At 45.0% G+C, this 144,179-nt stretch overlaps 1 protein-coding gene across 3 annotated transcripts; it reads left to right on the top strand.

Moving 5' to 3' along the window:
- The first annotated feature begins 56,335 nt into the window (after positions 1-56,335).
- Positions 56,336-138,035, top strand: Bace2 (beta-secretase 2). 3 transcript variants are annotated; one of them, XR_005092486.1, is made up of 10 exons: positions 56,336-56,677; positions 100,648-100,736; positions 106,519-106,735; positions 111,384-111,512; positions 112,668-112,802; positions 114,504-114,605; positions 121,543-121,692; positions 123,862-124,030; positions 127,074-127,203; positions 137,571-137,655. XR_005092486.1 is itself a non-coding variant. In XM_028879922.2 (9 exons), exons 1-9 carry the CDS (start codon positions 56,378-56,380, stop codon positions 137,822-137,824), a joined length of 1,545 nt encoding a protein of 514 aa, XP_028735755.1. In that variant the 5' UTR covers positions 56,339-56,377; the 3' UTR covers positions 137,825-138,035. The 3 variants fall into 3 exon arrangements, 2 of the variants coding, with proteins under 2 accessions (XP_037065497.1, XP_028735755.1); XM_028879922.2 differs by lacking the exon at positions 127,074-127,203 and having other exon boundaries at positions 56,339-56,677; positions 137,571-138,035; XM_037209602.1 differs by lacking the exons at positions 121,543-121,692; positions 127,074-127,203 and having other exon boundaries at positions 56,338-56,677; positions 137,571-138,035.
- The last annotated feature ends 6,144 nt before the right edge of the window (positions 138,036-144,179 follow it).

The following is a 144,179-nucleotide window of genomic DNA, read 5'->3' as shown; positions in this document are numbered from 1 at the left end:
AAGACAAACAAAATTGTAAGAAATCAATAAATCCCTTAAAGAAAGCCAAGAAAAAAAGAAATCAAACAGGTGAAGGAAACAGTTCAAGACTTGAAAATTGAAATAGAGGCAATAAAGAAGACACAAACGGAATGATGGAAGTGGAAAATCTGAGTAAACAAACAGGAACTACAGATACAAGAGATGGAAGAGCAGATCTCTGGCATTGAAGATAAGATAGAGGAAATAGATTCATCAGTCAAAGAAAACATTAAAATCAACAAAGCCATAACACAAAATGTCCAGGAAACCTGGGACACAATGAAAAGGCCAAATATAAGAATAATAGGGATAAAAGAAGGAGAAAAATAACAGCGCAAAGACACAGAAAATATATTCAACAAAATCATAGAAGAAAAATTTCCCAACCTAAAGAAGGAAATGCCTATGGAGATACTAGAAGCTTAAGAACACTAAATGGACTGAACACCCCCCCCCAAAAAAAATTCCCCTTGCCACATAATAATCAAACCACTAAACATACAGAATAAAGAAATAATGTTAAGAGCTGCAAAGGAAAGAGGCCAAGTAACTTATAAAGGCAGACCCATCAGAATAACACCTGACTTCTCAATGGAGACTATGAAAACCAGAAGGTCCTGGAGAGATGTTATACAGACACCAAGAGACCAATGATGCCAGCCCAGACTACTATACCCAGCAAAACGTCTGATCACCATAGATGGAGTAAACAAGATATTCTATGACAAAACCAGATTTAAACAATACCTATCCATAAATCAAGCCCTACAGAAAGCACTAGAAGGAAAAATCCAAGCTAAGGAAGTTAGATGCACCCACGAAAACAGAGGCAATAGATAATCCCACACCAGTAAATCCCAAAGAAGGGAAATACACACACACTACCTCCAAAAAAATAACAAGAATTAACAATCACTGGCCATTAATAACCCTGAATATCATTGGACTCAATTCACCTATAAAAAGACACATGCTAACAGAATGGATACAAAAACAGGATCCATCCTTCTACTACATACCAGGAACACACCTCAACTTCAAAGACAGACACTACCTCAGAGTAAAAGGCTGTGAAAAGACTTTCCAATCAAATGGACTTAAGAAGCAAGCAGGTGTAGCTATCCTAATATCTAACAAAATAGACTTCAAACTAAAATTAATCAAAAGAGATCAAGAAGGACATTGCATATTCATCACAGGAGAAATCCATCAAGATGAAGTCTCAATTCTGAATGTTTATGCCTCCAATACAAGGGTACCCACATATGTAAAAGAAACATTACTAAAGCTTAAATTGCACATCAAACCCCACACACTATTAGTGGGAGACTTCAACATCCCACTCACGCTAATGGACAGGTCTGACAGAAACTTAACAGAGAAATGAGGGAACTAACAGATGTTATGACTCCAATGGACTTAATAGACATCTACTGAACATTCCACCCAAACACAAAAGAATATACCTTCTTCTCAGAACCCCCTGGATCCTTCTCTAAAATTGATCATGTACTTAGTCACAGAGCAAATCTCAACAGACACAAAAAAATGGAATAACCCCCTATATTTTAGTGGGTCACCATGGCTTAAAGTTAGAATTCAAGAACAACACAAATTACGGAAAGCCTACAAAATCATGGAAACTGAATAATGCTCAACTAAATCACCACTGGGAGAAGGTAATTTATTTCTGGAAGAAATAAAGAAATTAAAGACTTCCTAGAATTCAATAAAAATGAATGTACAACATGCCCATACTTTTGGGACACTATGAAAGCAGTACTAAGAGGAAAGTTCATAGCACTAAATGCCTACATAAAGAAGTTGGAGAAATCTCACACTAGTGACTTAACAGCACACCTGAAAGCTCTAGAACAAGAGGAAGCAAACTCACCCAGGAGGAATAGATGTTAGGAAATAACCAAATTAAAGACTGAAATAAATAAAAATAGAAACAAAGAGAACAATACAAAGAATCAATGAAACAAGGAGTTAGTTCTTTGAGAAAATCAACAAGATAGACAAACCCTTATCCAAACTAACCAAAACACAGAAAGAGAATACCCAAATTAACAAAATCTGAAATGAAAAGGGGGACATAACAAAAGACACTGAGGAAATCCAGAGAATCATCAAGTCACACTTCAAAAACCTGTACTCCACAAAATTGGAAAATCTGAAATAAATGGACAATTTTCTGGATAGGTACCACATACAAAAGTTAAATCAAGACCAGATAAACAATCTGGTTATGTAGACTTATAATCCCTAAGAAATAGAAGCAGTAATTAAAAGTCTACCAAAAAAAAAAAAAAAAAAAAAAAACAGGGCCAAATGGTTTAAGTGAAGAATTTTACCAGAATTTCGAAGAAGAGCTAGTACCAACACTCCTCAAATTGTTCCACACAACAGAAACAGAAGAAACATTTCCAAACTCTTTTTATGAAGCTTCAGTTACCCTGATACCCAAACCATACAAAGATGCAACAAAGAGAATTACAGACCAATCTCTCTCATGAACATTGATGCAAAAAATACTCAGCAAAATACTGGCAAATCAAATCTAAGACCACATTAAAAAAAAAATCACCCACAATGATCAAGAGGGCTTCATCCCAGAGATACAGGGATCGTTCAATATATGAAAATCTGTCAATGTAATCCACCATATAAACAAACTAAAAGAAAAGAAGCCACATGATCATCTCATTAGATGATGAAAAAGCCTTTGACAAAATTCAACACCTCTTCATGATAAAGGTCTTGGAGAGATCAGGAATTCAAGGAACACACCTAAATATAATAAGGCAATTTACAGCAAGCTGACAGCCAACATCAAATTAAATGGAAAGAAATACAAAGTGATTCCACTAAAACCAGGAACAAGACAAGGCTGTCCACTCTCCCCGTATCTGTTCAATATAGTACTCGAAGTTCTAGCTAGAGCATTAAGACAAGAAAAGGAGATCAAGGGGATACAAATTGGAAAAGAAGTCAAACTTTCCCTATTTGCAGATGATATGATAGTATACATAAGTGACCCCAAAAATTCTACCAGGGAACTCCTACAGCTAGCTGATAAACACCTTAAGTAATGTGGTGAGATCCAAGATTAACTCAAAAAAGAAAATCGGTAGCCCTGTTGTAGAATATTATTTCAAGGTGTGTTATTTTTGCTTATGCTCTGGAACATTTGTTTAATGATGCAAAGATGTGTTTGATTAAATAAAATTCACTGGCGGTCAGGAGGTTGAGTCAGCAACTAGCTGACAGGAAGTGGTAGAGAGGAGCCAGGTGAGAAAGGGTTTATAAGAAGGGGCAAGGAGAAGCATGAGGGTTTTTCCAGAGGAGGTGAGCTACCTGCTATTTGGCCTCTGAAGAGCAGAATTCCACCCTAACCTTTGAATCTTAAGTTCTTTAGAGGGACAGATGTTTAGTTAAGTTCCCTTCATAGCTTTGCAAGAATTGGAGCTGGTGGGAACAGATTTCCCTCTGGCTACAGCCCTTGCAGCCTAACTATTGCTGGTAGCGGTGGAGTTATAGTTGCTGATTCAGGCAGCTGTGGCTTAAAAGACAGCAACCATTTAAATAAAGGACAATATAGCCCTCCTATATACAAGTGATAAGTGAGCCAAGAAATAAATCAGAGAAACATCACCCTTTACAATAGCCACAAATAATATAAAATATCTTGGGGTAACTCTAACCAAGCAAGTGAAAGACCTGTATGACAAGAACTTTAAGTCTTTGAAGAAAGAAATAGAAGAAGATGTCGGAAAATGGAAAGATCTCCCATGCTCATGGACAGGTAGAACCAACGTTAAAAAAAAAAAATTGACAATCTTACCAAAAGCAATCTACAGATTCAGTGCAACCCACATCAAAAATCTCAACACAATTCTTCACAGACCTCAAAAGAACAATACTCAACTTCATATGGAAAAAACAAAAAAATTCAGTATAACTAAAACAATCCTGTATAATAAAGCAACTTCTGGAAGCATCACCATCCCTGACCTCAAGCTCTGCTATAGGGCTATAGTATTACAAAAAGCTTGGTATTGGCATAAAAACAGACATGTGGACCAATGGAATAGAATTGAAGACCCTAATATTAATCCACATACCTATGAACACCTGATTTTTTACAAAGAAGCCCAAACTGTCCAATGGAACAAAGAAAGCATCTTCAACGAATGGTGCTGGCATAACTGAATGCCAACATGTAGAAGATTGCAAATAGATCCATATCTGTCCACATGCACAAAACTCAATTCCAAGTGGATCAAAGACTTCAACATAAATCCAGTTACACTGAACCTGATAGAGAAAGTAGAAAAGTAGCCTTGAACACATTGGCAGAGAAGAACAATTCCTAAATACAACACTAGTAGCACAGACATTGAGAGTAACAGTTAATAAGTGGGAGCTCCTGAAACTGAGAAGCTTCTGTAAGCAAAGGACACAGTAAATAAGACAAAATGACAGCTTACAGAATGGGAAAAAGATCTTTACCAACCCCACATCTGACAGAGGGCTAGAGTGGAAATGGGAGGAGGGATGAGAAGGGGATGTAGTGGGAAGTTTCCTATGTCACACCCAGTCCCGCAGCCTCTCTGTCCCAAATAAACATACAAAGGCTTATATTAGTTACAGACTGTATGGCCTATGGCTCAGGCTTCTTGCTAGCTAGCTCTTCCATTTTAAGTTAACTCATTTCTATCAATCTATATGTTGCCACATGGCTGTGGTGTTACAGGTCTGCTGGCATCATGTTGTTCCTTGGGCGGCAGGCTTGTGTGTCTCCTGACTCCACCCTTCTTCATCTCCATATTCAGTTTAAATGTACTGCCAGGCTTATTCTGCCTCTCCATTGGCCAAACAGCTTTATCAACCAGTGAGAGTAACACATATTCACAGCATACAGAAAGACCTCCCACAGCAAGGGGGAATCTGTGGTTGGTATCTAAAATGAATAAAAAAAAAAAATCCTTAAATAAAAAAATTGAAAAAAAAAGAAGTATAGAAAAAAGTTATAAGAAGTAGTTGGGAACAAGCTTTTATAATTAATAAGTCTCTGTGTCATTATTTGGGGGCTGGCTGTTCAAAAGAAAAGTCTGATGAGAAAGTCCTGCTACAGCCTATTTAACATATCAAAGCGGGTGCTGGCCCCTGGTCTCTCTCAGCAGTGCCAATACCTGTTACAGAGTCCTGGCTCCTCTCAGGACTTCTCACCCTGCTCCTAACCTGAACCTCTCCAGCCTCTGATCTTTACTTCTTTTCCCCCAGCTCCTCAAATTCCTATATAACCTCAGCCACTTTGACTATGAGGCCTCTGGGTCTCTCAGTCCTGGGCTCCTCTTTTTCTCCTCCTCTTCTCTCCTGCTCTCCTTTGCCCTCCTCTCATGGCTCCATTCCGTGTTTGGTCCAGGTCCTTCCAGATGCCTCTTTCTGAGCCTAACGCTCATATCTACAATAAACTTTCTCAAGCATACCTTGGAGCAGTCATGTCCTCATTTTTTTGTTGTTGTTCAGTCACCACCACCATTCTGCATTCTGTCTGCTCCCACTGTGACCCTATGGTCCACTTATAAATGGTATCATGCACTGATCTTCACAGATAATGTATCAAATTTATCCATGTTGGAGTATATATTAGGACAGACAGCCTTTCATACACTAATAGTCTTTTGTATATACCACATTTTTGAGTCATTTATCTATTTGTATTTGGTTTATGTGCCATCAACACATAAGTGCTCTGTGAACAAAATAAAATATCCCCCCCCTTCACACACAGGGCAGGAAAGCAAGTGCTCTTTGCCTTCAACCAAGCTTAAGCTTCAATGGACAAGAAGTCACCCACTCTTCCTCACAGCAGTAGTTGATGCCACCTGTTATCACAGAGAGATTCTGTTTTACAAGAAGAGAGACTTTGCAATCACAGGCTTTTATTGGGAGCGGGTACTGGAGCAGACACCTCCAGGGGTGGAGACAAAGGACTCAGATTGACTTCAAGACTGGGGTTCCCACACGAGATGGAAAACAGGTGGCAGAGAAAGACTGACAGTGAGTTCCTGAGTTCCTTCCTGGCAAGTGCAGGGACAAAGAGAGGGACACCCTAGGTATTCAACTCTAACACACACACACACACACACACACACACACACACACACACACACACACACACTGGGAGCCAAGCAAGACTAGCATTTGAAACACTAAGAATTCTCACCCAGAAAGCTCTAGGATCCTCCAGAGAGGTGCATACGTAGTTTAAACAGGGTTTTCACCTGTACTTGTGCATAACAGAATTGCCTAACACAAAATAGATGACTAAATCAGTTACCCACTCCTACTTACACAACCAGGACGGTGAGGCATTGGACAGTTTTGGAATTTCAGAGTAGTAGTTTCAAATTTCCGAAAGTTTCATTCCTATGACACCATCCCTTCATGTCTTCCGGGTTTAGTGGAACCCCAAGTCTAGAATCCTGCCTTACTCCAGATGTCCTAGCATCTGTTCCTTTCCCTAATTCCCCCTTTGGGATTAGAGCTCACAAACTCTGGCCCAGTGTCTTCATCTTTGAGCCCTCAGCATTGAGAGGCTGCCTGCACACTGTAGGTGCTCAATTAGATGCTGGAGGTAGCCTAGCAATTTTTCTATCTGACCCCATGCTGGATGTAAACGGGAACATTTGGCCTCAACAGCGAGCTTCCTTTTTAGAGGGCGCAATATGGAGCTCTCCCAGTAGAGGCCACTGGAGGGCCATGGAGGAGGACTCAGCCTCTGCAAAGATGGCTACTAGAGCAAGCAGGTGCCTCCTGGCATCTGGTGATGAACTTTTCTGTCTCACCTGACTCTGATACCAAACCTCCTGTACAGTTCCTTGTTTGGAAGGACACAGCCCTGTCCACACCATGTTATGACCTGAAGCTGACTTAAGAGCCTGGACCAGCTCACTTGTCCACTGGCTGGACACATCTTATCCCATGATATCTGGCCTTCAGAGCATGTGTTGTCCTGGACACCTCCCTTTGCCTCTCCACCCCCACCCCATTACCTGGAACATTACCACCCATCTTTGCTGGTAGCTCTTGGTTATACTCCAGTGTTTAATCTAGCCCCCTGGGCTCAGACAGCTGCAACTGTCGACTCAGTCTTCAGTGTCCTATCCCAAGACCTACTTGGGATCTTACTTTTCTCTGCCCAGAGAGGCCAGGAATTGGAATTGGGGGATAGGAGTCAGCAGTTGACCCAAAGAATAGTTTGTCGACCAACCATCCCATCAAGAGACCGCCAGGGGCCTGGGAAACATCATTCAGCTGAATTATTCCATATCTCCCTCTACATTTTGATATGGAATGTGATGACCAGTCTGTCTGTGATGATAGTAGCCAGCCCTGTGGGGGACCCACCCTCCAAAGCTTATTGTGAACATTTTACACATATTAACTTGTCCCTCACAACAAACCTGTGGGGTTTGTTACCTATATCAGCCCAGCTTTATATAAGCTAAAACAAAGACATGGACACAGAGATCCAGGTCAAGGCCACAGAGACTATAAGTAAGTGAATATGAACATGGGTGTCCTTTATCATTTGTATAAAATTTAAATTTGGGGCACACACAGCAAGAAACACAAGTAACTTTTCTAATCACCTTCAAATTGAACAATATTCATTATCTACATCAGCCTAATTGCCTACAGAAAAGGGAGGAAGGAGGTTATGAATACACCAAGAAAGGACAAGTGCATGTATGAAGGGGAGCATGGGGTGTGCACACGTGTGCAGGGCTGCAGTGAAAGTAGAGAGGAGAGTGCTGAGCTAGCACCAAAGGGGGTCTCCACAATGTGGGGGTTCAAATGCAATTGGCCGGAGGGCTGTCTCTATAACAGAACACAGGGAAGCATGGGTAAGAGGATCTGACCCAGGACAGAGACTGCAGAGCCCTTGGAAGAGCGGCCCTCTGCGGGCTGTGTGGACTTAGAAAACTAGACCCACTTGACTGAAAGCTTCTTGAGGTTGGAGGTTCTGTTCAATGTCTAGAACACAGCCTAGAACACGATAATTGCCCCAAGCTTATGGACTGCGGGGAAGGAGGTAGAGGGGTATAAAGGGAGGATGGGAGGGAAGGACAGAAGGCAATGAGCTCCTCCTGGGAGGTTGCAAGCTAGACATCTGGGAAGATGGAAGGCGCGGGTGAGAAACAGTCTCTGGGGGCAAGAGGAGAGGACACTTCTGCCAGGGACAAGGACACCCTACATGCAGACATCTTGAACACCTGTTTCATATCTTTCAAATGTCGGTTATAAATTGTTCAAAGAGTGCATGTATTACTAATGAATTTACCTTAAAATTCATCAAGAGAGCAAATACTTCCCTTTCCCATTTGATTTCCCCCCACCCAAAGTGGAGGAGGGGGCCAAACATTTAATACTAAATTAAAATAGAGAAATGATTTTTAAATGCTAACCTGGAATTATCATCCATCAAGCTAAGATGATGATCTTAGAAACAGCTGTTTGCTTTACTTTCTAGCTAAACATATCCCCTCGAACCTGACCTGCATTTGGTTGCTAGGGCAAGTACCAAATTAATATGTGCTCCTACATGGTGCCCTTAATAAAACCTGAGGAGGCATTTAAAAGTTGAGGAGATGAGAATATTAAAATCACCATCCACCACCATCTGAGCATATGATGGGCTTCTAAGTTGGTGCACACCCTAGTTCAGACTCTGACAGTATGACAACAGGAAAATTTCATTTCTTACTCCATTTTGTAGTTATGACAAAAAATATCAGCTTCAGCCCTTCTGCAAAGTCCTCCCCAGCTTTGCATGTGGTCATTTGAATCTCATGTATACAATTCTGTAATGCTGAGTATCTGGCTCCACAGCCATTTCTCAAGGATGAAGGGATACTCAGCCATTTTCTCCTTGGGACTCTGTAGCTGATATTTATCGCTTCATTTGGAAGCTCCTGCAGAACCCATGGATATGATTGCATAACTATGACCCACTGGCCACCCATGTCAGAGTCTTGAATTGCTTGTTCTGGTACAGATGGGGTTGTGTATACCCAGTGAGGCTGGGAGCAGACTGGTGTAGATGAGGCATGCTCACTTCTAGCTCAAGGACTGAGTCTGAATTGAGACCTTGGGAAAGAGTTCTGCTTTTCACAAAGAATGGTCAGTGCACAAAGAATACTCAACAACACCCAACAGCCAACAGCGAGCCTTGGAGACAGGGCAAAGATCTCCAGAAGACTGTGGTGGTGTATGTGCCCAGCAGCAGTAAGGCACCAGTACTTCTGGGTCCTGAGAGGTGAGTCTGGAATGACCTGCTTGGGTGTTTACACTCCTTACAAAAGAGCGGCCAAAGGAGGAGCTATAGAAGGGGTGGGGGCTGAAGGGTGGAGGCTGGAGAGTGGGAATAAAATATTTGTTGTTCCTAATTACAGAGCCGGGTCTCATTTTCAAAGATAGAACGTTGACAAGTAAAACAGGTGCTGTGGTTTGGCTGAGAATGACCCCTATAGGTTCATGTTTTCAAATGCTTTGTCTTTGGTTGGTGGAACTGTCAGTGAAGGATTAGGAAGTATGGTCTTAGAGAAGGTGTGTTACTGGGGGTGGGCTTTGAAGTTACAAAAGCCAATGCCATTCTAGTTGGCTCTACTTCTGCCTTGGAAGTCTTGTCTCAACATTTAAGCTCTGAGCTACTGCTTCAGCACCATGGTGCCTGCCTATTGCCTTACTCCCTGCCATGATGGTCATGGATTCACTTTCTGCAACCATGGACCCCAAATTAAATGCTTTGTTTTATAAGTTGCCTTGGTCATAGTATCTGTCTTAGTTATGGTTATTATTGCTGTGATTAGACACCATGACCAAAACAACCTGGAGAATAAAGGGTTTTCTTTTGGCTTATATTTAGTTTATACTTTCATATCACGGTTCATCATCAAAGGAAGTTAGGACAGGAACTCAAACACGGCAAGAACCTGGGGGTAAAAGCTGGTGTGGAGACCACCGAGGGGTGCTGTTTACTGGCTTGTTCCCCATGGCTTGCTCAGCTTGCTTTCTTAGAGACCCCAGGATCATTAACCCATGGGTGGCACCACCCACAATGAACTGGGCCCTCCTCCCACCAATCACTAAGAAAATGCCCTACAGGCTCGCTTACAGCCTGGTCATATGGAGGTACTTCTTCATTGAGGTTCCCTCCTCTCAAATGACTTTAGCTTATGTCAAGTTGATATAAAACTATCTGGTACAATTGACCCCTTGTCAACTTGGCACACAAACATATCACTGTTAAGCCACAACCTTTCCTTTCTTATTTGTTGTGGGAATTATTGACACTGGTCCATTAGCCAATATTGAATGGCAGCTTTGGGCCAATGGGCATGGTCTTCTGGAGAAGAAGCCAGGAAGAGGGTGGGGGTGGTGTTGGGCTGTGTGAGCGATGAGAAAGCTTGGCTTGCCGTTTGGTCTCCATCTCTCCTTTGGGAACAAAGAGGCAATGGTGCAACTTCATTCTGTATTCATGAGTGTACTATATTGATTTCACCTGTTAATTAACCTGACTTGGTCCCAGACTTCCACTTCCCTCATTACTTGTTCATCCCCAGGATAACACATTAATATCAGTACCACAGTATAAAACATTTTATGAACTTAAAAAGTCTATCTTTACAAATTCAAACACTTTAAAACTCAGTCTCTTAAAAAAAACATCCAATGTCTCTTTTAAAACCTAAAATCTCTTTAAACATTCAGTGTCTCAACTGTGAGTGCCTGAAAAATCAAAAATAAGTTAAATACTTCCTTACTTCAAGAGGGAAGAACCAGGGCACAGTCACTATCCAATCAAAGCAAAACTAAACTCCAACTGTGTGAATAACTCAGTTTTCAATGTCTAGGATCCACCCACCACCTTCTGGGCTCTCCAAAGGGCTCAGATCACTTCTCTGGCTCCTCCCTCCAGCTCCACACACACAGATTGTCTCCTAGGCTCAGTCCTGCTCCTCTCCATACCTGCTGCTGTCCTTGGTGATCGTCCCGTGATACCGGCATCTCCAAAAAGCTGGGGTCGTCTACTATAACTGGGCTGCACTTTCACTAATAGCATCTCCAAGGCTTTTTTTCAGGGACTCCAACCTTGCCACACAATGCTAATCCTCAGCTGCTCTTCATGATCCCTGCATGTCTTCAAAACCAGTATCACCTGAGTGACTCTTACACTGCCAAGTTCAGATGCAAGTGTGAGGTATGATCTTGGCCACTTCTGGAACACAGCTTTTGTGTGCTGACTCTGAGGAAACACTTCCCAGAAGATTTCACCTCAATGATGCTGCTCTTCTTATTCACTGCTAATGTCTTAGCTCCAGCTGACCAGCAATCAGTTTTCCCAGTAAAGCAACAGTTTTACTACAGTAGTTCTGATCTTGTTAATCACAGCTGACTCTTCATCCTCAGCTAACCAGAACCACAGATTCTCAACTCAAAATAGCAAATGGTCCTGACAGTCTTTAAGTGACTCTCAAACTTCCCTCTGGAATGTCACAAACCAGGCTCCAATCCTCTGTTCTGCTTTCAACATTCTTATCTTCCAAGCTCCTATAGAACATCCCACTGAGTTCTCAACACTAGATGGCTTTTCTAGCCCAAAGTTCCAAAGTCCTGACCATGTTTTGAGAGGATTCTAGAAGGTCTGTCACAGCAATACCCTACTATGGTGGTACCAATTTGTCTTAGCTACATGTCTTGCTATAATGTAACACCATGACCAAAGCAACCCAGGGAGAAAAGAGTCTAATTGGCTCATACTTCCATATCACTGTCCATCATGAAGAAGTCAGGAAAGGAATTCATACAGGGCAGGACCTTGGAGGCAGGAACTAATGCAGGGGCCATGGAGGGGTGCTGCTTGCTGTTCATGGCTTGCTTTCTTATAGACACCAGGACCACCAGACCAGGAATGACACTACCCACAATGGGCTGAGCCCTCCCCCATCTATCATTGATTCAGAAAATGCCCTACAGGCTTGCGTACAGATCAACCTTATGGAGATTATTTTCTTAACTGAGGTTCCCTCCTTACAAATGGTGTTAGCTTGTGTCAAGTTGACATAAAACTATCCAGCACAGTACCTTTTCACAGAATTAAAAAAGTAACTAAGACAATAGGCAAGTGGTTTATTCTTCAAGAGGGCAGATGCAGGGAGACACACCTGTTCATCCAGTAACCAGATGGCAACTAGGCAAGGTTACAGGGCCAACCAGCAGGTGCTTTCCAGGGCTCAGCTCTTCCCAGAGCCACTGCAGCACAGTGAAAAAAAAACCTGGGATTCATGGTCAAATGAGCTAGGACTAAACCCAACCAGTGTGAACTCACTCCTGACACTTAGTCATACAATATCTAGATAAAAGTTCCCATGACTGATGGTTGAGATGATTTCTCTAGGCTCGTCCCATTAAAACTCTCTGACCTTCTGATTCCAAGAAGCTGAGCTAATGTTGGGCAGTGGTGGCACACACCTTTAATTCCAGCACTCAGGAGGCAGAGGCAAGCAGATCTCTGTGAGTTCAAGGCCACCCTTCAAAGACACAACCCCCCAGATCTACCTCCTCCAGCCAGGCCCTGCCTCCTAACAGTCCATTCAGCTACAGACGCATTATTGGATTAATCCTTCCGTGATGGAATGCTCTCATAATCCGGTCCTCTCAGGAGCAGGAATAGCTGGGACCAAGCCATCAACATAAGCCTTTGGGGGCCACTTCATGTTCAAACTACACAGCTTTCAGAATTCTCCGAAAAGATGAAGTTAGAGTCCTCACCTTTCCTAGGTCCTAGGGGACCCCCTGCTGGCCAGTGCATAGCTGCTTCCTCCATCTGGCTCTGGTTCCAAACCCATGCCTCTTATAAGGACCTTGTGACAACCTTGGGCCTGCCCAAATAATACAGGATTTTCTCCCCTTCCCAAGATCTTTCATTTCATCACATCTGCAAAGTCCCTTTCAACATACAAGGTGACACATTTGGGCTCTGAGGACTGGGATGTGGCATATTTGGAGGCCATTATTCAAACTACTGCAACCATCAACTCAAATAATACAAAGAAAAGCACACCAAGGAATCTCATACTTAAACTGCTGAAAACTCATTCATATTTTGTTTTTAAAAAAAATCACCTTAAAAGCAACCAAAGGAAATATCTGTTCTGTGTGTGTATGGGGGTGGGGGCACTAACAATAAGAAATTTCTCTCTGTTCTTATCAGAAATAAGACCACAGATCAATAAAATGTCTTTGAAGAATATAGAGAAGCCAGAATAGACAGTGTCTTGATCTATTTTTTGCTGTTATACCTCAGAACATCGGAGACTGGGTCACATAGTACAGAAATGTATTTCTCACATTTCAGGGGCAGTGACGTCCAATGTCCAGAGCCTGCACCAGCAAAGGTCTATGTCTGCATCATCCAATGGCATAAAGTGGAATGTCAAGAGAAGAGCATGAACTTAGTCTAACCTTTCTTACAGTTAGCCATGTGTAAGGACAAACACATGCCACCAGGCACCTGATCCTGACACTGTTATGTTGGGAGTCAAGTTTCTGCCACATGCTTTTGTGAGAACACATTCAGATCAATGTCAAACAGCATGGGCAAGGGGCTGGGATGGGGAGGGGGCTATGAGGCAGCAGGACAGAGGAAGACAGACTTATAACTACCATAAAAGCGTAAAGAGGGTGGGGCTGAAACCATTCATGTGAAGGTGCGTGTGCGTGTGCATGTGCGTGTGCGTGCGTGCAAGAGAGAGAGAGAGAGAGAGAGAGAGAGAGAGAGAGAGAGAGAGAGAGAGAGAGAGAAAGAGAGAGAGAGAGAGAGAGAACACAGAGGGAGAGGGAGAGAATACCATGGTATACCTATAGAGGTCAGAGGACAACTCTTAGAGTCATTCTCTCCATCCACCTTTACATGAGTTCCAGGAATTAAACTCAGATCTCCAGATTTGCAGGGAAGCCCTTTACCCTCTGAGTTAGCTTGCTGGCCCTGTAGCTTTTTATCTTAAATGTGACTCTAAGGTCTCTGTGTTGAAGGCTTGGTCCTCAGCCTGTGGCACTCACTGTCTCTGATCTCTACCCTCTTTCCAGGCCCAAGTCCTCCGATTTCCTGATTCCACACAAAGATACTAGGATACCTCCCCTTTCACCAGGGCTTAAGGAATTTTTACACAACTCCAGAAGTACAGGTTGTGATGGCTGGTCTTAAAGTCAACTTGCCACAGATTAGAATCACCTGAGAAGGGAGCATCACCTGAAGAAGTATTATTGTTGCCTTAATTGATCTGGAAAGACCACCCACCCTGAGTGTGGGCGGCACCTTCTGGTAACAGACCATATGAGAAGATCTTTGCAGAAAGACCAGGAGGACATGGCATGGTGACTTGCCTTTTCCCGCTGCTGCCACTCTCTTTCCCTGACAGCAGAACCAGCATTCCCAGGCTTCCATAACTGACTAGGGACCAGAGTCTCTCTGAGAACCTTCTAAATAGAATATCTGAAATTTAAAAACAAACAAACAAAAAATACCTGCCCTTTAATCCCAGCACTCGGGAGGCAGAGACAGGCGGATCTCTGTGAGTTCGAGGCCAGCCTGGGCTACCAAGTGAGTTCCAGGAAAGGCGCAAAGCTACACGGAGAAACCCTGTCTCGAAAAACCAAAAAAAAACCAAAATAAAACAAAAAAATATTAAAAAAAAATACCTGCTAAGCCTGGGACCTGTGAACCATCCGGGGTCCAGACTGGCTGCTGATTCCCTGAGTGTTGGAGTCAAGGGTTCAGGAAACTGGACTGGACCTGCACACACAGCCTATTTTCTGGAGGCAGGTACTCTGCGTCTGAATGCTATGTAGAATGATTCAGGTCCATGAGGGTGCAGGGGATATGGGAGGCAGAGCTCCTGAAGCCACATTCAGACACCAAACTCAGTCACTTCATCTTCAAAGAGGCAATGAGTGCTACAGGGCTTCAGCAGGGAACCCAGAGTGCATGCTCCTGGAAGGGCCAGCATTGTTTCTCAGCTTTCTGACTGAGGTGCCTGGGATGGAGTCCTGAGAAGATGGGCAAACTCTGTCATGGGACAAAACTTTCCTGGAGATATGCAATGCACACATCTACTCACCCGAGACAGGGAGCCCACAACAGACCAAAGTCCAATTTGGTGAACCAATGAGTTTTATTGGGGTTACTTACATGAATATGGGTGAGGGGTCACTTACAGGAGCAGAAATGACTCAAAGACAGCTCCATCACCAAGTCCCACCCCTTAATGAGTAACAGCTCACAAAGCTGGGAACCTGGAACACACTGCACAGCCTGCAGGCAGCCCAACAGATTGGACAGTGTCTTTTCCAAGCAACTCGGTTAGTCTAAAGCTCTTCTAGGCAGCTCAGCTGGTTCCAGGTAGCAGGTCTGGTCTGAGTTTCTTTGCAGCTCTTCTCCTCTGAGAGGCATCTTTGTGGCTCAGCTTGTCTGGGAGGGACTCTCAGCTTTTATTGTTTATTTTGGCAGGGAGGGTCCTAGTGGATTTGTTTGGTTTCAGGGACTTCCTGAAGCTATTTTGAGTTTGCCTTTCTGCTTAAGATGCTTCCTTGCAAAAAGGAACATTTCAATCTCATTGGAAACAAACCCACCATCCAGAGGGCAGCTGGCCTTTGCTTGACCTCTGTGACCTGTGGCACTTCTCAGCTGCTCTGGGGAACTTCTTTCCTCCTCCCCTGAGGCTGACCACCCTGAGTCCTCCGGGCTTGGCTTTCTGAGCTGCATGCTATCTGGCAGTTTTGTGCAGCAGTCACTGTGGCCATGACCCATCTTGCTGTCCTGTTGTCACTGTTTGCATGCTGTGCTGCTGTCATTAGCTCACTAGGTCATTAAAATCCTTCAACTCTCCAGCTGTAGATCCTGCCAGAACACACGAGAATCGGTGTGTCTTCACTGTGTCTCAGTCCTGGGTGTGTGCCTTGTGTGCCATTCAACCGGGGTTGATTGTGCAACGTCCCAGGAGAACAAACACCATTCAGCAGAAAGCAATGCCCAGCATCAGCAGACACACAAGTCGCCTATTTACATAACAGGCGTTGCAGCCACAGGCACATCAAAAGCAGCTGCTTGGGGGGGTTCTGGGTTAGAAGAGCCTGGCACAAAGTGACTTTCTTCCACACAGACAGCTAGAGCCTGTTAAGCGGATGAGATGCCCATCACTCCAGCTTTGTCTAATTCCAGGAAGCAAAGCATAGACTTTACAGCATGGGAAGGTGGGACTTGGCAGTCCTCGGCTGAGACCTCCACTGTACTGGACACAGAATGGAGATCCCCTGAGTTACTCTGTGTATTGTCTGGCCAGGTTTTACACATGTTCCTGGTTTCTGTCACAGCGCCAAAGCTGTGGGAACTGCAGTTGTCATCTTTCTGGGTGAGACAAGAAAGTAGGGTCTTCGTCTGTATTCAGCTCTCCGCACAGCCTGCCTCAGTCATCACCAGCTCCCCAAGAGAATTGTCAGCAAGGCATCCTGCTGCCTGGCTGTTGGCTGTGCCGGGGTGGGTAGAAATCTGGTATCCCTGCAACAAGGGCTCTTGGGTCCTCTCCATCAAGGTGGGGAGAGCTGGGCCATAGTGCTGCCCATGGTTCAGACAGCTGGTAAGTGGGTACAGACCTCAGACACATGAGACTCAAGGTCTCATATAGGAGGGGCTTGATATAAGTTGGCTAAGAAAGCCCCAGGGTTTCCTTGCTTCACCCTTGCCCTTCTAAGGCATAGTGAAGGTGTGGGGCTGCCTGAGGGGGTAGTAGCAACCTCTCCACCGCTGTCACGCTTCCCAGAGAGAGGGCAGTGGCTGTAGCGCCATACACACTGTTCCTGAGGCCCAGGCATGACTACTCCCATGTTTAAAAGCCTGAGAGAGAGCAAGGGAGTGCCTGGGAATCCAAAGTCCTCTGCTATGTTTAGAATGTGCCCCCTGGATATGTCGGGGACTTACTCACCAATGAAACAGAATTGGGAAGTGGAGCCTTTGAGAGGCAACGCAGTTGGAGCCTCCTGAGAGGACGGATGCTCCTTAGTGAGCTGGTTGCTTTGGGGTCATGGGTTTGGATTGCTCCCATGCTGTGTGATGGATAGGCATGTCTTCTCACTCTTCTACCTGCCATGAGATGGCCCAACATGAAGTTCTTCACCTTGGACTTGCCAGCCTCTAGAACAGTATGAAATAAATCTCTCCTCTATAAATTCCTAAGACTCAGGCACTCTGAAACATCATCATCGGCTATTGTGTCTCTCAGTGCCTCAGAACCTAGATTTGAGCTTAGGTGGATCTAATTCTCACAGAGGCAGTGGCATGGTGTACTCAGAGGCAGGTGCCCTGCAAAGAACCCAGAGGCAGTGTCTGTCCACAGTGGGGGTAGAGAGTCCAAGGAACCATTCATCATCCTGCCCGGGTTCTTGATTACAGGCTTGCTGGCTGTGGCTCCCTCCTCACTCCCTGAGCCCTACCCAAGATGGATGGGTCCATGTGAACTTGCTTCCCATTTTCTTTGCTGCTGAAGTCTCACGGCCTAAACCAGCATCTGGCTAGTGGGCCCCTGGTAAGCATTTGAACTAATCAAACAGTTGATTGAAAGGTTGGCTTCTGTGGGTTAAGAACTGAACAGATCAAAGCTCTTGTTGCCTGTTATCACAGAATTAACCCCAAGCTGCTTTTTGCTGTGCTCAGTTTGGACACCTGAAGCTAATATGCCCTTGTCTCCATCTGTGTCTCTCTCCTATAGTGCTTCTTTGTGTGTGCATGAGCGTGTGCGTATGTGTGCACACATGTGTGAGTATAGAAGGACAGAGTAAGCCTCAAGTATTTTCCCTCAGGAGCCATTCACCTTGGGTTTTTGGTTTAGTTTGGTTTGGCTTTTGAGACAGGGGCTCTCATTGGCCTGAAGCTCATCTAATAGGCTGGCCAGTGAGCCCCCAGGGTCCACTGCCTCTGCCTCCTCAGTGCTGGGATTGAGTGCACACCACCACATCCAGCCTTTTCTTTTTATGTGGGTTCTGAGGATCTAACTCATCCTCCCAAAGCAAGGACTTCACCTACCAATCTGTCTTTCCAGCCAGACTCTCCAGGTCTGGGTGAGAAACTCCTCAGTCTATACTGATGACATCCCACCCCAATACACTATCTCAACATATCTCATTAAGGAGAAAACAAGATTTGGAATGTGTCTTTATACAAAAGGTCTCAAAACAGAAAACGGGGGAAGGAGGCTTCCTACTCTTGAGGTGTATTTGAAGTTGGCTCAGAGAGGAGTTTGAGAAAAGCCCCGAGCATCTGCTGGCCAGCCTTGCCAGCCAAACGTTGTTCCACGAGGGTTGAGTGAAGCTGAGAAATCACGGGAAGGCACAGCAGACCTCATCCAGCCCACTCAGCTGATCAACTTCCAAAACATCCTCTTGCCAAATGGCTCCTGGCTGCATCCACATGAACAGCAATCTCAACCACTGCTCAGAAGAGGCATTCTGGCAGGCAAAGGCATCCACAGGACAGATCTCTCTTGATGAGTCACACAGGAGAGACAGGACCCGAGGCAGGCAAAGCCCCCTAGTGGCCTTTCCTGCTACTACTCCCACAGCAACCCTGGGCAGCTACTGGTGACTGTCCTGTTGTACAGACTGTCCTCTGTCTTTGGTAGTTCAGCTGTGTTCCTTGCAAAAGATCACCCCTGCTGGGCTTGTTGACTATTTACATCCCCTCGTAAGAGGAGAGGCTGGGAGGGGTGTCAGGCTTCACCTGTGAATCCTGCAGCTCCCTACCACCTGCTGTGTGTACCTGTGCCCTAACTGCATGTGCTGGAGGTGGGAGGTGGGGGTAGAAGATATAGGCCTGGGAAGACTGGGGAAGGGGCTCCATCTGTGTGGCTCTGGGGAAGCCCTCATACTCACTGGGTAAAGACTTTCCAGTGAGGCCTTTTGGAAGGGATGCACCCACTTTCTGGTAAGTGACCTTTTCACTTGTGCCCCTACTGTAACCAGTCAACTCACTGGTTCCCAGAGTGGACCTCTGCAGAATTCCTGGTGTGTCTTCAGGACCTCGGAGGAGGAGAGGACATTGTTTATACCTTCCCCTGGGAAAAATTATTAGCAACATAGCATTTTATAACTGATGTTTTCAGGGCTTACCATTTTTCTGGAACCCATTTGCAAATGCTTCATGTGCATGAACTCTACACAGCCTGCAGGATCTGGACTGTTGTCTATCCATTTGACAGACAAGCAGACTGAAGCACAAGTCAAGGTATGCACCCGAGGCCACACAGTCAATCCAGGACTCCCTTTGTGTCTGAGCTTAGCAGCATGGGAACTCTGCCACATGGTAGTAGGACTTGTTTCTAATCCCTCTGGATCCTAAGAGGCCATGAGCAAAGCTGAGCAACCTGTCTATCATTAAGAAGTAGTAGGAAGTCTCCAGAAGTTTCTGCACCCAAGAATTTCCAGAACCTGCTCTTTTCTAGTTGGTCTTTCACCTGGAGGGGACACAGAGGGAGGCTTGTCTTAGTTAGGGTTCCAGTTACTGTGAAGAGACACCATGACCTGGCAATTCTTATAAAGGAAAACATTTAACTGGGTGGCTTACAGGTCAGAGGTTCAGTCCATTATCATCATGGTGGGACATTGTGGCATGCAGGCAGACATGGTGCTGAAGAAGAAGCTGAGAAGTCTACATCTCTGATCCACAAGCAACAGGAAGTGGTCTGAGACACTGGGTGTGGCTTGAGCATATGGAGACCTCAAAGCCTACTCTCACAGTGACACATTTCCTTCAACAAGACCACACCTACTTCAACAAGGCTACACCTCCTAAGAGTGCCACTCCCTTTGGGGGCAATTTTCTTTCAAACCACCACAAGGCTCTTCTGCCTACTGAAGACCCATACACTCATGCACACTGGCCATTGTGTGCCAGACTCTGCCATGATGAGAGATTTCTATATTCTAGAGAATCTCAAGCAATTTTTTGCCCTCCTCCAGCTTCCACAGTCTGAGGGCTATGATGAACCAGGTAGGCAGAAATACCTATGTGGAAATGAAGACTTTTGCCAGCACACTTAGAAGCCAGAGGTTAGCAATGGACTCCACACGGAGTGTATGTGAAGTCTCAGAGTCACGTACTCAAGTTCCCACTGTTGGGCCCCACTAACTTTGTGGCTAATTTGATATTTCTTTGGCTCTCAGCTGTAGGCCATGATGACCTTGGAAACACTTGAGCTGCCCCACCTGAGGAGAGAAGGACCTGGCGCATACCATACTACAGAGTCTCGTCTTCACCAATTATGTCTGTGACATTTCCAAACACGGTCACATTCTAAAACCTGCAGCATATAGAACACAGCTCATCCATGTTAATTCTTAATCTCAGGGTTGTGGGTTCGTGCCCCACGTTGGGCGCCAGATATTGGAGAAATTATTTTGGCCACTCCATGTAGTTAAAAGGATATTTATTTAATGGCGTAACTCACAAATTAAGTAATGGGTAGGTCGCAGGGTCTGGGGAAGGTGTAACGCAGTCCAGCGGTGTTCTCCGGAGCTCTGCACAGTCAATCTGCACCGGTCAGCGTCCCGGCACGGAGAGAGCGCCCAGAGAGAGCGCTGGCCCATCCAGCTCTCGGGTCCCCCGGCGCCTCCCCTCACCCCGCCTCATAGGCGTGACAGTTGCCAGAGTCTCAATGGGGGTTGGAACTTCCAGAACCAAGCTGGAATGGCTACCCACTACACATGACAGTCCTTGGTAGAACAAAATGTGATGGCCGAAGTGCCCTACTATGGGATGGTACTGGACTTTACACACCAGCCATTTCAAACATTTGCTCCTTGTAGCAACCCAGGCTTGGTGTCTCTAAGATTATACTAGTTGATGCTTCTATAAATGCATCCCTGACAGTCCATCAGAGAGTCTAACCACCTGCTAAAGCAATGATAGCTTCACTAGGTGCCTTTGGGGCTAAAAGGTGCTACTTGAACACAAAGAAGGACCTGCTGCCTAGAGAATCCTAGGACTGCCTGCCCAGCATCTGCCCCATGTAAAACCTACCTACTCCCCAGCCTCTTCCAACCCCACTGTACACCTTCTACTTCACCCCAGCTGTGGGTGTCACAGCCGCATGCTGTGGGTCAGCCATCGCTGTCCAGGTTTGGACACAAATACAACCACTGGCCAATGTCAGGAATTCTATGACTTCTGTAGATGTTCCATGATTGGGAAAGAGTGAGCCTTTCTGTGACCTTGACTGTGACAGGTTAGATTCTGACAGTTGTGTGACTTAGAAGTAATACTGTCTATGAACAATGGTCTGACAGGCTATAAAGAATGCCTGCAGGGGAAAGGAGAATTTACAGTGTGTGTAGTTAGGAAAGCTCAGTTTTGTTAACTGCCGGTGACTACGGGGCCATTGTGCATACTAAAATTATTCATTAAATAGTAACACTAGAAAGTAGGGAGTTGCCATCATCTGGAAAACTTGACCCTTCAGAACAGAGAGTAAAAGGACCCCCTGTGTCTGCAGAGATGGGCAAGCTTCTGAGGCTATTCTGAAGTCAGGGTATGAGCTAACCAGACCTCAGACCTCAGCCTCCACTTCCCTTCTCAGCACCTAAGACCCCAACATCAGCAGCCTTTCCATGTGAGCCACTAGGCCCTTTGGAGAAAACTGAAGCATTTATTTTACTTAAAACATGAATACTCTAGGCTGTGGAGATGGCTCCGTGATTAAAGTGCTTGCTGTAAGCATGAAAATCTGAGTTTGGATCCCCAGCACCCAAGTAGGGAAAAAAAGCCATGCCTGGCAGCCCACATTTATACTGAGGAGGCAGAGCCAGGAGGAGCCAGGCAAGGCATTTCCCTTCTGTGAGCTAGAGGCAGCTGCCATGAAGCCAGCCTTTCAGCTTCAGGAAGGACAAGCTACAAGGTGCCTGTCTGCCACCAGCTGCCCCCTCCTCCTCCGGTAGCTCACTCTTCACTCTAAGAGCGTCTCTGACCCAGCACTCATATCTCCTTATTTTGCCTTTAGTGCTGGCCTGAGGATGTTGTGGGATATTTGTGCATTGTGTGATATTTATATTGCTTTGATTAGTGTAATAAAAATCTGAACAGTCAATAGTTAGGCAGGAAGTATAGGTGGGATTTCTGGAGAGAGAAAAAAAATCTAGGGGTCAGAAGCCAGAGAGAAAGCAGGAGGTGCAAGATGGAATTGAGGTAATGTTATGTGATAGAACATAGGTTAATATAAATAGGTTGATTTAAGTTATAAGAGCTTGTTAGGAACAACCCTAAGCTATAGTTGAAGCTTTCATAATTAAGAAGTCTCTGTGCCAATATTTGTGAGCAAGTGGCCCAAAAAAAAAAAAATCAAATTATATATGGTGCCCAACATGGGGTATGTATTTCCACATAGAACCTGAGAAAGCTCAAAGAAAAAGTTCCAAACACACAAACGCAGAGCCCAACATGGCTTCCTAGTCCTGCAGTCTCTTGGGTGGGCCATGGAATACAGAGATGTGGCTTCCAGCTGTTGCCCGCAGGCTTGAGTCAGCCAGCACCATGTGCAAAGCCTCATGGCAAGTTTAACGTTTGACCCACATAGTCAGAGAAGGCTACAGACATGCAATAAAGCAGTCTAGACAAAAACAAAAACGAAAATGAAACAACAACAAAAAGTTTAAAGAGCTACAATAAAATGGGTATAGACAGTCATACAAAAAATAGTTTAAAAATAATAAAGTTTTTAAAGAAATAGTAAAGTAATATAAAAAGAATAAGCTACATAAGGATGGGAAATACACAGGGCATCTGGATCCTTTATGGTGTTTTGTTGACTTTGAGTTTTTTGAGTGCTGATGCGTGAACGGCAGCTGCTGAAGACATTGAATTATGAAAGGGACTGCTGAACTAAACCAGCCTATATACTTCAGGGATGCCTTGGCTTCAGAATGGAAGTTGGGAAACTTGCATTGGGGGAGAGGTTATGCCTTTGTTTCCACAGGAAACAAAAAGTTATGGTTCTCTTCAATATAAAAGAAGATCAAATTTGATTGGGGGAGACCTCCTAAAAATCTGAACTACAGACATGAAGAAAAACAACCAAGAAAGACTACAGGACAGGTGATGTATGTGCTGATCCTTCAACTATGGCAACAACTTTGAGACTGGATGAGACATGATAAATCTTGTGGCTACAGGGTCTTCATGACTTATTATTACATGTCATCCTTTCATATGGCATGGCTAGAGGTTTGATTATACAGTCCAAACAAACTTATAAAGTTAGCAGATGCCTTTTACCTGCTCAAACATAAAAAAAATCATTAGCTGACTTGTGCACACTGCACATTCCATAAATAGGCAGAAGTTTTCCTGTGTCCTGCAGCTGCTCAGACCCAAGTAAACACACAGAGGTGTATATTATTTACAAACTGTATAGTCTATGGCAGGCCTCTTGCTACATAACTCTTATATCTTAAATTAACCTATAACTATTAATCTATGTATCACCACATGTCCTGTGACTTTACCTGTGTCCCATTACATGTTACTCCTTGGGTGGCTGGCTCACATCTCTTCTCTTCTGCCTTTCTTCTTCCTGTCCATATGCTTGTATAAACCTGCTGCCTTGCCATAGGGCAAATGGCTTTAATTATCAACCGATCAGAGCAACACATATTTACAATATACAGAAAGACATCCCACAGCACTTGCCCTTTTTTGTATAATCAAAAAAGGTTTTAACTTTAACATAGTAAAATTACCTATAATAAAACAGTTATCAAGCAGGAATTATAATTACAATATCTAGTCCATTAATATTTGGCAAAATTAAAGAAAATATTCAATCTATCCTATACTTATGAGTCTAAAGTTTTATATCTAACTTATCTTTTATCATAACCAAAGAAAATTATAATTATAACTATCTAGTCTTCAACTACATCAAAGACCCCAGAAAGATATAATATTACCTAAGTAAACAGAAAGAGCATTGTAAGCAACTTCCAAAATTCTGAAAATGACAGAGACAGCTGTCTGCCTGAACAGTCACCCAAAGTTCCTCTGCAACATTGGGGCATCCATCTTTAGCTATATGCCTAGAGTTTTTTAGTCACTTTTCCATGTGTCCTGTAGAATATCTGGCAGTCTCCTCTGTGAAGCAGGAAACTGAAGGACCATTTCACCTTGTTTTTGGCAAATTCAGTGGTCATTTTCCTATGGATCCTATATGTCCAGTTTATACAACATATTACTAGCAGTCCAAGCAAGAGCAATTTCTTGCCCAAATGGCTATTTTTGCCAAGTAGAAGATAAACTCCATATGGAGTGTCTTCGATGCCCATCTTCCTCTTTGAAGTAAATTGGTGCTGCCAGGAGCAGACATGTCTCACTGTCCAAAAAGTCTAAGTTTTTAAAACATTTTAAATACCATATCCTGTAGGTCTTTGAAGTATTTGAAGATTACCTACCTAATTGAAATATATCTATGTATATTTAGAAAACTTAACTAATATGACTACAAGTTTTATTATCATAGATGATTAACTATTAATCCATATTTCTTAATGATACATTATAATTTTAAATGAGTTGTATAAACATAATATCTTAAACAAGAGTAAAAACATATAGACAGTATAACAAAATTAACTTTTAATTTGTATCAATAAATTAAAATCCATAGAAATGTAAAACATTTTAAACAAGTTGTTACTCTTCATCCTATCATATCTATAATATCCTCTTTTTTCTTTAGAAAGATATTGCATTTATAATCAACCCCCTTTAAATAAAAATAAACATTTATAAACAATATTTTGAGAATTTGGACATAGCTTCTCATACTACTTCCTGCTGGATGAGGGTGCTGGCAATCTAATGGAGATCCTCCACTTTTGCATTATGCAGATACTGGACAACAAATGATACAGCTACCACTCCTGAACTTGACAATTAACCCAAAATTTTTCTTTTCGGGATCCCTTAAAGAGGCTAAACAAGGGAGACTAGATTTAAGGTTCTTGTTTGAAAAAAAAAAAAAAGGAAAGAAAAAAGAGGATATATATATATGAGTTAGATTGTTGAATCTACTCTGAAAAAAAAGAGATATAGAAATGATAGAATAAAGGGTAGATTATTGAATCTACTCTGAAAAGAAAAAAGAGAGGATATAGATATGATATAGATAAAAAGGTAGATTATTGACTCTACTTTTAAAAGACAACTGTTAGTTTTAAATACTTTACATTGGATTGGATTTTTATATATTCTATAAAAATTATATATAATGAGATTGATATTGTTAGAAAATGCTGTATGTATATTTCTAATCTTGTTCAAGATATTGTACCTATACAGTTCATTTAATAATGCAATTCAATTTGCTAATCCTTGAAAGTTATTATTATGAACTATTAGGATATAAAGAAATGCAGGTTAGTAGGTTATTATAATTGAACTTGTAGTCATATGAGCAGAGATATATTTTAGATAGATAGGTCATTTTTAAACCCTTCAGAGATCTATAGAATATGGAATTTAAAATGTTTTAACAACATAGTTATTTTTTTTCTGGTTTTATGCCTATGAGACATGTCTGCTCCTGGCAGCTCCAATCTATTTCAGAGAAGATATGGGCATTGAAGAAACTGCATATGGAGTTAACTTTCATTGTGGCAAAAGTTGGCCACTGAGCAACAAGTGCCCTCGCATCAACTGCTGACAGTATGCTGTTCAAAATGGACAAACAGGACACAAAACAAAGGACTACCAAAGCCAAGGCAAGTGTGGTTGCAGCTTTGACAAGAGGTGTCCTGTGAGACCAGGACAATATGGCACCATTGCTGAAGTGGCTTTGCAATCTGGAAGGGGTACAGTGCTCCTTTCTTTGAAAGCAGCTGAACAGACAGTGGACTGATGGCTTCTGGTGTACAGTGGAATAGTAACTGAAACAGTTATCATGAAGGAGTAACTAGGCTGATGGAGTCTAATATCTCAATGGTGGACTGGTATTTAATAAAGGAAACGAAGCCACCCACAAGCCAAGGAGAATAGAAAGCTGAATTCCAAAAACACCAGTAATTTCCAGAATTTAAAATCTTGAATCATGACAAGACACTGGCAGAATTCAAGTTTATCTGGTACATGGAACATTCACACTGAATGTGAGGTCGAGCTGTAGGCTTTGTGTACACCCTACTTCACAAATGAGTCTATCAGATACGCTAAGTCTGTAGGCCAAAGATGATGCCCCAACGTTGCAGAGAAACCTCAGGTGACTGTCTAGGCACCTGGCTGTTTCTGTCAACTCACATTTATTTATGGAAGTCACTTGTTTCAACTTCCTGTTTTACTAGGTAATATTATTTCCTTCTCAGGTCTCTGAGGGAGTTGAAGATTAGATAGTTGTAGTTGTTAAGAAATTCAGAAAAGAAACTCACTAAAGAGGTGTAAAGTGTATAAGTTTGAAAGGCATTATAAGATAGTTTTTTGTTGGTAATACAAGATAGGATAGAAAGTAAATTAGGTACATTTTGGACTTACCAAAATAGGATAGATAATGGAATATTTTCTCTGAATTTGTCAAATGCAAATGGACTAGAGACATTGTTGATGTATTTATTGCTTTATATACTGTATATAGTTATTTTACTTATTGTATATAGTTTTTCTTATATTAGTTATAATTTTTTATTTTTATTTTTACTAGACAAAAAAGGGAAATGTGGTGATATTTTATTTATGCATTAATAAATAAAGCTTGCCTGGAGATCAGGGGGAAAAGGCCAGCCATTTTAAGTAAACAAGAAATCAGGCAGCACACGCCCTTAATCCTATCACTTAGCAGGCAGGTGTAGCTAGAGTTTTCCTGCCTTGCCCATAGTCAGGACAAATCTTTGTCACCCTCCAGTCCCACAGCTGCTCAGACCCAACCAAGTAAACACAGAGACTTATATGGCTTACAAACTGTATGGCTGTGGCAGGCTTCTTGCTAACTGTTCTTATAGCTTAAATTAATCCATTTCCACAAATCTATACCTTGCCATGTGGCTCGTGGCTTACTGGCATCTTCACATGCTTCTTGTCCTGGCGGCAGCTATCAGTGACTCTGACTCAGCCTTCCACTTCCCATAATTCTTCTCCTCCTTGTCCCGCCTATACTTCCTCCTGCCTGACTATTGGCCAATCAATGTTTTATTTACTAGCCAATCAGAGCAACACATTTGCCATACAGAATATCCCACAACAGGCAGGGTCTCTGTGTGTTCAAGGCCACACCAGGGAACAGAGCCAAGCATGGTGATACATACCTTTAATCCCAGTACCAACCATAGAGACCTGGAGGTCTTTACAGACAGACAGGAAGTAACAGAGCTGTGTAAGAAGAGGAAGTGAGGTAGCTGGGCTAAGATAACCAATGAGAGGGCAGAACAGCGAGGCAATAAAGGCGTGGGTAGACAGGAAGTAATGTGCATTTGGAAGCTGCAGAGTTGGTGAGGTAAGGTTGACTGGTGGCTTTCCCTATTTCCCTGATCCAAGGCTTTCACCCCTCTATTTGGCTCCATGTTTTTTATTTAATAAGACAATTTAGAAATTCATCTACAAGTGGGTCCATGCTTCCATCCAGCAGTGTGTAGCCCAGAAGCCTCTTTTGTTTTTTGTTCGTTTATACTAGCAAAAGCTAAATCCACCACAGAGTGCACTGCATGGCTTGGAGACACCACTGTATATTGAAGCAAGAATCTGCCATGCTGCTTAGCTCATGGCAGCTGGCAGCCAGCTCCATCTCTGAATCTCTACACTGCTACCGGCATGAGACTGTTAAACTAGGAAGCCCAATGTAACTCCATTTCTGTGCATTCAGAATCTTTAAGCTTCTTTAGGTCTATGTGGATCAATGCCCAAAGGTGAGCACCAAATGTAGGTGGAAGTTTTCCTGTGTCCTGCCCAGTCCTGCAGCCACTTTAGACCCAAGTAAACTCACAGAGGCTTATATTATTTACAAACTGTATAGTCTATGGCAGGCCTCTTGCTAGCTATCTCTTATATCTTAAATTAACCCATAACTATTAATCTATGTATTGCCACATGTTCCATGACTTTACCTGCATCTCATTACATGTTGCTCCTTGGGCAACTGGCTGGTGTCTATTCCCTTTTGGCTTTATTCTTTCTCTGCTTGTATTTCCTGCCTGCCTCTAAGCTGCCTTGCCATGGGCCAAATGGCTTTATTTATCAACCAATCAGAGCAACACATATGGATCCCACAGCATCCATACTTGTGTTAATGCAGATAAATATGTTACCTTTAAAAGTTTATGTGTTCAGAAAAAACGGACCAGACACCAATAAAGACAAGTAGCCCAGATGATTCAGCCTCTCAGAAATCCTCTTTTGCAGTTTCCTTAAAATTGTGCATCCAGAACAATTTCAAAGTTACTACCTGAGATGGTCCAGCCTCAGAGACTATCCAGCCAAGACCTCAGATAATCTCTACAAAGAGACCAAACAAAAAAAATAATACAGCTAGCTCTCCCTGGACTTTACCATTATCCCAATTTTCTCAGTGTCCCCTAAAGATGCTGTCACCCCCAGACAACAGGAATCAGTCTAGAGAACATGATGCCCATATTCCCAAGAGGTGGGGTGGGTGATTTTTGGTCATTTGGTGAGTTATGGTTGTTTCTCATCATTTGGGGGGTTGGTTACAAGTTGTTATTGGTAATGGTCAGGAAAAAAGCTAAACAAAGGATATTAGATTTGAGAATCTCTTTGTGTAGGAAAATGGGGATATAGTATAGAAATTATGGGATAAAAGGGTGGATTATTGAGTTACTTTTGAACAACCACTAGTCTCAAATATTTTAGATTGGTATAGATTTTTGTATATTAATACAAATTTAAGGTTATTTTTGTTATACTGTGTATATGTTTCTACTCGTTAGGTATTGTACCTATGCAGCATTTAAAAAACATAATGAAAAGTTTTAGTCCTTAAAAACTATTTACAATAATAAAGAAAGACTGGTTAGTAGTTAGTCATCCATAACAATCAAACTTATAGTCAGGTTAGGTATGTTTTCAAGGTCAAACAGAAATATACTTTAAACACTTTCAAAGACCTATAGAATATGACATTTAAAATGTTTTAATAACATAAGGCTTTTCATGACAGTGAGACATATATGCTCCTGGTAGCACCAGTTTACTTCAAAAAAGGGTGATGGGCATCAAAGAACCTCCATATGGGAGTTTTCTTTCAATGTAGCAAAGCTAGCCTTTTGGTAAAGAAACCACCCTTGTCTTGACTGCTGACAGTATGCTGTCCAAACTGCCCATGTGTAGGACACAAAGGAAAGTGACTGAAGAACTTTGCTAAGACAAAGTAGGGCAGTCCTTCAAAATTCCTGCTTCACAGAAAAGTCTGTCAGATATTCTAAGCCTGTAAGCTGAAGATGGATGCCCCAACATTGCAGAGGAATCTTAGGTGACTGTCCAGGTAGCCAGTTGTTTCTGTCATTTCTATAGTATGGTGATATTTTATTTGTGCTGAAATGTGATTTTATTTGTATGTTAATAAATAAAGTTGCCTGGGGTCAGAGCTAATAGCAAAAGTCTGGCAATGGTAGCACATGCCCTTAATCCCAGTCACATGGCAGGCAGAGTCTGTGTGTTCAAGGACACAGCTTAGTGACACATGCCTTTAATCCAAGTACCAACCATAGAGACCTGGAGGTCTGTATAGATAGGCAGTGATGAAAAAGTCATGTGTTGGGTTTAGAACCAATGAGAAGGCAGAACAGAAAGTCAATAAAAATAACAGGCACACATGAAGTAGGGAAAGGATGGCAGCAGCTGGTAAGCTAAAGGCTATTCACTAGTGCTCTAACTTCTTGGGCTTTTAACTCTTTATTTGGCTCTGTGTTTCTTATTTAATAAGACTGTTTATAATTACATCTACACTATAGTTTTGGAAGTTGTTTGCTCTGTACTTCCTGTTTACTCAGGTAATATTATATCCTTCTTGGGTCTTTGATGGGGTTAAAGACTAGATATAGTTTTATAGTTTTCCTTGTTTCTAAATTCAGAAAAGCAACTTACATAAAAGATGTAAAGTTTATATGGTTGAGAAACATAAAAGCTTAAGTTATTTATCTAATAAGATATTTTATGGTCTAAAAAGATATTTTTAAGCTGGTAATATGAGTTATGATAGAAAGTGGTTTAGGTATAAAACTTAGGACTCATCAAGATAGATAGATAATACAGTACTTTCTCTGAATTTGCCAAATACAAACAAACCGGACATTGTAAATGTAGTTCTTACCTGATAATTGTTCTTATTGTATATAGTGTTAGGATTAAAAACCTTTCCTATTTATTAAGAAAAAAAGGGGGAATGTTGTGGGATAGTTGTACTCTGTGTGAAGATGTATTTCTGTGACTGGTGTAATAAAAAGCTGAATGAATAGCTAAGCAGGAGACATAGGCAGGACTTCTGGGAGGGAAAGGAAGAGGAGGAGGACTCTAGGGTACAGGAGAAGCCAGGAGATGCAGAGAGGAAACAGGAGATGAAAGGTGGAAGAGAGGTAACACCACATGATCGTGATAGAACATAGATTAATATAAATGGGTTAATTAAATTATAACAGCTGGTTAGGAACAAGCCTAAGCTATAGGCAAACCTTTAATAATTAATAAGATGACTCCATGTCATTATTTGTGAGCTGGAAGCCCAAAGAAAAATCCAATTACATGAGACCCAGCACATCTGAGAACCCAGAGGCTGTAAGTATTGATTTAGGCTCTGAGCTCCTGAGTTCTCTTGAATTCAGACCTGCTAAGCTATAGAGAATAAGACCACCCAGGGCCACTATTTTTCTTCCAGAATCTCACTGCACACAGGGTGGACAAGACATCATACCACCATCTAGTACTATGACTGACAGCAGCTAATGGACTCCTCACCAAGATTTTAAGGCAGTGGAATGGTGTTCTACTTTTTTGTTCTTGTTGTTGTTACCTTCCTGAGCTGAAGCCACAAGGTGGTAGAAGAGCTTTTGTTTATTCTTCATTTATTTATTAAATAAATAGAGTGTTGTGTGTGTGTGCATGTGTGCAAGTTCACACACTGCGTGCACACGTGGAGGCCAAAGGGTATCAGGTGTCCTGCTCTGTCACTCTCCATCTCATTACCTTGAGAGAGGGTCTCTCATGGAGTCTGAAGCTAGTCTAGCAGAGGGCAAGCCTCAGTGATCCTCGGGAATCCGACTCTCACAGTGCAGGGGTTACAGGCAGGTGCAGCCACACCTGACTTCTTATACAGATGTCGAAGATTTGAACTCACATTCTAGTGCTTACACAGCAAGCACTCTTGCCCCCTGGACCATCTCCCTAGACATTCTCTCATTTATTCTGCAGAGAAATTCTGTAGAAAACCCCTTCCCACGGCCAGGCTACCTCCACTCCATCCCTAGAGCCACAGCAGGGCCATGAAGCCGGAAGACCATGTGCAGCATATCCACTTCCACAGAAGGAACTGCAGAGGAGCATGCGACATATCAGTCAAATCACTGTGCACTGAGTGGGGAGGCGACCATGTGTGCAGGACAAGGGAAACCTGGGTGGAACATGTGGAGCTCTTTTTAGTCTGCATCTAGAAGCAAGAGTTTTAGGATAGAATTTGGATTCTGTTACATACATGATAGAGTCATTATATTTAGAATACATCCATATGTGCATATGTAAGTATATTCAAATTCTAGCTCCTCACCAACTAGTCCTCTGTGGTTCCAAATTATCAAACCATTGTGAGCCTCAGTTTCCTCTGTAAACTAAAGTTCACAACTCTTGTTTCTCCTTCTCTTAAAAGGTAGTCAACAGGAACAAATTACACTGGGAATGGAATGTAGTAGTTGTTGTTGAGTATAAATAGCTATGGAAATGCAGAACATATATTCTTGCCCTGTGGTAAAAAGAAAATGAGAGACACTGGTGCTATTTCACTCACGTTCTACTCCTGAGCCTCGGGAGAGCAAAGATGCAGTATAGATTAATAAACTGTCAAAAAGCTTCATTATATATTGATCACAAAATTACTCTTAAATGTGTGAAGCATGAAAAAGCATGGCATTTATTAAAACTGAATAAAAGCGTCTATACATAAATAACTGAGTTTTTACCAGTTCCTTTTTTAGGTGGCTATCATGAAGACCAAAGGATGATGGGAAGGAAGTCGCCATGCTCTATGAACTCTGAAAAATCAGCGTTAGTTGTGGCTAGTTTTTTGGTTTGTCTTATTTATTGGTTTATTTATTTATTTATTTATTTATTTGTTTGTTTGTTTGGTTGGTTGGTTGGTTGGTTGGTTGGTGTTTTGAGACAAGGTCTTACTTTGTTGCCTAGGCTGGCCTGGAATTCATGGCAATCCTATTTCAGAATCCCACTTGAGTGCTGGCGTTGTGGGAGAGGATCACCATGCCTGTTGGCTGCTATTCTTATTGATGTAAGCTGTGATGCACCTGGCCTATGGTGATATTTTATTTGTACTGAAATGTGATTTTATTTGTATGTTAGTAAATAAAGTTGCCTGGGGGTCAGAGCTAATAGCAAGCCATAGCAGAAACTGGGCGGTGGTGGTGCACGCCTTTAATCCCAGCACTTGGGAGGCAGAGCTAGGTAGATCTCTGTGTGTTCAAGGATACAGCCAGCATTGGAGACACACGCCTTTAATCTCAATACCAACCATAGAAGACCTGGAGGTCTGTATAGACAGGCAGTGACGAGGAGGTCATGTGGTTGGGTTTACAACCAATGAGAAGGCAGAACAGAAAGTCTATAAAAAAGACAAACACAGGAAGTAGGTCTCTTGCTGAGGAAGACAGCGGCAATGAAGGGTAAGGTTTTAACTCTTAGCTATCGCTCTGACCTCTTGGGCTTTCATCTTTGCATTGGCTCTGTGTTTCTTATTTAATAAGATGGTTACATCTACACCTGGCCAGCCTTAAATCCACAGGATGAACAAACATCCTAACTAGGGCCTGTAGGAAGACGAAGTAGAAGAGCTGAGTTAACCTGACAGAGAAGAGGTGAAGTAGAACTAAGGAGCTGGGCTTGAGGGACCAGGGGTTCATACAAATATCTAGCATGGAGAGGCATAGGGACCCTCCCTGGCCCCTGATGCCTACCATTACCCACTCTCAAAGAACTCTTCTCTCAGTGTCATATGGAGAACACTTGATAAACCAAGGGGCAGGAAGGGAATGAGATGCCAAACACTTGTTCTGTGCTCCTGCACACTGTCGTAGGCTGCACATGGGACATGAATGCTCATTTCCTGATTTGCAGCACCTCACATCCAACAGCTTGTTACCCATCTCACTATTGTTTTCAAGGATCTGACGTCAGCAGATAAATGCAATTACCATATCACCCTTACAACTTGAACTACACCCAGAGGCTTCAAAGGCCAGAATGTCCCACCAGGGAAGGATAACATCACAGTCCAGCTGTCAACTCCCATACACCCCAAGATTGATGACTATTGGACACACTCATCTTGATAGGGACATGACATTTCAAAGGGGCTATTGTCTTTTGAAAGCTTTCTGACCTGGCCCTACTAAGCAGGGAGTACATTGATTATTAAGCTAATTAGACTAATTAAGCTGTGTAGTTACATACTGTCCTGATCCAGGAGTTCCCAGATCCAAATTAGACCTGTGGTAGGGACTGCATAGCCCCAAGGATCCTCCTTTCCATCATCCTGGAATGACACCCTTTAGGGATAGATTTAAGAACCACCAGGTGGGATGCTGAACAGGAAGTCTGTTTCTCAGACCAAGCAGTGTGGAATGGGAGATGATGGGCATTCTGCTGTGGATGACAAGCGTGGTAGACAGTGTCTGAGAAGGAAAGAGCAGAAGCAGATGGGCATGGACAGGGTCTCCTTAGCTATGTCCTTGGGGACTCGTATCCTCAGCCACTGAGTTCTGGGAGTGCATTCACTTGTGTGGTTATACCATCTCCCTATTGTTCCTTGGAAACAAAGAACAAAACATAAGATCCTTCCATTACCTGGTACAGTGCTCCATGTGGACATAACAAAGGGAAGAGAAAAGCCTGGGCTCTTTGAACAATGAGGAATTCACTGACCCTGTGAAAGGAATGCACACAGCCGCCTTTTTCTTTTCTTACCCTTTTTCTTTCAAAATATTCTAGCTAGAACAGAAAATTTTAATTCAGTGAAGGAAGAATCATCCAGAGACTTACTTTATTCAAACAGGTATGGTATTTGCATCCATATTCTGAGAAGGTCCAGTGCATATTCTAGCCTTGCCCAGGGAAGTAGGGGGACCCTGAGAAAGTGAAAATGTGCCAGGAGAGGGACACAAGGACTTCCTCAGATGGTACATCTTTATACACTGGCCCAAGGTTCACAGCAACTTCATATCAGCTATTTCCACACATCTGCAGGGTTATTGCACATAATCCCCTCAGCTGGGGATGCAAACGACAGGCCCTGGAAAGTGTTTCAGCTCAGAAGAATTGCCCTGAGGGAAACTATTTCAACAATGTCAGTTTAGAAGTTAGAAATGGGAGGCAGTATATGCAGATATAGCACGGTCCAAAGGTGGCAACTCCTTATCTAGGACAGCTCATTATCGATGGGCACACTGTCATTTTCCTGTACACTAGGCATCCACACCAATTCCAAGACCACTGGTGTTACAGAAAATGGCAGAGTGTGGCGGGGACATTGAAAGGGCAACAATTGGTAAGAGGGATGTGTCTGTCTTCCTTTCTGAAAAAACCTGCTTTTCTGTGTGGGGGTGGGGGTGGATAAGTATGTGTGAGTGTGTGTATGCATGCATGAGTGTACACATGTGGATGGATCCCAAAGGTTGATATCAGGTCTCTTCCACTACCACTATCCAATTTATTTTTTGATATAGCATCTCTTGCTAAACCTGGAGCTTGCCAATTTGGCTAGACTGGCTGGCCTGAAACTGCTCAGTGCCCTCCAGTCCCCACCCCTCAGCACTGGATCGGAGGTGTCAGTTGCCACACCTAACTTGTTACATGGGTTCTTGGGATTGCTGACGAAAAACAAAACCACAGCTCTCACCTTAAAAGGGAGAAGCACCCCACATGGAGAGCCACGTCCGTCCAGCCACGTCTGTCAGCTCTGCCTGCCACTTAACCAGGCAGCACTGAATCATATGGTACAGCAACTGGAAACTGAGGAACCTGGGGCAGCTGAGGACCAGCCACATGACACACCCTGTCCTGGAGCTCCTTAGGAGGGGACAGATGAAAGCCTGTGTGACTACAGCAAGGTCAAGTGAGAGAAGATCCCAAGTCTCTGCCAGCAATCTGTCAATCTCTATTGATTGAGCAATGGGATATGGGAGTGCTGTGTGTAGTATATATGTGTGGTAGGTATGTTTAGTGTATGTATGTATGTTGTGTACATGGCATATGTTAACATACATGTGATGTACGTGGTGTACACATGTGGTGTTTGACATGTGGTTTACATGTGTGTCATGCATATGTGGTATGCATGAATCATATATATGTGGTATGTGTGTATGGTGTGTATTATATTATTTGTGTGTGTAGCATGTGTAATGTATGTGTAGCATATGTGTGGTGTGTATTATTTGTGTGCATGGTATGTGTGGTGTACCTGTATGGTGTGTATGTGGTATTCATATGTGGCATGTGTGATTTAGGTATATAGCATATGTGCTGTTGTGCCTGGGTGGCATTTATGGTATGTAGTATTGGTATATGTAAAGGTATCCTATGTTTCTGTGTGTGGTGTCTGTGTGTATGAAGAAGATATATGTGACTATATGTGTGACGGTGGGCTGTGTCTGTGTGTGAGGTATCTGTATATGGGTTGTCTGTATGTGGTGAGGGTGTGTTTATGTGTGATACATGTGTGTCTGTCAGAGTCAGACCAGGATCTCTAGCCTAAGTGACCATAGGAGCCCACTTTGTGCAGGACAGACGAGATTTGACAGCTGTGGGGAAAGCACGCAGCCTGACTTTCCCTCAGCCAGTCAGAGTGTGAGTGAGTCCAGTCTGGCAGGAGTGGAGGAGACCCTGTCTGAGCCCCAGACCCTCGACATTCTCCTCTGTGAGCCCATGATAAGGACTGTGAGTTGTGGGTCAGGGTATCTGCACACCTACCCAAGAAGGGGAGTTCCACAGGCTCTCAGCCCTTACTGACTGTTTTCTGCGGCCTGAAATATTGATAGTCTAATGCTGCAAAATATTAATGCAGTAAAATACCTGACTCAGCCATAATCCACTCTCCCTGCTCCCTGGAGATGCAGGGATATCAAAGCCCTTGTTCTTTATTTAAGTTTGTACAGAGGTTTACATTTTTTAAAGCGTCCTCAATACAAAATCATCTGCCAGTGACCTGCCCATTCACTTCGTCTCCAAACTACCAACCACACTTTGTCGGCTAGTGTTGACTCTTCCTATGCTGGCTTCCTCTTCAGTTACAATGAGGTCCACAGGAGAGGTAACTGACTTCATAAAGTCAAAATGTTTATACACGGTGTCTGTACACATTAAGAGCCCAATAGTGTTAGCAACAAGCTATTACCACCTGGGAAGTTCTCTGCCTTGTGTGCAATGCTTGGCCCTGCAGTTAGAGAGTCAGTCAGTCTAGCTGATTTGAGACATGGTCACTGTGAACCTGAAAAAGTATAATGGGCTGAACAAGGAAGGAAGGAGGGACTAAGTGAGAGAGGAAATGGAGAGAAAGGAAGGGAGATGAGGACAGCCAAAGGGAGGATTGCTGGATAATTTTATGTCACCCTGACACAGACCAGAGTCATCTGAGAGGAAGAAACCCCAACTGAGAAAATGCCTCCATAAGATTGGACTGTGGGCAAGCCTGTAGAGCATTTTTAAAAGTAGTGATTGATGTGGGAGGGCCTGGCCCATTGTGGTTGGTGCCACCTGGGGTGTATAAGAAAGCAAGCTGAACAAGCCATGATGAGCAGGCCAGTAAGCAGCTGTTGTGGAATATTATTTTACAGTGTGTTACTTTTGTTTATGTTGCATTTGTTTAGCTCTGTGAAGCTGTGTTACTGTGCCTGTCTAAAACACCTGATGGTCTAATAAAGAACTGAACGGCCAATAGCAAGGCAGGAGAAAGGATAGGTGGGGCTGGCAGGGAGAGAGAATATATAGAAGGAGAGATCTAGGAACCAGAGAAGGAGGAGGACTCCAGGGGTTAGCCACCCAGCCACCAAGTAAGCCACAGAGTAAGAGTAAGATTTACAGAAGTAAGAGAATAAAAAAAGCCCAGAGGCAAAAGACAGATGGGATAATTCAAGTTAAGGAAAGCTGGCTAGAAACTAAGCAAAGATAAGGCTGGGCATTTGCAATTAAGAATAAGTCTCTGTGTGTGATTTATTTGGGAGCTGAGTGGTGGGCCCCCACAAAAAGAACAAAAACAAAAAATAACAAGCAGCATCCCTCCATGGCCTCTGTATCAGCTCCTGCTTCCAGGTTCCTGCCCGGTTTGAGTTCCTATCCTGACTTCCTTGGATGATGAACAATGATATGGAAGTGTAAGACAAATAAACCTTTTCCTCCCCAGTTACTTTGGTCATGATGTTTCATCACAGCAATAGTAACCCAAATTAAGAGAAGTTGGTGCCAGAAGTGGAGTACTGGTGTGGCATATCTGACCATGCTGTTTGGGGGAGAATTGTGGAAGGATTGTGGAACTTTGGCTAGAAAAGCCATTGAGTATTGAGTGTTTAGAGTTGTTATGTAGAAGTTTGGAAGATAAGAACATTTATAGCAATACTGACAAAGATGGCCTGGCTTGTGAAGTTTTGTAGGGAAGATAAACTACTTCATTGGGGGCCATTTGTTATTTTGAATTAAGATTCTGTAGTTCTGGGTAGCTGGAGCTGAAGAATCAGTCGTGATTAAAAAGCATCACTGAGGTCATTAAGGAATCAGCCGTGATTAAAAAGCATCATCTGGGAAGTGTTTCCTCAGGGTCAACACACACAAACTGGGTTCCAAAAGTAGCCAAGGTTGTACCTTCTGTTGGTGTTGAACTTGGTAGTGTAAGAGTCACCCAGGCGGTACCGGTTTTGAAGGCACGAAGGGGTCATGGAGAGCAGCTGAAGCTTGGCACTGGGAGAGGCCATTGGTGAAGGTGTAGCCTCAATAGCAGTTGAAGCCCCAGAATTGAAGGGGTCATGGAGAGAAGCTGAGGCTTGGCACTAGGAAGAGGTACTTGGTGAAAGTACAGCCCAGTTGCTGCAGAATATTCAGCATTTTAGAGATGCTCTGAACATGCGATGACCACCAAGAATAGCAGTAGCAGTGGAGAAGAGCCTGCCAATGCTTAGAAGACAAGCTGTGTGTGCTTCAGAGGACAGAGCTGGATAAGTGACCCAAGCCTTTTGGAAGAGGCCAAAAGACCATTGAGTGAATCCCAGATATTGAACATTGAATTATTTACACTGTTATATTTTTGCTTTCTCCAGACTGTGACTGTGCCTTGGTGCTTCCCTTTTGAAGTAAAAAAAAAAAGTATTTAGCTTTTTTTTTTTTTATTTTATAGGAGCTACAGTTGAGAAACTTTCGAATTTTCAAAAGAGATTTTGGATTTTAAGAGACTTGGTTTTTACAGACTGAACTTTTAGTGTTTGAATTGGTAAAGATTGTGGGACTTCTAAGTATGTTTTATATTTGTGGTCTTTATTAATCTGAGATCTTGGGAATGAACCAAAAAAGACCCCCAGAGGCTCCATAGGCCGTGTCTCACGGGAACTATCACAGCGTTTTGAACAGAGGTTGACACTGCGTAGTAAGTTTATGGGCTCCCTGTGACAACTGGACAGGAAACACACCATGAGGACTAGCTTGGGTCTGGGAAACCAGCTGCAGGTGGCCATGGAGAAGTCACAGATCCATTGGGGGTAATTCTGAAAGTAGATTGTGTGTGGTTCCTGACAACTCAGTGTAGGGCATAAAAAAAGTATCAATAGCATGTCCAAAACATAGGACCTGAACACCCAGTGCTCTAGTTTCATTTCTGTTGCTGTGATAGAACACCCTAACAGAAAACAGCTTGTGGGTGTTATTTTAAGTAATAGTCCATCATAGCAGGGAGGTCAAGGTGACAAGAACCATAAACAGCTGGTTGCATCACAACCACAGTCAAAAACAGAAATGCATGCATGCATGCATGCTTGCATGCTTGTACTCAACTCAATGTCTCCACTCTCAGATAGCTCAGGACTCCACTTCTAGGGAATGGTGCAGTAATGCAGTCCCCCATGGGCATGCCCGCAATACAGACAATCCCTCGCTGAAACTCTCTTCCCAGTTGCTTCTAGGGTGTGTGAAGTTGACAATTAAAGCAAACCGTCATACCTAGGAAGGTAGATGTGGTATTGTCTGAGGTGAGGAAAACTGTAGGGGAAGAGAGGGTGAATAAACCAGAAGCCCCACTTTGGTCATATTAATGTGAGAGGTAGAAATTCCAGGGGCTTATCAAGAAGCAAAGGGTAGAAGAGTATTGGGTGTCCAGAAATCTGAGCCAGCATTCAAATCTAAAAGAACAGTTCACTGCATGAATGAGTAACAGCTGGAATCCCTAGAGACTGTCACTTGAATCTTAAACATCTGTGTCGAAGGCTTGGTTCTCATGTGGCACTGTTGGGAGGTCAGAGGGACTTTCAGGGATTAAGGACTGATAGGTCTTCAGGTCATTGAGAGTGTGCTCTAGAAGGATGCAGTGGAAGCTCACCCTGCTGCTCTTCTCTGTGTGCCCTAATCACAGATGAATGGCTTGTAGGCTTCATACACTACCACCATGATGTGTTACTTCAGCCCTAAAACAATGGGACCAAGCAACCATAGACTGAAGCCTCCAAAGAAATGAGCTCAAATGAACATTCTCTCCTTGAAAATCAATTGTCTCTGTGACAGAAAGCTGACAACAGGATCCAGACAAAAGACCCTGACATCCCCAACACTAAGGTTGAGAGGAAAAGAGGAACCAACAGTATAAAGTGTGTGTGTGTGTGTGTGTGTGTGTGTGTGTGTGGTGTGTGTGTGTGTGTGTGTGTGTGTGTGAGAGAGAGAGAGAGAGAGAGAGAGAGAGAGAGAGAGAGAGAGAGAGAGAGAGAGAGAGCGCACTGAGGAAAATGAAAACCCAGATGACAGCTGAATCTCATCAACTTTGTGCTAGGTTCAGAGCAAAGACTCCCATGCCCTTGATAGTCCTTTCTTGGATGATTCAAACCCATATGCCCAGAGTTTACACTATTTCTATCAAGTTTAATGTCTACTGTTGACACATAGATCCAAGAAAATGGGCATACAAATATACCTTCAAGAACAAAACACCAACTCAAGATCCACAAAAGAAATTTAAAAAAGAAAAGGCCTGCAGCCATTATATTCCCAACAAAAAGAAAAGCAAGTTCATAGCCAGAGCACTACACTCAAGAGCATGAAGCTACCAGCTTTTAGGAAGTGATAAGATTGCACCCATTTCTCAGAGTGAATGCTGTGTTCTCCAGCCTTAGGGAGAGTGGATAAATGAGTGTGAATATCTTGTTCTCTAGCTGTATCTCCTCCAATTGATACATGGACACCATGTTCTCCAGTCTTAGGAAGAGTGGATACATAACACACTCTTCATTCAAGAGCAAATGAAAGAGTATTCTGCCAAAAAAAAAAATCTAGAAATAACAATAAAGCAAAAACCCAAAGACTCATGTGACAATCAATTATCTTCTGGTTATGCTGAGATTCGTTTTTCTCATAGTCAGATCCAATGTCTTTACCCGGAGGAGCAAGATCTTTAAGTTCCCATGACCTCACTTTAAAATGGGAATAAGAATACCCAATGTTTACAATGCCCAGCGGATCTAATGATATACACCACAGCCAGCATGGGTAGCTTATCAATGCTATGACCACCTGGCTCCCCTTCCCAAAATTATAAATTCTAGTGCTGTCTTTGCCAGAGGCTTCTAATAACAGACAGACTGGCTACACCAGCTCCAAATGTACAGAACCCCATAGAACTGGGTCAGCCCTGCCTAGCTCTCATGAGTGTCACTGAGACTAGACCAAAGGGCTCCAAGTCTGTGGAAGAAACACCTTTGGACCTTTCTCTGTTCTCATCATGCTGGGGTTGAGGCTCTTTAGAGGATCTCAAATGGTTAAGAGCAGTAGTGCTTGTGATTCCCAGTCTATGTTTGCAATTTAAAAAGCAAACATCTGCACAGTGCCCAGATCTATATATCCAGCTCTCCTATGCCCAGAGGAACATTAATGAAGTCACTGTTATTGGCTAACACAAAACACAACTTTCACTGTAAAGGGTCAAATACAACCATGTCTCAGGAACATGGATTCAGGGTCACATACTCCTCTGTGATGGGGTTATGTGAATTTTGATGGTCATGGAGCAAATGGAAGTCAGAAATTGATGCATTTATTAAATATGCTGGTGAGGACCTCAGGGAGGCAATTATGGCAAAGCAAGAGAGTCTCTGCTATATCTGATGGCATATCTGCTATCTGATGGCATTCCAGCTTTGGGGTTGGTGGCAGCTGGGGATCTGCTAAGGTAACATGCTCCAAAGCTTTTGCCTGATAGTCAAAAAGATGTTAGTTCAGACACAAAAGTGAGTGATAAATGGCCCAAAATTAAGGAGACCAAAGGTAGCCAATGATAGTTTTAGGCCTTGATCAACAGCACTCTCCCTCCCTCCCTCTGTTTGCTGTAATAGGTCAACCCTTTTATATGACCTTTATCATACACAGGAACTTCAGGTCACATTTTGTTGGAGTGCTTTTTGGGTGCTCAGGCATGGGCCTCCATCTATCTGAGAATGGCCTTCTCAGTGTCTTAGGAAATAAAGCAGACAAACCTTCCCCTCCAGCCCAACCTAACCAACATGGACATCTAGGGGTAGACCCCAGGGTCCAGTCTCACTGCTAATCAGGGGTGGCCCCCATCTCCAGCATCCTGAGATCTTCTTTCTCTCTACTGGGATAAGAGCTCCTTATGAGTTTGTTGAAAAGCGTTTAAAACTATGTTTGAATTTATATCACTAAGAAAAACAATGATAGAAGCAATACCTTTTGGTTCTGTTAGGTGATTGACATGTTATCACTTAGTATCAGAAGTAATCAATGATGTAGGAAGTAGGCTTTCTTGTGGGGACCCACAGAGGCCCTAGTAAGGCAGAAAGTCTGAGTTTGCTTTACCCAGCAGGGCTGCATAATGGGATGATTTGGCCAAGGGCTTAGTTACCACGTGTTTTGAAGTGTTTACACTTAGCTGTTCACTGTGCCTTGATCTTGAAAGGGGAAATTCTTTTGCCTCTCCCTTTGGTAGTGTATAAAAAGCCCACTAGAATAAAACTCTGGGTAAGTATTGACCCAGGGCCCACCCAGAGCTATCCTGTGTCTCTGTCATTTTCTACATCTATATTTCTATGTAATATTCCCTCATTCTTCTCTCCTCCAAAGAACCCTTTGGCAGGTAGGAGCTGAATTCTGACACTTTCTCTCCCATTCTACAGTAGAGGAAGCTAAGCTTTGAGGAGGTGTCACAGTCTAATGTAGAGTATACAGCGAAGACAGCGAGATTTAGTCCTTACTGTGTGGCACGGAGAATCCCACCTCACCCCACCCCCACCCCTACCCCCCCACTAAATCCTTCCCGTGAGCACCTCTGGTCACAATCACCACCCTTACCCAGGCAGGACGATGGGAGGTAGCTCTGTCCCTTCCTTTTTGTCTCCTCGTGCTCATCCCTATCTCCTACTGAAAGACCTACTTGAAACAGTCTGAAATACACTGTTACTTTGTGGTATTTGTTTTTCACAGCAAATGTACTGTACTTGCCCCTATTCTTGCTCATAGGAGAGAGAACTTGGGTGGGTAAAATTCCAAGTTGAGTCCTCTTCACGTCAGACCTCCTGTTCTGTCTCTAACATTTAGTTTTCTGGAGAGATATCCAGACCAATTGAAATGCACATGGACGTGTGAGTGCAGCAACTTCTCCTTTTGCTTCTCTAGGAGGTGCGAGGGATGGAAACCAGGACTTTGTGTGTACTTAGGCAAGAAGTCTACCTCTGACCTACCCTCCAGACCTTGTCTTTGGAATTCTTCTGTGTCTTTTGGAAAATGGCCTGGTATTTCGTGAACCCCCAAGTAAACTTGCCTGGTTGATCCTTGCTCTAACACTGTCATTTCTGTTCTTTCCATGGCCTCCTGCGACAGGAAAGAAGTCTCTCAGACCTCCCTTGTCATAAATACACTCTTTCATCATTTCTGTCTCCTTGCCTTTTTGGCCCTGAGCTACAATAATTCCCTGAATTGAATTACATGGAACCACTAATCCATCACAACAGATTTTATTCCACCCCTCCTGTTCTTTACAGCCTTACTGGGTTTGTCTTTTCTGCTCAGAAATCATGATGTTGCTGTTTTTTTTTTTTTTTTTAATCTCCAATGATTCTTTTGAGCTTCAACTGCTCATTTTATTTTAACAATAAAAATTCTTATTTCCTTGACACAATGGCTTACAAAATTTCCCTTGGGGAAACATATGGGAGTTATGTGTGAGGTTGTCCACCACCATCTCAGCCCCAGGTCTTCTTCACACGGTCAGCTTTCCTGGTGTGTCTGGGGTTTTTACACCATCTACACATGAGGGTAATTGGAAACTGATATTGATAGATACTGACAGTATGAGTATCTGTGTTGCCTACTCAGTGGTCTTTGGGAAAGAATAGTAGTGGATTGGAGAGTGGGAGCAGTCCTCACACTGTCCCTGAGGTGTAGTGAAAATGGATGGCTGTGAATCAACTCACAGGCTCCTGGCTGCTTCTAGGACTCATTCATGGCACTGGGCACATGAGCCTACAGAAGAAGACTGGACCATGTCTCTCTGCTAGAGTTACTGAACAGCCACAGGTTCACCCACACAGCCTGAATCTCTCGTGGCTGGTAGGATCTGAGGGCCATCTTGGTACAGTCAAGAGAATAGGCAGAGTAGGGCTAAGCATATTCGGACTCACACTGCCGTCTGAGGCCTCCTTCTGCCTTCACTTTTCCTCTCTGATATGTTCACCAATCCGCACAAAGGATAGTTCCAAACTCCAAGCGGTCCCCACTTAAATAGACTTTTGTAGGTGCCCGAGGGAATTTGTCTTTGGGATTCAACAGGAAAAGGAAGTGCTTAAGGCCTTTAGACAATGACATAAATAATTCAGCCCATGAAGAAAGAGGCTCCTCTGCTCAGTCAGTCAGTCTGCTGCTAGCAACCCACCAAGGACAGCATCGCCAAGGCTGGCTTCTTCTTTCTTGCTCAGGTCGGTGATCAGAGTCAGAGTTGCCCGACTCTGTGGAGGATTCCACTCTCTCACCAGTGAGATCATCAGCAAGTGACTCTCTGCCTGTAGAAGGGGAGGAACGGCTGTTGGTGTGATGAGAAGGGTGAGAAAGAGAACATTCAGAACAATTCTGGAAATGAGACAGGAGGAAGAAAAACAACAAAGAGAGGAGCCCACAGCTGAGAGGAGCCCACAGCTGAGAGGAGCCCACAGCTGAGAGGAGCCCACAGCTGAGAGGAGCCCACAGCTGAGAGGTGCCCACAGCTAACACATATGCAGTTGGTGGCTTCAAGTTCAGGACAACCTTTTCAAGGCAGGCTAGTATTTGTTGAATGACTACCCCATGACCTAATTTCACCATCTTTGAAGACAGGAAGATGTGTTCCTCATATCATAGCAGGAAGGTGTGATAGTGGAGCCCAGATGCTTTGTTTTCTACGCAGAAAAAGGTGGTTTTTATCTAAATTCAACATTTCTGCAGCTGAACTCAACTGGTAAATTAATTTTAACTTTAAAAATTATATTTACTTATTTATTGAGAGAGAGAGGATGTAGATGTGTGTTTGCCACAACATGTATGTGGGCAGGTCAGAGGACAACTTGGGAGAGTCAGTTCTCTCCTACTGTATGGTTTCCAGGGATGAACTCAGGTTATCAGGCTTGGCATCAAGCTCTTTTACCTACTGAGCCATCTTGCCAACCCTATTCCTAACCTTTGTCTCACTCAAGCTAATCCTTCGGAACTGAGTTTAGATCCTACTTGTCCTCTCTTAGCTGTCCATGCAGCGTGTCCTCTGGGCAGCCTGACAGAAAGCTGCAAGAAGCTTCTGGAGAAGGGCATGGTGCTGTTCCTGATGCTCTAACAGCCTGTCTCAAGCTCAGCGGCTCACAAAAATGTGAATGCCATTATCTCAGAGGTGTGGCAAGAGTCACTGGGCACCTGTAGACATCAGCTCTGCCCCCCTTTCTGGTTGGTTTAGGGACACTTTTATTTTTTGACCTGTATCAGTCTCTTGGGCATTCCTTGGCTCACAGTCCCCTCCCATCCCGTCTAAGCCAGCAAAGCTGCACCACCTTTGTCCTCCTGCTACAGCCATGGCTCCCTCCGAGCATGTCCTTTGAAGTGGACAACAAATGAGTAAGTAATAAAAATGAGACCTTCCTGTTGCCCTCTCCACACAGACCAAGAGCAGCAGCAGCAGCAGGCGTTTAGAATCCTCAATGACAACAGCAGCACACACCTCCAGATAAATTCACCTGAGGCATCTCAGTTGGCGCCCCCCATCATAACAGTGCATCCTGAAAGTATATGTGCATTTTGTAAAGAGGAATATATCTTATGTGCATAAAGAACAGCTGATAAAGGGAGGCTGAGGTAAACCCTTACTTCCCTATATCTGCAAATGTCTGTCTTTCTGTCTCTGTCTCTCTGTCTCTGTCTCTGTCTCTCTCTCTCGTGTCTGTGTGTGTGTGTGTGTGTGTGTGTGTGTGTGTGCATGTATGTGTGTGTGAGAGGGGGATTGGGAGAGGGAGGGAGAGAGATGTGGTGTGTGTGAGAGAGAGGGAGGGAGGAAGAGAGAAAGAAATGGTGTGTGTGTGTGTGTGTGTGTGTGTGTGTGTGTGTGTGTGTGTAGGCCAGAGCAAGATGTCAGGTGTCTTCCTCCATCTCTCACTATTGATCATTGCCCAGGTCTGTCACTGAACATGAAGCTCACCTTTTCTTGACTAGACAAGTTGATTAGTGAGTTCTTAGGCTCTGCTTGTCTCTACTCCTTCCCCCCAAAGTTCTCAGTGCTGGGGTTACAGTCATGCCCAATAATACCCAGCTGCCTTAGTTTCCTTTCTGTTGCTTTTAGTTTCCTTTCTGTGACAAACACCATGATCAAAAGAAACTTGAGGAGGGAAGAGTTATTTCATCTTACACTTCCACATCACAGTCCATCACTGAGGGAAGTCAGGGCAGGAACTAATGCCACAGAGGAACGCTGCTTACTGAGTTGTTCTCTGTGGCTTGCTTAGGGGTGGTACAGCCCACAGTGGCTGTGCCTTACTACATCAATCATCAAAGACGACAACTACTCACACAGAGCCACAGGCCAATCTAATCTGGATAATTCCTCAGTTGAGGTTCCCTCTTCCCAGATAAATTTAGATTGTATCAAGATGATAACAATATCTATCACACCAGGCCCCCCCCTTTAAACATGGATGCTGAGGATTTGAATTCAGGTCTTCATGATGGCAGAGTAGCCCTCCTTCCTACCATCTCCCTAGCCCTTTAACCTTAGTTTTTGGACAAAGAGTAGAGTCTCTTGTTGTGGAATATTATTTTAAGGTGTATTACATTTGTTTATGCTCTGGAACATTTGTTTAATGATACAAGGATATGTTGCATGCCTTTGTGTTGCATTTGTTTAACTCTGTGAAGCTGTGTTACTGTGCCTGTCTAAAACACCTGATGGTCTAATAAGAGCTGAATGGCCAATAACAAGGCAGGAGAAAGGATAAGTGGGACTGGCAGGCAGAGAGAATAAATAGGAGAAATCTGGGAGGAAAAGAAGAAGGATCAAGAAAAGGAGGAGAGGAGGATATCAGGGGCCAGCCACCCAGCAAGCCACAGAGAAAGAAAATTTAAAAGGTACACAGAAAAAAAGGGAGATAAAAGCCCAGAGACAAAAGGTAGATGGGATAATTTAAGGTTAAGAAAAGCTGGCAAGAAACAAGTCAAGCTAAGGCCAGGCATTTATAATTAAGAATAAGTCTCTGTGTGTGATTTATTTGGAAGTGGGGTAGCAGCCCCCCCAAAAGAGTAAAACAAACAAACAAAAACAAAACAAAACAAAACAAAAAAACCCAAGTCCCTCACCAATGTAGCGAGACTGGCTAACAAGCAAGCCACCACACCGTTCTCAGGATGTGCTTCTCTCTGCCTCCCAGCACTGGTATTACAAGTCTGTGCTGCCATGCCCAGCATTTTACGTGGGTGCCGGGATCTGAACTCAACAAGCATGCTGTTTCCATTTCTTCAGATCCCTCATTAGTCATCATAAGGAGATAGGAAGATAGCATGCGCTGTGGAAGCCAGCTGCCTGGAGTTCAGACCCAACTGTTCATTATTCCATACAACCTCAGTCATCAACGCTGTGCCTGTGTCCTCCTGCAGCACTGGCACCTGCATGCCCTGTCTCCCATGGCTTGAGGACGAAAAAAACTAGAATGGTGACACCGCCCTGACAATGACCGCCACCAGCAAGGTACAAGCAGAATGGATCTAACCAGGTGTCTACAGACCACATGAGTCAAGGGCTGTCCTTGTTGCTGCAACAAAATGGTTGACCTAAGCAACTCAAGGAAGGTGGGAGCTATTCCAGCTTACAGCTGGAGGCAACACAGTCTGTCATTGTGGGGAATACACCACAGCAGTGGGGGAAGGCATGGCAGCAGGCACAGGAAGCCTGTTGCTCATATTGCAAATGCAGTCAGGAGGTGAAAAGGGAGTGGGACTAAGCTTAAGCCTCAAGGTCCACGCCACATGTCTCACCCGCTCCAGCAAGGCTATACCCTATAAAGGTACCCTCCCAAACATGCCACCAGCTGGGGGTCAAGTGCTCCAACATGTAAATCTGGGATGCACCATGCTGTGACCTTCAGAAAGGTCATCATAGCACTAGATTTCACAGTCTAAACACAACAAGAAGCATTCCTAGGCAGGAAGTCCTGCCCAGCCAGCTGCTTGTTGTGTTAGAAGACTCAGTTTTCTGAACCCAAGCACTCTGTCTTCTGTGTCCACAACCATGGCTATCCTGTCCTCTAGGTCCAGACCAGTGGCCACCAACTGCCAGGACCATTGCAGTCACTGGTCCTCCTGTCTCCAGACTCAGTGCATCCCAGTTCCCTCCACTCGAAAGCCAGGCTAGGGTCTCCAGTGAGGAAAGGTACCACTGATGCTCCAGTACACTCTGCTGGAAGGCACTTCAGGGTGTTACTCTCCTATACGGGCTCAGCTCTAGTGAGTGACAGACAAGTGTACTCAACTAGTGAGGAAGGCTGCTGTCTACAGCACCACCAACCCCTTCTGCTGTGTACTCACTCTACAGAGAGTGTTCTGGGCCTTCTGGGATGGACCATTCTGTGACCTTCAGAAAGGTCATCATAGCACTAGCCCTGTGATGAAGAATGCAGGCTCTGTCGATTGGACCTGAGGCTTTGAATACCATTCTCTCCACTCTCCAAATATTAATTCTATGCCTCAGTTTCTTTAAAACGAAAGTAGTGAAGGGCAGACTGTCAGGAATATTCCTAGGGTGATACAGTACACTTTAGAACTTGCTTAAAGTGCTCCCAACAAACTCAGTATTGGAAAACCTCATTTTACCATCTCAATGTGGAGGTGCATGTCTTTGCTTGATAAGACTGCTACACACACACACACACACACACACACACACACACACACACACACAAACAAACATTATAGCTGAAATCATTAATAATAATATCATACTATATTCCTACCAATGTTTAAATTTCTGTTTCATAGTTAACTGCCATTTTGTTCCAATGAGGATTTAAATAAGGTCTGCATATTGCAACTGATTGACAGGGGCATGAGAACCTCTTAATTGAGAGCAGGTCATGGTAAATCTTCAATGAAATGGATTAGCAAACATTGAGGTCTTCTGGGCCATATATTTTCTGCTGCAAGCGCTTAAACAAACAAGTATGGGTGTGTGTCCCTAAGACTTTATTTACAGATGCAGGGCCAGATTCATGCCCCAGGAAGTCATTGCCAACTTGTGGTGAATTGGTTAGGCCACATTCAGACCTTCTTCTTTGGGTAAGAATAAGTCATGTGTAGTATTGTATATGTCCATTTTTGCCACCCTTCTCTCTCTCTCTCTCTCCTCTCTCTCTCTGTGTCTCTGTCTTTCTCTATGTGTGTGTGTGTATATATATAACCCATGTATACATATGAATTATTTATGGATGTTTAATACATATATACATTATTTGTGGATATAAATACATATATACATATAGAATTCACAGGAGCTGTTCTAGTTTCATTTTTGTGGCCATGATAAAATATCCTGACAAGAAACAACTTTGGGGGGGCAGGCTGCAGAGACAGCTCAGGGTTTAAGGCTGTATTCTGCTCTCACAAAGGACTTTATTTCAGTTCCCAGGCTTCCAACTCCAGCTCCAGATCCAACACCTTCTTCTGGCCTCTTCAAGCCCTTCACTCATATGTATACACACACCCTACACATATATACATATTTTAAAATATATGATAAAAAATTTAAAAAGGAACTTGGGAGAAAAGAATTTATTTTAGTGCACAATTCCAAGGTAAAGTCCATGATCACAGGGAAGTCAGGGCAAGAACTTAAAACAGCTAGTTACAACACATCCGTAGTCAGAAGCAGAAAGAGATCAACACAGGCATGCCCACTTGTTCACAACCCTCTGCCTAGGAATGTTGCCACATCAATTGACTAAGACAAACACTGCAGACATGCCCACAGATCAACACAATGTAGGAAATTTCTCACTGAGACTCTCTTCCCAGGTGATTCTAGGTTATGTCGTGGTGACAATTAAGTTAGTCATCACAGGGGCATGCAAATGGCAATATTCTAATTATACTTGTTCTTCTTATGTATGACGGGCAATATATGTCTGTAAAGAGAAGCATGTCATTGTCAATTATTTGTTTATGAGGAGTCATAGCTTGTACAGGAGTTAAGAAAACAAATGTTTGATTCTTGTCTTTTCTTTGCCAGCTTTTAAATGTAATGAGTTGGGTTCCTTAGCACTCTCCAAAGCTAATCAATGTACCTTTAAAAAGAACATTCCGAGCAAACAGATTTTAGTATAATTGAAGTGTTTGGAGCTACTGCAGTCACTGTTTCTCATGACATTTAAATGTCCCAGCTTCACCCTGCTTGTGATAGGACCTGAGAACTCTTTGATAGCGGCCCTGCCTTCTAGTGTGACAGAGTGTTCTAGGTTAGCTCATTCACTTTACAAAGTCAGTCTTTTCTCTCTAGTTTCTTCTGGAGGAAGTGCTGTTTAAAAAAAAACGTAATCTAAGTAGCAGAAGCTCTCAGTTTCTGGAAACTTCCAGTAGACACCAAAGAAGAGGATTTGTTTGTTTGGTTTTGTTTTTTTCAGAATAGAAGACCCTGGGATTATACACTGGAATTTGAAATCAACCCAGGACTTCAGTCGACATTTGCATCTCATTTTTTTTCAGGTTCAAATTCTCCTTTCAGCCAGGTTGTTTTAATTCCAGCAGTTCTGGATGCCTGCCCCTGCCCTGGCCCCAAACCACCTGAATGGGATTGTCCGATGAAGAGCTAAAGGCAAGATTCCCTGGGTGATTCTGATAAACACAAAACCACAAGGAGTGGACAGTCACCAGTGTGGGGTACTGCCCAGGACTGTCTAGTGAGAATATAGGCTGAGAACTATCCAGGGTAACCCACAGGTGGCAGCAGGTACTTGTAAGTTGAAGAGTAAAGGAAGATAAAGTTGTTAAAAGTAGAGGTGTACTTGGAATTTTCTTTGGGCTGCCAACCAGCTCCCAAATAAAGACAGAGACTTATTAATTATGAACGCTCAGCCTTAGCTTAGGCATGTCCCACTAGTTCTTTTAATGTAATTGAACTTGTTTCTATTCATCTATGTTTTGTCTTGGGGCTTTTTACCTTTCTTTTATTCTGTATGTCCTATTTTCCTGCTTCCTCCATGGCTGGCTGGATAGCCCTTGGTGTCTCCCTGGTGTCTTTTTCTTTCTTCTTCCCACCTAAATTCCTCCTCCTACTTATTCTCCCTGCCCAGAAGTCCCACCTATATACTCTCCCTTGCTATTGGCCATTCAGCTTTTTACTAGACCAATCAGGTATTTTAGACAGGCAAAGTAAAACAGCAGCACCATCTTTACATAATTAAACAAATGTAACACATCTTTACATAGTTAAAAAATGCAATACATCTTTGCATAGTTAAACAAATATTCTGCAACATATAGGGATGGTGTAAAGCTCATTTGGTAAAGAGCTTACCTTGCAAGCAAGATCTGAATTCTATCCCTAGAACCCACTTTAAAAGCTAGGTACAGCAGCCCACGCTTGTAATCCTGTCACTGGGGAAGTGGAGACAGGAGGATCCTTGAGACTTCATGGTCTGCCAGTATATCCTGATCAACAAGTTCTAAATGAGAGATTCTGTCTAAAAACATATAAGGTGGAGAAAAATTGAAAAAGATGTTAGCACTGGCCTCTGCCACCTCACACATGTACAAGCATACACAAAGAACTTGGCTTAAAGATAAGGACATAGAGTAAGATCAAGAAATGTTTAAACAAGTGGAAGCTTTACCTTGTGTATACATGGGTGGGGAGGACCCAGGTGGCAGGCACGGAGCAGGACTCCAGAAAAAAGCAGAGATGCAAGCTTGCACTGGGCTGCAGGAAGCTGGACCCATTTGCAGCCTTCTGGAGCCTCTGTGATAGAGAAGAATGTTGCCCCTTGGTCCAGGTAGCAGATTCACAATGTCCAGGTTCTGTTTGGCCTTTCCTCCAGCTGAGGACAGAGTGTTTGATATACAGGGCCAATTATGTTATGTTGTGTTATGTTGATGATGAAACAAGACTCAGTAGATGGTGGCTGGCCTCAAAACTGTGGTCCCTTTAGTCAAAACTGTTTCATGAAAGAACTAAAATATACTTTGCCCTTTTACGCTCTCAGTCTCCCAGCAGCTTCAGGACATGTAAGATGCAGGCAGACAAAATGCAGACACAGTGGGGGAAGACCTGGATGTCTTCTATTAATCCAGATAGTAAAAGAAATTTCACACGTGTAAAGTAATGTCACTCCTTGCAGTTAAGTTTTTTTTTTTTTTTTTCCAAATGATGCAGTCTTCATTAAAATGTTGAGTTGGGGCCAGGAAGACAAAGTAGTGGTTAAAGTGATTGCCACACACATGTGAAGACCCTATCTTGGATCTCCAGAACCCAAATAAATAGTGAGTGGGCATGGCAGCCTGACTGTAATTCTAGTCTTTCAAGGTAGAGGTATGGCACCCCCAGAGCATGCTGGCTAGCTGAACTAATTATGTAGTTGAACTCTGGGCTTGATTAAGAGAGCTTACATCAATAAATAAGGTAGATAGTGTTCAATAGAGAATAGTTCCCAGCATCAACCTGGGACTGCCACATTATGTGAATATACAAATGCCTATACATGCAAACATGCATACACATCACTGTTGTTCATTGTTTTTGCACTTTTGAGGGGCCCACCACCTAGCTCCCAAATAAATCACACATGGAGGCTTATTCTTAATTATGAATGCCTGGCCTTAGCTTGGCTTAGTTTCTAGCCAACTTTTCTTAACTTACATTATCCCATCTACCTTTTGCCTCTGGGTTTTTCCTGTTCTCTTCTGTAAATCTTACTCTTACTCCATGGCTTGCTGTGTAGCTGGGTGGCTGGTCCCTGGAGTCCTCCTCCTTTTCTGGCTACTTCTTCTCTTTTCCCAGATTTCTCCTTCTGTTTATTCTCTCTGCCTGCCCACCCCGCCTACCCTTTCTCCTGCCTCACTAGTGGCCATTCAGCTCTTTATGAGACCATCATGTGTTTTAAACAAGTACAGTAACACAGCTTCACAGAGTTGAACAAATGCAACATAAACAAAAGTAACACACTTTAAAATAATATTCTACTACACACCACCAAAAAAGAGGAAGTTGGTTATTTGTTATTATTTAATTTATTTTGTGTGTGTACAAGTAAATTCATGGGGTATGTGCATGTACACATGTTTTTGTGGAGGCCAGAGGTCAACCTTAGGTAACGGTCATCAGGAGTCATTTTAGTTACTGTTCCATTGCTGTAAAAAGACACCATGACCAAGGCAACTTGTAAGAGAAAGCATTTTAATTAGGGGCTTGCCTATAATTTCAGAGGGTGAGTCCATGATCATCATGGCAGGAAGTGTGGCAGCAGGAGGCATGGCTTGGGAGCAGTAGCTGAGAGCTTACATCTGATCCACAGGCAGCGGCAAAATCAGGGGTGGGGGGCCTGGAGTGGGCTTTTGAAACTACAAAGCCCACCCCCAGTGACACAACCTCATCCAACAAGACCACACCTCCTAATCCTTACCAAATGTCTCCAACAACTAGGAACCAAGTATTCAAATGTATGAGCCCATGGGGGCCATTCTCATTCAAACCACAACAGGAACTGTTCACTTTTCTTTTTATTATTCGAGACAGGACTCTCACTGGGACCTGGAACTTACCAACTAGATTAGATTGGCTGGCCAGTGAGCCCTATGGATTTGCCTAACTCTGCCTCTCCAGTGCTGGGATTACAGGGAAGTGCCACCATGCCTGACTTTTTAAGGGGATTAAACAAGGATTAAACAAGCACTTTACCAGTTGCGACCAGGTGTGTTGTGGCTTTATTGCTAATGTTTTTTACTTCGAATTTGCAGTTTGGTAAGTACAGATCCACATACTGAGGCCCCCCCAATCATTTGTAACAGGGTAACAGGGTTCTTAGACTGTAAGATGGAGAACTTCTGGTATGAAAGGATCTCAGAATGAACAGTGCCAGCCATATCCTGGGAGTGTCAGTAAGGCAGCCTATCCCAGGGGGATGCTGTGCATTTTGGGCTCACCTCTTCCTGCCTGGCACTGCTCCCGAGGCCTGTGGAAAGAAGGCTTTTACCTGGAAGTGATTCAAGGTTGAAAAGTTAATGAGAAGGAAAACCAAGGGTACTTCGTGAGGGGACGGCAAATACCACTTCCCAGAAAACAGCTGTAGGTAAAGCTATAGTCTCTCTAATCCAGGGGGCATCTTAGTGAGAATGGAGAACTCTAAGACCTCTCCGAATAAAGACAAGGTGTCCAGTGTTGCCACTTCAGTGCCTGGCCAGTACATTCTGGCAAGATGGCCCCACTACTGCACGTGCTCCTGATACTGTGTCTTTATGCAGTTGTTGATATGCCTCCCTTACCAAGGAAAGCTTGGGACATTCACAGTACATGGAATAGAGTCTCAAATACAAACTTTAATTAGACTTGAGTTTTTCAGATTTCCCTCCTGTTTTTATTAACTCTTAGAGCAAATGTCTTCATTATCGACCTTATGCATGACATAGCACCTACATCAGTGTCTGATAAATCCACTTCCACAGGCTGCTATCCTCAGCTGTCTGGTGGTTTGTTGTTGTTGTTTGGGTTTGAACCCTTCAATACTGGACACCAGGGAGCATAACAATCATCTCTTTAAAATTGCCCTTCCCTTACAATCTTGAATTTGAAATGTGAATATATGAATGTAAGAGCTCTCAATAACTATGCAGATTTATGGGGAATAACAATTTAGGTTCTATCCTGGGATTCAATCAGGCCTTCCTTCATGTGACTGGGGATTCCTTGGAGCTCGGATACAGTTCAGTGCAACTTATAACCAAAGTCATTTAGAAAGCAGTATAGCTGAAGATCTCGGACAGAAAGGTTCCTGGTACAACAACAAGATGGGATTCTGACATTAGGTAGGCGGGAATAAACATGTACACTAGCATGGAAATATCTGGAAGTTCCAGTCAGGGATTAGGGTAGCTTGATTTCTGTTCTCCACTGTTTGAAGATGGGTGTACTTGTTAAAACAATAAAACAATAAATAAAACAAAATAAAAACAGCCAGTATAATTCAGCTGGAGGAGGCACAAAGATTTCTTCTATTCCTTGTTTCAGCAGAAATCGATGAGTTTAGCTAGTATAACTGTCCCCCCTGCGTTCAGTATTTGAAATAAAATAGCCCTCCGAAGGCATATCTGCGGCTTCGGCGTCTGTGACTAAACACGTATTAATTAGATAATCCACGGAGAGCTGGCGGGTGGATGAAGGAAGGGGAGAGCAGGACGGCAGCCGACTCTGAAACCCTCATTTGGGACCCTGATAGTAATTCACTAAATAGGTATACTGACTGAACTCCCAGAGGACTGAGCTCAGCTCCTAGCAGGATGGGATCTGCTTTAAGGACAAGAGCAGGGCGGGAACTCCAGACCCAAAGCCACCTCCCCAGCCTGCGGCTTTGGGCTCAGGGGAGGCCAAGCAAGCGGGAACGGCAGCAGCAACTCAGACCTCTTCCCAGGAATCCAAAGACCTCCTACCTGCCTCCCTTAGCCCCAGCGCTCCCAGCCTCCACTTCATCCTTTCTCAGAGAAAGGGTCCCCTAACTCCTAAGAAGTTGAAAGGGGAGATCCCCGAGTGGGAGAAGCCCCGAGAGATTGACAGAGCCCCCCCCCCCCCAACACCGCCCCTTGGAGATGCGCTTGCCAAACAGAGGCGAGGTCTTTCACAGTAACCTCCTCCGCGCTCTGACCCGAGCCTCATCTGGGTAGTCCAGTCTCTGCAGAGCCAGGGAACCTCTGCGGACCCCTCGAGCACATGGCCAGGAAGTCAGTTCGCGCCTCGCTGCGCCTTTAAGGGTTCCCGAAACTTTCCCGCAGCTCTCGGCTGAGCCTCGTCATATCCGTTAGCCGTGGCCTCCCGGGCACGTTCCGAGGAAATTCTGCACTTCAGTTTCCCGGGGAAGAGGCGCGGCCCAAGACCCGTGCGCCCCGAGGCCCCGCGCCCATCCTTGACCTTGGCCACGGGGGGAGGGGGATGGGCCTGCAGGGCGGCGGCCGCCAGAGGGGGCAGCGGCTGAAAACTTGCTCAACTCGGCGCCGCCTTCTTCTGCCTCCTCCCCGTCCGCCCCGCCCCGTCCCACCCGGCCCCGCAGCCCCGCGCGTTCGCTGTCTCGCAGAGCCCCCGCCGCGGGGATGGGCGCGCTGCTCCGAGCGCTCCTGCTCCCGCTGTTGGCGCAGTGGCTCTTGCGCGCAGCCCCCGCGCTGGCCCCAGCGCCCTTCACGCTACCCCTCCAGGTGGCCGCAGCCACGAGCCGCGGATCCTCGGCCGTTCCCGGGCTCGGGACCCCTGAGATGCCCCGTGCAGATGGCCTGGCGCTAGCGCTGGAGCCCGCCGGGGCTGCCGCCAACTTCTTGGCTATGGTGGACAACCTGCAGGGGGACTCTGGCCGCGGCTACTACCTGGAGATGCTGATCGGGACCCCGCCGCAGAAGGTAGGACTTGGGGACAGGGACTTTCCGAGAGCTGTCTCCGCACGGTTTAATGTTGCCCCTAAAGCAGAAGCCTTCCCGAGAGAAAAAGGGGCCGTGGGGAGCATGGGTTGGACAGGGAGCGGCGGCGCGCGCTAGAGACGGACTGTGGAGCGCAGCCTCTGCCCCAGCACAGCTCAAGGGGTGTGAGCAAATGTTTCGGAACTTGGTGGCCCTCCCCCACTCCGTGGGCCTGGCAGCTGAAGAGACCTGTAACGCGCTTCCTCTCCAGGAGTGACGCCTCCTTCCAGCAAGGTGGGTGGAGGGGAGTCTTGGAAGAAGGTGCTGTTAGGTAGAGGGAAATCGTTGGAGTTGATACCCTCCTTCCATGCTGTCTCATTGCTAAAGAGACTCTTGGCCGGCATCCAAGGCGCAGTACCCTTTAAAAAAGAATTCTCCATGAGCTCAGCTATAAGATAGTCCGTTCCGAAGTGTCTCTTTGCCCCGCGGAGCCGCCTGCCTTCCTCGGAGTTGGTTTGCAGGCTTCCTCTAGTTATCTGGCTGCCCAGCTGGTTGCACCCGCCAAGGCATGCACCCAGCAGGCTTGGAGAGTGTAATGCCATTAACTACTGGGGGGCTATACCAGGCGCATAGCAAGGCAAGGCGAAGACAAAACAAAATGCAGTCTAAACAGCTTTCTTCTCTCCCTTGTTCCGATGTTCATTTAACACTTCATGTAGCAAGGAACACAGGCTCCGAAGCTCGGAGTCTGGCAAGGAAAAGAAAAGCCTCCCAGAAGTGATCCGACCTTCTCTGATCTACCCACTCGAGTTCAAGTTCTCTCATGAGTTGAATGCACCGTATGAAGATACTTTATTTTTATTTTTAACATTGTCGTTGGGGTTTTTCATGCTGATGTGATTGCCCATAAATAGAACATGCTCATGACTTTTGTATAATTCTAATTAAATTATTCAAGACTTTAAGAAGACACACCATGCTAATTTTTAAAAAGAGAAACTGCAGAATAACTTCTGTAGCTGTTTGGTTAAAAAAAAAAAAAACCGTAAAGAGTAAATTATTTTGGTTGTGGTTGCTGTGCAGGATCCCTGTGTGGCTAGCCCAGGAGTGGCTGCAGGGCAGACTGAAGTGGGGCCTGTGTCAGCTGAGGGAGCTTAGGGGCCCCTGAGCAGTCAGACCACCACCACGTGAGCATGACCCCAGGGTGTGGGATCCCGTGGACTGCCTTTAGCAGGACTGTACAGAACAGGAGCAGCCTCTTCTGTGTCGTACAAAAATCCTTCATACACAGGACTTGACCGATTCCCCTTTTGGGAAACTTCTACTTTTAAGGATGGAAATTCTTATTGGCTTTAGAGCAGAAGGGAAAACTCTCCTGAACTGAAGCAGGCTCCAGGGCTGAGGAAGAGGGAACCAGAAAAAGCTCCGAGGAGAAGACACTTCTCACAAAGCTCCCCTCAGCCATTGCTTGCCTTTGTTGATAACTCAGTGACCCTTACTTTAAACTCAGTGATAAAGTTTAGTTAATTAAATTAGCTGGGATGTAACAAGCACCTAGGTTTGTATCCTTAGCACAGCCAAGGTAGTTCCTCCAAGGTTGTTTATCAGTTAGATGTAGCATGTTTTTAAAGAAGGCTGTTTGTGACAAACACAAGTATCATTTTTGTGTCCCACAGGAGTGAACTGTTCTGTCATGGCACACTGGAGGGACAAGCTACCACAGGGCAAAATCTGTGCATCTGATAATCCCCCTGTGAAGGCCAGGTGCTGGTGATCGCCTTGCATCCTGCCCTGTAGGGTCTCTGGCACCAGCAGGGATTTGCAGCTGGCTAGGGAAGGCAGTAGGGAGGTGACCTTTGAACCCCAGAGAAGGTTCCTGCTCTAGTAGTGGGCACAGGGTCATGCATGTATTTTCTTTGAGTTCTCTAACACTTCAAATAAAATCACTTAGAAGCAGTAAATTACCAAGACTTCTTCAGGTGTTAATAGCTATAGATAGTGTCCTGGGCCTCCTCACAGGATGACGACCTTGACAGATGTGTTTCTCTCACACCCCCTACCCCTTATGTCTTGAGAAAGAGAGAGAGAGAGAGAGAGAGAGAGAGAGAGAGAGAGAGAGAGAGAGAGAGAGCGCGAGCGAGAGCGAGCGCCTCTGGAAGCCACAAGATTGGGTGTTATTCCTTGGAGGACTGTTCACCTTGATTTTTGAGATAGGCTCTCTTGGTGGGATTAAGCTGCACTTCTATCTCTGACCCCTGGTGCTGGGATTGAAAACATTCACCACAAGCCCCAGCTTTTGTGCCAGCATTGCTGTGTGCCTGAAGGGTGGCAGGGGTGAGGTTTGGAAACATTGAATGATTTGCTCAGGCAATGGGGGAAGAAAGAGGGAGGGTGGGAATGGAGCCCAGATCATTAGACTGAAGGAGCTAAGCTTTGAGCCACAGGCAGACTGCGCTCATGTTTCCTGCCTGCTTTTCCTTGGTTTGTGCTACAAAGTGCGCTTCCCTGACCCCAGGGTGTTAGGGACTGTATGCCTGACTGTACCTAGAGTCTTTTCCTATACTCTGGTTACCCATTCTCCCTTTTAAGGCCATGCTTAAAGACAATCTTAAGGAACGAACTGTGAGAGGATGTTGGACAAGAGGCTGGATATGAACCAAAGCTCAGTAGACTCCTGCTGTCCTATGGGAAGGCCAGCCATTGGGAGTGTGCTTACCTCTGCCCTGCATGCTTTCATACAAGAACTGGGATCAATTGTCCTGCCCACCGACTCTGTGAGGAGTCACAGGCTTCTGCCCAGCAGCCTGGACGAGCCTCAGAACCCTGTACTGGCAGGCAGGCCCACGTTGGCATGGAGATGAGAGTCAGGGCTGCACACTGATAGCATTATGTGACTCCTATCTAACAGGAGAGCCAGCATCCACTGGAACCATGCAATTTGGTCTTATTAATAATAATAAGAATGTTCAAAAGTGATTATAATTATAGCAATTTCCATTATTAAAATATACTTTCATGCTAACACAATAAAGATAGCAAAGGTCTGCAACTATATGCTTTTTGGTGGCTCGAAAAGGGCTTTGGGGGCTTTTTATTGGAAGATTTCCTGTCATCCGCACTGGTGTGGATGGAACAGCTGGCAAACTCTTTTCACATTGAAGCTTTCAAATGTAAACATTTAACAAAGTACTTTGGCACATGTGCTGGGTTATTGATCAACCTCTTAGCACAGCAATTGAAAGTACAGAATGAGCTTCTCTATATAATTGAAGAGTTTTCTTTCTTTTTTAAGAGTAACTCGCCTGGGGTCCCCCAATCACATTAAGCTCACAGTAAATGAGGCTGGAAAAAGGGAGGCAGCCAGATGAGAGGAAACCAGGAGGGGGACACTAAGATTCTAACTGTTAAAGATGATGAAGGAAGAGAAGGTCAGGACTTCTCAGGCAGTTGCCGCTCATTTCTTCAGGTTAGATGTGGAGCCCTGGGCATTAGGAAAAGGATTCATCAGAGGATGTAAAAGATAGACAGACAGAGCTCAAGGAGACCCAGCAGCAGCACCTACCTTTATTTCTTGCATATCCAATGTAGGTGTCCTGCTAAACATTTGTTTTGTGGGGTGTGGGATCAAACCCAAACTAGAAAAGTATTTCACCATTGAGCATGGTGTGTCCACCCCCCAACCCCAACCCCCTGATTGACCCATCCCTGCCTTGTGTGCTCTCAGGCGAAGCAGTTTGCTCAGCTCACCTCACTGGCTTTTCATGCCTTCCCATGGACACTGGATAATCACTGGACTTAATTTTAAGATGGAAACTGGGGCTTGTGCCGAGTCAGTCATGTCTCCACGGCCGCGCTGTGCAGGGCGGGTCCGTCCATGCCATTAGGCTCCACCTGCACTTGTGCTCCATCTTATAAGTCCCCCGTCTCAGTTGTGGTGGCTTTAGAAGAGAGCCGTCTTCTCTTTCCTGAGCAGTTTGGTGGTGTTGAGGACACTGAGGTGCTTTGGTGTCCTCGACGACCAGGGCCAAATGGTTCCCGTCTCTGAGCCCTCAGTCCTCCATGGTTGGTGTCTGTTACCTCTGCATTAGTTTCTTCACTTTCCTAACAAACCCCCGTAGCCCAGAGGCTTGAAAACATTGAAATCTATTTCTTCATGGTTCTAGAGGCTGGAAGCCCAACACTGGGGTGTCAGTGACAGGGACATCCTGCCGCTGGAGGCTCCGGGGGGATGCTCCATTTCCTCGCCTTAGCATCTTGTGTTCTTCACTTGTAGCCATATTGGTCCAGCCTCTGCCTCCATCTTTGCTGACTTTCTTCCTCGTGTGTGTGTGTGTGTGTGTGTGTGTGTGTGTGTGTGTGTGTGTGTCTGCATACAGTACAGTCATTATAAAGACACCAGTCCTTGGAATGCCTTGCTTGACCTTGACTTCTGTACGTCTGCGAAGACTCACATTACTGACAAGGTTCTGGACTTAGGTTTCCAACTCCTACAGTCATGCTCCACATCACAGAATTTCCATCAGCACTGGACTGCACAGACAATGGTGGTCCCATAAATCTGCATGGTCTATGGTTCTTTAGCCATCTGTCTTAGTCACTTTTCCTGTTGCTGTGACAGAAGACCGATAAAAGCAAATTAAAGGAGAAAGGGTTGATTCTGTCTCACAGCTCAAGGACAGTCCATCATGGCGGGAAAGCCAAGGTGGCGGGCGCGTGAAGTAGTTGATCATACTGCTTTCACAACCGGAATGCAGCAGACAAGGAGAGCGTGCAGCTGCTTAGCTCCCCTTCTCCGTTTTATATTTATATAGTTCAGTATCCCATCCAGGGAATGGTCCAGCCACGGTGGGCGGGTCTTTCCACCTCAATAGATACAATCAAGGCAGTCCTCCACAGGCTTGCTCAGAGGCCCATCTCCCAGGTGATTCTAGATTCTGTCAAGTTAACACTTACCACTAACAATCACACTATCTGTGTCTCATACTTTGTGAGATTTGCACAATGACAAAATTGTCTGATGTCATGTCACAGAACGTAGCCCCATCCACAAATAGTACCTGTGTCCACTTGGGGGCATATAATTTTATTTTCAAGTCTTTTCTACACTTATAATTTCATAGATCCCACTTGTTAGTTAATAATTTCAAGTTGGAGTTCAAGTGCAGCGTTCCTCAAGATTGATGAGCAGATGGTAGTTTGGGTTGTATTAGTCAGGGGCCTGTGGTAAGACAGTGAACTGGGGAGGGGCAGTGGGAGGTGGTTTCTGATGCTCTTCTGCATTCTCGTGTTGGTGTCCCCACTAGAGCGTGGTCATGTGTTTAGCGTGTTTCTTTCTAGAACGGCTGGAATCTGTGTGTTTTGGTTGAAGCCACCCAACTTCTGCAGGTCAGATCAGCAGTATTTAAACACCCTTGAAGTTTGTATTCTAAAGACTTTATCGGCTCCAGCCACCCCTCAAGAATCAGGATGTGTTTAATAGGGAGGCTGTCCAAGAACTCTTTCCTGACTGACCCGCCCTGAGTATCAGCTTTCCTTGAGTCAGAGGTGGGTCAGCCTAACCTGTTGTTCGAGGTTAGCTGCCCAGTCTTCCTGTTTCCTTCAGGATGCTTGCAGTCCTCACTGACTGAACACCAGAAGAGAAAGAGTAAGATTAGCTGTTGCTATCTTTGTTTGCTTTCTGTTGCTAATAACAAAATACCACAGATCGGGTAAGTTACAGAGTTTATTTTGGCCTGTGTTTCTGGTCCAAAGTTGAAGGCCTGTATCTGGGACTGTCTCCTTGTTGGCAGAGTCCCAAGGAGGCATCACATGGAGAGGGCTAACCAAACTGGCTTTTAGAGCTGACCCACCCTCAAGGTACTTTTTCACTAGCCATTCTCTTACCACCTGAATGGATTCATACTCTCATAACAACAAATCCTAGATGAACTCCTAAATGGCCTACTTCTTCCTGTATCATAATAGGGAATAAATGTGAACATGAAGATAGGAGGTGACCTACCATGTTAAATCATAATCATCATTTTACATACTGGCTTTGCTCTGGGTGCTCGGATCTGGTGGATTTCTCAGTCTCTGTAGGGTCTGGTCACATGCTATGGGACTTATTTTCCATCTTAGCTTTTGGCTTCTGGGGTCAAGCCTTTGGCTTTGGGTGCAGGGTCCACCCAGGCTTAGAACTGCTAAGGCCTGTCTCCTCACCACACAGAGTCCAGCAGGAGCAGGGTGTCTCTGTATATGGATGAGCAAGATGTCTTCCCCATCCCACCTAAGACTTGCTTTTAAATTTTTTTATTACATTTATGTATTTATTGTAGGAGAGGCATGAATATACCACAGGGCATTTGTGGAGGTCAGAGAACCATCTGTCAGAGTCTGTTCTTTCCTTCTATAGTGTGGGTCCCAGGTTTCAAACTCCAGTCATCAGGCTTGAGGACAAACACTGTTAGCCCCTGCTGAGCCATGTCTCCAACCCACATCTCCCTTTTGGCCAACAGTGGGATGTCTGCTCCTTTGGAGGTCTTGCTGTCTGCCTGACTCCCTTCTGGTCACCCTGTTCTGCTGTCCAGCCCTGGCCAGTCAATGGTTAAGCTGTGGATTAGGCAGAATGCTTCAGTGAGGGGAAATGGCCTCTCTGGGCTTTTCTAAGTTCTGCCTGTGAGGACACAGTTGTGGGTGGAGTGTGGGGAAGGATGAGTATTACATACTCTGTGTCACTTTCCCGACCCTGTGAGTCTATGTGTGTGAGACACAGGTGAACTGGAAATCACCACGCTCCTCTTAGTTCATGCGTGACACTAGTGCTACCCAACAAAAATGGTCATGTTTTATAATTCCCCGAAGAAGAAAAAGTGCCTGGTCATGCTGACATGCCAGACTGGGAATAAAAGCAGTGCTTTTGAGTTAATGACTGGCCATCCAACACAGGTTCCTGGGTGGAGGTTGGGCTTTTATCACCTGGTACATTGTATACCTGTCCCTGAAAACACACAGTGTCAGTGCTGCTGTGTTAGGAGGATGGAGGGGACTGTCAGGTGGGAAATCAGGTGATGCCCTTCATCTGCTCCATCATTCTGGGGAGCCATGGTTGCAGTGGGGAAAAGCATCTCTTTCCATTTCACTTTATCTTGAGAGTGTCAGGGATCTAAGCACAGTCTCCTGGTCCTGCTGCAAATCACCACTGGCTCCACTTTAGCAGTGACTTTGGCAATGGGAAGGAAACAAGTTCTGTGTGTCAGTCATGCATACTCTTGCCAGAAGCCTAAGTCATGAGACAGAAAGTCCTGAGTGTGGACGTGTTAGGGTAGTCCGTGACAACACTGAAGTCACTGGGGTCTGACCCTGTTGACAGAGACTTGTTGCTAGATATAAAGCCACACCTTGCTGCAGGTGAACATAGATTCCACAAGTTTCCGAGGGACATTAGAACCTTCCCACCCTCTGTGGTGCCAAAGGGTTTCTCCCATTGGAAATCCCTCTGGGCAGCAAGAGTGTCTCTGTGGTGTGGCATGCCTAACACTGTGAATGCTGAGCCCAGGTCTGTTATTTGCTGGATATTGGGTGCTGGGAGAAAGTTAGTTAACTTGGCTGAGCCTCAGTTTCCCAACTTATAAATTGGTGAGTTACCCAGTGATCTGAGGTTTCATGGAAGTTTGGACCCTCCTCAATTGTGACCTGTTCTATTGGCCAGAACCTTTGATGAGTCATCTGGGGAGCTGCATAAAGGCAGGATCTAGTGCCCCAGTCAGCAGGGATGAGAGCGGCTGCTGGCTGACAGCAGTCTGCTGGATCACCAGAGCTGGCTACAATGCAGAGTCCTGGGGCAGGGTCCACACTCCCTAAGTGAAATGCCATACCAGGCCTGAGATTTCTGCCTTGCCTTGTATCCCTCAGCCATGCTGGATTCTGTCCTTAGACTCTATCTGAAGGTCACTGCAGAGGTTAGCGCCTCCGCTGCCCTATGCAGAGTGGCTGTTTCTCATCTTCCTAGACATGTCCTTGGGTGTTTCCCTCTCTTTGTCCACTTTAGAAATATCTCTGCCTTAGGCAGATTGTGTTCCAGAAGCTTCCTCGTGTTGGACAATTGGGAAGCCTGCAATGCAAGTCCTTTCAATGTGCCGCTCAGACCTGTGCTGAAGGCAGCCTTTTGAAATGCCCTGTCTGCACAGAGCCTTCGCTGTAAATCCAGAAAGCTTGAAACTTCCAGTGTGCCACTAATAAGGCAAAGTGAAAAAGGAAAAGCTGTTCAGAACCCAGCAGATGCCCTGTGCTTCTGTGTTGACCTTAAAGGAGCTCTATCACCTGTGGCCACTTTGCTGGCCCCCACATGATTGTGACCCACACTTACGCAAGGATCCGCACAGAGACAGTGTAGATGGAATAAAACTAACCAGCATAGACTCTTATTGACCTAAAGCTTATCAGTAGACTGGGCCGCCCCATCAGTGAGCCTTAGTCATCTTGCCTGTCTCTACCTCTCCAACTCTGTACTTATCACCCTATTCCACCATGTGGACTCTGGAGACTGAACTCTGGTCCATATGCTACCTATGGTGGGGTAGCGGTCTGAGCTCCCCATTGTCTCAGTGAGATTGCTCATTGTGCTGAAGCAGAAAGGGGGCCGTGCTAACTGTTGGGCTCTGTTGTACTCTCCAGAGCTGTCCTCTGGGAAATTGAGACTCCCCGCCCCCACTTTGTTACAGATGCAGATCACTTTATTTTCCTTAAGATTCATTTTTAATTTTTCATATGTATATGTGTGTATCTACATGTATGTCTGATCATGTAACCACTGGTAGAGTCCAGAAGAAGGCATCAGGTCCCTTGGAGCTGGAATTAGGAGGCATTATGAGTCTCCTGATGTGAGTTCTGGGAACCGAACTCCAGTCCTCTGCAAGAGCAATACATGATCTTGAGCACTGAGCCATCTCTCCAGCCTCACAGCTTCCTTTGTTTTATTTTGTTATTTATTTACTTTTGGTTTTTTGAGACAAGGTTTCTCTGCATAGCCCTGGCTCTGTAGACCAGGCTGCCCATGAACTCACAGAGATCCACCTGCTTCTGCTGCCTGGTTCACAGCTTCCTTTAAATAAGCTGTTCTGGGCTGGAGAACAGCTAGATGGATCACTGGCACCCTGTCACTCATGGCTTTAGTGCCCACCTATGTTAGACACCATGGAAAAGGGTAGGGAATCTAGACTAACAAGGTGGCTGTCCTGTGTTCTATACTGTGGCCATCCTCACTGATGGGACAGCCCAGTCTACCGATAAGCTTCAGGTCAATAAGAGTCTACACTGGTTAGTTTTCATAAAGTTGACAGAAGCTACAGTCATTTGGAAAGAGAGAACCTTAACTGAGAAAATGCCTTCAAAAGACTGACCTGTGGGGCAAGTGTGTGTGGAATTTTCTCAATTAATGACTGATGTGGGAAAGTGCCCCCTTGGACAGGTGATCTGGGTGCTATAAGAAAGCAGGCTGAGCAAGCCATGAGGAGCAAGCCCGTAAGTAGTGTTCCTCTGTGGTCTCTGCTTCAGCTCTGGCCTCCTGGTTCCTGCCCTGCTTGAGTTCCTATCCCAACTTTCCTCAATGATGGATTGTAATGGGATGTGTAAGTCAAACAAATCCTTTCCTTCCCAAGTTGCTTTTGATCATGGTGTTTATCACAGCAATGGAAAGCCAACTAATACAGAGATCAAAGAAAAAAAAAAGTGACAATACTTGAAGCATAATACCTGAAGGTTTTGCTCTGGCCTCTACATGTGTAACACTCACACACACACACACACTCACACACTTACTCATCTGACATGTGGCAGCATGGGTGGAGGAGAGATGATGCCCTTCCCTTCAACCCCAGCCCATCCATGCCTCAGACAAGTAGAGGAGCTGGCCCTGGGGTCATAAAAGCAGGAGGACTCTCCCTGCCTCTCTCCAGCTGCAGCACTCAAGAGTAGCCCCTGTACCTCACCTGGGCAACACAGTAGAGCCTGCCCTAGGGGCAGGAAAGCAGGAGAACTGGCCCCACCCCTCTTCATTGCTGCAGGAGATGATTTAGCTGGAGAGCTCACCCTGGTGGTGAGGACAGGGTTAAAAACTGGCTGGTGGACCAACAATGCAGCTGCCCAGGCCCGGATCCAGGGCTATGGCTTGTCCTCCCCAACATCCAACCCATCTATGATGTGCTGGAGAAGGTGAAGGGACCTGACCTGCAGACCCAAAGCTGCAGGATTTCCACAACACAGGGCAACAGCAAGATATCCAAGAAGAGTCCTAGTGAGGGCTCAGTATTGATAGTTTAGTAGAATCCAGAGGCCTTGAAACAGACTAGTGACTTTGCAATGAATACTTGAAAGTAAAGATATATGGACAAAGGGGTTTACTGCGTGACTCACTGTTACACTGCAGCTTCCATAATGAGATTTTTAATCCCCCCCTCTTTTCCTTTTTCCTCTTGAATTTAGTTTTATTTGTGGTGAGGGAGTGCATGGGCAAAGGGCAGATGCAAAGGGATGGGGAAATGAATGGGATCAAGATACATAATGTAAAAGACATATAGAATAATTTTTTAAAGTAAAAAAAGGCACATGCTCTCTCTCTCTCTCACTCTCACACACACACACATACACACATACACATACACATATACACATATGCACACATGCATACTCAGGGAAGCTATTAATACATGTCCCAGAAGTCAGGGACAGTACAGACAAAGCATGTGTTTCCTGTTCATTGGGAGAAGCAGCTGTGGCCAGATGTTCTGGGATCTTAGTACAGCATCAGCCGTGGAGTGAAAGTTCCAGAAATCTGAGTTCTAGTGAGCAAAGAGAACACTACACCAAACAAGCAAAGGTAACTTGAAACCTAACAATGTGGGTCTGCATCCCAAAGGAATCTGAGCCCTGTTCTCCCATCTAAAGCAGGGCTTCTGTCACCAGGCAGCATTTCCTCTCCATCTCCAGAGGGGGTAGAAAGAGCTACTTACTACCTTAGAGGGTCAAATAGGTCTAACACAGGAGATTCTTAGCTTGGGTGATTGTGTTCTGCTCAGGGGATGTAGAGGGTGTTAGGGCTGAGCTGGTGCCATTGGCATTTACTGGGTGAGGTCAGATGTTGGCCAGCTCCTACAATACACAAGATGGCCACCTCATACAGAAGCATCTGGTCTGAGAGCAAGACATGCTGGTTATGGTGTGGCTCAAGGGCTAGCCTGAAGCAGCTTCCCAGAGTAGTAGGAAGAAGTGTGTAGGCTCAGGGGAACATGACAGAAGGTCTCCATGCCAGCCCTGTGACCACCATGCTGTCTTTTAGTGTTCCTGGACTTGGGTGGGCTTATCACAGATGTTGTAAGCCATTGAGGAAGGTTAAAAGTCACTTCTGCCCAAGCTGATAGGGATCAAAGAGAGAAAGGAATGTTGGGCTAGACTCAAAAAGACGAACGTTCCTCTACTGTGCATGTTTATTGAGCCCCTCCTGTGCACTAAGCCTGTTCAAACCCCAGGATTGACAGTTAACTACACAGAGAAGGCCCTTGTTTTTACACATGCAGTGTTCGTCTTAGGAAGACAGATTGTAAAGAAAGCAAACAGTGTTTTGGAGAATGCTGTGCCAAGGTGCAGCCTGGGAACCCTTGTGGGGGAAAGAAGACTGCCAACAAAGGCTTGGGGAAAGACACTGCCGAGCAGGTGCAGACGGAGCCGAGCTGGCGTGCCGAGAGGGACAAGCCTGGAGGAGATGGCGCAAGTGCTCCAGGGTGAGCCGGGAGGTACAGGTGCCTCCTCGTGCTGTATATATGTGGGGGACGGGGCTGCGTGTGTGTGTGTGTGTGTGTGTGTGTGTGTGTGTGTGTGTGTGTGTGTGTGTGTGTGTGTACACATATGTGTGTGTGCATGTCCACCTATGCATGAATGTGCGTGTGTGTGTTCCCAGACCCTGCTTCAGCAGGAAACCCTCTTTCATCTACTTTATAAACATGCTTTGGGGTTGGGTTTATAAAGAGAAAAAATGCCTTACAGAGCATGAATACATTATACCATACCACTTATGGGCAGTGTGCATGTGTAGGGGGCTAAATTGTGGAGGGTATAGTTAAATATGGATGGCCTGGGTAGTTTCTGAATTACAAAGGAAAATTAAACTCTGAGTGCCAGGGAAGCACTATGGTAGAGACCATTTATCCCATTATGTGTGTTATTCAGCAATCTCTTCGTTTAGGGCCCTCAGGATAGGCTTGGAACAAGAGAATGAGTGTGTCTGGTTTACTTAGGATATGATCCCAGAAGATCCTGGGACAGCTGTGTGTGCAGGAGACAGTACCAAGAGTGGATAGCTGGAGCCCATCCTCTGATGGGAGGTATATTAGTGACTTTTCTATTACTGTGATAGAACACCGTGACCAAGGCAACTTATAGAAGGGAGGGTTTATTTGGGATTATGGTTCCGTAAGAATGCGAGTCTACCACCACCACCAAAGGGAGGCATGGAAGCAGGCAGGCATGTTGGCTGGAGCAGCAAGTGGAGAGAGCATGTCATTTACTGTAAGCTGTAAGTGCTGAGAATCTGTAAACTCTCAAAGCCTACCTTCATCGACACATTTCCTTTAAAAAGGCTGCACCTCGAGACAGTTGATTGGCTTGATCAGTTTGGGAGGAATCTAGGCAGTGGTACCAGGTCCTGGGCTCATTGCATGAGTTAGCTGTTTGAAACCTGGGACTTATGCAGGGACGCTTGGCTCAATCTGCGGGGAGAGGACTGGACCTGCCTGGACTGAGTCTATCAGTCGATCTCAATCCTCGGGGAAGGGCTTGCTCTGGAGGAGGTGGGAATGGGGGGTAGACTGGGGGGAAGGGGAAGGGGGCAGGAAGGGGGAGAACAAGGGAATCTGTGGCTGTTATGTAGAACTGAATAGTATTGTAAAATAAAAAAAAAAAAAAGGCTGCACCTCCTAAACCTCCCCAAACAGTCCACCAACTGGGGTTCAGGTCCATGAACTAATGGAGACAGTCTCACTCAGACTACCACAGGAGTCTCTGAGAGATAATGTCAAGTAAGCACATCAGACTGACTGAGGACCAGGGTGCCAATGATGCCATCATTGTCCTGGTCACTCATGTGCTGGGACTGATATTACCTGCCACCAAATGCACAGAATATAATTCAGCCAACCTGTCCTACATCACCTAGAATCCAGTTCTGAGTGCCTCTGAGTCAGACTGGAGTAGGCTTTTTTTCTGGAAGATGATGTGTGAGGTACTGAGCAAGAAGGGGTGGCTGGGGGTGAAGGGAGATTATGTTTGAGGCTAAAATCAACCACAAACACACTTTTGAAAGATGAGCATTCTGTAAGTAAAGACATTCAGAGGCTTTGGAATAGTGGGTGCCTCACACTACAGAATAGTGATATAGGAAAGGCTCAGGATACTAAAGGTGTCTAATCCACTGACTTCCTGTGACCCATAACCCCATTTAGCAAAATACATTTCTAATAGCTTTTGCACACAGAAAAATCTAGCACATCACAGTTTTATTGTACTCTTATCAACACAAAATCTTAAGCATAGTCATGCCATAGAACATTTTGCTCAACAGACAGACCACACATACAGAGGGCATCTCTTAGAGCATGATAGGATTGAGCAACTCTGATTGCCTTGACACTGCAGGCATTGTGGGAATCCCAGCACAAGACATTGCTCTCATATTGATGGTAAAGCTGACATAAACAGTGTACCACCCATCACAAAGGTACAGCAGTGCAGTTAGAAAAGTACATCATACTTAAGAAGTGCTATAGGAAACACTGATACTGGTTTATCAGTGTACTGTGTTCTTATTGTTACTTGGAGGGTGCCTCTTTCTACATATATAGAAAGGTAATAATACCCAGGCTCTGAGTGGCTCTTTAGCTGGGATTCCAGGAGAAAGCATACCATCCTGATGTGGTAACTCTCAGGCTCTTCTAGAGGAGCCAGTTTGTAGGAGCAGGGTTGTTGTATTAATGAACTTGACCCTATAGAAGTCTAGCTTAGCCTGTCTATTTATGTCTTAGTTTTTAACAGAAAGATTTACAAGTTTTTTATGTTTTACTCTAAAAACAGGACAGGGGAAACTGTTCAGTGGTTAAAGTGCTTGACATCCAAAATTCACATAAATTCTGGGTGGGCATGGTCTCCTGCCTATAATTCCAGCCTTGAAAGGTGAGGCAGATGATCCTCAGAGCATACTGGCCAGAGAGACTAGGTGTATTGATGAGCTCTGGGTTTGATTGAGAGACCCTGCCTTGATGAATACAGTGGAAGAGCAATTAAGGAATGATTTTCTACATCAGCCTTGGACCTCCATATTGCACATGCACACATGAACAACAACACCATGTACACATGCCTTCATACACATACAAACATGCATACTACATACACAAAAAAATGTTAAAGTGAAAAACATGCCAACTAAGGATTTAATGAAGGAAATATTTTGGATAGTAGCACAGTGTTTTACTATAAAAAGGTAAAATGACAACTAAAAAGTTTGTGAAGTAAAAGATAAGCATTCTAGCAAGATAATTTGTTATTGAAGAAAGAAAAATGTTGCCTACAAACTTATTGTAGATTATGTGTGTGGTGTCTTTAAAATCTTCAGTAGTGGTACATTAAAACAGTTAACTGAAGCAATACTCTAGAGCAATTTACAGAAGATGTTCCTTAAACTGGTACAGCAAGGTAGTTTATTGAAGCAGTATACACTGGAGTTTACTCAGGCGGTCCACTAAGGTGGTCCACCAGGGTGTTTCTCTAAGTGGTTCATTGAAGTGGTTCACTGAAGCTGTTCTCTGAGGTGGTGGTTCACTGAAGTGGTCCACTGAAGAGGTACACAGAAGCAGTACATTAATGGAGTTTCTTGGAGTGGTACATGGTGGACCTTCATGCCTGCTTGGTTCTCACTTTCTCTGCCTCATCCACAGACACTGATTCTCCAAACTCAATTCATAGAAGGTGCCCCTGTTTATCTACTATGCTATGTTTTTGCATGACTATCCCTGTATTTAGATATGGGTAGATTTATAAATCTTGTCTACAGTGCTCAAAACAGTGATAGGCCCATATAGATTTGTATCAGGACCAATGGCTGCACCCAGGAGCCTGAGTATGTAGTAAGCTGCATGTGTGGGCTTGTGTAGATACATGCTGTGATGTTCCCACAACACACAACCAACTAACACATTCTTATTGTTAGGTTGCATGACTATATGCAAATGTCAAGGTATATACTATTTTAAATCATTTTTAATTGTAAATATATACACATTTTGGCTTAACTATACTCCTTCTGTAGAGGTAACCTCTGTTGTCTCTCTTTCTGGTTTCTCTCCATCCCACTGTTAGAGCCCACATACTGCTTGGATTAGTCAGGTTGCAGGCAGTGTACTGGACTCTTTTTATAGATGGCAGCTTCACCTTGAACCCAAGAATGACTTTCCTCTTTCTCTCCATGTATGAGCTGATGCATCACTGGGGGCCTTCTTGTGTCTGTACAGACATGTTCTTCACTGTCCTGAGCTTATGAATCATGAAGCTGGCTGTCTGGACTGAAGATTCCAATCTTTGTATCAGATGTAGTGAGTCAGGCCTTCAGACCTTTGACTGTAAGCCTACTTGTTCTCCAACCCAGCCTCCCTGGGACTCTGTGGAGGAGGAGGGATAAAGCTACTGAGCCTATGCACACCCTTTCCCATTTCTCCTCAGGTCTGTGAGCACCTCAACTCTCCAGTCTATGGCAGAGTATCTGGATTGTAGGGGCTCAGAGTCTGCAACTACTCTGGCCAAATGACATCTGGATTTGGATCTCTTTTCACATGGTCTAGACTGATGCTGTGGACAAGCACGATGCATTCATGATTCCTGGGTCTTTGTACATGCACTGCCTCTTTACCTTCTGGAAACTTCTGAGACAATCTTAGACCTAGTATTCATGATGTTATGAGTGATGGTTAATATTGTTAAATTGAAAGGATCTTGAATCACCCAGGAAACAAGCCTCTGGGCATGCCTGTGAGGCAACATGTAGGTTAGGTTAATTGAGGTGGGAAAACTCAGCCTCAGTGTGAGCACCTCAACTCCATGGGTTGGAGTCCATGAGTAAAAATGAGAAAGTGAACCTGAGCATCACCATTCATCTCCCTCTGGTTCCTAATTATTGTTCCTGATTATTGATGCAGTATGACCAGATGTTTAAATCTGCTGTCACCACAAATTCCCTACTATGGTGGGTTGTGCCCCCCAAATATGAATCCAAATAAACTCTCCTTTAAGTTGCTTCTGTCAAGTATTTGATCACAGCAATAAGAAAAATAACTAATATAGCATAACTTAGGTCAGGTCTCTCTTTTTTTTTTTTTAAATTCTAGACTCAGTGTGATGTTTTATATTGATGGTCAATGTGACAGGATCTAGGGAACACATTGTTGGGTCTGTCCCCCAGAGAGTTGCTAGATTTGGTTAGTTGAGGTGGGAAGACCACCTTAACTGTGGGTGGCGTGATGTCATGAGCTGAGGCCAGAGACTGAAGAGAAGGAGAGAGCAAGCTGAGCGCAGGCCTTCATCTCTCTGCTCCTGACTGGATGCAGTGTGAGCAAGCCTCCTCAGGCTCCTGCCACATGCCTTCCCTGCCACCATGGACTGTGTCCTTGACCTGTGAGCCCAAATCAACCCGGGATTGATTTATAAAGTTACTCCTTGTCCAGGATTTTGTCACAGTGAAAAGTTGCTGATGAGTCTTCAGTCTACGAACTCACTGGAGACCATGTTCTCCGCTCCTCTTGACGCTCTCATTGTCCAGATATTAAACTGTCTAGTCTGGCGGCCCTGAGTCCCCCTCCGCTTTTACTTGACACCATGATTTTGACTTCAAGCTGCACGTTCGGTTTCCTGGAATTCTTTCCATGGGATCTTTCTTGTGTTTCCGCTGCATTTCTTCTTTCTCAGGGGAAATTAATAATGATTTTGTTTGACATGTTCTTCCTGCCTTTTATGTTTCTCCTCTGAGAGACTTTTCTCAGTCAAGGGACTCTTTTTAACATATTCCCATCATTGGCTTTCTGTTCCCATGTGAAGGAGAAGCAGGAGGGACTTGTTGGGAACTCAGCACTGTGTGTACAGGGTCTAGAACACATTCCCATTATTGACACACATGTGTAATGTTGGAGACATGCAGTGACAGGGGCGCTGTGTGATGTGACCGTGTGCATTATTAAGAGACTGAATTCAAATACCTCCCCATTCCTTCTTCAGACCCAAAGCATTTCCTCATAGCTTCCATTGTGATGCAGGTCAGAGCTTCCATGAAGGATTTCGGGAAATAAAAGGTTGTTTTCTTGGTCAAAGTACAGGTGTGGCCCCTTATATTATTTATAATTCTTTTATACTTTTAATTTAGTGTGTGTGTGTGTGTGTGTGTGTGCATGTGCGCTGAAAGAGCCTATTGTAAAATCTACTATGTAGCCATTGTTGGCTTCCTGCTCATGGTGATCCTCCTGCATCAGCCTCCCGAATGTTGAGATTATAGTCTAAATATGGCTCCTAAAGCCATTTCAATATTGTGGTGATGTTAGTAGCAAGATACTTATTTTCAGTGAGGATGATGTGGGCCCTGTTGAGAATCTCGACTGTGGATGCCATGAGAAGATAGCCCAGGACTTTCAAAGGATGTATACCTGAGGTGCAAAATAGTGTTCATAATCAAATCTTGCCCATGGCCTGATTTTATAAATAAAGGTTTATTAGAACACAGACATGTTTGTTTGCTTACATGCTGCCTGGGGCTGCATGTTAGTTCATGAGCTATAACTGAATATGGGCTAGGTAATTTGTGGAGGATAGGATTTTATATAGCTCATGGTTCTGGAGTCTGAGAAATCCAAGGTCAAGGTGCTGGCATCTCATGGAAGACCTTACTCTGTGATATGACATGGCAGAGGGTATTGCATGTAAATACAGGGCAGTTATACCAGCCAAAATATCTTCTTATCATAAAGCCACACTGAGGCCTAATAACCTTATTTTATTCTAATTGCTTCCTGACTCCAAACACCACTAACTCACAAAGACAAAAGTTTGAAATTTCTAACATCTGAATTTCCAGGGCCATATCCAATTGCAGCAGGCTACGGACTGGAGAGGTTGCAGCAGGTGTCTTACTACCAAGCTTAAAATATTTTTGATTTGGAATGATGCAGGAAGCATTTATGGACTCTGGGTTAGACTTTAGTTACTGATGACCAAAGGAGGGAGTAGTAAGGAGCTACCTGGCCAAGAAGACTTTGTCCCCAAAAGGAAGCTTCAGATGGGAGGCAGCCAGCAGTGAGTGCTGGGGAGGAGGAAACAGGATCTCTGAAGAACCCAGAGTGCCCCACAGAGGAAGGAAGCCACACCCAGGACACAGGATACAGCCATGTAAATCGCATAAATGCCCTCACCCTGTAGCTCCATTCTCCCTGTTTCCAGGCTTGAGACACCAGTGCAGACTCCTAAGCAAAGTGCCGAAGCAGTAACATCTCAGCCACACCACCTCCCTGCTACAGGCTGCAGGGTGTAAATCAGGCCCATTTCAGTAGAAGCTCGTCGCTCTGGATGTGTCTTGCCCCCAGTAGATCGTATGTTGGAGGCTGGTTCCCAGAGTCTTCAAAGATAAGTCCTACTGGGCCATGATTGGCTTGGGACTGGACTTATGAAGGAACTGATGTTTGCCCCACTGGGTGAGGTGGGTCTCCCAGCAGTGGATTAATTCCTGAGAGGGTGAGAAGGTCCTTAGAAAAGAGCATCCCCCTGCAGGAAGAGAAAGGCAGATACACAGCTGGTTTCTTTTCCACCATGTTGTCAGGAAGCAGGTATTGACATCACTCTCAGGGATTTCCAGCCTCCAGAACCATGACCACAGTGAACCTCTTTTCTTTCCATATCACCCAGCCTCAGGGATTCTATTATAGGAACATGAAATGGCTGCGGCAACACCAAGCAGAAGCTTTCATAGTTGACAGGACTGGACTTATAATGGCTAAACTTGGTGTATTTCTACAAAGCTAATGGGGGGAGTATAAGCCCTGTGGAGGATTTTATAGTGCATGTTTGAAGACAGATGCATGGTAAAAGAAACTTCTTCTGCAATGTCCCATCATGCAAACTCCATGGAAAGTCGCTTGGAAGTGTCTAGAAAACTTGCATATGCATTTATCTCCAAATAGATCCTCAGACGTCTATTTCTGGGGCTTTTATGCAAAGGTTATGTTGGGAAAACATGAAAAGCAATTCATGAGGCTCCAGTGCTGCACCAGTGGCAATGACAAGTGGTAAGACAGTCTCACACTCATCATGAGGGGACCTGTGTAGCAATCTGTGCATTACTGATACACCAGTACCCCTGGGATTGAGCAAGAATACACGTGAGTGCCGAGAAAGAAAAGCCAGCAGGAGGAGCCTTGTTCGAGAAAGCCCAGGAGAGTGGTCTCCAAAATTGGAATGGACACAGTCCAGGGAGACTGTGATGACCCTTTGGGAAACAGGAAGTAAATTAGAGAGGGCTTGCCCTGGTTTTTACCTGAGAGAATGAGGAATGGGGCTTTGCTGAGTTGTGATAAACTCAGATAGGGCCACCTGTCCGCTGTGCAGGTCACCGGTGACTGTGGTCCACCAAGGCCTAAAGCTCATTGCTGGCCTCAGTGAGCTGTCCTCCTTGTATAATTGACTTGTTTTGTTTTGTGTTTTCAAAAATAAGATCTCTGAAGAAAGGTGAGTTCTGTGTTTTCCCTCCCAGAAAATCAGGCTTGTGGGTTTTGCTCTTGTCAAAACAGTGCTGTTCTATTTAGAAGGTGCTGGAAGGTCTTATAACACAATTAAGTCAGGTTCCTCTAAGCTGATATTTTAACACCTCAAGAAATGACTTTTATAAGAACCTCGTGCTGTGGGCAGTCTTGAGCCATTATCTGTAAATGTTTCCATTATTACAAAATGATGTCAGTTTACTACCTATCAAAACACTTTTAAAACCTTGAACTGGAAACAATGTTTACATGAAAAACTCCCAAGGATTTTGGTTGTTTAAAAAAAAAGACACAAGAAAGCTACTGAGATAGTTTAATGGGCAAGGGCACTTGATGTCAAGCTTGATGGCCTGAGTTTGGTTCTTGGGACCCACAAGGTAGAAAGAGAACTGATTCCTGCAAGTTGTTCTCTGACCTCCACACATGCATATGGCACATACACATATACTCACTAAGTAAATGTAATGAAACAATTAAATACTAGAAAAAGCATCGCCTTCTGCTGTGTGTGCTACTATGATGGATTGACCTTAATAAGTGACAACTTCCTAGTCACCATCTCCGCTGTGAGTATGGGGAAACTGAGGCACCAACTAGTTGCCTTGCTGAGGTGATGGATTCATGATGGTAGCGACAAGAGTTCAAAACAGGTTAACTGGTCCCAGAGTGTGTGCTCTGGACCACTGTGCTGTTATGTGAATTTCACACGTGGGCCAGCATAGTTCAGAGGAAGGACATGCATGGGTCACAGGTGCATACACAGAGGAGCTGAATATGCAAAATCGTTTTCATTAAGGTACATTTCCAAAGTCTCTTATCTGTGAAGGTTCTGGAAGTCTTTAGAGAAGTAAGGGTCTCATCTGATTAAAGAGAAAGTGCCAGCTGCCTACTGGAGTCTTGTGTCTTGGTTCTCCATCATGGTGCTAAGCTGTTGTGGATACTCAGTAAATAATGTTCATGAACTCTTTGAGCAATGAGGTCCTCAAGCATGGTCCTTGGAGGACACATCCTCTACCAATCAGTCCCAGAGCAAACCAAGCAATCTTCGAAAGCCTTTCCTCCATAGAAATAACTTCTTCTAACAGTGATCTCCATATGGAGCTTCGAAGCAATATTTTTTACCCCTTTCCAATTAGATGGGATGAATCAAGTGCCCACTGCTTCAGGAGTCTCTAGGAAGACAAAATGTGGCTGGAACTGCTCAGCTAGTCCTGCTAATGGGGAGGTGAGCTTACCTCCCTCACCCACTAATTCATCTCCCTCCCAAGGCAGTCCTTCCTGCCTTCCTTAACCTCTGTCTAGGGGAATCTGGCTGAGGGGGTGACTAAGAGGAGCTGTGAATGCTGCCAGCAGCTATTGGCAAGTCCAGCTAGTAGAGTTCAGCTCTCCACCTCACACCTCAACTGAGATATCTTATTTTGATACCTAGTTGGAAATAACACCCTCATTGGCCTCCACCTGTGGCTGTCCAAGGAGTAAGGAGTCTCTCGAGACAGTTTTCTTCCCATCTGGACCAAGGAAGGTGCATTCTAAGAACTTCCCCGAGGCTGGAGAGGAAGAGTCTAGGGTAGCCTTTCTTTATGGCCTCTGATTGGGCTCAGCTGTATGAGAGAGAAGCTTCTTTCTAGTAGATTCCAATTGCCTTCTTTCCTGGCTTCATAGCCTTCATTCCATGAGGAGAGTTTGCTCCATTCTCTGTCTCTGAACTCTCACTTTGCCCAGCAAGGCCCTGTGTACTCTGCCTCTGGAGGCTGGGCTGGGATGGCCCAACAGCAGCAGGTCCCTAGTGTCCCTCTGGTGCAGAGTTCCATACACTGTCTATATCTCCTTGAACATACCTTCCCTTAAAAATGGCTTCACAGGAAGTGTCTGGTGGATTTCTCTCTGTCCTAATAACAATGAGAATCAACTTGATTCAACTTCTAAGTTAATGTAAGATTTTGGGTTCACATCAATTCAAAGTTCAGGAGCTGCAGAGACTCAGACAAGCAATGAACCCAAGGGTTTCGTATCCATTCTCCTCATGGCTGCCGTCTCTTACTGAATTTTTGGCTGTCTGTGTACATGCGTCTATGAGATCTTGGATTGGTTGAAACCATGCTGTTAGCCAGATCTCAGGGTCATATCTCTGTGCTGTATTAACTACTCCCAACCTGTGAGTACTTTGTGGCCCTAAATTCAGAAGTCTTAGCCAGCACTGTCTTAGAACATCACTGTTGAGAGACAGGGTCTTTAAAGAGGTGATTAAGTAAAAGGAAGTCAGTGGGGTGGCCCTGATCTTGTCTGCCTGGTATCCTTATCAGAAAAAATTGGGACACCACATGACATGTGCATACAGAGGACAGCCATGTACAAGACAAGGGGAGCTACCTGCCTGCTCCTCAACCTTGGGTTTCAACTCCCAGGGTGCATCACACTGCTCTAGTGTGAGCCCAGGTCTGTGGCATCGTGTTGCAGCAGCACCAGCAGACTCACACCCACTTCTGTCCCAGCTCTTGGGTCCTGGTGACCCCTCCAGTTATATCCCCATCCTTGTACCCTTATGTCCTCCATTGCAGAAGCCACCTGGTTCCCAGTGTTACCCACCACACCATTTTCACCTTGACAGGAGGAGGGGCATCTCCCAGGACTGTAAAACCCAAGTTCCCTATGCTCCAGTCTCCCCCAGCCTTCCTTTCTGTGTTGTGAGGACGTCTTTGTTCTGCATGTTAGACATCACAGAAACTTACCCATCAGCCACCAGGCACCAGAAGCCATTTCATTCCCATCACACCAGGCGAAGTTTTAAGAGAAACTTAATAGAGTTAAAGTTATTTGTTTTTTACGAATCAAGATACATCCACTTGGGGCAAAATCGTGACATTCTGGTGAATCTGAAATTTATGACTTCTTTTATAGCCAATCATCCAAGAGCCAGGGCTGTCTGGCTGCCTGAGCTCTGAGCACTTGAAACAAAAAGGATTGGAGTGTTTGGTACAAAACCCGGCACTTAAAAGCATCAGGCTTTCAGATGTGACGTTCCGAATGTCGCTTGCGTCTTAGCAGCTCATTGATCTCTAAGCCCAGCAGCCTCCTCCAGGAAGAGAAGATTTACAAGGACAGGGCAGCCGACTCAGATCTTCACTTTGTCCAGGAGCTGAAAGGCATAAGGGGCTGGCTGGCTAGGAGCATCCTCATGTTCTCCCCACCTGCAGCCTGTGAGGTTCTTCTGTGTATAAATCAGAGTGCAGAAGATTGGGTGGCTAAATCTTATTCTCTAAGTCTGCACTTAAGGCCTTTTCTAAAAGAAATCTGTTTGGCAGCAGAGGAAATAAAATTTGAGTCAATTTCGGTCATGTCAAACAGTAACCAATATTTCCAGACTAGCAGCCACAGAGATTTTTAGGGTAATTATCAATGCTTAAAACTTAAATTCCGTTGTTTTTAAGTCTCTGGGTAATGCTGATTGCTGGCAACTCTGGATGGAATGGGATAGGAGTATTGGAGTGCTAAGCAATTACAGTGTGTGGTGTGTGTGTGTGTGTGTGTGTGTGTGTGTGTGTGTGTGTGTGCGTGTGTGCAGGTATACATGCATGTGTATATATGTGCATGTAGAGGCCAGAGGACAACCTTGGGTATTACCATAAAGGCTCTTCCCACCTTTTTGTTTTGTTGTTTCTTGAGACAGGATCTCTCAATGGCTTAGCACTCACCAAATAGGCCAAGCTGACTGGCCAGCAAGTTCCAAGATCCCACCTGCCTCTGCCTTTCCAGTTCTGGGATTATAAGCACACAGCACTGTACTCAGCTTTTTTTCTTATGTGGTTTCTCACACCTTCATGCTTGCACAGTGAATACTTTACTGACTGAGCCTTTTTCCAAGGCCTTTGTGCTAAGAAAAGTTTAAGAGGAAATCCTATCTTTGTCCGACATGAGCTTTTATAAAAATGTCAGTGTTCTAGGAAATTATAAAACACAGTCTTCACAATGAGTGATTTCAAAGCCTTCATGATGATCAGCCATGACTTTGAAGGGTATATGTCATGGTATGGATCGTGCTTAGATAACATGTATGGAAATCAATACCATCATGTGTCACTTGACAGCGGGGATATGTTCTGAGAAATGTATTCGTTACTCCTTAGTGAATATATTCTGTTACTGAGAATGTCAGCAGAAGTACAGTTGGACCGTGGATAGAAACAGTTGCTAGGCAATTTCATCCTTGTTAGAACATGCAATAGTATACTCACTCAAACCTGCATGGTGCTCGTCAGTTTCCCGAGGTGAGCATTAGATGCATAAAACTGCTGTTGATATGACAAAGCAAGCTGTTATTGTTATAAAGGAGTACACTCTGAAACAGTGACTCAAAATGGTGCATGTGGAGCTAGGGAGATGGCCCAGTAGTTACGGACATTAGCAGAGGATACAAGTTCAGTTCCCAGCACTCATATCATGTGGCTCGAAACCATCTGCAACTCCAGTTCCACAGGTTCCTACACCCTCTTCTGGCTTTCATGAGTACCTGCCCTCATGTGAACATACCTACACAGAAACACACATATAATTCTAATTAAAATAATTAAATAGGGCCTGGAGAAATGACTCAGCAGTTAAGAACACTGGCTACTCTTCCAAAGGATCTGGGTTCAATATCCAGCACTCACACAGTGGCTCACAACCACCTCTAACTCTAGTTCCAGGGGACTTGAAGCCTTCTTCTGGTATCAAGGGCACTAAGCATGCATCTGATATATAGACATACATGCAGGAAAAACACCCATACACCTAAAACAAAAGTGAATCTTTACAAAATAAAATCTTTACAAAATTAAATAATGAATCCTTTTTAAAAAGTAGAATGTGTGACTATATAAACTAGTATACAGTTGCTTAATAGCACAGTCAGTGATGTACTGTGCATAATTGCATGAGTTCAGTAGATCTGTTTCTACCAACACTGCCGGCAGATACTGAAGGAATGAATTGCATATGGATTGTGAGACCAGCCATGTCACCAGGTGATAGGAATTATCATTACCAGCTCCATTATAACCTTAGGGACCCACAGTGGTATATGTTGTATGTTGTTGATTAAAATATACTTGCATAGCATGTGACTGTATTTATATATTTGATTAGTGGGTTGTGGAGGTAGTTGAAGGCTGGGAGCTGACTGCAAAAGGGATCTTGAATTAATTATTTTTCCTATTGTTAGGTTAAAATATCCTGACAAGGGCAACCTAAGAGAAGAATTTATTTTGACTCCCAGATCAAGGGTACAGTCCAGGGTCAGGGAAGTCCTAGCAACAGGGCATAAGGCAGCTGGTGACATTACATTTGTATTCAAGAAGTGAGGGGAAATAAATGCTTGTGTTCAGCTCATGTTATCCTTTTTATACAATCCAGGGTTCTGGCCTAGGGAATGGTGCCACCCACCATGGATGGATGTTCCCACTTCAACTCACCTAATCAACCCTCCATAGGTATACCCAGAGGCCATCTACGAGTTGGTTCTAGACCTTGTCAAGTTGACAATTGAGATTAACCATCTCAGACTGAGCCAGAACCACGGTGTCACATGTCCAATACCTGGTCACTCCAAGGAGTGTGCAACTTGCCTCTCTCAACCCCACAAGTAGAGGCTGGTGCCACAAGCTGCCAATCAAAAGAGTGAATCACTGTGGGTCATCTGGAGAGTAGTCAGGGCTGTGAAAGAGCTAACTAGATTTTCTTGGAGACAGACTCTGAGTCCTTCTTATTAACTATTTGTCCCAGGATGACAAGGCTTCTAGCATAGAGTGGGCTCAGTAAATACTTACTGAATTAAACTGATAAAGAGGGAATATTGTTGGCCGGGCGTTGGTGGCGCACGCCTTTAATCCCAGCACTCGGGAGGCAGAGCCAAGCGGATCTCTGTGAGTTCGAGGCCAGCCTGGGCTACCAAGTGAGCTCCAGGAAAGGCGCAAAGCTACACAGAGAAACCCTGTCTCGAAAAACCAAAAAAAAAAAAAAAAAAAAGAGGGAAGGGGGATATTGTGAGACCAGTGTGCTGAATACACTCAGCTGCTGAAGATATCAACAGAAGTTGGTTGGACCATCAGTGGTAACTCAACAGGAGTGCTGCATTGTGGGATCTGGTCCCATCAGGGCCATCCACACCTGGCTGCCATTATTCACCTGGGAACCTATTATAGCCCAGACGCCAGCTGTGTTCTCTGTGTTGAAGATTCCATACCTCTCTTGCAAATTCCTGGGGTGATTGTAGTGATCAGCCAGGACAAAATGATGACCCCCTAAGTTCCTTTCAATTCTTTGACTTTCATTCTTTAAACTCTAATTAAATTGGGCCAGGCAGCTACTGTGACACCCCATGTGAACAAATGTAGTCCACAAATAGCCGATAAGCACTTGCATTGGCCTGGCCTGTGCAGGGCAGGGAGCACACAACAGTGAGCAGGTAAGCAGAAGTCCTGCCTTCCTGGAGCTTACCTGTCGGTGGGGAGGGACAGACAAAACAGCCTGTTCATACTGTGTGAAGCGATGGTAGAGGCTTTGGGAAACACTAAGATATAGACAGGAGTAAAGGAGTAGAGATGTGTCACGCTTTGTACAGATGGTGGGTGAGATAAGCAGAAGGAACAGCTGGTGAGAAGGCCCTGGGGCAGACATGAGCTTACATGTCAGAGGATTCCAAGGAGGCCATTTGGACCTCATGGTGGGTAAATTGTGGGGGAGAAGGTTGGAGAAAGGGGGCATGATCACCGTGGGTACTTTTGAAATGCAAAACTAAGGTGCCTTTTGAGGCACTTGAGAGTCCATAGGCAGCTGGATCTGCTTCTGGGACTCACGCCAAATGTCCCAGACAGACACTAAGTCTAGGAGTTCTCTGTGTAGAGATGGGTATACACACACACTTCCTCATGGTACAAGCCTAGACAGAGAAGAGATGGGGCATAGCATGGTCCCTGGGACATCTCAAGCTCAGATGTGGTGGTGAGGTGGGATCACCATAGGCCCTGAGAAGGAATGGTCAGAGGCAGGAGGCAAACCAGAGTGTCACAGTGTCCTGGAAGCAGAGGGAAGTGAGAGCATCTCCAAGTCCAGTGGTGGGCAGAGGGAGAGAGAGTCCTGTGGCTAGTGTAACACTCTGAGGGTCATTGTTGGTGGGAAAGAGCTGTTTTCATGGGGTGTTGGGCTCAAGCGAAAGAACAGGGAGAGGATCTGGCACCTAGGAGTCCAGTCAGCTCTCTCCAGAGAGTTGCTGTCAAGGAGAACAGAGAAATGGGGCCAGGACTGGAGATCAGTGTCGGGGGAGAAAACGTTAAGATGCGGAATATTGCATCCTTCTTATAAGCAGGTAGGGCTTGTTCTGGCTGGGGAGTAGAGAATGAAGATGAAGAGAAGGATGGAAGGCAGGAGGGAAGGGCCAGCATCCAAGAGAAGGCCTGGAGCTGGGGTGCAGCTGGGAACTGTCAGTGGCTCCTCAGATGTGTGTACCAACGATGTAGGAGTTATCCAGGGTGTGTGGCTGAGAGTCTGCCAATGTTTATATGTTGTAATGTTTTCTCCAGGTCATCTTTGTTTCTTTCATATCTATAATGTTCTAGAAGATCTCCATGTAATTTTTCTTTACTGTAATTAGGAAGACATTTGTATTTAACCTGTATGGATGCAAAAGAGGGATGCATCTGCTGTTTCTCTTCTGGTTTGTGTTCTTTCAAAGTATCTGAATGCCATAAAGATATGTAGTGCCTATGGGACCCTTGTGACTATCCTGAAAAGAATTTACTTGGAAGGTCTTAAAAAAGACAACTCTGAGCAGAAAAATGGCATCTTTGATCACCATATGCCCATTAAAATTGTTTTTTTTTTTCTTTTCTTGTGAGCTTAACAAAAAAGAAAAAAGAGAGAAAAGGAAAAAGTCTTTTATGAGCCACATAGAAATAGTCTGTTTCTTAAGTAGCTGGCTTGGAGTTGGCAGAGGGAGGCAGATTGCAAAGAGCAGCCTATCTGTGTTACTCATTCCAAGTTTGGCTGAGCAGAGAGGCGTGAGGAGAGATGGATATGAGAGGGGGCAGGTGTGTTTGAAAGATTCCACTGTAAGCAGGGTCAGCAGAGCCCATGCAGAGGAGCCTGGGCTCTGGATTAGCAGACACCATTCTGGAATAAGTCAGCAGTGCAGCAAGAGGTATCTGTTCATTTGTGACACTTAGAACCTGCAGCCATTCTGTGATTTCAAGGCACTTAGTGATAGGCCGTATTTTTGGATGTATTTCCATAGATAAAATCAAATTCCCAAAGGCCCATCAGCAGGTTGGTCTTAAATATAGTAGGAAATAATAGAAGAGGCAGGCTGTAGTGGTGCATACCTATAGTCCTAGTTCTGGGAGACATACACAGGAGAGTCCTTGTGACTCACTGGCCAGTCAGTCTAGTCAACTTGGCAGTATTCAGGCCAGTGAGAGACCCTGTCTCAAGCAAAAACATCAGTTTGAACAGTGTCTAAGGAATGACAGCCAATGTTGTCCTCTGGTTTATACGAGAGAGAGAGAGAGAGAGAGAGAGAGAGAGAGAGAGAGAGAGAGGGAGGAGGGAGGGAGGAGGGAGGAGAGGAGGAGGGAGGAGAGAGAGAGAGAGACTGGTAGTCTACTCCATTACAAAATTTACCTCCACTTCTCTTGTGTTCTACAGATTAAATTTGGTTATGTTGCCTTGGAAAATGCCATAAAGATAGGTAAGTAGCTAGGCATGTTAGTCCACACTTTTAATCCTAGCACTTAGAAGGCAGAAGCTGGAAGAGCTCTGTAACCTAGAGGCTAGCCTGGTTTATATATTGAGTTCCAGAATAACTGGGGCTATATAGTGAGACCCTATCTTAACAAAATAAAAATTAAAATAGAAGGACACATACAAACACACACACACACACACACAGAGAGAGAGAGAGAGAGAGGAGAGAGAGAGAGAGAGAGGAGAGAGGGAGAGGGAGAGGAGAGAGAGAGTCTACTGGCAGAGAAAAGAGCTTGGAAATTGTACCTGTGGGTCACTGTATAATAGTATTTAGGTTCTTCCTCTTCCCATATCTAATTCAAAATTAACTGAAGAGAAGACTGGCCCTTTATCTTCATATAAGGTTGTTTGAATTTCTAAAGGTCTTACAATAAAAAACCCAGAGCCAGATATTGGGGTAAATGCTGAAAGATCAGAAAGGCAAAGGAACAAACCACTGTCACATCTCACCTCTAGGAATCCTCAGCTTGAAAAAGCTTTTAGTTCCTGTCTCTTCATGCCTTGTATACCTTTCTCCGCCCAGCCATCACTTCCTGGGATTAAAGGCATGTGTGCTTCCCAGTACTGGGATTAAAGGTGTGTGCCATGACTGCCTGGCTGTTTCTCTCCCAGACAGAATCAATCTCATGTAATTCAGGGTGGCTTTGAACTCACAGAGATCCAAACGGATCTCTGCCTCCCGAGTGCTAGGATTAAAGGCGTGTGCTACCACTGCCTGGCATCTATGTTTAATCTAGTGACTTGTTCTGTCCTCTGATCTTCAGGCAAAGTTTATTAGAGTACACACAGTATATCACCACATAAGGTCGTGACTGTTAGGAAGAGGGCCCCAGATCCCCGTCGTCATTATGATATGAAGACCATGGATATGTAAATAACCAAGAGTTATTTACATATCCATGTCCACAGTGGTATCTTTCATGGTAACAAAAGGATGGAAGCCATCCAAGTGTATACTAACAGACAGATGAGTGGATTGAAAAATGTCTATCAGTGTGCTTTAGATCAGGCTGCTGTAACAAAATGATACAGACTGGGTTTCTTATTAAAAGTAGATTCAGGTCTCAATGTTCTGGACACTTAGATCCAAGGACACAGTGCCAGTGTGGTCAGGTGCTGATGAGAGTTTTCTTTCAGGTCATTGCCTGCTAACTTCTCATACCCTTGAGTAGCAGAAGAAGGCAAGAGAGCTCTCTCTGGGGTTTTCTTAAAAAGAAGATGGTCTCATTATGGGTTTATAGCCCACAGGTAATAACTGCCCTAGGTGCCTCCTCCTCACACCATTCATTGTGAGGACTAACAACATTTCAATGCAGCAATATAGGTACTCAGCCACAACAGTGTATGAAGATCACCAAACTGAACATAAGGAATTCTGACACTTGCTACTCCTTGGGTAAATAGGCAAGCCTCAAGCCTCAGGGACACTGTGCTCAGTGAAGTCAGCCAGTCTCCAAAGGCATTTCATTCATATATGTGGTCCTAGAATAGTCAGACTTATAAACATAAAATATAAAGGTGGCTACCAGCAGGAGCAGTGGGAGTGGGAGATGGTTTGATGGAGGTGGAGCTTCAGTTTTGCAGGATTAAGCCTTCTGTTCTGGACAGAGTTGGAAGTGATGCTCACATACACCACAGTGTGGAATGGCACTGGGCTGGACACTTTATGTTCTGTGTATTTCACTGTAATAAAAACAAATCCCTAAAATAATTTCAAGGTGTAATATTTTTAAAGGAATTTTCTGCTGCAGAGGTGGGCGTGTGTACTCTGTCTCTCTTTTGTAGCATTTACTGAAAACTATGACAATATTTGAATGTTGGGAACTGGAGAAAATTAACTGTGTCCTTCTAGGGAAAGTTTGTCTCCCAAGAGGTTTAAAGTGAAAAGGATCCCTGGGAAACAAAAACAATCACAGTGTGGAGGAAAGTGTGGTTAAGCCCCTGACAAGTGAACGGAGGAAGTCATTTCTAGGCATAAATGACATCTCCTAAACCCCTGGAAATGTCTCATAGGTTTTTGGAGGCTTGGGAGGTGCTGACTTGTCTTCTTGGAAAGAAAAGGCTCAAGAAGCCACTGTGTCTGTCCCTAGTGCCACCAAACTGAGGACAGGGTGTCTTTTGTCTTTTTAATACTTTCTTTACAGTGGTTTAGAGAGGACTTTCTTTTCTGTGGGAAATGGATCCTTGTTTTTGTTGGCAGAGGTGAATGGAGTCCAGCCTTGTGACAGACTCATGACTGGCAATGTCTGTCCACATTCTTTTTTTATTAGTAGGCTCATACCCTGCAGAGGAGGCCGAGTGTAACCTCAGAGGCTCGGAGAAACTTTGCAGCCCTCTCTGAGAGAGGGCTCTTTGTTTTCTTCTGCAGAGCCTCCTGCCCTCATGTCCTTCCTTCCCAGAGAAGGTTGTCTAGGAGCAGAATGGACAAACCAGAGAGACACATCTAGCCCCCATTCACCTCGTCACACAAGGGAAGCTGGGTGAACATGAGGCCTCTTGTAACATCTCCCCTTCCAGTCCATGCTTCCTTTCTATGTCCATGAAGCAGAGTGACATTGAGCCCATTGGTGAGAGGGCCTTTGGACCTAGCCTGCTTGGCATTGCCCGTCCCTGGTCAGGCAGCCATGAGCTGCCATGTCATGTTCTTGGGATCTTCAGGGTCTTGCCTGTTGCAAAGGGAATCTGTGGTCATTGTCTCCATCCTAGCATCCTGGGTGACTGATTGGAGCCTTTGGGTACATTTAAGGACAGTAGGCTTAGAGGACTGTTACTTATTTCTTTGCATAGTGAAGGCTGTCACAGTCTCCACCTAGACATTTCTGGATTGCCCACTCATCCCTGAGGATAGAAAGGGTTGAAAGTCCTGTTGATCTTTTCTAGTTTGCTCTTCTGGTGCTGTGATAAAAAACTTACCAAAAGCAACGTAGGGAGGGAAGGTTTTATTTCTATTTCATCTTACAGGTTATAATCCATTAGAGCAGTGGTTCTCAACCTGTGGGTCATTACACACACAGGGGTGGCATATCAGATATCCTTCATTTCAAATATTTACGTTGCACATGACAGTAGCAAAATTACAGTTATGAAGTAGCAACAAAAGAATTTTATGGTTGGGGGTCACCACAATGTGAGGAACTGTATTAAAGGGTTACAGCATTAGGAAGGTTGAGAACCACTGCATTAGAGGGAAGTCAGGGCAGGACCTCAAGTAGGGACAGACATAGGAACAATGAAGGAAGGTGCCTATTGGCTAGTTCCCCCTGGGTTGCTCAGCTACCTTTAATATATAGCTCAGGCCTACCTGCCTAGGGATGGTACCACTCACAGTGACTGGGCTCTCCTACATTAATTATGAAATGCCCCATAGATATCTACAGGCCATTATAATGGAAGCAGTTCTCCAACTGAGGTTTCCTCTTCCTAGATGTGTCAAGTTGACAGCCAAAATTAGCCATCACAGGCTCTCTAAAGCAGGGGTGAGGCTTATGTAATTTGCCATCTATGGGAAATGAATCTGCTGCTCCCACTCATGGGAGAGAGGTTTCCTAGGTTCCAGTTATCCAGTGGACCTGGATATCCCTCAGTAGAGAAGAGTCTTTTAAACTTTATTTTTAACTTATTTTGTGTTTTTAATTTGCTTTTGTATATTTTAAAAAAATGATTTAAGATGACATTTACATATTATCCAAAGTATCCAATTAAATCTATGCTCCAGTGGTATTTAGTGTATACACAAAGCTGTATAGCCATCAACTCAGCTTTAGAACAGTTTAATCCCTCAGAAAATAAATTCCACAGCCGTTAGTAGTGACTCCTCACTTTCCTAAGAAGAGCCAACCTGGTGTGTGTGCTGAGGACCAGGGCAGGTGAGGAATACAGTGGGTAGGTTGGGAGGAAGACATGACCACATGTGGAGCGCAGGTGGCAGTGAGGCTGATAAGGATGGCGTGTCTTGCCACCCTACCCTACATACTCCCCTAGCCATCTACCATCAGAGGAGTGGGTTCTATGCCTGAGCAGAACCCAGCAGGGTAAAGCCACAGGTGCTGTGCGAGGCAAGTAGGAGCTCAATGGGAGAAGCACCCCAGGTCAGAAAGTCATTGCGGCTGTAAGACCCCAGAGCTCACCAAAACCATGGGAGGGTGTCCAGCCTGAGACATGCCTGGGCTGAGAGTTCAAACTCATTAGCCTTGAGTCTCTTGGGCAGGATGGCCTCAGAGAGGAGGTTACCACCGATCTTTCCTTCTATTCATCTACCCATTTACCCATCCTTGCATTCTCTCATCCACCCATCCCTCCCTCCATCCATCCACTCACCCACCCTCCATCCTTCGGTAAGTACTATGGAGCACTTGCTGTGTCTAGAGCTCAGGATAGGAAGATACTGTTTGGTACTTGGTGGGGAGAAGGAACAAGTGACACTCTCACAGAGATGCTAGAATTGCAATAGAGAGACACGTGGGCTTAACAGAAGTGTTGGCTGAGAGAGGGAACAGATAGAAGGAGCTAGAGTAGCAGGGAATTAGGGTGACTGAGGGCCCTGACCAGGGTAGGGAAGGAAGAGCAGGCATTGTGACCACAGTCTGCCTAGTCCTTGGATAGATGTTCTAGAAGGAACTCAGCTGCGGTCCAGCCATGGACAAGTGCTCCCCCTGACACAGGTCACTCCCAGAGGCTCCATGGCATGGCTCCACCCATTCCACTACTGTCTGCCACAGGACCAGACCTGTGTCCCATGGGAAAACTGCTGAGTATACCAATCACAACCAACCCAGGACTTCTTGCCTGCCCCAGCCTCACAGCAGGGAGGAGGAGGTGTGATGGATACCCTGATACAGTCAGTTTGGGCAGTGAGGTCAGTTGTGGAGGAATTCTAAACAACATCATTTAATGTCTTCAAGAATCCAAAATTCAGCAAGGCACTTCTATAGCCATGACACTCATGTGATCCTTACATACCAAGGCTTGGAGAGGGTGTGTAGACCTCAAAGATTACACAGCCAGTAGCAGGTTAATCTGGGGTTCAAATCCAGGCCTAATCAGTGCTTTCTCTTGGAGAACACTTGCAAGGTATGCATTGAGTCCATAGCTGTAAAATGAACTTGAATCTGTCAGTGGATCCTTCAAAGCAGACTCATTGCCTACATGTTCCTGAGCCTTGGCTGTAGGTTTGGTATAGACTCTTTCTCTACCCTAAAAATTTGTCTTTTGTACTCCCAATAACCAGGATGAGTTGTTCCCACAGTTTCCAGACTCCCGTAGCTCTCTAACCATCAGCAAGGGAGTATGGAGGTCTCTGCTCCTCTACAAGGCTAGCATCAGCTCCAGGTCCAGGATGGGGTTCAGGTTTTGAGTAACTTCTTAGGTTCTGAGAGCAAGTGCCTTCTGCACCCTGAGTGCTGCCTTTTCAGCCTGCCTTCGCCTGTTGATACCAGACATTCCTCAGGAAAGTGGGACCCAGATAAAGATGCTGCAGCTGAGCCCCAGTTGGTAGCAGCTGGGGACACATGTCCCTCAACATGTGTCTTTCTAGTAGGGACCCAGTGTCACAAGAGCAGAATCTAACAATGTGCAACACAGCCAGAGAAAATTGTGTAACCTAACCAGCCTTCTCTCAGCCAAGTTCAGCAACATCTGTTTATGTTAAGTGGCACTCTTTGAAAATGATCTTTTTTTCCCCTTTGTTAAAAAAAAAAAAAAAAAAGTAATAATTTGGGGTTGTGGCAAAATGGTACATGGCAATTATTTTTGCTTTCTTTATCAAGATGTGTTTAAGTCTATAAGATTCATTTCTAGAATGGGAGCTTTGGAAGAACCCGATTAAGGAAATCAGTGCCTGCAACGCCCCCCACCCCCATAAATGAATGTGGGCAAACAGCCCCAGTGGCAGGGCAGGAAGGCCAAGGTGGGTGCTGTGGGATGGGCTGGCTGACAGACTCCAGCAGATGGGCTAGTAATACAATTAGGAACCATTGTGTTAAATGAGCCATTATTTAAATTATCTGCTGCTTTCCGCATCTATTAACCTGCTGGGAAAGAGACAGTGGTATCTGAGAAATCTTGGGCTCATCACTAATTGGATGAATCACCCAGTTTTTCCCTTTAATGCCACATTTTACCTTATTGTGGCAATTAGCAAATGGCTCTCTGTGGGGTTATTGCCCAATGTATCACTGAAGATTAGGAGGGTGCAGGCAGGAAGATAGTGCTGGTTTGCAGCAGGAGGCAGGCCTGTGGCTCGTCACATGGTTCTCATAGCTGTCCTTATTTTTTCCATTCTGGCCTCCTGATTAAGGGACATTTGTTCTCATCTGAGGCTACAATAACAAATACCCAGGCTGGGTGCTTCTTAACAGCATACATTCATTTCTTATGTTCTGGAAGTTCAACCAAGGTCAAGGTGTCTGGTTCCTGGTTGTAGAGGCCTTACCTTCTTGAGGCAACAGAAGAAGGGGAGACACTCTCTGAAGGCTTTATAACAACACTCATCCCATTTGTGAGGCTCCCTCTTGTGGTCTCACCACTCACCTACTGCAGCTCCTTACCCACCCACTCACCCACCCACTCACTCACTCACCCACTCACTCACCTACCAAAGGTCTTGCTCCTAATGCAAGCACACCAAAGGCTAAGTTTCAGTACATGAAATGGGGAAGAGGTCCAAAACCTTCAGGACCTAATGGAATGTAAAGTGTTAGTTATGCCTCGGCGTTGCCCCTCCTGGCTGGTCGCCGCCTGCAGCGACCAGACCATGCCGTCGGAGCAGCATGCTGATTAAAAGAATCATAGCCATGGTTACCTTTTAAAGCTTTATTGGGGGGGAGAGGAGAGAGAGAGAGAGAGAGAGAGAGAGAGAGAGACAGAGAGACAGAGAGAGACAGAGAGAGACAAAAGGGGGGGAGGGGGAGAGGGGAGCCGACGGGGAGGGCGGAGAGGAGAGGGGACAGAGGGCTCACCTCTAGGCTAAGCGCGAACTGATGACGTAATTAAGGATCAAATCCTTACATAAGTGAAGTTTGTTTGAGTCGACCTCCTGTTTGCTTCTCCTGACCCTCACATGGGCCTTGTGTCAGGGAGGGTACCAAACACTGGGACTGTCACCTGGAAAAATTAGACTTCAGTGTGGTAAGAGTGGACCAGGCCAGATCTAGGGCACAGAATCCTCACCATAAAATGACAGGTGAAGGGATACCTATGGCAGACAGGCAGGATGATGGTGAAATATTTCTGAAGCATCATGGTTTTTGGTGCTATCTGGAGGCCACATGAGCAAAGGGTTCAAAGTGTGCATGAGTCTGGAGCTCTGAGGCATTGGCGAACTTTTCTGGTATGTGTGTGTGTGTTGTGCAGAGGCCTGGAGCCTGGAGTAGCTTGGTCCATGTTGGTGGGGACAATGGCAACTAGTCACGTGACAGTGGAAGCAGAAAACTCAGGCCAGAAGTTGGGCTGTGCTATAAACTCTCAAGGCTTCCATTGACCTAGGTCACCCAGGGAGGGACTTACCTTCCCAAGACAGTGCCACCAGATGGAGACCAAGTTTTAGACACATGAGCCTATGGGGGACATTTACATTCAAAACATAATACTTATCTATTCTGGGCAATCTCTCTTCTGCAGCATACTCTAGGAATAAGCACTGGTCAGGGGTGGGGGTAACTTGCATGTGGGGCCCTACCTCTGAATTGAGCAAACTTGTGCTAAACTTGCTGGGAAACATGGTAGCACAGAAGGCCTGGGCAGCAGTAAGAAATGGTTGGAGTCGCATGAGTTTTTGTTTGGGCTGGTTCCCTCTGTCCTTGGGGGAGGACAGAGAGCAGAGGGGCAGAAGCAAGGATGGGGGTATGAAAGAGATGTGTTCATGGGAGCCTGCGGAGGCTAGGAGGAATTCCAGACCCTGGAGAAAGGCTGGAATGGCAACCGAGAAAGCTCCCGTCACTGGGACCATTGTGTGGAAGACAATGATCTTGCTGCTGCCCTGCCTGGGCCTAGACATGCAGGAGTAGTCAGCGTGAATATGGAATGCCAGGCTGCCTGGCAGCACACAGAAAGAGCACGATTCTGGGTCAGGCTGGCATTTTACAGGCTTCTTGCCTGCTGTTGGGTGCATGGTTGCCAGTGAGACCCCAGAGACATTTGGCTGTGGCCTAACAGTGGCCGTGGGAAACAGCCATTCTTGTTCAAGAATCTATGGCTTTTATTGTCTATAACTTTTTAATGATCAAGAGACAGTATTCCTCACTGCCATGCAGCTGGTTACTTACTGTTTTTAGGTGACTTGTCTCTTCTCTGACAGCCTCTTCTCTTCCAGAAGTCTGCCATTCCTGGTTGCCTCAGGAGACAATCCTAAGTGCTCAGGGGCTCTGTTGCTTTCTCTCAGTCCTTCAGCTCTCTATCCCTTCTGCCAAGCAACTTCAAGCATCATCTCCCGCCCAGGACCCAAGAGCACTTGGGTCTGTTGGTTACATGAATCTGCTGTGGCGGAGTTGATGGGCGACAGGTGGTCAGCGGAGTGAGAAACTTAAAACAGGTCCCTGATGGGCAGCCAAAGAGAGAGCGAAGCCACAGATAGATAATAAAGACTACAAACTTCTGGCTTATTCCTCATACTTTTGACTGGAAACAGAGACCTAATGGTCTGGAGGGTTTTTTCTCATACCAATTGAGCCCCTCTGCTAATAGAACTCTCTGACAAGTTCAAGGCCAGATTGGGACATGTTTATCTCAAAGTTGTGAGCCTATCTGCCTCCCTGTCTTTGGGACCAACTCTAAATTAGGGGAGGAAGACCTCTCAAAGACCCTTAGACTCCCCAACCCTCAAGGAAAAAAGATTCTGGGCTCCTAAGTCTCCCCTCTGTAGAGAGTCATTCTGTGTTTCCTCACCCCTAATAAAAGCCTGTCTTTACCAACTGATTCTGTCTGCTGTGTCTGAGATTTCCCCTACTGCTACCTATTGTGCTTGAGATTTTTCCTGCCTTTTAATTTCTTAGCTGATAGAGCAAAAACCAACCAAGACCCCTAGATGGTAACAAGTAGCCTTGGTGCTGGACAGGCATTATTTCAAAGCCCCTTCCATAATGGGCCTCTCTCTCTTCTACCACATGCACCATGTATTTGACTTTTGCTCCTGTGTTACCCTTAAACTGGCAAATAACAGGGCACAGAAGCTGGTTCTGCAGACAGTGAGTAGACACAAACAGCCACCTTGAAGATGGACAATGTGATGGGATGGCAGGTTTCTGAAGCAAGTCACAGCAACTGTCACAACAGAGTGAATAGGAGACCTAACATTTTCCTAACAGCCTGAGGTTTGGGGGTGCTGAGCAGAGGCCAAAGAGGCAGGAAGGACCCTTCTCAGGGGATCTCTCCCTACACCTGACTTTCATTGTCTGGCTTCCAGCACTCTAAGAATAAGCGTATGTTGTGATATATTGTGCATCCCAATAAAACTTATCTGGGGATCAGAGGACAGAGCTAGCCACTAGATTAGACATAGAGGCCAGACAGTGATGGCACATACCCTTCATCCTATCACTTGGGATCTCCCACACTGGGAACAGAGCCAGGCGTGGTGGAACATACTTTTAATCCCAACACTTGAGACCTCATGCCTTTGCTTGGGAAACACACAGGCCTTTAATCCTAGGAAGTGATGTCTGGACAGAGAAAGATATATAAGGCGTGAGAAAACAGGAACTCACTCTCTTGAGGCTGAGGGTTTCATAGAGGTAAGAACGTGGCTGGCTTGTTCTGTTTCTCTGATCTTTCAACTTTCACAACAATATCTGACTCTAGGTTTTCTATTAATAAGAATTATTTATTTCTATTAATAAGAATTGTTTAGCAATTCATGTTACAAGCGTATGACTGTTTCATGCCACCCAGTTTCTGGTAAGTTGTATGGCTGCCAGTGGAAATTTAGGCCCCATGGCTTGGGAGAATTGAACCAAGCCTATCTGTATTAAGATGCATCAATGGAGCTTTGCAGCTAAAGAAATTTTCAGGTATCCAAGGGGGAAAAGAAAATCACTGTGTAATGAGGAAAAGTAAGAGAGGCCTTGGATTTCTCATCAGGTGCTGGGTGTTGAAAGACACTGGAAAAATATCCATAAGGTGAGGAATCCACAAAAGTCACCCAGGTCTACAAAACCTAAGCAAGCCATCGCTCCAGCGTGAAGACCTCAGTGAGGCATCTGGGAATGTGGAAGTGCCTGGAGAAGATGGCACCCATCCTGGGGTGCGGGCTGAGTTCCCCTGAGAGACCCTCAGGACGAAGCACAGAAGCTGGTCATTTGAGAGCTGGGTGAACCGAGTTTGGATCCTGGCTGGCAGGAGGTGATGAACTTACTTCCTCATAGGATGCCTCGGCCATTGTGGGAAATACAGCTCTCAAAAGTAAACCCAGGAGCCAGTAAGATGGCTCTGCAGAAGTAAGAGTTCCCGTTGCCAAACATGGCAACCTGAGTTCACTCCCTGATACCCACATGATGGGAGGAGAGGAGCAAAACTCACAAGGAAGTGTGTCTTAGTCAGTGCTCTGTGGCTGTGAAGAGACACAATGACCACAGCAACTCTTATAGAAGAAAGCATTTAATTGAGGCTGGCTTACAGCTCAGAGGTTTAGTCCATTGTCATCATGGCAGGAAGCACGGTGACATGCAGGCAGACATGGTGCTGGAGAGTAGCTGAGATCTATGCATCTGGATCTACAGGCAGCAGGCAGAGACAGAAGGAGAGACTGGACCTGGCTTGGGCATTTGAAACCCCAAAGCCCACTCCCACTGACACACATCCTCCAACAAGGCCACACCTCCTAGTGACCGAAGTAGCACAATCCTACTGACCACAGACATTCAAACTACACGTGTACCTACACAGGCGCGCCATTCCATGCGCAAACTACCACAAAGTGTATGTACACACACACACACACAATTTTTTTTAAATGTAGGACTAAAGAGATAGCTAGGTTGATAAAGTCCCATGCAGGCATGAGGACCTAAGTTTGGATCTGTCACACCCACATGAAAACCTGGGCACAGTAGTGCACATTAATAACTCCAGCCCTTGGATGTGGATAGTGGAAACAAGTAATCCCTGGAGCTGATTACTCAGCCAGCCTAGCTGAATTAAGGCACTCCAGGTTCAGTGAGAGACCCTGTCTCAAAAACTAAACCAGAAAACAATTGAGGAAGACACCAGACATTAACCTCTGGCCTCCACACATGTTCACTTATATACACATGTACACACAAACATGTTCACATATATGTTATATATATATAATATATATATACACACATGTATACATACATACATGTTCACAGATACACACACACACATGTACACACACAGATTTTGTTTGGGTTGACCACACACAGACTTCTTATCATTATTCCATAAACAACATACCTATTTTCATAGAACTGACATTGTGCTAGATACTGTAAATAAGCCATTTGAAGTATTTGAGGCCAGGTCTGGTGGCAGATGCCTTTTATCTCAGCATTCAGGAGGCAGAAGCAGGTGGATTTCTATGAGTTTGAGACCCACTTGGTTTGCATAGTGAGTTCCAGGATAGCCAGGGCTATAGAGTGAGACCCTCTTTCTAAATAAATAAATAAAATGTAAATAAATAAAGTATATGGGGTTGTATATAGGTCCTGTGCCCGTTGTATAGCATTTTATTTCTTGACTCGAGCCTCTGTGGATTTTTTTATATCTGCAGAGGGTCCTGGAACCAAGTGCCTTAGATGCCAGAACCAACTGAGTATAAAAGGATATTTATTTGGTGGCCATTGTATGTTTATGAGACACTCAGATACAATCCCTATTGTAGCTTGGGACTTGGGACTGGTGAACATCAAACTTTGGCTTGAAGAATTGAATTTCATGTGCACACATCTATTTTGCATTCTTCTCTATCTGAAATCAATCCAAACAACTCTAGAGGTGAGAGAAGCCAGCAGCCCCAGACCATCGCTGCAGAGTTCAAGCTCAACCGCTTTCTATGCTTAGACTATTTCCATGGCCAGCATGCTTATTTTTCTCAGTTCGTCTCACCTCTGTACCAAGGGCAAAGTTAGTGTCTTTGAGAATAAATGAACTGTCCATTCAATGACTATTCAAGTGACTACTTGGTGCCTGGCTCTTCTGTACATTGGAGACATAATGGGAGGCAATGTCAAAAGGCCTTGTCATTGAGAGAAAGTCCTGAGATGAAAGGCCGATGAGACTGTCAGGATGGAGTGAGTCACTGAGCTCCTATGCCTAGAGAGAAGTTGATTGGTTAAGAATACGTTTGGGGTCACACTGGCTGGACTCTAACCTCGATTCTGCCACTATAACTGAGAAGGTCAGACTCTCTGTACCTGTTTCCCACCTGTGACATGAGGGTGATGATGTCACAGTTCTTGGAGAGCTTTTGAGAGGCTGGACATGTTATTGTAGGGCACTGGACATGCAGTGGATGTTATAGAACATCTTTCCGCAGCTATGGGGCTGGACATGACCAGTAGTGCCATAGGAGCAGGAATGAGGAAAGGGAACAGGGTGGTCCATGCAGAGATAGGGATGGAAGCTCAAAGGGGTGGCCAGGACCACACCATTAAGAAGGTGTCATCAACATGTCTTGGGAGAAGCAGTGTGATGTCATATGGGTACACAGGATTGTGGGTTCCGGGGACAACCTGATGTCAGCAGGGCTGGTGTGGCATGAGGTAAGGCTTACCGGAGACCAGCTTGGTGTTCATCATAAGGACTTGCATTGAGACTCTGATAACGGTAGAAGAACAGAGAAGTGACAGGCTCCGACTTAACAGGCCAGGGGTAGTCTGGCTGGAAGCAGAGTGAGGAAGAAGGTGGGGAGACTGGTTAGGAAAAGACAAGAGGTGGCAATGACATGGGCCACCATGGTCCCCATGGAAGTGGTACAAAGTGGGCAGGTGTGGGTGGAACCAGAAGGTGGATGCAATAGGACTGGGTGCTGGGTGGAATGTAGGGACTGAGAGAGAGGGAAGACATTGAAGGTTTACCCTCAGCAAATGTTACAGGACTATGTTAACTGAGATGGCAAAGTCCTGTGAATCTGGAAGATTCCTTTCTGGTCAAGTATATTCACTTCCTGGGTGCTACCACACAGTACCACAAACTATGTGGCTTAAAACACCAGGAGTATTTTCTGAGTTCAAGAGACTAAACATCTGAAATCAAGGTGTTGACAGGACCATTCCTTCTGATGCAAAGGGTAGATCTGCCTTGCCTCTTCTAGCTCCCGGTCCACTCTATCTCTGCCATCACATGGCATCCCCTGTGCCTCGGTCTTTATGAGAATTTTCCTCTCACAGAGAATGCAGTCGTGCTGCATCAGGGCCCTACCTAATGATTTTGTCTTAACTTGATCACTTCTGACCCATTTCTAAACATTGCTCCACTCACAGGGACAGGGATGTTGGGCAGGTGAGCCTGGGGGTCATCAACACACTGCAAGCAGGTGAAAACCCCCTAGCGTCCCTGAGGGTCTGAGAGGCAGAGTGCGAACTCCAGTAGACTCAAAAGGATGCCAGACAGTGAAGTGGAGAGAGGGTTAGTAGGAGGAAAACCCAGCAAGGGTGGCATCCTGGGGTCCAGGAGAAGGTAGGGAAACTGAGTCAAGTGAGAGAAAGTTCTGGGCCTGGCCAAGCTGAGGGGCTGGTAGGAGTTAAATTGTTGATGAGTGTTCTTGGATTTAAAACTCACCTACCTAATAGCATTGTCTGTAGTTTGCTAAACTCTGATGTTAAAACCTTTAATATTTATTCTGTGCTTGTTTCTAAAGTCTGTGTTTATTCACTAGACAGCTGGTCCATGTCTGGACTGAGGATAGATGTGAGGTGTGAGAGGGTGAATGGCACACTCCACCCTCTGGGGACCAGTGTTTACTGGAGAGATGAGTCAAACGATTAACATACAGGGCAACAACATCCTAGTGTCATTAGCCACCGGGTAGCTGCAAATTACATAGCATCCCGCACCCACTAGATGGCTAAACATAAAAAGACCAGGGCCACTAACTTTTATTGGGGGGCATGGAGCACATGAGCCCAGTGGACCATAGCACATTGCCATGGGGGTACAACTCCTGCATCTAGGCTGGGGAACTGTTCTCATGGCTTTTTATTTAAAGGCATCTACCCTATGACCCAGCACGTGTTATTCCCAAGAGAAATAGAAACACATCTACCAAAAGACAGGAACGTCCAGGCAGCCTTATCTAACAGCCTGAAGCTAGAGGTACCTCAGCTGCCCATCAGGAGAAGCAGAGACAAGTGATGGACAGCCTGGTGATAGAAAAGAGCAGATATTCCACAGCATCTAAAAATCTCAAAAGCAGCTGAGCCAAAATAGAAGAAACCACATGGTTACAGAATGCTAAAGAACAGATGAAGCCCACCTGTTCTAATAGAAGACAGAAAGTGCCATCTCCCAGGGAAGAGGGCAAAGAGAACAAATGGACAGTTAGGGATAATCGGGGTTTTACAGATGTCTTGGCTTGGGTGTAGATCCTGCCCAAACTCACCATCAGACCTCTGGCAACTTGAGTTTTTGTTTGTTAGAGACAGGGTCTCACTGTGTAGCCCAGATTAGCTTCCAATCCACCATCCTTCTTCTCCAGCCCCTGTAGTCCCGGGATTGCATACATCCACCACTGCCTTTTCATTACACCAAAATTAGACTTTAATAAAGCTGTTTGCTGGAGCAAATCTCAGTGGTCATCAGCATAGACTGGTCTTGCAGAGAACCCAGTTTCAGTTCCCAGCACCCACACCGCAGTTCACAACCCTCTGTAACTTCAGTTCCAGGGGCTCTGAACTCCACGGGTAGTAGGCACACATGTGGTGCATTTACATACATTCAGGCAAAACACCCATGAAATGAAAATGGATTCTAGTAAGGAGATACTGTGATAAGTGTCTCTGGGGACTCAGCAGGGAGATGAAGGAGAAACCAATAGTGAGGGAGGTTCCTGGGGAACAGAGACCATGGTGATCTGATACTCCAAGAAATAGTTGGAAAAGCAAGAATTTCCCAGCCAGGGATGAACCTGAGCAAAATCCCATGAGTGACTAAGGAACTGGCTGTGTGACTCGAAATCCTCCACCCCTTGTTTAACAGACGTGTTTGGAAGGTTTCCGTGTATCTGAGGCAGATCCCACTTGGCTCTGTTGTAGCAGCATCTTCCTGAGCTGTGTTGGGTTTTTCATATAATTTTATATGTCGTTTTCTAACAACATTTCTCCCTAAATCAGTAGGGAGATTAGCTTTTGCCAGTCAATAAATTGTTGTGCTTTGTGCTTCTTCAAATAACTTGAAGCTTTCCATTTCTTTTCTCCTTAAAAAAAACAAAAGCTACAGATTCTTGTGGACACTGGAAGCAGTAACTTCGCTGTGGCAGGTGCCCCACATTCCTACATAGACTCCTACTTTGACTCAGAGAGGTGAGTGGTTGATCCACAGCTTCGGTGACTGGCCTTGGGGATGTGTCCTGGGTTGACATCTTTGCAAATGTATTAGAACAAAACAGCCAGAAGACCATCTATCTCATTTCAAGGGAGCTGTGTACATGGTGGCATGCTTGTGTATCTGTGTGTGTTGTGTTTGTGTGTGTACATGTGTGTAAATGAATGCCCACAATATGTGCACTTCTCCTTCCAGGGAGTCTATATCAGGTACCCCTGATAGCCTTGGGGAAATTTGCCTTACAGAATTTCACCATGTTTCTTGGTTCCACGGAAGCTGCATTTCACAGTGTGGGAAAGTAGTTGCAGAGCGAGCCCACCCACGTGTGTCCCACCCACTGCCCATCAGGCTCCACTCAGGTGCCAGGAATGTCAGGGTCTCCTGTTTGCACAGCTGAAGAGGGCAGTGACGGCCTGTGCCAGGTGGCACCTCACCGCACCTCAGTACAATAGCGATAAAATATCAGGTTGATAATCCAGGCACAACACCTGGCCAGTGATTATTTTGGACCCAAGATGATTACAACATGCCCAAAAGTTATTGTTACACTGTGAGCATGTGTGCGGAGTGGGTGGAGTTTCTGTGTGTGTGCCAGTGGGGTTGGGTTATGTGTATGCCAGCAGGTTGGGTTCTGGTGGTTTTGCTGTTCTGTCCTGGTCATACTGGTGGTTCACCCTACGTGGGTGACTCACTCTATATGGCCCTTACCCGCTTCCATCACACCCTCTGGACTGCTGCACTGGAGCAGGACAGACCTCTCATGTTTAACCCTGTAGTCTAGGAGATGAAGGAGCAAGGAGTCTTCCTGAATTCCAGCTTCCAGACCTTAGCCCAGTACTGGCACCTTGCCACAAATGCCTTGTAATGTTCCTACATGAGATCAAAGACCTTATAACTACCACATACATAATTCTTATGAGTCTGAGATAGTTCAGGTGTTGCATATCTGATCCAAAAACCTGAAATACCCCCAAACCTGAAATGCTTTGAGCAGGCGTGCGTGTGTGCGTGCGTGCGTGCGTGCGTGCGTGCGTGCGTGCGTGCGTGTGTGCGTGCACACACAAATCAAGTTTTCATTTAGGAGTAGGTCTCCTTCCCCAGGTATCTCATTATGTATATGCAAACATTCCAGAAAAACTTAATCTGAAATACTTCTGGTCTCAAGTATTGGGGAGTGGGGGGGACACTACACCAAGCCTGAATGAGGTGATATGAGTAAAGTACTCAGTACATGACATGAGCATGTCCAATGAGAGGCATGCAGAGGATGCTGGAGGCTGCACACCAGTGTGGATGCAGGCCCAATGCGACACAGAACCAGTGGAGGCCATTTGGGCAACTGGTTTAAACTGGTTACCTGGTTTCCTTCGGTAGTTGATGAGATTTTCTAAAATGAAGAAGATTTTCATGAGTTAAAAATACAGTGTCAACTGCCTTCCATTCATGTATTAGTTAATGATGCTCCAATGCATGTTAAATCTGTCCATGATACTTAGGGTGAATGAGAAAGGGAGGTGCCCTGGCTCACACAGATAGCTTTCCACCCACATGCATGCCAGGGGACTTGAGGAAGCCCTGTGGCAGGTGGATGGTTCTGGATTTTCTAAGAGATGTCCTGCCTCTTCTAGCATTGCACCATTCCAGGCATAGCCCAAAACAGGGCAGCACCTTCCCTTCCGAGACCCACTCCCCTCGCAGACTAGGAAGTCCAGGCTCACAAATCTGAGGCAGGTGCATAGCCCACCCTCCCAGCAGTGCAGGAGTTCTTTCCTTGTCACACCTCTGTTGGCATAAGAGTCACAAGAAGGAAGCTGTAACGCTGGAGCTGGCGTGAGTCAGGGTGATGTGGACAGATACATGCTTATGGTGCACCGTAAAGGCAATGTCTAGCCAGGAGGCAACTATCCGGCAGCCCCTTGGCAGCTTCATTTCTCAGCTCCATCAGGGCCAAAGTGCACCCAGGCATCCTTTGACAAGACCATGCAGTTGTTGAAATGTGCCAGGGTAAATAAAAGTTACTGGTGCTCATGCTGTGTACTCTCACTCAATGTTCATGACTCAGTTGCAGACAGGATGGCAGCTTTCTCATGGGCCTCCTGCTGTGTTTGTTGTTCAGATGAACTGTGGTTCTCACTTAGGCTCCAGCAGGTCTCCTTTTTTTTTTTTTTTTTTTTTTTCCTGCTTTGTGCTCCTCCTTCAGGTGAACTTTGTGCTTCTAGCCAGGTGTGTGGGAGGTGGGCAGAAATTCCCTTTATCCTGTGCAGTAGGCTGGGCTTCTCAGGCCTGCCTTCATCTGAGTCAACAGGAACTGTTGGCTGTGACTGGTCAGCCTTCCTCCCTGCTAAGCCCACAAAAGAACATAGACACCCCCTCAGCTCTGCCACCTCAGATCTACCCCCCCCCCCCCCCGCTTTTAAGTAAATAAAAGAGGAACAGCAGAACACACCCAGGTCTAGGAAAAGCAAGACTTCCCTCTGTGCTCTGTCTGCCATTTCTGCCTTCTCCTCGGTGAGCACTGAGATTGGTGGGAAATTGTACTTAAGAGTCAATGAAGACATAATTATTATAAAGAATATTTGCTCTCCATGTAAATTATCATTTGTCTAGTACTTTTGCTGATGTTGGCTGTGGTGAGGTTTTTTTAACCGCTGTATCTGATGGAAGCCAGAGAACAGTCTCTTTCCTTCTGGATCTCTGACAAAGGTGCCTTTGTGGAGATGTGGCCCCCTGCCCTGCAATGTTTGAGTATCGACTTGGTCCTCTGATTTCTTCGTTATAATAAGGCTTCTGGTTGGGCATGGCAGCCTGATTCAAGTCCCCAGCCTTCAGACGTTCAGGTTTTGTGCTTCCTGAAGCACTGTGCAGTAATTGGAGACTTGGCTCAGGGTTCTTTGAGAAGATCTCTTTGATTTATGGAAGGTGAGGGACCACGGTGAGTCATTTGTGTGACTTGTCCCCGTCATGAGCTCTCTGCAGGTGTTGGATGCCCCAGTGTATAACTATACAGCAGCAGGGAAAGGGCTTCATGTTTTTCAAATGCATTTTCTTTTCAGCCAATAAAATGGCCTCCAAGAAACTGGCTTGGTGAAAGATCCCATATGTACCTCACTTAGCCTCTGTCATTCAGGAGCCCAAGCATGCTTGTCTATTAACGTTGCCTCACTCCTGCACTCCATCTGGGCCGAAACCCACAGAAACACTGAAGCAATGAACCAATTCATTTTGTGCAAGAATGCCTGTAAGTGAGCTTAGGGAACTGAAGGACCACCTGGTGATGTCTTTAAAGAGGTCAGAGGGACACACAGATGCCTTCACATATAGTAGGGACAGTTCTTTCTCTTGGTTGCTCAGATAACTTTTCAAGACTGTCTGTCTTGTTGACCTGTCCATCAGGGGCTGGCTTCTTTGGAGCCTGGGAGCTTGAACCACCAGGCCAAGCTCAAGGTTCCCATCCATTCATATCTGGTGACTTCTGAAATCATTGACAAGTCACAAGGTCTAAATCGCCAAGTCCACTGGTGCCAAACTCTGCAATGTGCACAGAAATATTATGAAGAAGCCTTTAGGAGCCTCTGCATATGCTGGGTGGGGTCCCTCAGGAGAACCAGAGCTGATGCAAGACTTGCCTTTGAAGTCAGCAACTCCGCCTTTTCCATGTTCTCTAGAACAATGGTGGCTTTCTCTTGAAACAAGATGGACTGAAGTTCTGTTCTTGGCTTCAACTGCTCTCTTCTTTAGTCCTGCTTTCCCTGAACTCTCTGAACAGAGGCAGAATGTCTTCTACATCTCATTCAAAGTGTTTTTATTGCTGTGAGAAGACTCATTCCTGGCCACCCACATCCCTGACTGTTTGCCATGCCTGAGCATCTGGAATGGAGGCCTTGCAAGTGAGAAGCCCATCCAGCATTTTCTCCTGACGTGATTAATGTGAAAAGCACGTGAGAGCAGAAACCCAGTGTCAGAAAAGTAGGATGTTAGCAAATGAAGATGCAGAGATCCCTTTAAAGTGCTGGAGATGATGTGCTAATAACCTGCAGGGCTGCTCATGATGCTGCCCGGGCTTCCCCTTACTCTTTCTGATTCAGTAAAGGAGCCCCAAAGAAGGGTGAGCTTATAATTTAGAGTTTTCCTCCATTCTCTCAGAAAATGTTTTCTACAGGGGTGGCCACTGATCATGTGGAGCTGTTTAAAATAATTAGTGCTAAATGAAATGAAATAAAAGTTCAGCCTTCTGGCACCTTCACATTCCAGTAGCTGCATGTGGCTTCCATAATGAATGAGAGAGACATGGATCAGCACCATTATCAGAGCAGGTTCTGTTGGATGGTGCTGGTCCAGATCACAGCATTGAACCATTTAGAAGCCTGTTGCCCAGGGTTCTGAAACAACACTTCTGCCTCTCCCCCCATAGTCGAGTTATCTTCTGCATCAGGAATGGTTGCCCCCTTTTTAAGAGGCAGACAGACTTTAAGTTTAGGATACTCGGGATATCATCCTATAGGTGTATTTTCTAGAACAGCCGTGGGTTTTCTAATAGATTGAGTTTTCTCATAGATTGAGTTTTCTCATAGATTGAGTTTTCTCATAAATTGGAGAAAGCTAGGAATCCCTTTGATAATTACACTAATTGTAGCTGTTTTGTTACAGACTTGTTGGGAGCCAGGATTTTGTTCTAAATTTGTCACAGATTAACCTTTCCAGTCTGCATAGGTAGTCTCAGGAGGTACAGTCCTGGTTTATCCTGGAATATTAGGGAACTAAAGCACACAATTCAATTTGCTTGTTCCAGAATAATACAGGTAGTGAGTGAGTGAGCTTGTTTGTGGACCGTGGTACTGTAATTCTTACTGCCTTTTTCTTCTCTGCAAGTGGCATGGAACTACCCATGTAAGGCAGCTGCAGGAAACCCAAAGACATGCTGTGTAGATGTGATGCCAGCTCAGGTTCTTATTCCAAGGAACATGCTGAAGCCTAGATGAGATGAAAATAAAACACGGTTCAAAGCTCAGCTTGGGGAAGTGTTGGGGGATAACAGCTGATCTGCTAGTTAGTTCAAAAGGTCCACCATTGTAGTCAGTGGGCCAAATCTGACTAGCTACTGTTTTTATAAATAAAGTTTTATTGGGGCACATCCACACACATTTGCTTCTGTATGGTCTATGGCCATTCCCTTCATACAGCACCATAGCTCGGTACCTGCTACCGAGATTATAAGGTGAGCAAATCCAAGAACATTACTTTATAGACCCTTCGTAGAAAAGGTGTGCCAACTCCTGTGCTAAGTCATTCTGCGGGCATTTCTGAACTTGACCTGTTTGCTTCTATTCTCTCTTCAGTCAGTTTGACATGGTGATGGAGCCATGCTGCTGGCTAATTGACACCAGGCTGGATGGTTTCCTTTCCGGGAAGAGGTGGTCAGTAAGAGGCTCCCAACAGTGTTGAAGTTGACAATGTGGGCAGAAAGCAGACAAACTAGGAGCACCCTGTGGATGATGGACTTGAAGATGAATGTAGATGGAAATTTCTCTCCTGCCTGTCCCCAAATACCCAGCAGCCACTCATACATAATTGACTCGGAGGCTTAATATTATTTATGAGAATGGTGCCTTAGTCAACATGGATACCGCTTTCTACTGAGCATCACTTCCTATGGACTGTAGAGGACCACTGTAAACCATGGTGATTGGCTGTGCCACAGTTGTGGTTCAAAGAGCAGAGGCCTATAGACAGAACACCACAAACTTTTCCTTTCTCTTGCAGATCCAGCACATATCACCCCAAGGGCTTTGATGTCACTGTGAAGTACACACAGGGAAGCTGGACTGGCTTTGTTGGTGAGGACATTGTTACCATCCCAAAAGGCTTCAACAGCTCTTTCCTGGTCAACATTGCCACTATTTTGGAGTCTGAGAATTTCTTTTTGCCTGGGATTAAATGGAATGGAATTCTCGGACTTGCTTATGCTGCCCTGGCCAAGGTAAGGCAGGTCTATCTGTTCAAGTTAATGAGGTAATGAGGCTGTGAAAACTAGTCATTAAGGGACTAGCACAGGGGTCCTGGGTTGTCCTGGGTGGTAGCTGCTAAAAGTCACAATGAGACAAGTGTTCACACAATGAAGTTTCCAGTCATGTTTGCAGCTTAGGGTAACTTCCTTTAAGATATAATGTGTGGAGATCCACAGAGGTTTCCTAGTGAGAACTTAAAGAGTCTGAGAATCTGAGCTTGCTTTACCCAGCAGGGCTGCTTAAGGGGATGATGGGACCACGGGCGTGGTTACCAGGTGTTTGGAAGGGTCTACACTTGGCTGTACAGTGTGCTTTGATCTAGCAAGGGGGAGGTCTTCTGTCCTGCCCCCTTGGCATTGTTATAAAAAGCCCTTTTGACGAGACAGAAGAGGCTATTGGGTATTGATTCAGGTCCTCCCAAGGCTATCCTGTGTTCCTCCTCTTTGCTAACTTTCTATCTAATATTTTCTTATCCCTCTCTCCTCCTCATAGGAACCCTTTAAAAGGTGGGAGCAGGTCTCCCACATAATGTTAGTTTTTTGTTTTGTTTTGAGGTGTGTGTATGTGTTGGGGGTGAGTATCACACAAATGAATGGAGGCCAGATATTGGTATCAGGTGTCTTCCTCACTTACTCTTCACCTTATTTTTTTTAGACTCTCTCTCAATGAACCTATAACTTACCAATTCAGTTAGGCTGAATTAGCTAGCCAGCAAGCTCCAGGGATCCCCTATGCTGGGATTATTGGCATGTGCTGCTGCTATATCTGGCTTTTTATGTGAGTTCTGGGGAATCAACCTCAGGTCCTCATGCTCCTGCTTATATAGCAAGCACTTTACCAACTGAGCCATAGTTCGAGTTCAGTTTCATTATTTTGTTATTGTTTTTGTTCATTGAATTTCTGTTTTTTAAACATGTTAGCAGAATGTGAGTCCTGTAGATTGTGGAGTTTGCTTAGAAATGTTGATGAGGGTAGTATTAAAGGAAACATACATGTAATTAATCTCTTAGGATCATATGAAGACGAGTGACACTAAGCCATTAAAATGGTAGAGGTGCTCTCCCAGGGCTGAGGACACTGCTGTCCTATCACCCCCAGGGGACCTCTGGGGGAGACATCAGCAACTGGTATGTGATCAAGTGCCCTGTGGATAGCCAGCCCCTGCAGGAATGGCCAGGGAAAATTGCTGGAATGCTGTGCTTACAAAATAAGAGTCTTCCCAAGACAGTATTGGGTCATGTCCAGTATTTGTGCTTGGATCAATACAAAGAAATAATGGTGTACTAGAAGAGGGTAGGCAGGGGAGGATCTACCTGGGGCAGTTGCCAGAGGCAGGTGGATTCACAGAAGGGCTGTATCTGGGAGACAGGCAGGTATTATGCACTTGAGCAAAGCAGAAGGGGTCACCTATCCTGGCACCACTAGTGGGCACCATTTCCTGGCTTAGTGGCTTAGGCCTAAACTTTGAGCCTTAGCTTATTGCAGAGAAGAGTGTAGCCACATGAGCAGTGGCTCTGTCTAGCCTAGGACAATCCAGAAAAGATTGTTCACTCACCCTGCGGAATGTGTGCTTAACTCCAGTCTATTTACAATGGTGTGTGGGGGCAACAAATGGGGAATTCCAAGCCCTTGGATTCTCCTAGAGAAACAGGGGTTACCAATTGCCTATCAGACCCCAGGCAGAGGACATCACAAGATAGCCATTCATGAAGCTCATGTTCCTGTGAGGCAGACCCTGTGAGGCCCTTGTGTTTCATTTACATGTGTGGTTGCTTCAGTGAAGATGTTTAGCATCCATTGATACATGAGCCCCAGGCCACTCTCACTCTGTTACAGAGCCAGGACAGGCTCAAGAGCCCCTTTGTCCTTGGCGCTGTGGACAAACTTCATTGATGTGAAGACTGGCGTGGAACCTGAGTTCCTAAGTCCCCTTCTGCTGACAGTGTGACCTTGGGCAAATCATGTCTTTAATGGTTGGAAATGAAGGATGAGATGCTTTTAATGCTAATTATTCTGAAGAACAGTCCTAAATTAAATGGAATTAATAATGTGTAAAGCCTTCATGAGAACAGACTACTTAGGGGTTTCTGTGGAGGCATTCAGCCTCTCCACATGACCTTTTTATCTTTTCATCCACAAAATCCCAAAGTTACTGACAGCTAGTTTCAGGCTAGCCATTGGATGATCTAGTAATAGTCTCTGTAGGGAGAGGGCTGCATCTAGAAGGACCAGTTGGATGTCCTAAGTCAGGTGTCCTACCCCCGAAACAGTGTGGCTAGCCAAGGACTGGGTAGTAATTCTAGTGTGGGTGCCCTGGTGGGTCCCAGATAGTTCTCCAAAGCCTATGCATCACAGCCACTAGGGGGCATCTTATGCTGCAGATGCCAGGCCCCACTGCACACCTCCTTAGATCTGGATCCTTCAGGGTTGGTTCTGAACAACTCTAGATTTTTTTAGTCCTTGAGAGATTTGCAGGCCCAGGGCCTAAGGAAAAAATGACTCAGAATAACATCATGTTTGAACTATGCATGTGTCAGGCTGTAACAAGTCTTTCTCTTTCCTGCCAGCCAGCTCCCAAACCATGACACAGAGACGTATTATTAATTATGAAAGCTTGGCCTTAGCTTAGGCTTGTTTCTAACTAGCTCTTATAACTTAAATTAACCCATTTCTGTTAATCTACATGCTGCCATGGGCTCGTGGCTTTTACCTCTTCTGCATGTCCTGCTTTCTCTGTGTCCAGCTGGTGACTTCCCTTTCTTCTTTCCAGAGCTCTCTTTGTCCAGAAGTCCTGCTTATGCCTCCTGCCTAGCTATTGGCCATTTAGCTTTTTATTAAACCAATCAGGTGACATATCTTTGCATAGTGTAAACAAATGTCTTGTAACTTCAGGCTTTTTAGATACAAAGACCTTGGACCTCTTAAACACCAGAACAGGTCTGAGACAGGCAACTGTGGTCACAGTTGCCAGATAAGGGAACAAAAAACTAGTCAAACTAGTCAGGACCGGTCCAAGGATTGGCCAGACATGAAGCAAGCATTCATCCTTTGCTGCCTTTTCAGGAAGGGGGTCCAAGATGAGTTCCCACCAGGCCCCACCTACCCCTTGGTGAACTTTGTCTTTCAGTCCATTCAGACACCATAGCCTTTCTGCAGAGATCACATGGGGAGATGGTGCTAAATGCAGGGTAGGATTATAGAAGCAGAGACAGAAGGAGCAAATAGTCAGAGAGAGATGGACTGTTCAAGTGAAGAGGCTCCTATCTCATTCATAATGTGTAGAGACCCATAGAGGTTTCCTAGTGAGAACTTACTCAGGGTCCGAGAATCTAAGCTTGCTTTACCCAGCAGGGCTACATAAGGGGATGACGGGACCACGGGCATGGTTACTAGGTATTTGGAAGGGTCTGCACTTGGCTGTGCAGTATGCTTTGATGGCAAGGGGGAGGTCTTTTGCCCCGACCCTTGGTATTATTATAAAAAGTCCCTTTGAAGAGGCAGAAGAGGCCATTGGGTATTGATCCAGGTCCTCCCAAAGCTATCCTGTGTTTCTCTTCACTGTCTTTCTATCTAATATTTTCTTATCCCTCTCTCTCTTCCTCATAGGAACCCTTTAAAAGGTGGGAGCAGGTCTCCCACAGATGGTGCCCTGAACAGGGACTTAGGTTCAGGGGCTCCAACAATAATGGGGCTTTGAATTCTCGTGGCTAGTAAGCAGCTATTCCTTCAGTGTGATCATGAGCAGGGTTTCAGCTGCCACAGCTGAGCATTGCATTTGTCTGAAGAAACTGGCCACCCAAGCAGGGCATGGTGCTGCATGCTGGTAACCCCAGCTATTCTCAAGGTCAGATCAAGAGGACTGCTGAGTTGAAGGGCAGCCTAGGCAACATAGCAAAACTCTGTCTCAGGTGAAAGCAAAAAACAAAATTCTGGAAACTCATGGTGGCCAGCCCTGGTGCCTCCCAGCTGTGAAAGCCAAAGTCTAAACTAACTTCCTTCATGGCACCTGCAGTGCTAGTCTATTCTAGCCCAAAGCTGTTTACAGAGCGCCCCCTTCACTTGGACAGTCTTGTGAAATGGAGTTGTTCTTCAAACATGTCGCTCCGTGAAGGAGAGGCACTAGACAAAGGAAGCCTGCAACCCTGCAATGGGGAGTGTCCTGACCATTGAAGCCTAAGATGGCTGGAGTGCCAGGGGCCAGGATAAGGATGCATGGTCCTTGTAGGTCAGTGGTTATTTGTATGTTGGGTGGCTCTGGAGGTAGGTAGGACTCTTAGAGTAACTGTGTTCTCTTACCCCAAGTATCTAAGCCCAGATCAGTAACCCACTACCACAAGTTCACACATCTCGTATCCTGAAATGGTGATAAACAGCTTGGCAGCATCCTAATAGCTCTTGGAGATATCATACTTTTGTGGTAGAACCTCAAATGCCAGACAGGAGGAAGCAAGGTGGAGGACTTCTGCGTGATCACACCCAGTTCCAAGCATGTGTTGATTAACCATGAAGACTCTTAAGTAGAAAGACCAAGAATACCAAAAGAGGATGCTGACTGCACCAGCTCATCTTTGTCTTCACAGTGGTCACAAAGCAGTGACTGTCTTTCCCACCTTTCTGCAGCCATCAAGCTCTCTGGAGACCTTCTTTGATTCCCTGGTGGCCCAAGCAAAGATTCCAGACATTTTCTCCATGCAGATGTGTGGGGCTGGATTGCCAGTAGCCGGATCTGGTACCAACGGAGGTAGTCTTGTGGGTATCTTTCAGTCTTAAAGGGATGAAAAATCACAAATTGATGGGTTTTCTTTTACTAAAAACAAATCAGAACCATTAGACACACAATCTAATTTAGGTACTGGTCAAGCACCCTATAGGAAATGCTTACCCATCACTAAATATTAGGCACCATAACAGGATTTAATGATAATTTAATAACTTTGTCATACCACCTTTAGAAGATTGATAATGGTCCAGCCATCTAAAAATACGATTCTCAGTGCTTCTCCAAATCCCACCCCTGTTGTCTTATTGTCCTTTGAAAATATACAAAGCAGTCGGCTTTCCATGGAAGACGCACCAGCAAGTAAGGAACGTGGAGGGTGCAGCAGGTGCTCCTCCTCTAGGCAGGGCATGCACACCCATGATTTCCACGTACTTGATGGGAAGCAGAGCCACTCTCCCGCCTTCCCTCCCCCTTCACTCCCTTCTCTTTGTTCCCCCGACACAGGGACATACCACCCAGCAAAAATGTTCAGAATGAAATGGAAATAGGGCAGTGTACCCCTTGGGGATGATGCAGGCCAACCTTCCCTGCAGAGGAAGTCAGAGTACAGAAGATAAGAAGGACCCCTCTTTAGGAGGTGTGTCCAGTGCCTGTCCTCACTGCAGCAGGAAGGATCAGCACCAGTCTTTGCCTTCTGCTAGCAGTCCACCTGCCCCAAACACTTTTGTTGTCTCTTTCTGAAGAGAGAGGGTGGCCTATGACTGTGAGGTAACATTGTTTTTGCAAAACAATGTCTTGATTAAGAAATCTTTGGTCGGTCTGTTTCCCTCATCTCTGGCTTCTGAGGCAGTAAATCAAGGCCAATCAGAATGGTTAACTACTCTACTGCATTTGTTTGAGAGAACTCTCAGCATCATGAAGGTAGAGCTGTATGCCTGGGATACCAGTGGAGCATCTTTGTCAGACTAGGGCAAAGTATTGTGGGGCATGACCAACACCTCCATCCCCTGAAGCCTTCTATAAATGGAGAATTTTCAATCATCACTATTAGCTGTAGAGCATCAGAATAAAGTGAAGATACTGTTTTGAATGGTATTTTACCCTGAGTAAATGCTTCCCTATGAAGCTACTAATGTAGCCACTTAATTTTTACCTCTTACATTTGTAACTGTTTTTCTTCCCAGGTCCTAGGTGGGATCGAACCAAGTTTGTATAAAGGAGACATCTGGTATACCCCAATTAAAGAGGAGTGGTACTATCAGATAGAGATCCTGAAATTGGAAATTGGAGGCCAGAGCCTCAACCTGGACTGCAGAGAGGTGAGTGTCTTCCATTCTTGTTGGATTCTGCCTATAGGTGATGGAGAAGACTCAGTATTTAACTGGAAACTGGGCATGAACTCATAAGGTAGGTTATATTGCAGGGTAGCTCAGAAGATCCTTACAGGAAGACACAATCTTCCATTTTTTTTTGTTTTTGTTTTTGTTTTTTGAGACAAGGTTTGTCTGTGTAACAGCCCTAGCTGTCCTAGAACTCAGTCTGTAGACCAGGCTGGCCTCAAACTCACAGAGATCCACCTGCCTCTGCCTCCTGAGTGCTGGAATTAAAGGTATGCACCACTACCACCTGGTGGTGGTATTTATCACAGTCTTTCTCTATGATGAGTTCAAATCAGTAAATTATAAGCGCGCGTGTGCGCGCGCACACACTACAGCCTCTGGAAAAATTAGTATAATGTGCTCAGTATTGAGGATAGTGTCCAACTTCATTTTCATCTTCCCCAGTCATCTTGGCCAGATGGGCCCTCAACTCTGTGAAAAGAACCTTTATCAGGAGAGAGAATGGAGATTAAACTGTCATCAGCTTTATCCTTTTTAAACACCCCTTCCCCCCAACACACACACACACACACATACACACACATACACACACGCAACTTAAGGCTCCTAAAGGTGCAGCAGCTTGACAATGCCACTAGGAAAGCACAACTGCGTCTCCCATTAGCCACACACCCAGTCTCACACTGCACTTGGCTTCTTTGTTATGGCACTAAAATGATTACAGTCTGAGGAAGCCTCAGTCCTGTGTGCCAGTTTTAGAATGGCTTCTGAAGCTCACCAGTCAGTGACTGTGTAGACCCCTCTAGCACTTCCCCTCTTGTTGATTCCCACATGTCTCCACACTGCCCTGAATTCTCATGATTACGAATACCTCGAATCAATGTTGGTCTACCCCAGTGCTATCAAGGTGGGTCCCAAGTCCACATTTCTGCACTGTCAAAGGCCCTTAGTTATCACTGACATCTCCAGGTTTGTATCCAATAAAATAGAATACAAAGTGTGTGTTGTTATTAAATTTCCTTCCCAAATGCAAATAGGGGTGTCCATCAAGATTGTCCTTCTCTTTTTCCACTGGTCAAATAATAGAAAAATAGATTTTGAACAGTTTGCTGAAGTGGCTTTTAAAAGGGTCCTTCTAATCTCTGAAGTCCAGTGACCTAACCTCTGCCCAGAATGAGGAATAGGCAAATTGAGCAGCTCCAAGAAGCCATAAAACTCTGCTTAGGAACTCTGGGTTGTGGTCCTGTCTCTTTCTAGTGCCTCAGATTCCTCATCTATGGAGTGAAAACACTGGTATGGATGGTCCCTGACTCCTGAGCTCTGGAGTTAAAATGGCTCATGGTTACCACTGAGCTACGGCGGCTGCATGAAGTTGTCAATGACAGACACAAGTGATGGAAATGGGGGGCTAGAGAGATGGCTCAGAGGTTAAGAGCACTGCTTGCTCTTCCAAAGGTCATGAGTTCAATTCCCAGCAACCATATGGTGGCTCACAACCATCTGTAATGAGATCTGGTATCCTCTTCTGGCCTGTAGGGATACATGCAGACAGAACACTGTATACATAATAAATAAATAAGTCTTTAAAAAAAAAAAAAAAAACAAGTGATGGAAATGGGGTCACAGTACGTGGATGACATATGCAGCCATGCTCAGTGCCTTCCCCTTTCCCTGTTTCAGTATAATGCAGACAAGGCCATTGTGGACAGCGGCACCACGCTCCTGCGCCTGCCCCAGAAGGTGTTCGATGCGGTGGTGGAAGCTGTGGCACGCACGTCTCTGGTGAGTCCCAAGGTGCTTGGGAATTTTCTAGAACACAGCTGTGTGTTGTAAGTCTCCGGACTATTGCTCAGTGTTCTGAAGATTTTAAAGAGCAGGTTGTTTTGTGGACTGTTGCTTGTGAAGCTCACTCATGAAGTTACCTTTTGATAGGAATCCATCCGCAAGCAATACCTTCTTGTCAGCTTCAGAGGGTTTGGTTCAGAGTGTGCAATACTTCCAGTGTTCTAAGAGTTGAGTTGGCACAAGAATTTTTTTTTATCTGATGTAAAAATCATCTGTAGTATGATTATATCATGTGCCTCTTAATGATAGAAATACGGTCTGGGGACAGTATTGCCATGTGATACCCTTGTTATGCAGACATCATGGGGTGTACTTACACAAAACTGGGTGATGTGTCTGTCACCAGACAGAAGGGCAGATAAGATGGATCACTGGGTAAAGGAGCTTGTCATTCACATCTGACATCCTGAGTCGGATCCCCAGAACCCATGTAAAAGTAGAAAGAAAGAACCAACTCCACAAAGTTGTCCTCCACATGGATGCTATTCCACATGTGTATTCCTTCCCACGATAATAATAATGTCTAAAAAAAAATGAAACATAAAAACCACAGCATGTTTGCAGCTACTGCTGTGTAGCTCAGCATATGGCTTTGCAGTAAACTTTGTAAGCAGAAAACACAAAACAGCCATGGAAAGTGTGGTATGTCACTTACACAGCTGTTGGCTGTCACTCTGTCCTGGAATTGTCACTCTACTTTTACACAGCTGTCAGTACAGTAGGTGTGCTCACACCAGCTCCACCCCAGACCTGTGAGTGAAGCACTGGGCTGTGATGACACAGTGGCTGTGATGTCTCAAGGAGAGAGGAATGGTCCCCTCCATTATAATCTTGGGCCACTGTTTCCCCATGCTGTCATTGGTATAAAAACTTACCTAGCACATGACTGTGTGCTAAAGAAACAGGAAAGCACAGTTGCATTTGTGTCCTTTAAAATAAGCCCCAAATCTTTTCCCTCTTTGCTCCTCATCCAAACTGGAATGGTGTCTAAACATTGTATAGAAAGCAAGCCAGTTGGCCAGAGTAACATTTGTTTGATGGCCATATCCTGCAATAATAAATATATCCTGGTTGAGAACGGTGTATTGGTCAGGGTTCTCTAAAGAAACAGAACTGATTGAATATATATGATTTATTAGATTGACTCACCAACAATGGCTGCCAGCTAACAGCCAAGGCTAGCCATCAAAATCAGCATAGCTTTTGAGGCTTGCCTACTCTTTCTCCCAACATCATCTCGGCTTTCCAGTCAGTGCAGACCAACAGTGTAGACCAAAAACATCTGTCTAGGGCAGGGGAGATGGCTCGGTGGATAGAGCGCCTGCCATGCGAGCATGAAGATTGATTGTGATTCAGAGCCCTAGAATCCATGTCAAAGCACGCAAGTGTGGTGGCTTCCTGTAATTCTGGGGAGGCAGAGACAGGATCCTCAGAGCAGGCTGGCTAGCTGGACAAGCTGGAATTGGTGAGCTCTGTGTTCAGCAAGAGACCCTGCCTCAATAGAGTGAAGAGCTACTGAGGAAGGCACTCCTGTTAACTTCAGGCCTCCACATATATCTGAGTAAGGTTTCTGTGGCTAGGATAAAAACAGCAAGACCAAAGAAACTTGGGGAAGAAAGAGTGTATTTCAGCTTACAACTTTCAGGTTATGATCCCTCACTAAAAAAAGTCAGGGCAGGAACTCATGGAAGAAACCTGGAAGCAGGAGCTGATACAGAGGCCATGAGGGGTGCTGCTTACTGGCTTGTTCCCCATGGCTTGCTCAGCCTGCTTCTTTATAGCACCCAGGACCACCTGCCATGGGGTGGTCCTACTAACAGTGAGGTTGGCCTTTCTACATCCATCATCAACCGAGAAAATGTACCACAGGCTTGCCCACAGCCCAGTCAATTAAGGGTCCTTCTCAGATATGTTTAGGTTTGTATAAGGTTGACATAAAACTAACCAGCACAGTACACATATACACACTTGCAATTGTACCTGCATATATGAGCATACACAGATAAGCATACATGCTTTCACTCATTCATACCACATACATACATGAAAAATATATCAGTCTGTGCAGCATTGGGTGTCAGTGGGTATGTATTTATTAATTACTTGATCATGGCTGGGACACGATACCTCACAGAAGGATTTATGTTGTTCATGGTTTCAGGGGTGTCAGTTTATCATTGTGGGGAAACAGGCGGAGCAGAGAAGCTCATATCATGCCATCCAGGACACAGATAAAGGGAATACAGGAGAAGGCTAGGGCAAGATAAAGCTCTAGACCCTCTCCCAGTGCCCTCTTCCAGCTGGACTGCACCTCCCACCTTAACAGCCTCCCCACAATGCCATGATATTCTGAATCTCTCAAGGAAGTAATGTCAGTGAGGTCAGATCCCCAGTACTGAATCACTTCCCAGAAACCCAACAAATGGGGGAACACTCCATATTCAATACATACCAAGTAACACTAAGTCCAATCCAGGTTCCTCTATTTGGTAGTAGGGAACCCTCAGGGAGGCTCCCTGCTTCCATCTGTGGGTTTGTTGAGACTGTTTCTTTATATATATTTCCATCTGTCATCTATATCTGTCACCTGTGAATATCTCTATCCCTTCTTCCACTGTGACTTCTCTCATGGCTTGGCTGCTAGACTGGATGACCTACCGATGGCTACTTGGGAGCCCAGGGTGCCCAGCACTTCTTCATGAAGCGATCAGTTTCTTTTAGCTTACACAGCTTGGCTGGCCAACTGTCCAGCTGTCCCTGCTGCCTCTCTTACTCTGCCACGTCACTGGTGCTGCCCTCTGCTGCGGTTTCTCCATGTTAGCTCGGCCCACACTTCTGAAAGTATGAAAGAAAAGACCCTCCAAAGAGAGGCCTTTTATTGGGACCACGGCTGCAACACCAGGGGAGGTAGCCGCAGAGTGGGTCTGTGTGAACCGGAACAGCCTGCTGGCACAGCTCAAGAAGGTGTGTTTAGGCCAATCACAGCATTTGTTTGACAACTAACAGACATTTGCTCTGAACCAATGGCAGCCGTTTGTTTGGACCAATCATAGCCTTGCCTCTTAGCACCTGTCCAAACAACACCTTTTCTAAACTACCAGGGGAACTGCTCTCTCTGCCTGGCCAAGGTGGATGTGGTTACAGGATCATCTAGAGTTCATCCAGGCTTGTCACAACAAAAAGTCTGGTAGTAAATGTTTCAAACAGCCCTGGCTTAGGTGGTGACTTTAGTAGTGGGAAGTCCCTGCAGTCCTTGCTAGTCAAAGGCATCTCTGGAATGTTCTGTGTGGTTGATACCACTTAAGGGCAGTCTAGCTGGCTGCTAGGCTGATAATTACTTTGCTCAAGACAGGCAGAGCAACAAGGGGTAGTCCATCAGCTGCTAACTAAGGAGTCAAATTGCTCTGTCCCCAAATCTTTGCTTATTTACAGGAAAATGGACATCAGAGGTGTACTTAAAGTAAAAATTAACATTAACAGATTTTGTAACTGGTTTTTACAATGTTGACACCTCCCTGTGCCTTGAGAGAGGCAGGTGCCCCTTGTCTTTCTCATGTCTACTCAAGGTCCTTACTAGATGACCAGACATGAGCATGTTGTGCCCAGGGCCTGCATGTGATGCTGGCAAGGGGCTGGAGTGAGACCAAAAGCAGATAACTGTGGCTGTGTGTCAGATTCCAGCAGAAATTCGGGAACAAGAGAGACATCGGCTATTCTGTCCCCAAATTGCAGAAACCTGGATTTATATGGGAAGAGCACCCAGCAAGACAGTGTGCACAGGTTTTGGTTTCCAGTGTCAGGCAGTGGTCCAGAGCAGCCATGCCAAAATCAGAACAAATCCATATCTTTGCCAACAGCTGCTACACCCAAAAAAATGCCAAGTCAGTCTTTCCATGCTGTAAAGTTAGAATGCTTGCTTAAAATCAGACCCTACTTAAAATAAGGAGCATATGCCCAGTGCTTAAATATAAGTATGTTCTGTGAGGGAGTGGTGTGAGCGCCTTCAGGCTCTATATTCTGAGCTCTTAAGGATTTACAAGAGTCACGGGGACCATAGACATGTCAGGTGTGCAGCCAGTGAGCCACAGCCAGCCCTCACATGAGCCTGGGCAGGTGAGTGGAGGGGTGTGGGTACCTTGAATTCATCTCAGCATCCGATGACTTAAGCAAACCACGAGGCAGAGGCAAGGAGCTTACGGCATTTGTTTGCTGTGTCTAAAATTATCCCATGATTTCACTCAGCACCTGCATCAGGGAGGAAAGGCATGAGATTGTCAACCTTGGGTAGGGCATATTCTAGTAGTGTGTATCTTCTGCCTTACAGTGCAGGGCCTCTGGGCATTGGTCCCCTTTACCTACATAGGGCTCATGGAAGTCCACGCTCTTGGCTTGTTTTTTTTTTTTTTCCCCCTAATTAAGCAAAAGGCTAGATCTAGACTGGAAGGAACTGTAAAGCCTGAGCTCTGTCTCTCTGTGTGTGTCGTTTAGGCAGAATGTAGAAAGGAATGGTTTCTAGGTCTATGTATGAAAGGGGTCTTCTGGAGCCCCAAGCTCCATCCATCCCAGCTGTGGCATCCCAGTTAGGGCTCACCCTAGCACCTCCTTGGCTATAGAACCCACCATCAAAGTGGCATCTGTACAAAGTGTCTTCCAACTTTAAAACTGACCTGAGGTTGGAAAACAGCAGCCCCTGGGGGGACTGTCGAGCATATTTTCAGGAACACAAAATACACCTCCAGATCTGATCTGTATCATGTTGGTCATTTGCCTGGCCTCTCTGGGACTCACTCTTTATTACACAGTGGAGCTGGTCATATGCTTCACTGGAACATTGGTCACTCCCAGGAGACCCAGGCACTCTTACCTCTGTCACATCCAGCAAAATGATAAGTCCTCCATCCTGATTAGCTCATCAGGGAAAGGGCCCTATGATACCTATTGGGGATCCATCGCTTCTGTAAAAGACAAATGTGTATTAGCACCGGCATTAGAAACCTTACACATCTACCATGACTGTGTGGGAGGATTAACAGGTGGCTTCCTGCCGCAGAGAATGGGTGGTGGCACCTAGCATGTGCCGGTGTTGCGCACAGCATCCACCTGGCACTCAGATGTGGGCATCACCTGTTTCTCAGGACTGGCTTCTAGCCCTGGCTTCTCCCAGTCTCATCCCCTACCACCATCTGCTAGTGACTCTAGGGTGCATATCTATCTTAGACATCCCCTAGAGCTCAGAGAACTCAGGGCACAGATGAACTGCATGCATGCCCACTTGGTCACACCTGCGGTGCTGCTGAGAACAGACCTGGGTAAATAGAGTGCAGGCTTTGGCTACTTCACAGCAGCACTGGACTCTCTCCCAGCCTCCTCTCACCTCTCTTTCTGCCACTGGCACCCAGTGGGCAGGTTCCTGTCAATACCTTTGCTGTGGCTCTGCCTACCACCTTTCCCTCACTCCCTGCCCTGGGCTTCTTGCTCAGGAAGCTCCACTGGTGTGGCCCACTCCCCTTGGCCACATGTCCCTATATCTCTGTGGACACATTCCTTCCACCAACATGTGGCTCAGGCATAGCCCAAGACCTGAGGCTGAGATAGCATAAGTCTATGGAGCTCATTCCCTTGCAGGTAGAAGTGGGTGGCTGGCACCACCTTTCCCGTTCTTGATGGGAGGCACAGATGGCCTTCTTTTGATCCTGGGTGTCACTCATTTTCCCCCCACATGTTCCTTGGTGTTGTCTTGTGTAAGTGTTGGGCCCACACAGTGAGACATACACAGGCACAGGCAGGAAACACTGTCCTGAGAAGTTCTAGGTCCAAGTAAAGGATCATTCATCACCAAGAAGCAAGATTTGTTACCATGAACTTCCCCAGGGAAAGGCCAAGTGAGAGGGGGCTGGAGCAGTGTTCTAGTGTTAAGTCAGGAGGCAGGGAGGCTTCCTGGATGAGGTGGGGTCTGGGCTGAGGTCTTGAGGAGGAGTGTTTAAGAAGAACACAGCATTAGGAAGCAACTAGTATAATGAACCCCTGGAGTTCAGAGGCAGGCAATGCCCCAGAGAGCCGAGGAGGCCATTGTGATGGGCAGTTTTAACTGTCATATTGACATAAAGTAGACATGGGAAGAGAGTTGCGGTTGAAGAATTACCTAGATCAGGTTGGCCTGTGGGCATGTCTGTGAGGATTATCTAGATTGTTCATTGATATGACATATCCAGCCCATTGTGGGTGGCACCATTCCCTAGCCAGGGCCTGAACTGTATAAGAGAAGAGAAAACTGGAGGAAGGCAGTCAGGCAGCACAAGCCAGTTTCTCCCTGCTCTCAGCTGTGAATATGATGTGACCCGCTGCTCCCCGCCCCTCCCACTGCCTTTTGTTTGCTATAATGAACTGTAACCTGACTTGTAAGACGAGTAGCCCACTCTCTTACAGTTCAGACAAGCCTAAGTTGCTTTTTGTCAGAATATTTTATCACAGCAACAGAAATCAAACTACAATAGATACTTTTAGAATTTCTTTCTTCTAAAGGCTTGTTGCTGTGTGGCCTTGGGGAAGTTGCCTCACTTCTATGGTTCCCTCCCTGGTAATGTGAAAGGGAACATACCACACAGGTTGGCGTGCTGGAAGGCTAAAGTAGGCATTTGCCAAGTGTTTTCACAGTGCCTAATCCCAGGAAGCGATCTGGGTATCTTAGCAGTTTTAATAATTATTATTGTGTCATCACTGACACTCTTCCAGAAGACTGATGTCCCTGTCACTCTGTCCAAATGAGATGTTGTTTATCCCCGTGGGCGACTAGTGCTGGGACCAGCAAAGTAGAGAGCTGTTTCCTGTTATGCACCAGGCTGGTCCCTGCTTCTCACAGGATCTGTTTGTCTAGATTCCAGAGTTTTCTGATGGCTTCTGGACAGGGGCCCAGCTGGCATGCTGGACAAATTCTGAAACGCCGTGGGCGTATTTCCCTAAGATCTCTATCTACCTGAGAGATGAGAACTCCAGTCGCTCCTTCCGAATCACCATTCTGCCACAGGTACAAACTTGGGCTTCTGCTCTCTTCCTTATTTTTACATGTAACTCACAAAATCTGATTGCATGCATAACTAGGCACCTGTGGCCACGATGATGCCACCACACCGTTGCTTGCTCATGAACCTGTAGGTCTGCAGTCTCTGTCAGTCTGCCTCATATGGCCCTGGTCAGCAGGAAGTGGCCTGAGTCTGTCTTGGCTTAGCCTGGGATGTTATGGGCTCACCTCACATGTCTGGGTTCAGTTTAGTGGCTTAATAATCCCATGTGTCTTTCCATCATCAGATAGCATGGGTGACAGTGGAGTTCTTAGAGGGAAGAGCCCAATAAAGCCCTGGAGTATTAGCCCTTTTTCTTCCCTGATGTCACCCAAAGAAGCCTGAAGTGGACCTAGATTCCAGGGCTGGAGACACAGTCTTCCCCTCTCAGTGCAGGGAGTCACACAGCCTCAAGGCATAACACAGAGAGGTGAAGAACTTGAGGACAGTTATGACATCTGCCACAGTCCATTTCTGTTTTGTCTCTGTGTCAATCACATTGGACTGTCAGAAGTGAAGGCCTCATAGTTCCTGTAGCCGCAGAAACTTTCTTCCCAAGGGGCTCAGTAGACCAAGCTCTGTCTTCCTGAGTCACATTCCCCTCCTCACTCTCCCAATCCTCTTTCCCTGAGCCCTGACCTTGTTAAGAAGACAGACCTGGTACCAAACTGGGAAAGGCCCTGGTGAGCTGCACTTCCTGATCTCACAAGAGGTGGCACTGTGGAGTCATTTCCCTGCAGCATGCCTCTGCCTAACCTCTGCCTGGAATCTAGGGAAGTCTGATTCAGGGTTCCTGTCACCGGACTCTTAGGACAGAGCTTTGGGCACACGCATACACACACACACTTTTTTTTTTTTTTATTTAAAACATCCTCTAGCCCAACAGGAAATTCTAAGTTTCATACTTAGAAGGAAATTCATACACCCTTGAAAATGTGCTTACTCTCAGTTGAAATACTGCCAGTTTTCTGTTGATGCTACTTTGGTTTAAGGTAGGCAAATATGTTTTTGGTTTTTTTTTTTCTGAGATTCAGCAAGATTAAGTGTTCTCATAGGTTATATACAAAATGTATGGTCTGGAATTCTTTAACTTTATTTTATTTTTATTTTTAAATTTTTATTTATTTTAGCTATTTTTATTTTATTTTTTTTTAATTTTATTAAATTCTTTTATTTTAGGCAGTGTCACACTATGCGTGCCAGATTAACCTTATATTCAAGTTTGCCTGCTTTTGTTTCCCAAGTCCATTATCTGGAGTTCTTCCTGGAAGGGACACAAAGGGACCAACTAACAGATGCAAACACGCTCTGGGTGGCATCTGGTCACTGCTGTCTGTCAGCTGCTTCCCATGGGCAACCTCCAAAACCTTAGGTCCAGGTGTTGCTGTGGGAACTAAGCGTATGGTCCTGCACCTTTTCCTGATTTAAGTGGGGCCCTCCTAGAAGTTGCTCTATTTAACACTGATCAAGTTTCACCGTGCACATTCATTTAACACACATTTTCCAAGGCCCTCCTCTAGGCTAAGGGCTCCAGACTCTAGGGAAGAGGGGAGTAACTCCTCGCTTGAGGTAGTACTTCCTGACAGTCTAATAGTGCAAGACAGCTACTGCAGACAGTCCCCTAGAGTGAGCACACACATGCACACTCACACACACAGAAACCCACACTCACGCGCGCGCGCGCGCACACACACACACACACACACAAAAACCCTACACTCTCACACACAACACACAAACATATACACTTGGTTGAAATTAAAAATAAAAATCTTGGGGCTGAAGAGATGGCTCAGAGGTTAAGAGCACTGACTGCTCCTCCAGAGGTCCTGAGTTCAATTCCCAGCAACCACATGGTGGCCCACAACCATCCGTAATGAGATCTGGTGCCCTCTTCTGTCCTGCAGGGGTACATGCAAACAGAACACTGTATACATAATAAGTAAATAAATCTTTAAAAAAATAAAGTCTACTGAGACACTTTTGATCTCATGTCCAAGATGCCTGGGATTATATCATTGTCTCTGTCTCCCTTGACCTTTGCGGGGCTCTGAGCAGAGTGGGACCCCCAGTTTTATGCTCGTGTCTAATCCATGCTTTGTCCTGTGTCTTTCCCATGATTCTTCAACAAACAGCTCTACATTCAGCCCATGATGGGAGCTGGTCTCAATTATGAGTGTTACCGTTTTGGTATCTCCTCTTCCACAAACGCACTGGTGATTGGTGCCACCGTGATGGAGGGCTTCTACGTGGTCTTTGACAGAGCTCGGAAGAGGGTGGGCTTTGCAGCGAGTCCCTGTGCAGGTAAGTGTGGCTTGCATGGCACAGGAGCTCCCTAAAAAGAGGGCCTTGGTAAATGTGCCCACCTGGAACAGTCATAGTGGTTTGCTGGTTGCTATTGGACCATTTAACCTGTACTCATTTCCAGTGACCAGATCTTACCACTGAAATGGCTCTTGGGCTTGTTGAAAGGTGAAATGAGGTGTGTGTGTGTGTGTGTGTGTGTGTGTGTGTGTGTGTGTGTGTGTGTATGTGTGTGTGTGTGTGTGTAATATTGGAGGTTGAACGAAGGTATGTACACATGCTAGGGTAATACCTACCACTGAACTATATCTTCAGTCCTTTACTTCTTAGCCTTTTAAACTCCAAAACTGCATCTCCATAAGTTGCTCAGGCAGGCTTTGAACTTGGGATCCTTGTGCCTCGGCCTCCCATCGAGCTGAGATTACAGCTGCACCACCAGGCTCAGCACACATACAACTCTTCTAGCTTCAGGCACACAGCAGGTTCTTGGAGAGTGCTAGTCACTGTGGTTGCACTGAAAAATCACTTCCCACACAAGAAATAAAAATGCCCATGAACCTTGCTGCTGAATTACACTTTGATTTTATTCTGGGGGGTTCTGGGAATGAAACCCAGAGGCTCAAGCAGACTAAGCTCATGTCCATTACACTGTGTCTGAAGCCATGGATTACAATGTTTTGACGGTTGGTGCAAAATTAATAAAGGGAAGAGTTCATGAGAATCTGGGTCTTCGTTAGAAAACAAGTAGAGGTCTGTGGAAGCTGTTTCAAAACATGTTGGGTGGAGTACTGTGAGAAGCTGCAGCAGAGCTACCCTGCAGAGTCTAGAGTGGAACTCCACAGGAAGCTGCTGGGGTAGAGAAGCAACCTCCAAATTGACAGCTGCTCCAGGTAGGGCTCACATAACACCTGGTGCCATAAAAAACTAGGTACTGGTGACAAGCAGCTCAAGCTGCCCAAGAGGAGGCAACTGAAGATCTCAGCATGTGATCCGGTTGCTGGAGAGAGAGGAAGGAGAGCCTGTATCCGGGATGGTGGTTGGGATGGCTACAGGGTTTCAAAATAGCCTTTCAAGGGACGAGGAAAATGTTTGCAAACTGAGTGTGGTGGGTCATGCCTATAATCCCAGAACTCAGGAGGCTGAGGCAGAAGGATTGCCTTGAGTGAATCTGAGTAAGGACCTGTTTCAAAAAATCAAAAGTTTTGAGGGTTGAATGCGATATGTAACTTGGTGTAAAGTGCCTGCCTAGGATACAGGAAGCCCAGGTTCAAGCCTGACCACAATGAACAGCATAAAATGGATGTAATGACATGTGTTTATAATCTCAGCTGTTCAGAAGTTTAAGGTTATCTTAGCTTTCTTTCCCACAAATCTTGTTCCCATATAAAATGCTATTAAACCAGGGGCTCCCTTTGCAGCAGCTGGCATTGTGTGCACATAACGCTGCCCGGAGTATGATAACAGTATGTTGTCTGAATAGACCACTGCTGGATGTGATTTCACATTGTTTCACAGTGGGGCAACACAGCTGTATTGATTTTACTCTGAACTATGTTTGTTGTTATAATACAAGTTTTTTTTTCTTAATGGTGTTTAAGAAATAGATTTAAGGTCTTGGCACTTACACACTTGATCTCACCAGCTGTGAGAAGATACCCTGATATCTGTCTCCTCTTCAACACAAATTATTCAGCTATCAGAGCAATTCCTTCCCTGGGGCCTGCCGTTACAACAGCCAAGCTCTGAAGCCCTATGAGAAATGGACTAGACATTCTGTCTTTCTTTATCGTTTTTTTCATTCTTAATTATATAATACTTTAAATTCTAGAAAGCATTCCTTCATCTCCCAGTACCCTTGGGAGATGGTTCCCAGAACACCTCTCAAGTATCAGTGTCCATGGATGCTCAAGTCCTCTGTGCAAAAGGATGCTGTATGACAGGTAGCTCATTCTCACCACCCAAATACTTTAAACCATTTCTATATCTCTAGTAATGTGATACAATGCAAATGCCATGTAAATGGTTCCTGTTCTTCTTGTTCAGGGAACAGTGAGGACATGACGAACTGCATCCAGGCACTTCTTTTCAAATACTTTCCATCTAAGATTGTTTGAATTCACAGATTAGGACCCACAGACACAGAGTGCTACGTGTGCATAAGGCATGCACACTTACAGAAAATCTAACCTAAGAGATTTTTCTAATCACATTTTCTTCAAAAGCTTGTCATAGATGTAGCTAATACCCCTCCCTCAGTGCATATGGATTCTTCTTATGATTACTGCACATCTATTATTTTATCAGACAGGTGTAAGCATGTTGTATTAGACATCTGTTTCTTCCTAATAGCTTTCCCTGAATGTGGCTGCTCTTTACTGTGGTTCCTCCTGCAGTTTCCAAGGATCAGGCATAGAGACTGGTTGAGCTGACTGGGTCTGGCTCTGAGTCTGATCATCACCTGCAGCCATCCGACGTCTGCAGATGCTGCTTCCAAGTTCACTCCTGTGGTTGTTGGCAAGAGTCCCTGCTCATTGCCATGAGGGCATCACCACAACTTACCTGAGTGTCCTCAGAATAGCACCTGGTCCTCTCTGAATGAGTTGTCCACAAGAGGGTACCACGAAACCCTTAAGACATAAGCTTAAGACTTTCTGTAGCCCAGTTTCAGTGGTAGTGCTACTGTTTATGACGTGTTCTGTTGGTTCTGCAGTGTGGAGGAGGAGACTACATGGGTTAAATATCAGGAAATGGATCTCAAATGGAAAAGCATCTTATCCCCAATTCTGTCTATTGTAGAATTGGTGGTGATTCATTGTCAATTTGACACAACCTACAATCACCAGAGAAGAGAACGTATCACAAGAGATTCTCTAGGTCAGGTTGTCCTGTGGGAGATTGTCTTGATTACATTGATTCAGGTGGGAAGGCATTGTGGGTGGTACCATTCCCTTGGTTTCAGTCCTGGACTGTGTAAGTTACATATGAATAGACATGCATGAATTCATTCTCTTTCTGCTCTTGACTGTGGATATGATATGACCAGGTGCTTCAAGTCTTTGTCTCAACTCCCTAAAATAATGGACTGTGACCCTAAACAGTGGCAGAAGAAACCCTTGCTCCATGAAGTTTTGTCAGGACATTTTTTCACAGCAACAGAAGTAAAACTAAGACAGGTGTGTGGCAAAACATACTTTACTTAGTTAATTGACTTTATTTTCAATTTATGTTACTGTTATGGAACTGTGTGTATTCCTTGTCAACTTGATCTCTTTGCTAAATAATGTATGTTCTAAATGTTCTGTGTTAATACTCTCTTTAACTGCTACGTCATACCACATTGTCTGAGTATACTATCCAGATTATCTAATAAACCGTTTAGAGACATAGCACAAAATTAAAAGTAATTACTACTCTATCAGAGGACTGGAGTTTGGTTCCTATACAGGAAGACTCACAGTTAACTGTAACTTCAGCTCTGGAGGCTCTGATGCCCTCTTCTGGCTTTCACAGGTATCTGTATACACATACATACATACATACACACACACACACACACACACACACACACTAGTGTGTAGTGCTCTTGTGCACCAACACACACATGAACACAAACCCACACACATGCACAAACACAAAAAAATTAAAATAGCATATCACTGAACGATTGCATAATTTTATTAAACTGCCATCTTCATCCAATTATACAAACCCAGAAGGGAAGCGAGCGAACAGCTTCTTGCACATCTGTGTTCTCTTTTCTATAAACAGTTTCCCTGATAAAAGTCTCAAAAGGTGATTATTGTCTAAAATGCTGTGATTCATGTCTCAGTTGTAAGTTTTTTAAACTTTGCCTGTGGTGCATTTTAACATAAAAAATACTTTTTGGGGTTTTTAAGTCTCTCTTGAGTACTCATGAGAACTTCAGGGTCTCTACCCCTGACTGTGGCAATTCAGAGTCCAGACCAGAGGCAGCCAGGACTCTTCACTGATAACCCAGTCTTTCATAGGCATTGTGGCTCTAACACCTACTTCCTTGGTGTTTGAGGTCAAGTTTCTTGCAGTGTGACTTTCCAAAGGAGATGTAAAAATGTCTATGCCAAATAGAGAGGGAATAGACAGACCAAAGACAGCTCCCATCAAGTCCAACATGATACATTAATGAGTTTATTGGTGTCGCTCACAGAAGCATGGACAACCCATGGGAGCAGCACCATTGACGAGCTAATGTGGATGGGGGAAATCCCACCAGGTCACAGCCCTGGATGAAGAGTTATAGGAGATTACTGGCTGCTGAGAGAGGGAGAATCAGTCTTCTCTAGAGATGAGCCCCCTGATGGGTCATCCACTCCCAGGTGGTCAGCTCTGATACATATGAACAACACTAAATGAACTCAGCAAGTTGTACTCATATATTTATTCATTTATGTATGCGTGCAACTGATAGTTTTTAAAAAGAGGCCAAGAATCTGAGAGAAGCAGTATGGGGAGTCCAGCATGGGAGGTATTGAAGGGAAGAGGGGGAGGGGATGATATAAATCAAAAACAGAAAAAGAAAAGCCCCAACCCTAGTTGGTCTTTTACCTTGTATATAATATATACTTATATTGTATTATATAATATTATATATATATATATATATATATATCACCTATGGCTGCACAGAATGGAGTGGGGTTTGAAATCTTGGGGAAAGGTTAGGGGTGGGGGTTGGTGAAGGGCTTGTGAGGTCCCATGGCCTTTCCCCCTCACATGGTAGCAGACTGTGTCCATAGACCTATCTTTCATAGAGGTCTGTTTGCTGCCATGATTGCTGGATGAGGTCTGTCACCACGGCCACCCTGCTCCACAATGGTGGTGGTCACACGAAACCCTGGGAAAACAACCACAGCATCACCCACCCTTCCTGGACATGGAGACTCTAGCTCTCCTGTGAACTTCAGGTTAGGAAATGACTCTTCTACACCCTGCTGCGTGTTTAAAACCGGAGGGTGGATCTGAGCACACTGGTCCACACCCATAGTCTCTGCTACTTGAAAAGCCAAGGCAGGGGCATCCCTCAAGCCAGGAGTTTGGAGCTAGCCTCCTTAACATTGCAAGACTGTCTCTTTACAAAACAATACTGACAAGATAGCTCAGTGATGAAGCACATGCTTAGCAGATCCAAGGCCCAGTGTTCAACCCTCAGGAACTAACTAAATGAATAAATAGTGGGAGCTGCAGTTAGCCTCCTGTCTGTTAGAACAGGAGTAAGTTCCCCACAGAGCCAACCAAACTGGTGGAGTCAAAAGCTTTTTATAGTTATAGAAGCTTCTACTATTTCCCAGTGCCTTTATTTTGGCTTTATAATTTTGCACGGCTCTTAGTTTATAGGGTTCACTGAGCGTTGCCATAGGGGAGCAGGGAACAGGGAGCAGAAGCCCTTTGCCAGAATCCCTGGGACTCCAAGAGCTTCTCCAAGACTGACTTTGTGGACTTTCTGGCTTGTTTTCCTGGAGTACATCAGGGTGGCCATGGTGATTTGGGGAAAGGTGCCCAGTCTCCTTTTCTTTTTGTGTGTACGTAAGCCGGAGGTTGTATATAAGTGTGCACGTGTGGGTGTGTGAGTGCTGATGCATGTGCACATGGGTTCATGTGGAGGCCAGAGGTCAACTTCAGGTGTCTTTCTCTGTCATTCTCCATCTTGTTCTTTGAGACAGGGTCTCTCATTGGTCTGGAACTCACCAAGCAGGCTAGGCTGACTGTTCACCCATCCCCAGGGATCCACCTATCTGTCTCTCCAGCACTGGGATTACAACAGCAGGCCACCACAATGGGCATTTTTGTTTCTTTGGTTCTAGGAATCAAATTCGGGTCCTTATGCTTGCTCAGCAACTCTTTGCCATCTGAGCCTTTCCCCAGACAACTTTCTTCTGCTGCATGTGCCAGTGCCAATCCCGCATCCTGCTGGGAACCCCAATGTGGATCCCAAGCAGAGCCATGCAAATTAGATGGAGAATGTGGAGCAATGTGGAACTGACCCTCCCAAGTCTCTGGCATCCCCCTGAACAGATACTCTGGGTTCTGGGGCCCCTTCAGCTGCCTCCATATTGCCTTGTCCAAGCATCTGCAGCTAAGCAGATAATAATGATAGTGTTAAATTGACAGCTCTGGTGTCTTAATGCCTCCAGGGCTTCTGAAATACCATCCATCTCTTTTTATAGATGGAGACATTTAGCACCCAAGAGCTATATAGATTGCAACTCATACAACTTGAAACACATCGTGGATTGTGGCAGTCATTCCATGGAATTTTTCTTGCTGCAGGTTGAAAGTGGATCATCTGGTACAGCTCATGTTTAAAAATAGGGAGAGTAGTGTGAAGATGAGTCTTAGAGATATGCCTGTGCTTATCTATTTAGAATATTGTCAAAGACACCAAACTGAGAACCATAAAGCCATGGGCCAGGCTCTTCTGGCTCCACATTGTACAGTTGAAAACCCTGAGTTCTATGGATAATCTGTGCCTTTTACACCTACTTCGGAGAATACTGGCCCTGGGGCGTAGGAGGTGGCTTATTCAGTAAAGAAAGTGCTTGTCATGCAAGCATTAAGACCTCAGCACTCATGTAAAAAGGAGATATGGTAGTGTGTGCCTGTAATCCCAGCTCTGGGGATGTGGGGAGGACAGGAGGATTCCTGAGATGTGGTGACTAGCCAGAGATCCCCATGAGAAACTGTATCTCAAAAAGGAATGAAAGGGCAGGGAGCAAGAGAGAGAGAGAAAGAGACTGGCCTTGGGTCCAGAACCCTTCCTACTACAGAGTATTCTTCCAAGTGAAGCAGGCATTTGCACAAAATGTCTTGATCACAGATCTTCAGTTTGGTGGGGCACTTTGTTTCATTTTGTGTCTCATGGGGGCAGGGGATCTGAACAGCATAATCATCATCCTTAGTAAAGTGATATATCCTCCCAGGCATTCATTATCAACCAGGTCATGACCTTCTGAGAACAACAGAGAAAACAAACAATTAAAATTTTAACTCACAGGGTGGGAGGAGGGAGGACAGGGGAATCTGTGGTTGATATGTAAAACGAATAGAAAATCTCTTAATTAAAAAAGATTAATGATCAAAAAATTTTAACTCAAGACATTGATAAAACAATTAAAATAACAACATAGTAACAATTGACCATCACCTAGCACTGACATGTACCCCAGGCACCATGTACACACATTTAACATCTGCTAACTTACCTATTCTTCCAACACTGTCACTTACAGGGGCAGTTATGCCCCCATTTTACAGACAAGGAAAGTGAAAGTCAGAGCAGTTAGCTGAGAACAGAGCAGACAGTGCTGTTAAGCCAAATGGCACAGTCCTGAACAAGGAGCAGGGATCTGAAGCCAGAGTTCACTCCCTTCCCTGCGATGGATGGTGTCCTCTCATAAGTAAGTCCAACATAGCAAAGTCAAGTCAGCTTCACAGCACAATTAGTGTGTCTAACAGATGCGCAAACACCTGTGAAGTGAAGGCTCATTCTAGAAAATAACATCCAGAAAATAACTTTTGTTACTGTTTTTGGGAAGGTAAGTCCAACCTCCCTATGTGGCCTAGGATGACCTACAACTTCTTATCTTCCTGCGTCCCCAGTGCTGGGTTTGCAGATGTGTACACCACACCAGCTTAGGTGGTCCTGGGCATGGAGCCCAGGGCTTCCTGCATGCTAGGCAAGCTTGACACTAAATGAGCCTCAGCCTCAGTTTGAAATCCACCTTCCTCCAGTGTAGCAGAGCCCACTGTACTTGTGAGCATGGAGTTGTTTCTAACTAATGCATTATGTCTGACTACTTGAGATGGGTGCTTCCCCCAAAATCTTAAAACACCATGATGAATGAAATAAGAGGAGGACAATGACTACTCCTGAAGTGTGGAGAAGACTTTTATGATATAGATATGAGGGAGAAAGCAGGCAGAGGGAAGAGTCCAGGCTGATCATGACCAGCGAACTAAACTGGACCATAATAGAAGAGAGGGGGAGGGAGAGCAAGAAAGGCAGCCTGGGACAAGAAAGCTGGGGGAAGAGAACCTGAAGCCCCGTCCCTAGGGTGAAGAGCTTTAGGGTGGGGGCGGGGCAGAAAGTGCTGGGAGGAGCCACAGGTACTGAATGACAGTGGGAGCACCAGCATCCACTTTCATATGTTAAAGGATACCTCAGTTAGCCCTGTCCCAGGTTTGCAAGACTTAACACATACCTTCAACTTCTGACTTTAAAGTAACACCATGTAAGATGAAGAAAAGTTGATTTTGTTGAGAGGTTTGTTTTTTGTTTTGGGGGGTCTTGGGTTTTGTTATTTTTGTCTTTCTATTATATGCATATCATGTACATGAAAAACACAGACAAATACAGGCTTTGAACTTGAGGAAGAGTTCTAGAGTTGGTCCCCTGACCTGTGTGGCTGAGATTAAACACCTTTCTGGAATTGTTATTAACTTGTATTAATGGTTCATATTACTGAGACAGTCTGGTAGTCTCACATGTGCATGCACTGTCCTGAATCAAGTCCTCCCCTCATTCTTCCACTGGACCCGGCCACTCCCTTCCCAGTCCTTCACTGGGGATGAGGGTATCCTCTGTGTGTGTGTGTGTGTGTGTGTGTGTGTGTGTGTGTGTGACACATGTGCGTGTGTGCTCTGCAGTCTATGAATTTATATATAGTTCACATTAAATTCTGAAAATTTTTAGTTACTGTTTCTTCTTTTTGGTTTTCTGCCCTTCTTTGGGCCCTTTAATTACATGATTTAGCAGCCTGATGCGTGTGCACTGATGTTCTCTCTGTTGGTTTTCCAGTCTTCTGTGTGTCAATTCACTTAGTTTCTGTTGTAATTTCTTTAATTTGATCAGTCCTTTCAAAAGATTTCTTTTTATTCTTTATGGGTGTTTTATCTGCGTATTGTTGCTGGAGGGCTTCTCTCCAGGTTCCACCAAGTCCCACAATCCACATATAAAATAATCACTCAGACACTTATATTACTTATAGACTGTATGGCCGTGGCAGGCTTCTTGCTAACTGTTCTTTTAGCTTAAATTAACCCATTTCTATAAATCTATACCTTGCCACATGGCTGGTGGCTTACCGGCGTCTTTACATGCTGCTTGTCCTGGCGGTGGCTGCAGTGTCTCTTCTTTCTTCTTCCTGTTTCCCCAATTCTCCTCTCTCCTTGTCCCGCCTATACTTCCTGCCTGGTCACTGGCCATCAGTGTTTTATTTATATAGAGTGATATCCACAGCAGTGTATATGTATGTGCGCCACATGTGTGCACTGTCCGCAGAGGCCAGAAGACAGTGTTGGATCCCCTGGAGCTAGAGTTACAGATGTTTGTGAGGTGTCATGTGGACACTGGAAATTGAACCTAGGTTCTCTTCAAGAATAACCAGTGGTCTTAACTACCAAGTCATCTGTTCATCTCTGATTGGTCTTTTTCTATAGTGCATCTGCCATTAGTAACGCCAATGTGTTTTTTATCTTATAGATTGTACCAGGGAGTGTGACTTAGGTCTTCCAACATCTTCTGTGTCTGTGTTGTATAAAATATTCCTCCAACTTCTTCATTAGAATATGTGATAATCGAGGTCATAATATCCTGTGTGCAACTGAACTTATCTGAGGTTTCTGGCTAAAATTCCTCTTTATAAACTGTATTTCCCTTCTTCTCTGTGTGAACTATAAATGATGGGTTCCATCTCCTTGCTGTATGTACTGTGTTCTATAGACTGAATGTTCATTACCCTCCAGGATTCCTCTATGGGAGCCTAAGATCCAACACAAGACATCTCGCAGCATGAAGGTAGAACCTCTGTGACTGTAACCTTACAAAAGAGCTTTAGCAAAATCTCTTACTCCTTCCCCACATGAAAACACAGAGGCTGGCCATCCAAAAACCGTGAAACCATTGCTAGGCAGGGTTTGCTTACATGCTGTTTGCAAGCCTTCTGGTCTGTGATATTCTCTCATAGCCCCAAGAACAGACTCTGCATTTGGCAGCATAAATTAGATGCCTCACAGTGCTAATTTCACCTTGTCAGGGACTGAGTATTTTTGTGCTCTTAATAATACTGGAGATTTGTCCTGGGTCAGGACTAAGTTGCTTAGAAAGAATTTTTGCTTCTGATCTTTCTTTTCGGCTTCTTCAGGTAGTCAGAACTTTGTTGGGTCAGTGGTTAGTAGTACTTCCTCCACTGTGGAAGAAAGGCCCCTCTCCTGCTCCATACCCTATCTGTTGTCCTGTAAACTGGTGCAGTTCTCTCAGACCTGAGTGAACACTTCATATCCTTTTCCAGTGCCCCCCCCCATGGGTCTCTGATTAGTGCTGGCATCTTTCAGAACCCAAGGGATGAGATTCAGGACCCTAGGAGACACCAGTGTCTAAGGATGCTCAAGGATGCACAAGCCCTTCCTGTAAGAGCCCCCACTGTTTCCACAGACACCAAGCACTGTCCAATACCTGCATCATCTCTAGATGACGTCACACTTAACAGTATCAGGCCCTTTCTGTGAGATGGCACAGTGTCTTCACCGAATAGGAACATCATATCTAGATGACATCACACCTTACACAGGGTCAGGTCCCTCTGTGAGGTGGCATGGTGTCTCCATAGAACCCCTGTACCACCCTGTACTTGATCATCTCTAGGTGATGTCATACTTCTCACAGTATTAGGACTATGTAAATAGTTGGTGTTCCTGAACACTGTGTTGTTCAGGAAATAATGACAATAGAAAAAGTCTGCACATGTTTAGACTAGATGCCATTATTCTTCTGGAATAGTCTGTGGTTGGTTGAATGTGGATGCAAGACCACTGAAGGCTCCAGGAGTCCTTCACCCTCTGGAGACCCTTGGTCTCTGGGTAAGGCTGTCTCCTCAGCATGACCCTGCACTGCAAACCCTACAGCCTGTTTCCCTGGACTTCTGCCTGCTGCTCCTGATAGAAGCAGTGCTCTGGGGCAATCTTCCCTAGTTTTTCATCTTTTTTCACCAAGTATCATCTCACCCATTGTTGCATTTGTTTCAAGTGGGAGGTCAAGCTGGTCCCTGTGACCCCATCTTGGCTGGAAGCAAAAGTGGTTTCACGAGGTTTTGGATTACTTCCTGCCCTACTGCATTGCCATCTGTGGACTGAGCAGGTGCCCTTTCGTCCATGTACTGGCTGACACATCTCATTTACAAAGTAGAAGACAATGCCCTGCTTTGCAAAGACATTCACAACCTAAGAAAGATTTTACTGTCAGAAAGATTTTATTTTCAGAAAGATTTATACAAATCCGTGAGAACAGAAGAGTGAAAATACAAATGGCCAGTAAAGTTTTTCTTTTCTTTTTCTTTTTTTTTTTCTTCTGCAATTCTGAAGATTGAACCCAGGGCCTCTTGCATGCTCAGCAAACATACTACCTCTGACCTACTGTCTCTAGTCCCTAATAGTTCTCCACTCAGAAGTAATATAGTTGAAAATCAAAATGAAACATCAATTTACATGTCCATAATAAGGCTTTTTATGTAGTCATCAAAATAACTGGACTTAAGATTTAATGATAATGTTTTTTATCATAGAAAAAGGTTACACTCAACAATATTAGTATTGATTGTTCTGACTGGTGAATCTATGACTGTTTGAATTCCCTCTGTTTGTAAGGTTTCTGTTGTAAATATGTATTACCTTCCTGCTATGGAGTGGGGTCATTTCCCTCTGGACACTGTAGGGCAGAGTTTGGCACTCCTCCATAAGGGGCTGGGCAGGAAATGCTTCAGCTTTTGCATACCAGATGAGAGACTGAGTCACCATTCCAGCACTGTAGCCCAACCAAGAGTGATCCAGGACAGTAATGTGGCTGGGTGCCAGGAGACACCGACTTCCACAAGAAATGACAGGTTGACTTTGCTCCTGAGTGTTGTGTGCTAATACCACCTTCCTATCCCTCCCACTGTGGACCCCTGAGGGTGTGGATCAACTGAGGCTGCATCCCACCATGCTTGGGTGTTGGCAGGGCTATGTTCACTTGTTTTTCTTCTCAGGTGCTTAAAAAAACAAGCTGTTACCATGGCATCTGCACAGGCCAGAAAGAGTATGGTCTTTGCGAAGGAACCAAGTCTTTTCTTCCTCCTTCAAAGGCATTCTTTAAAGACCATTATCTTACTGTCATTTTGACTCTGTTTTCTTCCTCAAGTGAAAAAGTTCATATTTGGCAAGATTGGAAGTCTTGGGGGCTTGACACAAAAACTGGGAGAGTGGTCAGAAGGACTTTCTATTCCACTTTTCTCTGCCCCCAAGTAAAGCCTTGGGATGCTGTAGTCCTGGAGGAAGAGGCAAGCCCAGTGCCCTGCTTCACCCTATGTTTGCTTCCAGAATTCCTTCCAGTTTCTCCCAGGGTGTTGCTGCTCTGTTAGGCAGAGTGAACCTGGGAGAGTGGAGCCTAAAAATGAGGAGGACTAAAGTCTCATGCAACAGCCCACTTTATTCAGGGCATCCATTTATATTCTGAGGGTATTCTGAGAATTAAGCAAGGTCATGTGAGCAAAGTTCACTTGAGTTTAAGTTGTATACAGTCACAAGGGCAGGTCACATAAGTTTAGGCTATATACAGTCACACATCATTCTGAATAATGAGTAATCTGAAGTAAGCCCACCCTTATTCACAGCTGGGAGGTGCACCAAAGCACATTCCAAGAACACTCCATATTATGGAGGAACAGAGGTTACAAGACTCTTGTCTGTTTATACTTAGAGTTTTCTCACAAGTGCTCAGAAATCTCCTCACACAGCTTTATTCGTAGACTGTGTTCTGACACCAGGGTCTTTAGCAGAAACCATCATGACATTCTTTGTCACCGTTTATGCCACAAGTCAAATGTTTGCTAACTGATCACTTTTGCTTCATGGTCCTTCAGATATGACATAGGATGGAGGAAGGGGACCCTCCTAAGCCAGGGTGGCTAGGAAAGTCTTGGAGCCACTAAGAGTGAGTTGGGCTGGGTGTGGTAATTCGCCTTTAATACCAGCACTCAGAAGCTGAAGCAGGAGGACTGCCATAAGTTCGAGGGTAGCCTGAACTACATAGCAAGTTCCATCTTAACCTGGGCTATAGAGTGAGACCCCTGTTGGAAGAAAACCAAACAAAATATCAAAAAGACTAGGTTGGTCTCACTCGGTGTTCCATGGGGTCAAATTAACCTTGCCAAGAGACTCCTCCCCCAACCATGCCTGGCGGCCTCCCTTGAGCTTCCCACTCCTCCTTCCTCTTCACTCCTGAGAACACCACAGCCCTGGTGGTACCTCAAGGCACTGGCCAGTGTGCTGTCACCCACAGAGCACCAGTTGGGGAGCACCAGTGTGTTTTCTTCTGCACAGTTCTCCATCATTCCGGCACACAGCAGTACATACTGAGGAGCGTGAACCCCAGAGGGCACACTGCCCCTGAGCTGTCCCTAAGTGCACACTCAATAGCCAAGCCAGTGGGGTTTCTTGACCTACAACTGAGGCCTTTCTCCTTCTGTCTCCTCAGAGATTGCAGGTACCACAGTGTCTGAGATTTCCGGGCCCTTTTCCACGGGAGACATAGCCAGCAGCTGTGTCCCAGCACCGGCTCTGAATGAGCCCATCTTGTGGATTGTGTCCTATGCCCTGATGAGCGTGTGTGGAGTCATCCTCCTGGTTCTGATCCTCCTCCTGCTGCTCCCAGTGCACTGCCGACATGCTCCCCGTGACCCTGAGGTCGTCAATGATGAGTCCTCACTGGTCAGACATCGATGGAAATGAAGAACCTCTCTGAACTCCAGCAGCCTTGAACTCAGCTCTTCCAAGAGGGGCATGTCCAGTCGACTTCTCTGTCCGTCCATCTGGAATCTCGGCTGTGCATCTCAATGCCTTCCAGACTTACTGTATCTTGATTACTCTTGATTTCCAAGCTTCCAAATCTTTTCTACTTCGGAGGGAAATGATAATAAAAACACCTCATTGTGAACCAAAACAGTGCATTGGGCTTCAGGCTTTATGGGACTGGTTATGCCCAACCGACCAGTGTCCTACCAAAAACAAACAAACAAAAAAAACAACCCAAGCAAACAAAAAGCAGAAATAGGCCATCCGATATTGTCATCCCTCTTCAACCTTAGGAAAATGGGTACATTCAGTTGCTAGTTTGGGTATTGACCATATCAGAGGGTGTTTGTCAGACTACTGCCTGGTCTAGAACAAATGAAATGGCTTCCGATATCCTAGCAGGAGCAGCAGCCTTGTACCTGAAGAGAGAACCACTCAACTTTCCTCTGAGCCTGACTGCACGCAGGCCCTCCAGTAGGTCTTGGGCTCCACACAGAATGAGAATTGACACACAGATCATACCCCACACAAGCCCTTGCCAAGGGAAGGCCCATCTAGGTAGAGTAGGATGGAGTTCTAGTGAAATGCCTGTGTTATCTTTGGCATGAAGGTAGATGCCTCCTGTGTGGTTTGGGTGGGGTGTAGGCGGCCTGTTCCCATCATTGTCCTGGCCCATAAGGTGAGGCAAAACAGGTGCTGGGCTGGATGCCACTTGACATTTTGTCACCAAGCTGGTCACAGTCACATACACTTACTCGGGTTTCAAGTTAATTAATCATGTTTTAATGAGGAAAACAAACTCTCTCTCTCCCTCTCTGCTGCTGTAATTGTTTCTTTTCTTCAAAGCTTCTCTGGAACTAAGTTGGTAATTACTGATCTGGGAAATGGAGACATGGCCAGATGCCCATGCTTCTGACCAGCTGTCGGGGAAGGAAGACTCGTGACTTGGAGCCCTTCCACTTTCTGAGTCCTTTGAAGCCATGTGCTTCCCTTCGTAAAATGCCTGGGGCCCAAGTGTACCATCCAAAGCAATCTGAAGGCCCCTGACTGTCAGATGACTTGTGTGGTGTGGTTCTTCCCTCTGAGGGAGTTAAAGCCTTGGCAATGGGGGATCAGCAGTGTCTGTATTTACTGCCATTTGAGGCCTTTGCCAAAGAAAAGTGAAGCCTGTAACTCCATGTGGCCACTTGTTATGATGGGACATAATTGACATGCAAAGCGAGTCTTGTCCCCAACCCCATTCTTGTGCCAAGTTTACTTTGTGCTACCTCTGGGACAGGTTGGATATAAAACATTCCTTCCAGAGTGCTAAGCATCTCCTTCAGCATGAGTGTCTTTGGTGTTGACAACAGACCCTGTGTGGACGTCTCAGCCATCTGTGCTGCTCACCCGGTCACCTCCATATTGAGAAATACGTGGCTGTGCCAAGGACATGCAGGAGCCATCCAGGCATGTTGCAGTGGACTGGAAGACTCCCCAGTAGCCAGAGGAACCTTCTGTGAGATTCTTGTGAGAGAGGAGTTGAGCTATTGCAGAAGGAAAATCCAACAGAAGCAGGGACAGCATTGTGTTTTCACATGTTGAGGGTGTGCCGGGCCTGCACTGACCGAGAGCAAGTAATTCCAAAATGCATTACAGTGTCAGAAATCTCTAGAAGTGGGATTCTGACTGCTGATTTTTCATTGATTCCTGTCCACTAGGCGGGTTTGCATGGAAATGAATCAGGTTCTCCCAGACTCTACCCCACTTCCCAGTGCTGTGAGGACTCTGAATCCCTGAAACAGAAGGGGGAATGCTCAATCTTCATACTCACCATATCTGGTTCTTTGTATTGGGTTAGGACTCTAAAGTGTGGAAGATTTCTGCCACACCAGGTTAGTGGGTGCCCGTATCACAGTACAGGATGCTGACAAGCAGGGTGTCCAGGCAGGTGGAAGAGTACTACTGTTTTCTGTGTTTCACACCAAATGTGTCTACCTTTGTATCTCAGATGCCACTGGATGTGACATTTTGATGGGTATGTAAGTTACAAAAGCATAGCCTAGCAACCAGAATGAAATAGATGGTTGAATTTGGGACATTTTTCTGGCATGTACTGCCTTTGAATTCAAAACTGTGGTGACGCCCACCTTCTCAAGTTCTGCAAATTGAGACTTTACTTGGCAGACTTCCAGGAAGGTTTGCCTCAAACAGGAATTGAAGTAGCACCCTTTTGAGGGTCTCAGTTTTACTTCGAGCAGGATGAGGAAAACACTAGTAGTAGATGGGGTGCTTCCCACCTGCAAGATGCAACTTTGCATCAGCTTGTCATAAACCTGCCAGCCCTGATGAGAAACCAAGCTTACCTTCCATGTAAACAATTACTTTAAATAAGCCGATTTTTTTCCTGATAAATTATTTAGAAGTCTAGAATTAGCTGGGTGGTGGTGCACCCCTTTGATCCCAGCACTCAGGGGGTCTGAACCCTGTTGATCTCTAGGAATTCAAGGCCAGCTTATCTACATAGTGAATTCCAGGACAGCCAGGGCTACACAGAGAAACCCTTTCTTGAAAAAACAAAAGTCTGGAATTAAATTCTGGCTTCAGGTAACTAAAGTTATTTTTAAAACAATAGCAAGAAATAAGACAACTCTATCTCCCCACATTGGGAGCCACCTGTGATCTGTGTCCAGTCTCCTGGTATGAACTACATTTTCTTGTGTCTGCTGCACGTGACCATGGGATGTGTTCCTCCCAGGCCTGTCCCACTTCTGAGCATTTTAGAAGGAATTTATCCAACTGGTCCTGAAACCTGGAGGTTTGGGTTAGAGATACACTTGGGTCAGAAAATTATGGAAGTCAAGTAATTTCTAGAAAGCAGCAGTAAGGACCCCATGGAGCTTTGAAGAAGACATTTTCTAAAGCAGATTCCATTCTCTCATTTAAGAGGTGGGGAGGGACTACTTAATGACTTAAGAATGGGGATCTGCCAAATTGGTATTACTACTTTCTTACCTGGTGAAACAGCCATACCTGGTTGGGTTTTGAGTTCTAGCTTCCTCCCTGGGAATAGACCACTACCCAGAAATCTGTTCCACAGCTAAGGATAATTGAATTTCACAGATTTTACCAAATTAGTAGAAACCAAATAGCTGGACAGCATCCCAGTGTGTTTTCTTTTACATGAACGTACTAGAACTGATTATTGGCACCTCCACAGGGGGGAAAAATCACCACCATTTTCTACAGAAAACTACTAAACACCACAAAATACAAAACTGTAGATTTTTACTGCCAGGAAAAGTCCACATAAATGATTATGTACATCTCCAGTAAGTTTTAAGAATTACAGACCTGAATGTGTGGCAGTTTATCAATTAGACAGCAAAGCAGTTTGGGGCTTGGGGGTGAGAGAGTCATAATGTGATTAAAGCAAGCTCACAGAATAAGCAAGGTTAACGCTTTTGGAAAATGTGCTTCAATTCTGGGCATAAGCTTTCACCCTCAAATTTGCTTTCTGTCATTTCACTTTATGGAACTGCAACTCCCCCCACCCCCAATTTCAAGAACGTTCAGGCACTGAAGTCAGCCTTGACAAAGAAAGTATGTGGGGGGCCTGTAGCCACACGTTGCCTGAGACAAATACAGACTGGTCAGTTCCATCAGCAAAGGGTCAAGAATTCCTGGGAGTTGATAAAGTCTAGACTCTTGGAAGGGGACAAGGCCTGAAGGAGTCAGGAGAGAGGAGAATACCCCACCTCAGCCTGCAGTTCCTCAATGGTCTGGAGAGCGGGGATATCCCCAGACAGTGTGGGCAACCCACTTTACTCTGGTTTTTCAGCATGGCCTACATTTTTGGAATTTCCAAAGGCAACCCCTCAAGGAGATCACTGGCCACTGAGCAGTCATTCAACAAAGGGCTATTTATTTATTTAGAAGACCAGAAATGCCTGAGTTCAGGAGCAGGACCCAGGCCAGAGGCTGCAGGTTCAAGGCTATGCTAGGGAATTTACTGGGCAAGGGAAAGTTACTCAGGCTACACTGACTTGGCCAGGTTACTTTTGGGAACTGTGTACCCAGGAAGGGCTCCTGAAAACTGAGGCTGGACAGTCCCATGATAGCCAGCCCTATTGAGCCACACCCACTCTAAAAGCCATCAGGCCCTGACAGCAGTCCTCAGGGATGGCTTCCATTCATCAGGGACATATCCAGAGAGAAGAGCTTGAGTGGGAAGAGCCTCCCTTCTGCTGCTGTCAGCTTTATATCTGTGCCCTGTCTACAGTGGCCCTGGTCTTTTCTGCAGGGGTAGGTCTCATGGATCTCAGGTACAGAAGTACCCAGTCTTACTCAGAGTCAGCATGGTGAGCCCAGGCATCTGCATTACAACCTGGGCAAGCACACTGGGTCAGAGGGTGAACTGAAGCAGTTGCCATGTTGCTAAAGCTTTTGAAAGCCAAGCCAATCCTGGTGACATGCCTGTGTCTACAAAGCCCATGAGTGAGGAGTTCATTATGGCTGGGGGAGCACTTACGATGCCAACCACAAAGGGCAGTGACTTTTCCTCCCAACCCACAAGCTTCCTTGGATTTTGTATCAGATGTTATAGCCAGATGTCCTATGTTTCTAAATTTAACTGAGCCCTATAATTTTTACAGTACAATTACTCTTAAAGAGACTATAGTAGGTGAAGGCTGAACCATAAATTCAAATCCCTGTCAGGGCTTCGGTGTTTCTTGACCAAGTCTTCCATTGTATTTGTATCCAAGCGACAGCTAGAAAGAATATGATGTTAAGTCATCCATTTAGGAATGGAAGGGCCAGGCACACACTACCATTTTTACAAATGGAGATTTATTTGTGTGATATCAACTGGGGATCAACTGTAGCACATGGTGTGCCCCCACACATCAGTCAAAGTAGAGCACACAGCCAACATGAATTTTTACCCATATGCTTCATAATTGCAACTGGTGGAGAGGCACGATCAGCCCTCACTTCAGCTGAGCACAGTTACAGGCACACTGGTGTCTGTAAAAGGAGACGGACCCAGAGCCCTGTGCAGCCCCACCCGAGTCTCTCCGAAGGGTCTTCTTTGGTGGGGTGGGAGTTAGATAGTTTGTATTCGCAGATCAGAGGTGGGGGCTGGGCTTGCTGGTTTCTGCTGATTGTTTTCTATGGACATTGTTAGGACCTTCTGAGGGTAAGCTGTGGCATCCTACCTGGGGAAGAAAACTCTCCCAGGGGCCCCACATGGCCAGAGTGGGGTTCTGCTGAATGAAAGAGAGCATTGAGTAACCCCCTTCTGAGATAAAGAAACAAACAAACAACAACAACAGACAGACAGACATAGCTAATTACGGCTCTGTTGAGCAGTGATAAGAATCACAAGATTTAAAATTTCTTGGGGTTGGGAGTGTAGTTCAATAGTATAGTACTTGCCTAGCATTCACAAAGCCCTGAGTTCAAGCCCCGGTACTGAGAAGGAAGAAAATGTCTTTATAGTTTTATGAAATGTTGTCCTTTGTGGCTTCAGTGTTCCACATTCTTACCAGCAAAGGCTGAAGGTTTCTTTTAAAAAGCCCTCAGTTAAAAACACACAGAGTAGGTGGGGTTCTCGTGTGCTAGTGAAAGCTGAAGTTCTGGCGTATCAAAAGGCTGTGTTTCCTGCTACCTCAGTTCATCGGCACAGTTGAGTATCCTAAGGTTTATGATGCACTGAAAGGCCACTCGTGTCTCCTGGTTCTTTGGCGTGTAAGGTTTGGATTCTAGTTCAAGAGCTCTAAGCCATGCACCAGGCACAGTGGCGCATGCCTTTAATCGCAGCACCCAGGAGGCAGAGGTAAGTAGATCTCTGAGTTCAAAGCCAGCCTGGTGTACATAGTGAGTTCCAGGCCACCCAGAATTACATGGTAAGACCTTGTCTATAAACAACAACAAAAAAGAATCCAAGCCTTCTATTGAATTCTAGAAGAGGCAGAAAGTAGTGCTTACAAAATGTATTTTATGTAGCTCTCATTTTTTATTTTTTTTTATTTATTTATTTATTTATTTATTTATTTATTTATGCACAGTTCTTGGGTGTAAATTGTATTTCTGTAGATGCTTATGATTGCCTGATGTTTTCTTTGGGAATCTCCATTTCCAGGGCACCAATTACAAATCAAGTTGTGGTCAGAATAATGTATGGAACAGAGAGGCATTTGTGCCACTGAGTGGCTTCCTGGCTGCTAACAAATGCCCAAATGACTGCTGGGCCCTACAAACCTGGAGTTTTCTAAAATAATCTTATTTTTGTACTTGTCCATCCCTTAAG

This window comes from Peromyscus leucopus, chromosome 12, assembly GCF_004664715.2.
Source record: "Peromyscus leucopus breed LL Stock chromosome 12, UCI_PerLeu_2.1, whole genome shotgun sequence".
NCBI classification, from domain to species: domain Eukaryota; kingdom Metazoa; phylum Chordata; class Mammalia; order Rodentia; family Cricetidae; genus Peromyscus; species Peromyscus leucopus.
Note: the sequence above shows the minus strand (reverse complement) of the source record. Positions and strands in the feature narration are given on the sequence as shown.

Bases quoted from the DNA above. Each gene is read 5' to 3' on its own strand.
- Bace2 (XM_028879922.2), top strand. From the start codon at position 56,378: ATGGGCGCGCTGCTCCGAGCGCTCCTGCTCCCGCTGTTGGCGCAGTGG. The intron at 100,737-106,518 runs GTGAGTGGTTGA...TTTCTCTTGCAG, and splicing joins TCCTACTTTGACTCAGAGAG to ATCCAGCACATATCACCCCA. The intron at 106,736-111,383 runs GTAAGGCAGGTC...ACCTTTCTGCAG, and splicing joins CTTATGCTGCCCTGGCCAAG to CCATCAAGCTCTCTGGAGAC.